The 118,333-nt window shown below is 39.8% G+C and overlaps 1 protein-coding gene and 6 non-coding genes across 7 annotated transcripts; 3 read left to right on the plus strand and 4 right to left on the minus strand.

The window, feature by feature from the left end:
* Window positions 1-22,597: 22,597 nt before the first annotated feature.
* LOC130984356 (small nucleolar RNA R71) lies at window positions 22,598-22,704 on the plus strand. Its single transcript, XR_009088296.1, has one exon. It is a non-coding gene; the product is annotated as a small nucleolar RNA R71 (small nucleolar RNA).
* Window positions 22,705-40,410: 17,706 nt separating this feature from the next.
* Window positions 40,411-41,625, plus strand: LOC130980925 (uncharacterized). Its single transcript, XM_057904566.1, has one exon. The coding sequence runs from the start codon at window positions 40,411-40,413 to the stop codon at window positions 41,623-41,625; it is 1,215 nt and encodes a 404-aa protein (XP_057760549.1).
* A 23,655-nt stretch (window positions 41,626-65,280) lies between these two features.
* On the minus strand, window positions 65,281-65,384 carry LOC130983678 (small nucleolar RNA R71). Its single transcript, XR_009087658.1, has one exon. It is a non-coding gene; the product is annotated as a small nucleolar RNA R71 (small nucleolar RNA).
* A 6,845-nt stretch (window positions 65,385-72,229) lies between these two features.
* LOC130983679 (small nucleolar RNA R71) lies at window positions 72,230-72,333 on the minus strand. Its single transcript, XR_009087659.1, has one exon. It is a non-coding gene; the product is annotated as a small nucleolar RNA R71 (small nucleolar RNA).
* Window positions 72,334-79,178: 6,845 nt separating this feature from the next.
* Window positions 79,179-79,282, minus strand: LOC130983680 (small nucleolar RNA R71). The gene has a single exon (XR_009087660.1). It is a non-coding gene; the product is annotated as a small nucleolar RNA R71 (small nucleolar RNA).
* A 15,422-nt stretch (window positions 79,283-94,704) lies between these two features.
* LOC130984252 (small nucleolar RNA R71) lies at window positions 94,705-94,812 on the minus strand. The gene has a single exon (XR_009088198.1). It is a non-coding gene; the product is annotated as a small nucleolar RNA R71 (small nucleolar RNA).
* An 18,793-nt stretch (window positions 94,813-113,605) lies between these two features.
* Window positions 113,606-113,713, plus strand: LOC130984253 (small nucleolar RNA R71). The gene has a single exon (XR_009088199.1). It is a non-coding gene; the product is annotated as a small nucleolar RNA R71 (small nucleolar RNA).
* The last annotated feature ends 4,620 nt before the right edge of the window (window positions 113,714-118,333 follow it).

Below are 118,333 nucleotides of genomic sequence, written 5' to 3' on the forward strand. Positions count from 1 at the left end.
TCCAACCCTCAATGGTGCCAAATTTTTAATCCGGCAACAACACCAAATTTTTGGCACCGTTGCCGGGGATTGTTCGAGTATGGACAACTGACGGTTCATCTTGTTGCTCAGATTAGGTAATTTTCTTTTCAAAATCATTTTCAAAATTTTTTCTTTTATTTTTCGTTTTTTTTTCCAAAAATATTTTCGAAAAAATCAATAAAAATCCAAAAAAAAAATTAGAAAATCATAAAAACCAAAAATATTTTGTGTTTCTTGTTTGAGTCTTGAGTCAAATTTTAAGTTTGGTGTCAATTGCATGCTTTAAAAATTTTTCTTACATTTTTCGAAAATTTCATGCATACATAGTGTTCTTCATGATCTTCAAGTTGTTCTTGATAAGTCTTCTTGTTTGATCTTGATGTTTTCTTGTTTTTCATGTGCATCTTTGCATTCATATTTTCCAAGCATTAAAAATTTCTAAGTTTGGTGTCTTGCATGTTTTCTTTGCATTAAAAATTTTTCAAAATTATGTTCTTGATGTTCATCATGATCTTCAAAGTGTTTTTGGTGTTCATCTTGACATTCATAGCATTCTTGCATGCATTCATTGTTTTGATTTAAAAATTTCATGCATTGAGTATTTTTGTTGTTTTTCTCTCTCATAATTAAAAATTCAAAAATCAAAAGAATATCTTTCCCTTATTTTTCTCATAATTTTCGAAAATTTGAGTTGACTTAGTCAAAAATTTTCAAAATTAGTTGTTTCTTACAAGTCAAGTCAAATTTTCAATTTTAAAAATCTTATCTTTTCAAAATCTTTTTCAAAAATCATATCTTTTTCATTTTTTTCTATTTTTCGAAAATTTCAAAATTATTTTTCAAATTATTTTCAAAATCTTTTTCTTATCTTTATATCAAATTTTCGAAAATTAGCTAACAATTAATGTGATTGATTAAAAAATTTGAAGTTTGTTACTTGCTTGTTAAGCAAGGTTCAATCTTTAAATTCTAGAATCTTATCTTGTAGTTTCTTGTTAGTAAAGTAAGTGATTTCAAATTTTTAAAATTAAATCTTTTTATCTCTTATCTTATCTTTTTCAAAAATTTTATCTTTTTCAAAATTTGATTTCAAAATATTTTATCTAACTTCTTATCTTCTTATCTTTTTGAAAATTTGATTTCAAATATTTTTCAATCAACTAACCAACTTTTTGTTTGTTTCTTATCTTTTTCAAAACCACCTAACTACTTCTCCCTCTCTAATTTTCGAAAATACCTCTTTCTTTTTCAAAAATTCTTTTTAATTAATTAATAATTTTAATTTCAATTATATTTTATCTTTAATTTTCAAAAATTACTAACCCCTTTTTCAAAATTATTTTCGAAATCTCTCTTTTCTATTTTTCTTCTATTTAATTATTTAATTACTAACACTTCTCTTCACCTCTCTTCATCTTAAAATCTGAATTCTTCTTCACTCTTCCCCCCTCTCTTTTTCTACTAAAACAAAGGAATCTCTATACTGTGACATAGAGGATTCCTCTTCTTTTCTTGTTGTCTTCTCTTTCATATGAGCAGGAACAGGGAAAAAGGCACTCTTGTTGAAATTGATCCTGAGCCTGAAAGGACTCTGAAAAGGAAATTAAGAGAAACTAAATTACAACAATCCAGAAACAACCTTTCAGAAATTTTCGAACAAGAGAAGGAGATGGCAGCCGAAAATAATAATAATGCAAGGAGAATGCTTGGTGACTTCACAAAGCCAACGTCCAAGTTTGATGGAAGAAGCATCTCCATTCCTGCCATTGGAGCCAACAACTTTGAGCTGAAACCTCAGCTAGTTGCCTTAATACAACAAAACTGCAAGTTTTATGGACTTCCATCTGAAGATCCTTATCAGTTTCTAACTGAGTTCTTGTAGATCTGTGAGACTGTAAAGACGAATGGAGTTGATCCTGAAGTCTACAGACTCATGCTTTTCCCTTTTGCTGTAAGAGACAGAGCTAGAATATGGTTGGATTCACAACCTAAGGATAGCCTGGACTCCTGGGATAAGCTGGTCACAGCCTTCTTGGATAAATTCTTTCCTCCTCAAAAGCTGAGCAAGCTGAGAGTGGATGTTCAAACCTTCAAACAAAAAGATGGTGAATCCCTCTATGAAGCTTGGGAAAGATACAAGCAGCTGACCAAAAGATGTCCATCTGACATGTTTTCAGAATGGACCATATTAGATATATTCTATTATGGTCTCTCTGAATTTTCGAAAATGTCATTGGACCATTCTGCAGGTGGATCCATTCACCTAAAGAAAACGCCTGAAGAGGCTCAAGAACTCATTGACATGGTTGCAAATAACTAGTTCATGTACACTTCTGAGAGGAATTCCGTGAATAATGGGATACCTCAGAAGAAAGGAGTTCTTGAAATAGATGCTCTGAACGCCATATTGGCTCAGAACAAAGTGTTGACTCAACAGGTCAACATGATCTCTCAAAATCTGAATGGATGGCAACATGCATCCAACAGTACTAGAGAGGCAACTTCTGAAGAAGCTTATGATCCTGAGAACCCTGCCATGGCAGAGGTTAATTACATGGGTGAACCTTATGGAAACACATATAACTCATCATGGAGAAATCATCCAAATTTCTCATGGAAGGATCAACAAAAATCTCAACAAGGTTTTAACAATGGTGGACGCAATAGGCTGAGCAATAGCAAGCCATATCCATCATCTTCTCAGCAACAGACAAAGAATTCTGAACAAAACACTTCTAATTTAGCCAATATAGTCTCTGATCTGTCAAAGGCCACTTTCAGTTTCATGAGTGAAATAAGATCCTCCGTCAGAAATCTGGAGGCACAAGTGGGCCAGCTGAGTAAGAAAGTCATTGAAACTCCTCCCAGTATTCTCCCAAGTAATACAGAAGAGAATCCAAAAGGAGAGTGCAAGGCCACTGATGTGATCAATGTGGCCGAATGCACAAGGGAGGAAGAGGACGAAAATCCTAGTGAGAAAGACCTCCTAGGACATCCCTCAAGCAAGAAGGAGTTTCCTATTAAGGATCCAAAGGAATCTGAGGCTCATATAGAGACCATAGAGATTCCATTAAATCTCCTTCTGCCATTCATGAGCTCTGAAGACTATTCATCCTTTGAAGAGGATGAAGATGTGACTGGAGAGCAAGTTGCTCAATATTTAGGAGCTATCATGAAGCTGAATGCCAAGTTATTTGGTAATGAGACTTGGGAAAGTGAACCTCCCTTGCTCATTAATGAACTGGATACTTGGATTCAGAAAATTCTACCTCAAAAGAAACAAGATCCAGGCAAGTTCTTAATACCTTGTACCATAGGCACCCTGACCTTTGAAAAAGCTCTGTGTGATCTGGGGTCAGGGATAAATCTTATGCCACTCTCTGTAATGGAGAAGCTGGGGATCATTGAGGTACAACCTGCCTTGTTCTCATTACAATTGGTAGACAAGTCATTGAGACAAGCTTATGGAATAGTAGAGGACGTGTTAGTAAAGGTTGAAGGCCTTTACATCCCTGCTGATTTCATAATCTTAGACACTAAGAAGGAAGAGGATGATTGCATCATCCTTGGAAGACCTTTCCTAGCCACAGCAGGAGCTGTGATAGATGTCAACAGAGGTGAATTAGTCCTTCAATTGAATGGGGACTACCTTGTGTTTAAGGCACATGGCCATCCCTCTGTGACAAAAGAGAGTAAGCATGAAGAGCTTCTCTCAGTTCAGAGTCAAGAAGAGCCCACACAGTCAAACTCTAAGTTTGGTGTTGTGAGGCCACAACCAAACTCTAAGTTTGGTGTTAAAACCCCATATCCAAACTCTAAGTTTGGTGTTGGGACTATACAACATTGACCTGATCACCTTGTGGCTCCATGAGAGCCACTGTCAAGCTATTGACATTAAAGAAGCGCTTGTTGGGAGGCAACCCAATTTTATTTATCTAATTTTTATTTTATTCTATATTATTGTTATTTTGTGTTTTATTAGGTACATGATCATGAGGAGTCACGAAAAAATCATAAAAATTAAAAACAGAGTCAAAAACAGCAGAAAAAAATTCGCACCCTGGAGGAAGCACAGGCTGGCGTTCAACGCCAGCAAGATGCATCTGGCCGGCGTTTAACGCCAGAATAGAGCATCATTCTGGCGCTGAACGCCAGAAACAAGCAACATTCTGGCGCTGAACGCCAGGAATGTGCCCAGAGAAGAAAAGCTGGCGCTGAATGCCAGTAACAAGCATGAAACTGGCGTTTAACGCCAGAAACATGCTTTACATGGGCGTTGAACGCCCAGAATGTGCACCACACGGCGTTTAAATGCCAGAATGGTGTGCAAAGGCAATTTACATGCCTATTTGGTGCAGGGATGGAATTCCTTGACACCTCAGGACCTGTGGACCCCACAGGATCACCTCAGGATCTGTGGACCCCACAGGATCCCCACCTAACATATTCCCACCTTACCTCCTAATCCTATTTTTGTGATTACTCTTCCCCATGTCACACTTCCCAACAACTTTCACCAATCACCTCAATTCCTCTTCCCAATCAACCCATTCACCCCTCACATCCATCCACTCTTCCCCATAAACCCCACCTACTTTCAAAAATTCAAAACCAATTTCCCACCCATTCCCACCCTCAATAGCCGAAACAACACACCCCCCTCTCCCTATAAATACCCTTCCATTCTACTTCATTTTCACACAACACAAACCCCTCTTCTCCCATATAGCCGAACCTACATCTCTCCCTCTCTACCATATTTCTTCTTCTTCTTCTTCTTCTTCTCTTTTTTCTTCTCTTGCTCGAGGACGAGCAATATTTTAAGTTTGGTGTGGTAAAAGCATAAACTTTTTATTTTTCCATTACCATCAATGGCACCTAAGGCCGGAGAATCCTCTAGAAAAGGAAAAGGGAAGACAAAAGCTTCCACCTCTGAGTTATGGGAGATGGAAAAATTCATCTCCAAAAGCCATCAAGACCACTTCTATGATGTTGTGGCAAAGAAGAAGGTGATCCCTGAGGTCCCTTTCAAGCTCAAGAAAAATGAGTATCCGGAAATCCGACATGAAATCCGAAGAAGAGGTTGGGAAGTCCTAACTAACCCCATGCAACAAGTCGGAATCTTAATGGTTCAAGAGTTCTATGCCAATGCATGGATCACTAGGAACCATGATCAAAGTATGAACCCGAGTCCAAAGAATTATCTTACAATGGTTCGGGGGAAATACTTAGATTTTAGTTCGGAAAATGTGAGGTTGGCGTTTCACTTGCCCATGATGCAAGGAGATGAACGCCCCTACACTAGAAGGGTCAACTTTAATCAAAGGTTGGACCAAGTCCTAATGGACATATGTGTGGAAGGAGCTCAATGGAGGAGAGACTCCAAAGGCAAGCCAGTCCAACTACGAAGACTGGACTTCAAGCCTGTGGCTAGAGGATGGTTGGAGTTCATTCAACGCTCCATCATTCCTACAAGCAACCGATCTGAAGTTACTGTGGATCGGGCCATCATGATTCATGGCATCATGATTGGAGAGGAAGTAGAAGTTCATGAGGTCATCTCCAATGAAATCTACAAAATAGCCGACAAGCCTTCACCCATGGCACGGCTAGCTTTTCCTCACCTTATTTGCCATCTATGTTACTCAGCTGGAGTTATCATAGAAGGAGACATCTCCATTGAAGAGGATAAGCCCATCACCAAGAAGAGGATGGAGCAAGCAAGAGAGATCCTTCACGGTTCTCAAGAGATGCATGAGGAAGCTCATCATCAAGAAATCCCTGAGATGCCTCAAGGGATGCACCTTCCTCCCAACAACTATTGGGAACAACTCAACACTTCCTTAGAAGATTTGAGCCACAATGTTGAACAACTAAGGGTGGAACATCATGAGCACTCCATCATTCTCCATGAAATAAGAGAAGATCAAAGAGCAATGAGGGAGGAGCAACAAAGGCAAAGAAGGGACATAGAAGAGCTTAAGAACATCATTGGTCCTTCAAGAAGAAGACGCCACTAAAAGTGGATTCATTCCTTGTTCTTTATTTCTTTCAGTTTTCGGTTTTTAATGTTGTGTTTATCTATGTTTTATGTCTTTACTTCATGATCATTAGTATGTAACCATGCCTTAAAGCTATGAATAAAATCCATTAATCCTTCACCTCTCTTAAATGAAAAATGTTTTAATTCAAAAAGAACAAGAAGTACATGAATTTCGAATTTATCCTTGAATTTAGTTTAATTATATTGACGTAGTGACAATACTTTTTGTTCTCTGAATGAATGCTTGAACAGTGCATATGTCTTTTGATCTTGTTGTTTATGAATGTTAAAATTGTTGGTTCTTGAAAGAATGATGAACAAAGAGAAATGTTATTGATGATCTGAAAGATCATGAAATTGATTCTTGAAGCAAGAAAAAGCAGTGAAAAAAGAAGAAGCTTGCGAAAAAAAAATAATGGCGAAAAAAAAAATAGAAAGAAAAAAAGAAAAAAAGCAAAGCAGAAAAAGCCAATAGCCCTTAAAACCAAAAGGCAATGGTAAAAAGGATCCAAGGCTTTGAGCATCGATGGATAGGAGGGCCTAAGGAAATAAAATCCAGGCCTAAGTGGCTAAATAAGCTGTCCCTAACCATGTGCTTGTATCATGAAGGTCCAAGTGAAAAGCTTGAGACTGAGTGGTTAAAGTCGTGATCCAAAGCAAAAAAAGTGTGCTTAAGAGCTCTGGACACCTCTAACTGGGGACTCTAGCAAAGCTGAGTCACAATCTGAAAAGGTTCACCCAGTTATGTGTCTGTGGCATTTATGTATCCGGTAGTAATACTGGAAAACAAAATGCTTAGGGCGACGGCCAAGACTCATAAGTAGCTGTGTTCAAGAATCAACATGCTTAACTAGGAAAGTCAATAGCACTATCCGAAATTCTAAGTTCCTAAAGAAGCCAATCATTCAGAACTTCAAAGGAAAAAGTGAGATGCCAAAACTGTTCAGAAGCAAAAAGCTACAAAGTCCCGCTCATCTAATTATAATTAATATTCATTGATATTCTAGAATTTATAGTATATTCTCTTCTTTTATCCTAATTGATTTTCAGTTGCTTGGGGACAAGCAACAATTTAAGTTTGGTGTTGTGATGAGCGGATAATTTATACGCTTTTTGGCATTGTTTTTAGGTAGTTTTTAGTAAGTTCAAGCTACTTTTAGGGATGTTTTCATTAGTTTTTATGTTAAATTCACATTTCTGGACTTTACTATGAGTTTGTGTGTTTTTCTGTGATTTCAGGTAATTTCTGGCTGAAATTGAGGGACTTGAGCAAAACTCTGAAAAAGGCTGACAAAAGGACTGCTGATGCTGTTGGAATCTGACCTCCCTGCACTCGAAATGGATTTTCTGGAGCTACAAAACTCCAAATGGCGCGCTCTCAACGGCGTTGGAAAGTAGACATCCAGAGATTTCCAGCAATATATAATAGTCCATACTTCATTCGGAAATTGACGACGTAACTTGGCGTTGAACGCCAAGTACATGCTGCTGTCTGGAGTTAAACGCCAGAAAAACGTCATGATCCGGAGTTGAACGCCCAAAACATGTTATAACTTGGAGTTCAACTCCAAGAAAAGCCTCAGCTCGTGGATAGATCAAGCTCAGCCCAAGCATACACCAAGTGGGCCCTGGAAGTGGATTTATGCATCAATTACTTACTCATGTAAACCCTAGTAGCTAGTCTAGTATAAATAGGATGATTTACTATTGTATTAGACATCTTTTGATCACTTTAGATCTGAAGAGGATCTTGGGATGATTAGTTCTCAGATCATGGGGGCTGGCCATTCGGCCATGCGTGAACCTTTCACTTATGTATTTTCAACGGTGGAGTTTCTGCACACCATAGATTAAGGGTGTGGAGCTTTGCTGTACCTCAAGTTTCAATACAATTACTATTACTTTTTATTCAATTCTCTCTTATTCTTATTCCAAGATATAAGTTGCACAACACTTTGATGAATGTGATGATCCGTGACACTCATCATCATTCTCACCTATGAACGCGCGTGATTGACAACCACTTCCGTTCTACCTTAGGCCGGGCGCATATCTCTTAGATTCCCCAACAGAATCTTCGTGGTATAAGCTAGATAGATGGCGGCATTCATGGGAATCCGGAAAGTCTAACCTTGTCTGTGGTATTCCGAGTAGGATTCCGGTATTGAATGACTGTGACGAGCTTCAAACTTCTGAGGGCTGGGCGTTAGTGACAGACGCAAAAGAATCAATGGATTCTATTCCAACCTGATTGAGAACTGACAGATGATTAGCCGTACTGTGACAGAGTATTTGGACCATTTTCACTGAGAGGATGGGATGTAGCTATCAACCAAGGGTGATGCCTCCAGACGATTAGCCGTGCAGTGACAGCGCATAGGACCATTTTCCCGAGAGGATTAAAAGTAGCCATTGATGATAGTGATGCCCTACATACAGCTTGCCATGGAAAGGAGTAAGAAGGATTGAAAAAAGAGTGAGTAGTGAAGTAGAGTTTCAAGAGGAGCACAGCACCTCCATACGCCTATCTGAAATTTCCACTATTGATTTACATAAGTATTTCTATCCCTTTTTATTTTCTATTTATTATTAATTATTCGAAAATCCATAAACCAATTCTAATCTGCCTAACTGAGATTTACAAGGTGACCATAGCTTGCTTCATACCAACAATATCTGTGGGATCGACCCTTACTCGCATAAGGTTTATTACTTGGACGACCCAGTACACTTGCTGGTTAGTTGAACGGAGTTGTGAAAAGAAAGTGCTGAGTTAATGTTTTTGTGCACATACCAAAGAGCTAAAATTGTTGATCACAATTTCGTCCACCAAAGCCACACCAAACTTAGCACTTTAGCCAGTTCTCAGCCCATTCACTCATCATTAGTTATGCATTCATCAAGTTACAATTCCCAAATAGAAAGAAATAAGATAGTGTAAAGAAAATCTAGCTATCAAAGCTAATATCAAACTTTCTAATCTACAATTGTAAACTAATCCTAATTACTAAAAATTAAACTATCTAAAGAAATAGAATTTAAACTACTTCTAAGAAAAGCAATTAAATAAAAAAGGATAAAGTGTTGGGGTGCCTCCCACCTAGCGCTTTTTTATTGTCATTAGCTTGACATTCCTTCATCTTTAGCTGAGCTTGTAGCCTCTTTGCTCCTCCAAGGAGCCTCCCAAGTAGTGTTTGAGTCTATTGCCATTGACAGAAAAAGTTCTCTGAGTCTTGTCCTCCATGAGCTCCATATGACCATAGGGAAACACTTTGAGTATGGTGAAAGGTCCTGACCATTGAGACTTAAGTTTTCCAGGGAAGAACTTGAGTCTTGAGTTGTAGAGTAACACCTTCTATCCTTCAGTGAACTCTCGTCTTACTATCTTTTGGTCATGCCACCTTTTTGTGTTCTCTTTGTAGATTTTTGCATTCTCATATGCTTCATTTCAAAACTCTTCTAGCTCATTGAGTTGTATTAATCTCTTTTCTCCAGCAGCTTGTTCATCATAGTTTAACATTTTTAGAGCCTAAACTGCTCTATGCTCAAGTTCAACTGGTAAGTGACAAGCCTTTCCATATACCAATTGGTATGGAGACATCCCAATGGGAGTCTTATAGGCTGTTCTGTAGGCCCACAGTGCATCATCCAGCTTCTTAGACCAGTCCTTTACTGAGCTTCCAACAGTTTTTTCAAGGATTCATTTTAGCTCTTTCTTTGAGATTTCAGCTTGCCCGTTGGTCTGTGGGTGGTATGGAGTTGCCACTTTGTGCTTTACTCCATATCTGAGAAGGAGTATCTCGAGTTGTTTATTGCAGAAGTGTGTCCCTCCATCACTAATGAGAGCTCTGGGAACTCCAAATCTGCTGAAGATATTCCTTCTCAAGAAGCTTATCACAACTTTGTTGTCATTGTTGCAGTGGCTATGGCTTCTACCCACCTTGAGACATAATCAACAGCCACCAATATGTAGCTATTTGAGTAGGAGGTTGGGAAGGGTCCCATGAAATCAATCCCCTATACATCAAATAGCTCCAGCTCTAGTATGTATTGCTATGGCATCTCATTCCTCTTGGTTAGATTACCAGCTTTTTGACATTCATCACACCTTGACACCATTTCCTTGGCATCCTTAAACATTGTTGGCCAGTAAAATCCGGATTGAAGCACTTTTGTTGCTGTCCTTTCTCCACTGAAGTGACCTCCATATGCTGACCCATGGTACTGCCATAACACTTCCTGCCCTTCTTCATGGGATATGCACCTTCTTAGGACTCCATCAGCACACTTTTTGAACAAATAGGGGTCATCCCAGACGTAGTGTTTGGCATCCTTGATTAGCTTTCTCCTCATGTGCTTATTGATGTTAGTTGGTAGCTCCCCAATAGCCTTGAAGTAAGCTATGTCTGTAAACCAAGGGGCTACTCAAATCATCATCAATTGTTCATAAGGAAAGCTTTCATTTATTACTACTTGCTATATTTCTTCTTCTTGTGGGATCCTTGAGAGGTGGTCAGCTACCTTGTTCTCTGCTCCGCTCCTATCTCTAATCTCAATATCAAATTCTTGGAGCAGCAAGATCCACCTTATTAGTCTGGGCTTAGATTCTTGTTTGGTAAGCAAGTATTTGAGTGCTGCATGATCAGTGAACATAATTACTTTTGAGCCAATGAGATATGATCTAAACTTATCAAAAGCAAAAACTATGGCTAAAAGTTCTTTCTCCGTGGTGGTATAGTTCCTTTGATTCTCATTAAGGACTGGTGCACGAAATTGCAATCACACTTTTGCAACTCCGCACAACTAACCAGCAAGTGCACTGGGTCGTCCAAGTAATACCTTGCGTGAGCAAGGGTCGATCCCACGGAGATTGTCGGCTTGAAGCAAGCTATGGTTATCTTGTAAATCTTAGTCAGGATATCAGAAGTTATCAGGATTGATTGTGAAAAGCAACAGAACACGAAATAAGTACTTGTTATGCAGTAATGGAGAATAGGTTGGGGTTTTGGAGATGCTCCATCTTCTGAATCTCTGCTTTCCTACTGTCTTCTTCATCAAACATGCAAGGCTCCTTCCATGGCAAGCTTTATGTAGGGTTTCACCGTTGTCAGTGGCTACCTCCCATCCTCTCAGTGAAAACGTTCCTATGCTCTGTCACAGCATAGGCTAATCAGCTGTCGGTTCTCGGTCAGGCCAGAATAGAATCCATTGATTATTTTGCGTCTATCACTAACGCCCCGCCTGCTAGGAGTTTGAAGCACGTCACAGTCATTCAATCATTGAATCCTACTCAGAATACCACAGACAAGGTTTAGACCTTCCAGATTCTCTTGAATGCCGCCATCAGTTCTAGCTTATACCACGAAGATTCTGATTAAGGAATCCAAGAGATATCTACTCAATCTAAGGTAGAACGGAGGTGGTTGTCAGGCACACATTCATAGTTGAGAATATGATGAGTGTCACGGATCATCACATTCATCCGGGTTAAGAACAAGTGATATCTTAGAATGGAAGCAAGCATGATTGAATAAGAAACAGTAGTAATTGCATTAATCCATCAAGACACAGCAGAGCTCCTCACCCCCAACCATGGGGTTTAGAGACTCATGCCGTGGAAGGTACACAAAGAAACGTGTAAAGTGTCATGAGGTACAGATACAATGTCAAAAGATCCTATAAATAGTGAACTAGTAATCCTAAGGTTTACAGAAATGAGTAAATGACAGAAAAATCCACTTCCGGGCCCACTTGGTGTGTGCTTGGGCTGAGCATTGAAGCTTTCATGTGTAGAGACCTTTTTTGGAGTTAAACGCCAGCTTTTATGCCAGTTTGGGCGTTTAACTCCAAGTTTTATGCCAGTTCCAGCGTTAAACGCTGGAATTTCTGAGGCTGATTTGCCACGCCGGTTTGGGCCATCAAATCTTGGGCAAAGTATGGACTATTATATATTGCTAGAAAGCCCAGGATGTCTACTTTCCAACGCCGTTAAGAGCGCGCCAATTGGGCTTCTGAAGCTCCAGAAAATCCACCTCGAGTGCAGGGAGGTCAGAATCCAACAGCATCTGCAGTCCTTTTCAGTCTCTGAATCAGATTTTTGCTCAGGGCCCTCAATTTCAGCCAGAAAATACCTGAAATCACAGAAAAATACACAAACTCATAGTAAAGTCCAGAAAAGTGAATTTTAGCTAAAAACTAATAAAAATATACTAAGAACTCAACTAAAACTACTAAAAACATACTAAAAACAATGCCAAAAAGGGTACAAATTATCCGCTCATCACAACACCAAACTTAAATTGTTGCTTGTCCCCAAGCAACTGAAAAATCAAAATAGGATAAAAAGAAGAGAATATACTATAGACTCCAAAATATCAAAGAAACATAGTTCCAATTAGATGAGCGGGACTAGTAGCTTTTTGCCTCCGAACAGTTTTGGCATCTCACTCTATCTTTTGAAGTTCAGAATGATTGGCATCTATAAGAACTCAGAACTCAGATAGTGTTATTGATTCTCCTAGTTAAGTATAATGATTCTTGAACATAGCTAGTGTATGAGTCTTGGCTGTGGCCCAAAGCACTCTGTCTTCCAGTATTACCACCGGATACATACATGCCACAAACACATAATTGGGTGAACCTTTTTAAATTGTGACTCAGCTTTGCTAGAGTCCCCAATTAGAGGTGTCCAGGGTTCTTAAGCACACTCTTTTTGCCTTGGTTCACAACTTTATTTTTTTCTTCCCCCCTTTTTTTTTCCGAAATTTTTTTTTCACTGCTTTTTCTTGCTTCAAGAATCACTTTGATGATTTTTCAGATCCTCAATAACAGTTCTCCTTTTCCATCATTCTTTCAAGAGCCGACAATTTTAACATTCTTAAAACAACAAATTCAAAAGACATATGCACTGTTCAAGCATTCATTCGGAAAACAAAAATTATTGTCACCACATCAAACTAATTCAACTAGTTTCAAGGATAAATTTCGAAATCCTGTACTTCTTGTTCTTTTGTGATTAAAGCATTTTTCATTTAAGAGAGGTGATGGATTCATAGGACATTCATAACTTTAAGGCATAAATTTTATTAATTATGAATAAAGAACAAGACTCAAATATAGATATAAGATGAGACTAAAGAATAAAAATAGGAATAGACGCAAAAATAGGCTCCTAATGATAGAGGTTTTCACAGAGTTAGGACTCAACAACCTTGATTTTGAGAAGTGGATGCTCCCTCAGCTTGAGAGGAGAGCTTTTGGCGTTTCATCTCTTGGAGTTCACGCCCCTGCTTCTCTTGTTCCTTCAGCAATTTGCAGAGCATGCAGTTCTGATTCTGCTGTTCTTCCTTCAGTTGCTCCATAGTTTCTTGCAACTTGGTGATAGATGCTTCTAGGCTGGCCCAGTAGCCAATTTCAGGGAATTCAGGGAGGAACTCCTGTGCCCTCCTTTTGATAGAGTTGTCTTGCATTTGTCCTTCCATTGACTTCTTGGTGATTGGATGTTCAATGGGTATGAATTCATCTACTCCCATCTTCACCCCAGCCTCTTTACAGAGAAAGGAGATCAAGCTTGGGTAAGACAATTTGGCTTCAGTGGAATTCTTATTTGCAATTGTGTAGATCTCACAAGCAATCACATGATGAACCTCCACTTCTCTTCCAAGCATAATGCAATGAATCATCACTGCTCTCTTGATGGTGACCTCAGAACGGTTGCTAGTGGGTAGTATGGAGCGCCCAATAAAGTCTAGCCAACCTCTTGCAATTGGTTTGAGGTCTCCCCTCTTGAGTTGGTTTGGGACACCCTTAGAATTGGTTATCCATTTAGTTCCAGGGAGGCATATGTCCTCTAGAACTTGATCCAACCCTTTATCTGCTCTCACCATCCTCCTATTAAAGGATTCAGGATCATCTTGCAGTTGAAGCAGTTTGAAGATTTCTCTTATTTTGTCCATATGGAAGTACATAACTTTCCCTCTGACCATAGTTCTGTAGGTATGGTAAGCAGTTCCAGTCATTCTCTGCTTATCTGTTAACCACAGATTTGAGTAGAATTCCTGAACCATGTTCCTTCCAACCTTTATCTCAGGATTGGTTAGAACTTCCCATCCTCTGTTTCGAATTTGCTCTTGGATCCCCGGATATTCATCTTCTTTCAGATCAAATTTCACTTCCGGGATCACTGACCTCAGACCTATTATCTTGTGATAATGGTCTTCATGTTCTTTGGTTAAGAACTTCTCTTGGTTCCAAAGATTCTTTGGATTATTCTCTTTCTTTCCTCTTAAATTGGTTTGTTTTCCCTTAGGAGCCATGATCTTGATGAATCTTGGCTTAGTGATCACGGAAAAGCACACCAAACTTAGAGGTTTGCTTGTCCTCAAGCAAAAGAAAGAAGAGAAGAGAGAGAGAGGAAGAGAAAATTCGAATGGTGTGGTGGAATGAGGGGGGACAAACGTGTATTTATAAGGTGGGGAGGGGAGATTTCGAAAAGAAAAGAAAAGTTTGAAAGGAGATTTGAGAAGATATGGAAAGAATTTGAGAGAAAGGTGAGTTTTTGAACAATATTTGGAATTGATTTGAAATAGATTTGAAGAATGGTTTTGATTTTTGAAGATTTGAAAGTGAATGATGAATGGTTGAAGTGTGATTTTGTAGAAAAGTATGGGTAAGAAAAGGAAAGTTTGAAAAAATTTGGTTTGAAAACAAAATTGTGGTCCCCCACCTTTCTGGCGTTAAACGCCCAGAATGGCACCCATTCTGGCGTTTAACGCCCATTTGATGCCCCTTTTGGGCGTTTAACGCCCAGCCAGGTGCCCTGGCTGGCGTTAAACGCCAGAATTCCTTTGTCACTGGGCGTTTTTCCAAAACGCCCAGGATGCTGCACACCTGGCGTTAAACGGCCAGAATGGTGCCCATTCTGGCGTTTAACGCCCAAAATGGCACCATTCCTGGCGTTAAACGCCCAGAATGGTACCCATTCTGGCGTTTAACGCCCAAAATGCCCCTTACTGGCGTTTTTTCGCCAGTAAGCTCATTTTCTCTGCTTTTTGAGCTGAATCCTTCTGTAACTCTGTGAATTTCTTCATTTTTGATACTTGCCTCTGTAAGAACAAATCATATAACCTACTAATGACTGGGTTGCCTCCCAGCAAGCGCTTCTTTACTGTCTTTAGCTGGACCTTCACTGAGAATCATTCAAGTCTCAGTTTTGAGCATTCCTGCTCAAAATTGCCTTCAAGATAATGCTTGATTCTCTGTCCATTAACAATGAACTTTTTGTCAGAATCAATATCCTGAAGCTCAACATATCCATATGGTGAAACTCCTGTAATCACATACGGACCCCTCCACCGGGATTTGAGTTTTCCTGGAAACAATTTGAGCCTAGAGTTGAAGAGCAGAACTTTTTGTCCTGGCTCAAAGACTCTGGTTGACAACTTCTTGTCATGCCATTTCTTTGCCTTTTCCTTATAAATTTTTGCATTTTCAAAGGCATTGAGTCTGAACTCCTCTAGTTGGAGCAGTCTCTTCTCACCAGTTAACTGTGCATCCATGTTTAGGAATCTGGTTGCCCAATAAGCTTTATGTTCCAGTTCCACGGGCAGATGACAGGCCTTCCCATACACCAGTTGGTATGGAGAGGTTCCTATAGGAGTCTTGAATGCTGTTCTGTATGCCCACAGAGCATCATCCAAGCTCTTTGCCCAATCCTTTCTCCGGGCTATCACAGTCCGTTCTAGGATTCTTTTTAGCTCTCTGTTAGAGACTTCAGCTTGCCCATTTGTCTGTGGATGATACGGAGTTGCCACTTTATGGCTGATTCCATATCTAACCATAGCAGAGTATAGCTGTCTATTGCAGAAATGAGTGCCCCCGTCACTGATTAGTACTCTGGGAACACCAAACCTGCTGAAGATGTGTTTCTGGAGGAATTTTAGCACGGTCTTGGTATCATTAGTGGGTGTAGCAATTGCTTCTACCCACTTAGATACGTAGTCCACTGCCACCAGAATGTAAGTGTTTGAGTATGATGGTGGGAATGGACCCATGAAGTCAATTCCCCATACATCAAACAATTCTATCTCTAATATCCCTTGTTGAGGCATGGCATATCCGTGAGGCAAGTTACCAGCTCTTTGGCAACTGTCACAGTTTTGCACAAACTCTCGGGAATCTTTATAGAGAGTAGGCCAGTAGAAGCCGCATTGGAGGACTTTAGTGGCTGTTCGCTCACTTCCAAAAGGCCCTTGGTGCGCGAAATTGTGAACAATACTTTTCACAACTCTCATAATCCCTGGTCATGAACTCCAAAAACTTGGTGGTTCAATTCCATGGCATTACACAACTTCGCACAACTAACCAGCAAGTGCACTGGGTCGTCCAAGTAATACCTTACGTGAGTAAGGGTCGATCCCACGGAGATTGTTAGCATTGAAGCAAGCTATGGTCATCTTGTAAATCTTAGTCAGGCAAACTCAAATGTATATGATGATGAACGAAAATAACATAAAAGATAAAGATAGTGATACTTATGTAATTCATTGGTAGGAACTTCAGATAAGCGCATGAAGATGCCTTCCCTTCCGTCTCTCTGCTTTCCTACTGCCTTCATCCAATCCTTCTTACTCCTTTCCATGGCAAGCTCGTGTAGGGTTTCACCGTTGTCAATGGCTACCTTCCATCCTCTCAGTGAAAGCGATTGCATATGTCCTGTCACGGCATAGCGGAATTCAGCTGTCGGTTCTCGGTCAGGCCGGAATAATATCCATCGATACTTTTGCATCTGTCACTAACGCCCCGCCTGCTAGGAGTTTGAAGCACGTCACAGTCATTCAATCATTGAATCCTACTCAGAATACCACAGACAAGGTTTAGACCTTCCGGATTCTCTTGAATGCCGCCATCAGGTCCTGCCTATACCACGAAGATTCTGGTTAAAGAATCCAAGAGATATTCACTAAGCCTTGGTTGCTTGTAGAACAAGAATGGTTGTCAGTCACCTTGTTCATAGGTGAGAATGATGATGAGTGTCACGGATCATCACATTCATCAAGTTGAAGAACAAGTGATATCTTAGAACAAGAACAAGCGGAATTGAATGGAAGAACAATAGTAATTACATTAATACTCGAGGTACAGCAGAGCTCCACACCTTAATCTATGGTGTGTAGAAACTCCACCGTTGAAAATACATAAGAACAAGGTCTAGGCATGGCCGAATGGCCAGCCTCCCAAAGTGATCAAAAGATCTAAAGAAAAAGGTTCCAAAGATCCGAAGATTTCTAATACAATAGTAAAAGGTCCTACTTATAGAAAACTAGTAGCCTAAGGTGTACAGAAATGAGTAAATGACATAAAAATCCACTTCCGGGCCCACTTGGTGTGTGCTTGGGCTGAGCAATGAAGCATTTTTCGTGTAGAGACTCTTCTTGGAGTTAAACGCCAGCTTTGGTGCCAGTTTGGGCGTTTAACTCCCATTTGGGTGCCAGTTCCGGCGTTTAACGCTGGAATTTCCTGAGGTGACTTTGAACGCCGGTTTGGGCCATCAAATCTTGGGCAAAGTATGGACTTCATATATTGCTGGAAAGCCCAGGATGTCTACTTTCCAACGCCGTTGAGAGCGCGCCAATTGGGCTTCTGTAGCTCCAGAAAATCCACTTTGAGTGCAGGGAGGTCAGAATCCAACAGCATCTGCAGTCCTTTTTGGTCTCTGAATCAGATTTTTGCTCAGGTCCCTCAATTTCAGCCAGAAAATACCTGAAATCACAGAAAAACACACAAACTCATAGTAAAGTCCAGAAAAGTGAATTTTAACTAAAAACTAATAAAAATATACTAAAAACTAACTAGATCATACCAAAAACATACCAAAAACAATGCCAAAAAGTATATAAATTATCCGCTCATCACAACACCAAACTTAAATTGTTGCTTGTCCCCAAGCAACTGAAGATCAAATAAGATAAAAAGAAGAGAATATGCAATGAATTCCAAAAACATCTATGAAGATCAGTATTAATCAGATGAGCGGGGCTTTTAACTTTTTGCCTCTGAATAGTTTTGGCATCTCACTCTATCCTTTGGAATTCAGAATGATTGGCTTCTTTAGGAACTCAGAATCCAGATAGTGTTATTGATTCTCCTAGTTAAGTATGATGATTCTTGAACACAGCTACTTATTGAGTCTTGGCCGTGGCCCAAAGCACTCTGTCTTCCAGTATTACCACCGGATACATACATGCCACAGACACATAATTGGGTGAACCTTTTCAGATTGTGACTCAGCTTTGCTAAAGTCCCCAATTAGAGGTGTCCAGGGATCTTAAGCACACTCTTTTTGCCTTGGATCACAACTTTATTCTTTCTTTTTCTTTCTTTTTCTCTTTTCTTTTTCTTCTCTTTTTTTTTCGGTTTTTCTTCTTTTTTTTTTTTCGTCTCCTTTCTCTTTTTTTTTTTTTTTTGTATTCACTGCTTTTTCTTACTTCAAGAATCATTTTTATGATTTTTCAGATCCTCAGTAACATGTCTCCTTTTTCATCATTCTTTCAAGAGCCAACATTCATGAACCACAAATTCAAAAGACCTATGCACTGTTCAAGCATACATTCAGAGAACAAAAGTGTTGCCACCACATCAAATTAATTAAACTATTATAAAATTCAGAATTCATGCAATTCTTTCCTTTTCAATTAAGCACGTTTTTATTCAAGGAAGGTGATGGATTCATAGGACATTCATAACTTTAAGGCATAGACACTAAGACACTAATGATCACAAGACACAAACATGGATAAACATAAGCATAAAATTCGAAAAACAGAAGGATAAAGAACAAGGAAATCAAAGAACGGGTCCACCTTAGTGATGGCGGCTCTTTCTTCCTCTTGAAGATCCTATGGAGTGCTTGAGCTCCTCAATGTCTCTTCCTTGTCTTTGTTGCTCCTCCCTCATGATTCTTTGGTCTTCTCTAATTTCATGAAGGATGATGGAGTGTTCTTGATGCTCCACCCTTAGTTGTCCCATGTTGGAACTCAACTCTCCTAGGGAGGTGTTTAGTTGCTCCCAATAATTTGTGGAGGAAAGTTCATCCCTTGAGGCATCTCAGGGATCTCATGATGAGAGGGTCTCTTGTGTGCTCCATCCTTTTCTTGGTGATGGGCTTGTCCTCATCAATGGGGGTATCTCCTTCTATGTCAACTCCTACTGAATAACAGAGGTGACAAATGAGATGAGGGAAGGCTAGCCTTGCCAAGGTGGAAGACTTGTCCGCCACTTTATAGAGTTCTTGGGCTATAACCTCATGAACTTCCACTTCTTCTCCAATCATGATGCTATGAATCATGATGGCTCGGTCTAGAGTAACTTCGGACCGGTTGCTAGTGGGAATGATTGAGCGTTGTATGAACTCTAACCATCCTCTAGCCACGGGCTTGAGGTCATGCCTTCTCAATTGAACCGGCTTTCCTCTTGAATCTTGCTTCCATTGTGCGCCCTCTTCACATATGATTGTGAGGACTTGGTCCAACCTTTGATCAAAGTTGACCCTTCTTGTATAAGGATGCTCATCTCCTTGCATCATAGGCAAGTTGAACGCCACCCTTACACTCTCCGGACTAAAATCCAAGTATTTCCCCCGAACCATAGTGAGATAATTCTTTGGATTCGGGTTCACACTTTGGTCATGGTTCTTTGTGATCCATGCATTGGCATAGAACTCTTGAACCATCAAGATTCCGACTTGTTGAATGGGGTTGGTGAGTACTTCCCAACCTCTTCTTCGGATCTCATGGCGGATCTCCGGATATTCACCCTTTTTGAGTTAAAAGGGGACCTCGGGGATCACCTTCTTCAAGGCCACAACTTCATAGAAGTGGACTTGATGCACCCTTGAGAGGAATCTATCCATCTCCCATGACTCGGAGGTGGAAGCTTTTGCCTTCCCTTTCCTCTTTCTAGAGGTTTCTCCGGCCTTGGATGCCATAATGGTTATGGAAAAATGAAAAAGCAACGCTTTTACCACACCAAACTTAAAATGTTTGCTCGTCCTCGAGCAAAAGAAGAAAGAAGATAGTAGAAGAAGAAGAAATGAAGAAGAGGGAGATGGTGGTGTGTTTGGCCAAAGAGGGGGGAAAGTGGTGTTTAGGTTGTGTGAAAATGAAGGGTTGAAGAAGGGTATATAGGAGAGGGGGGGTAATGGTTCGGCCATTATGGGTGGGTTTGGGAGGGAAAGTGGTTTGAATTTGAAGGGTGAGGTTGGTGGGGATTTATGAAGGATGGATGTGAGTGGTGAAGAGAAAGATGGGATTTGATAGGTGAAGGGTTTTTGGGGAAGAGGTGTTGAGGTGATTGGTGAATGGGGGAAGAAGAGAGAGAGTGGTGGCGGGGTCCTGTGGGGTCCACAGATCCTGTGGTGTCAAGGAAAAGTCATCCCTGCACCAAGTGGCATCAAAATTCACGTTTTGAGCCATTTATGGCGTTAAACGCCGGGCTGGTGCCCATTCCTGGCATTTAACGCCAGGTTCTAGCCCTTTTCTGGCATTTAACGCCAGTCTGGTGCCCCTTTCTGGCGTTAAACGCCCAGAATGGTGCCAGACTGGGCGTTAAACGCCCAACTGCTAGGCTTACTGGCGTTTAAACGCCAGCAGCATCTTCCTCCAGGGTGTGCTATTTTTCTTCCTGTTTTTCATTCTGTTTTTGCTTTTTTCATTGTTTTTGTGACTTCTTATGATCATCAACCTACAAAAAAGATAAAATAACAAAAGAAAATAGTTAACTATAAAACATTGGGTTGCCTCCCAACAAGCGCTTCTTTAATGTCATTAGCTTGACAGAGGACTCTCATGGAGCCTCAGAAATACTCAGAACCGTGTTGGAACCTCCCAACACCAAACTTAGAGTTTGAATGTGGGGGTTCAACACCAAACTTAGAGTTTGGTTGTGGCCTCCCAACACCAAACTTAGAGTTTGACTGTGGGGGCTCTGCTTGGCTCTGTTTTGAGGGAAGCTCTTCATGCTTCCTCTCCATGATGATAGAGGGATGTCCTTGGGCCTTAAACACAAAGGATTCTTCATTCACTTGAATGATTAACTCTCCTCTATCAACATCAATTACAGCCTTTGCTGTGGCTAGAAAGGGTCTGCCAAGGATGATGGATTCATCCATGCACTCCCCAGTCTCTAGGACTACGAAATCAGTAGGGATGTAATGGTCTTCAACTTTTACCAGAACATCCTCTACAAGTCCATAGGCTTGTTTTCTTGAGTTGTCTGCCATCTCTAGTGAGATTTTTGCAGCTTGCACCTCAAAGATCCCTAATTTCTCCATTACAGAGAGGGGCATGAGGTTTACACTTGACCCTAAGTCACACAAGGCCTTCTTGAAGGTCATGGTGCCTATGGTGCAAGGTATAGAAAACTTCCCAGGATCCTGCCTCTTTGAGGCAGTTTCTGCCTAGACAAGTCATCCAGTTCTTTGGTGAGCAAGGGAAGTTCATCTTCCCAAGTCTCATTTCCAAATAACTTGTCATTTAGCTTCATGATTGCTCCAAGGTATTTAGCAACTTGCTCTTCAGTGACATACTCATCCTCTTCAGAGGAAGAATACTCATCAGAGCTCATGAAAGGCAGAAGTAAGTCCAATGGAATCTCTATGGTCTCATTTTGAGCCTCAGATTCCCATGGTTCCTCATTGGGGAACTTATTAGAGGCCAGTGGACGTCCAGTGAGGTCTTCCTCAGTGGCGTCCTCTGCCTCCTCTTCCTTCCAGGGTTCGGCCATGTTGATGGCCTTGCACTCTCCCTTTGGATTTTCTTCTGTATTACTTGGGAGAGTACTAGGAGGGAGTTCAGTAACTTTCTTACTCAGCTAACCCACTTGTCCTTCCAAATTCCTAATGGAGGACCTTGTTTCAGTCATGAACTTTGAGTGGTCTTTATTAGATCAGAGACCATTGTTGCTAAGTCAGAAGTACTCTGCTTAGAACTCTCTGTCTGTTGCTGAGAAGATGATGGAAAAGGCTTGCCATTGCTAAACCTGTTTCTTCCACCATATTGTTGTTGAAACCTTGTTGAGGTTTCTCTTGATTCTTCCATGAGAAATTTGGGTGATTTCTCCATGAAGAGTTGTAGGTGTTTCCATAGGGTTCTCCTAGGTAATTCACCTCCTCCATTGAAGGATTCTCAGGATCATAAGCTTCTTCTTCAGATGAAGCTTCCTTAGTACTGCGGGTGTATTTTGCATTCCAGACAGACTTTGAGAAATCATATTGACTTGTTGAGTCAATATCTTGTTCTGAGCCAGTATGGCATTCAGAGTGTCAATCTCAAGGACTCCTTTCTTCTGACTAGTCCCATTGTTCACAGGATTCCTTTCAGAAGTGTACATGAATTGGTTATTTGCAACCATTTCAATTAGCTCTTGAGCCTCTGTAGGCGTCTTCAGATGAAGAGATCCTCCAGCAGAGCTATCCAAAGACATCTTGGATAGTTCAGAGAGACCATCATAGAAAATACCTATGATGCTCCATTCAGAAAGCATGTCTGAGGGACATCTTCTGATTAATTGTTGTATCTTTCCCAAGCTTCATAGAGGGATTCTCCATCCTTCTGTCTGAAGGTTTGGACTTCCACTCTAAGCTTACTCCATCTTTGAGGTGGAAAGAACTTTGCCAAGAAGGCATTGACTAGCTTTTCCCAAGAGTCCAGGCTTTCTTTAGGTTGAGAATCCAACCATATTCTAGCTCTGTCTCTTACAGCAAAAGGGAATAGCATCAGTCTGTAGACCTCAGGGTTAACCCCATTAGTCTTGACTGTGTCACAGATTTGCAAGAATTCAGCTAAGAACTGATGAGGATCTTCCATTGGAAGTCCATGGAACTTGCAATTCTGTTGCATTAGAGAAACTAATTGAGGCTTAAGCTCAAAGTTGTTTGCTCCAATGGCAGGGATAGAGATGCTTCTCCCATAGAAATCAGGAGTAGGTGCAGTGAAGTCACCAGCACCTTCCTTGCATTGTTGGCATTGTTGTTGTTTTCGGCTGCCATGGGTTCTTCTTCCTTGAAGAATTCGGTCAGGTCCTCAACAGAGAGTTGTGCTTAGCTTCTCTTAGCTTTCTCTTCAAGGTCCTTTCAGGTTCAGGGTCAGCTTCAACAAGAATGCCTTTGTCTCTGCTCCTGCTCATATGAAAGAGAAGAGAACAAGAGAAATGTGGAATCCTCTATGTCACAGTATAGAGATTCCTTGAAGTGTCAGAGGAAAAGAAAAATAGAAGAAAGAAGGTAGAAGAATTCGAACTTGATGAGATAGAGTTCGAATTGTGCATTAAGAAGGAGCAGTACTCCATAAATAGAAGGATGTGAGAAGGAGGGAAGGGGATTTTTGAAAATTAATTAAAAAGATGTCAAAAACATTTTAAAAATTGATTGATAATTTTCGAAAATTGAAAGTGGAAAAGAAATAAAGTGATTTTTGAAAAAGATTTTGAGATTAGAAGTTAAAAAGATTTGATTGAAAACTATTTTGAAAAAGATGTGGTTGAGAAGATATGATTGGTTTTAAAAAAAATGTGATTGAGAAGATATGATTTGAAAACAATTTTTAAAAGATATGTTTTGAAAATTATTTTAAAAGATTTGATTTTGAAGATTAGTGACTTGCCTAACAAGAAAAGATATGATTCAAACATTAAACCTTTCTCAACAGAAAAGGTAACAAATTTGAGATGTTCAATCAAATCATTAATTGTTAGGAAGTATCTTTGAAAAAGGAAAGAAATTGATTTTGAAAACATTTGATTGAAAATATATGATTTGAAAAAGATTTGATTTTGAAAAACTTTGAAAACTTGAAAAAAAATTGATTTTGAAAACAAAGTCTTCCCCCTAGCACCATCCTGGCGTTAAACGCCCAGAATGGTATACATTCTGGCGTTTAACGCCCAAAATGATACCTCTTTGGGCGTTAAACGCCCAACCAGGTACCCTGGCTGGCGTTTAAACGCCAGTCTGTCTTCTTCACTGGGCATTTTTGAATGCTCAGCTTTTTCTGTATAATTCCTCTGCAGTATGTTCTGAATCTTCAATTCTTTGTATCATTGACTTGAAAAGACACAAATTAAAAATATTTTGGATTTTAATAATCAAAATGCAACAAGAATCAAATAACAATGCATGCAAGACACCAAACTTAGCAGTTTGTATACTACTGACACTATATGAGACGCATAAACACTCAAGCCAAAAGAATTCAAAGATCAGAGTAAGAAATCATCAAGAATTTCTTGAAGATCCTTAAGACACATGAATGAATGCATGCAATTGACACCAAACTTAAGATGAGACACTAGACTTAAGCAAGAAACATCAAATATTTTTGGTTTTTATGATTTTGTAAATTTTTTTTTGTGTTTTTCGAAAATTAAGTGGAAAAAGGTATCAAAATTCTTAATGAGAATTCCAGGAATCAGTGCAATGCTAGTCTAAGACTCCGGTCCAGGAATTAGACATGGCTTCACAGCCAGCCAAGCTTTCAAAGAAAGCTTCGGTCCAAAACACTAGACATGACCAAAGGTCAGCCAAGCCTTAGCAGATCACTGCTCCAAAAGCAAAATTAATGAAAATCAACAAGCTTTTGTGGTGATAAGTTGAAACCTCGGTCCAATCAGATTAGACATGGCTTCTCAGCCAGCCAGATTTCAACAAATCATCATGAAACTCTAGAATTCATCTTCAAGAATTTCGAAAAAAATAAATACCTAATCTAAGCAACAAGATGAACCGTCAGTTGTCCAAACTGAACAATCCCCGGCATTGTTACCAAAAGCTTGCTCAAAACTTGAACAATCCCCGGCAACGGCGCCAAAAACTTGGTGCGCGAAATTGTGAACAATACTTTTCACAACTCTCATAATCCCTGGTCATGAACTCCAAAAACTTGGTGGTTCAATTCCATGGCATTACACAACTTCGCACAACTAACCAGCAAGTGCACTGGGTCGTCCAAGTAATACCTTACGTGAGTAAGGGTCGATCCCACGGAGATTGTTAGCATTGAAGCAAGCTATGGTCATCTTGTAAATATTAGTCAGGCAAACTCAAATGTATATGATGATGAACGAAAATAACATAAAAGATAAAGATAGTGATACTTATGTAATTCATTGGTAGGAACTTCAGATAAGCGCATGAAGATGCCTTCCCTTCCGTCTCTCTGCTTTCCTACTGCCTTCATCCAATCCTTCTTACTCCTTTCCATGGCAAGCTCGTGTAGGGTTTCACCGTTGTCAATGGCTACCTCCCATCCTCTCAGTGAAAGCGATTGCATATGTCCTGTCACGGCATAGCGGAATTCAGCTGTCGGTTCTCGGTCAGGCCGGAATAATATCCATCGATACTTTTGCGTCTGTCACTAACGCCCCGCCTGCTTGGAGTTTGAAGCACGTCACAGTCATTCAATCATTGAATCCTACTCAGAATACCACAGACAAGGTTTAGACCTTCCGGATTCTCTTGAATGCCGCCATCAGGTCCTGCCTATACCACGAAGATTCTGGTTAAAGAATCCAAGAGATATTCACTAAGCCTTGGTTGCTTGTAGAACAAGAATGGTTGTCAGTCACCTTGTTCATAGGTGAGAATGATGATGAGTGTCACGGATCATCACATTCATCAAGTTGAAGAACAAGTGATATCTTAGAACAAGAACAAGCGGAATTGAATGGAAGAACAATAGTAATTGCATTAATACTCGAGGTACAGCAGAGCTCCACACCTTAATCTATGGTGTGTAGAAACTCCACCGTTGAAAATACATAAGAACAAGGTCTAGGCATGGCCGAATAGCCAGCCTCCCAAAGTGATCAAAAGATCTAAAGAAAAAGGTTCCAAAGATCCGAAGATTTCTAATACAATAGTAAAAGGTCCTACTTATAGAAAACTAGTAGCTTAAGGTGTACAGAAATGAGTAAATGACATAAAAATCCACTTCCGGGCCCACTTGGTGTGTGCTTGGGCTGAGCAATGAAGCATTTTTCGTGTAGAGACTCTTCTTGGAGTTAAACGCCAGCTTTGGTGCCAGTTTGGGCGTTTAACTCCCATTTGGGTGCCAGTTCCGGCGTTTAACGCTGGAATTTCCTGAGGTGACTTTGAACGCCGGTTTGGGCCATCAAATCTTGGGCAAAGTATGGACTATCATATATTGCTGGAAAGCCCAGGATGTCTACTTTCCAACGCCGTTAAGAGCGCGCCAATTGGGCTTCTGTAGCTTCAGAAAATCCACTTCGAGTGCAGGGAGGTCAGAATCCAACAGCATCTACAGTCCTTTTTGGTCTCTGAATCAGAGTTTTGCTCAGGTCCCTCAATTTCAGCCAGAAAATACCTGAAATCACAGAAAAACACACAAACTCATAGTAAAGTCCAGAAAAGTGAATTTTAACTAAAAACTAATAAAAATATACTAAAAACTAACTAGATCATACCAAAAACATACCAAAAACAATGCCAAAAAGTATATAAATTATCCGCTCATCAGCCCTCCATACTGTGATCCATGGCAATGCCATAGGATCTTTTGTGCTTCTTCTCTGGGTACACATCTGTGGATTACTCCGTCTGCACATCTCTTAAAGAGATATGGTTCATCCCAGAGGTAGTACTTGGCATCTGAAATTAATTTCTTTCTTTGCACTTTGCTGTACTCCTGGGGTATGAACCTTACAGCTTTATAATTTGCAATATCTGCAAACCAAGGAGCTTCCTGGATGGCAAAGAGTTGCTCATCTGGGAAAGTCTCAGAGATCTCAGTAGAAGGGAGGGACGCCCCAGCTACTGGTTCTATTCGGGACAGATGATCAGCTTCTTGGTTCTCTGTCCCTTTTCTGTCTCTTATTTCTATATCAAACTCTTGCAGAAGCAACAGCCATCTGATAAGCCTGGGTTTTGAATCCTGCTTTGTGAGTAAGTATTTAAGAGCAGCATGGTCAGTGTACACAACCACTTTGGATCCCACTAGATAGGATCTAAACTTGTCAATGGCATAGACCACTGCAAGTAACTCTTTTTCTGTGGTTGTGTAATTCTTCTGTGCATCATTTAGAACACGGCTAGCATAATAAATGACATGTAGAAGTTTGTTATGCCTCTGTCCCAACACTGCACCAATGGCATGATCACTGGCATCACACATTAATTCAAATGGCAATGTCCAATCTGGTGCAGAGATGACTGGTGCTGTGACCAGCTTAGCTTTCAGGGTCTCAAATGCCTGCAGACACTGTGTGTCAAACACAAATGGTGTGTCAGCAGCTAGCAGGTTACTTAAAGGTTTTGCAATTTTTGAAAAATCCTTTATAAACCTTCTGTAGAATTCTGCATGCCCCAGAAAGCTTCTGATTGCCTTAACATTGGCAGGTGGTGGTAATTTTTCAATTACCTCTACCTTTGCCTTATCCACCTCTATTCCCCTGCTTGAAATTTTATGCCCAAGGACAATTCCTTCAGTCACCATAAAGTGACATTTCTCCCAGTTTAAAACCAGGTTAGTCTCTTGGCACCTTTTCAAGACAAGTGCTAGGTGATTAAGACAGGAGCTGAATGAGTCTCCATATACTGAGAAGTCATCCATGAAGACTTCCAGAAATTTCTCTACCATATCTGAGAAGATAGAGAGCATGCACCTCTGAAAGGTTGCAGGTGCATTGCACAGACCAAAAGGCATCCTCCTATAGGCAAACACGCCAGAAGGGCAAGTGAATGCTGTTTTCTCTTGGTCCTGAGGATCTACTGCAATTTGGTTGTAGCCTGAATAGCCATCCAAAAAGCAGTAATAATCATGACCAGCTAGTCTTTCTAGCATTTGGTCTATGAATGGTAAAGGAAAATGATCCTTTCTGGTGGCTGTATTGAGCCTTCTGTAGTCAATACACATACGCCACCCTGTGACTGTTCTTGTAGGAACCAGTTCATTTTTTTCATTATGAACCACTGTCATGCCTCCCTTTTTGGGGACAACTTGGACAGGGCTCACCCAGGGGCTATCAGAAATAGGATAAATAATCCCAGCCTCTAGTAATTTAGTGACCTCTTTCTGCACCACCTCCTTCATGGCTGGATTTAGCCTCCTTTGTGGTTGGACCACTGGTTTGGCATTATCCTCCAACAGGATCTTGTGCATGCATCTAGCTGGGCTGATGCCCTTAAGATCACTTATGGACCACCCAAGAGCTGTCTTGTGTGTCCTCAGCACTTGAATCAGTGCTTCCTCTTCCTGTGGATTTAAAGCAGAGCTTATAATCACTGGAAAAGTTTCACCCCCTCCCAGAAATGCATATTTCAGGGATGGTGGTAGTGGTTTGAGTTCAGGTTTGGGAGGTTTATCCTCCTCCTGAGGAATTTTCGAAAATTCCTTTGCTTCCTCTAGTTCTTCTTGATCAGGTTGAGCATCTTTGAAGATGTCCTCAAGCTCTGATTCTAGGCTTTCAGCCATATTGATCTCTTCTACCAGAGAGTCAATAATGTCAGCGCCCATGCAGTCATGTGGTGTGTCTGGATGCTGCATAGCTTTTACAGCATTTAACTTGAACTCATCCTCATTGACTCTCAAGGTTACTTCCCCTTTTTGTACATCAATGAGAGTTCGTCCAGTTGCTAGGAAAGGCCTTCCTAGAATGAGAGTTGCACTCTTGTGCTCCTCCATTTCCAGCACCACAAAGTCAGTTGGAAAGGTGAATGGCCCAACCTTGACAATCATATCCTCTATTATGCCTGATGGATGTTTAATGGAGCCATCAGCAAGTTGGAGGCATATCCTGGTTGGTTTGACTTCTCCAGTCAACCCAAGCTTTCTGATAGTGGAAGCAGGTATTAGATTGATGCTTGCTCCAAGATCACATAGGGCTGTCTTGGTGCAAGCGCCTTCCAATGTGCATGGTATCAGAAAGCTTCCAGGATCTTGAAGCTTTTCTGGTAAGCTTTTCAGAATGACTGCACTGCATTCTTCAGTGTGAAACACTTGTTCAGTTTCTCTCCAATCCTTCTTATGACTTAAGATTTCCTTCATGAACTTAGCATAAGAAGGTATTTGCTCAAGTGCCTCTGCAAACGGAATCTTTATTTCAAGAGTCCTTAGATAGTCTGCAAAGCAGGCAAATTGCTTATCCTGTTCCGCCTTGCGGAGTTTCTGAGGATAAGGCATCTTGGCTTGATATTCTTCAACCTTAGATGCTGCAGGTTTATTCCTTACAGAAGTGGTTGAAGAAGCCTTTTTAGAGGGATTACTGTCAGCACTCTCAGGTGTCTGATCTTCCCTTGGCGTTTGAACGCCAGGAATGGGTGAGGATTGGGCGTTAAACGCCAACTTCTCTCCCTTTTCTGGCGTTTGAACGCCAGAACTGGGCAAGGAATGGGCGTTTAACGCCAACTTTCCTTCCCTTTCTGGCGTTTCAATGCCAATAACATTCCTCTCTGGGCTCTTACTGTCCTCAGAGGGATTTTGAACAGTGGTTTGGTTATCCTCTGTCAATTGTTCCTTGTTTGGCTTTTTGCTCTTTTGAGCAGTGGTATTCAGTGTCTTCCCACTCCTCAGTTGAACTGCTTGACACTCCTCTGTTATCTGTTTAGATATTTGCTGTTTTGCTTGATTCAACTGCAGTTCTATGTTCTTGTTAGCAACTTTAGTTTCATAGAGCATCTCTTTAAATTCTGCTAACTGTTCTGTCATCAGGAGCAATTGTTGATTAAGCTCAATTATCTGTTCTTGAGGATTAGGGTCAGTGACTACTGTCATGACTTCCTCTTCTGGAGAGAACTCATTGCTAGAATACAAATATTGGTTTCTAGCAACAGTGTCTATAAGCTCTTGAGCTTCTTCAATTGTCTTCCTCATGTGTATAGATCTACCAGCTGAGTGGTCTAAAGACATCTGAGCTTTTTCTGTAAGCCCATAGTAGAAGATGTCTAACTGTACCCACTCTGAAAACATTTCAGAGGGACATTTCCTTAGCATACCTCTATACCTCTCCCAGGCATTGTAAAGGGATTCATTATCCTCTTGTTTAAAGCCTTGGATGTCCAGCCTTAGCTGTGTCATCCTCTTTGGAGGGTAAAAATGATTCAGTAATTTGTCTGATAACTGTTTCCATGTCTTTATGCTTGCTGTAGGTTGGTTATTTAACCACCTTTTAGCTTGATCTTTTACAGCAAATGGAAACAGTAATAGTCTGTAGACATCCTGATCCACCTCTTTATCATGTACTGTGTCAGTAATTTGTAAGAACTGTGCCAGAAACTCAATAGGTTCTTCCTGTGGAAGACCGGAATACTGGCAATTTTGCTGCACTATGATAATGAGTTGAGGATTTAGCTCAAAGCTGCTTGCTTTGATGGGAGGTGTACAGATGCTACTCCCATATGCAGCTGTAATGGGGTTAGCATATGACCCCAGAGTCCTTTTGGACTGATCAATCCCACTTATGTCCATAATGGACAAAAGGGAAATGATAATGATTGCAAACAGATAAATTTTGTTGTTTTTTTTTTTTTTGAGTTAAACGAAAAAAATAAAATAAAACAAAAGAAAATTAAAATAAAAATTCGAAAATCAAAAAGAAAATAAGATCAAAGCAAATTGAGAACTGAATCAATTAAGTAATTAAAAAGATTTTGAAAATAGCAATTAAAAAGATATGATTGAAAAATTTTTATGAAAAAGATTTGATTTTTGAAAAGAGGAAAGAGAAAAACACAAAAAGACACCAAACTTAAAATTTTTAGAAAATCAAACACTAATTTTTCAAAAATTTTAAGGGAAAAACACAAAGAGGACACCAAACTTAGAACTTTTACGGATCAAAAAGGGACTACGGACATGCAAAATCGAAAATTAAAAGAAAAGCAAAAGCATGCAATTGACACCAAACTTAGAATATGAAACTAGACTCAACTAAAAGACTCTAAACCAATTAAAAACAAAACAGTCTTAATCTAAGCAACAAGATAACCCGTCAGTTGTCCAAACTCGAACAATCCCCGGCAACGGCGCCAAAAACTTGGTGCACGAAATTGCAATCACACTTTTGCAACTCCGCACAACTAACCAGCAAGTGCACTGGGTCGTCCAAGTAATACCTTCCGTGAGCAAGGGTCGATCCCACGGAGATTGTCGGCTTGAAGCAAGCTATGGTTATCTTGTAAATCTTAGTCAAGATATCAGAAGTTATCAGGATTGATTGTGAAAAGCAACAGAACATGAAATAAGTACTTGTTATGCAGTAATGGAGAATAGGTTGGGGTTTTGGAGATGCTCCATCTTCTGAATCTCTGCTTTCCTACTGTCTTCTTCATCAAACATGCAAGGCTCCTTCCATGGCAAGCTGTATGTAGGGTTTCACCGTTGTCAGTGGCTACCTCCCATCCTCTCAGTGAAAACGTTCCTATGCTCTGTCACAGCATAGGCTAATCAGCTGTCGGTTCTCGGTCAGGCCGGAATAGAATCCATTGATTATTTTGCGTCTATCACTAACGCCCCGCCTGCTAGGAGTTTGAAGCACGTCACAGTCATTCAATCATTGAATCCAACTCAGAATACCACAGACAAGGTTTAGACCTTCCGGATTCTCTTGAATGCCGCCATCAGTTCTAGCTTATACCACGAAGATTCTGATTAAGAAATCCAAGAGATATCTACTCAATCTAAGGTAGAACGGAGGTGGTTGTCAGGCACATGTTCATAGTTGAGAATATGATGAGTGTCACGGATCATCACATTCATCCGGGTTAAAAACAAGTGATATCTTAGAATGGAAGCAAGCATGATTGAATAAGAAACAGTAGTAATTGCATTAATCCATCAAGACACAGCAGAGCACCTCACCCCCAACCATGGGGTTTAGAGACTCATGCCGTGGAAGGTACACAAAGAAACGTGTAAAGTGTCATGAGGTACAGATACAATGTCAAAAGATCCTATAAATAGTGAACTAGTAATCCTAAGGTTTACAGAAATGAGTAAATGACAGAAAAATCCACTTCTGGGCCCACTTGGTGTGTGCTTGGGCTGAGCATTGAAGCTTTCATGTGTAGAGACCTTTTCTGGAGTTAAACGCCAGCTTTTATGCCAGTTTGGGCGTTTAACTCCAAGTTTTATGCCAGTTCCAGCGTTAAACGCTGGAATTTCTGAGGCTGATTTGCCACGCCGGTTTAGGCCATCAAATCTTGGGCAAAGTATGGACTATTATATATTGCTAGAAAGCCCAGGATGTCTACTTTCCAACGCCGTTGAGAGCGCGCCAATTGGGCTTCTGAAGCTCCAGAAAATCCACTTCGAGTGCAGGGAGGTCAGAATCCAACAGCATCTGCAGTCCTTTTCAGTCTCTGAATCAGATTTTTGCTCAGGGCCCTGAATTTCAGCCAGAAAATACCTGAAATCACAGAAAAACACACAAACTCATAGTAAAGTCCAGAAAAGTGAATTTTAGCTAAAAACTAATAAAAATATACTAAGAACTCAACTAAAACTACTAAAAACATACTAAAAACAATGCCAAAAAGGGTACAAATTATCCGCTCATCAAGGACCTTGCTAGTATAGTAAATAACATGTACTATCTTGTCTTTCCTCTGTCCTAGAATAGCACCAACAGCAAAATCAGATGCATCACACATTAGTTCAAATGGAAGATTCCAGCTTGATGGTGCTATAACAGGTATAGAGGAGAGTTTCTTTTTGAGTTCATTAAAGGCTACCATGCACTCTTTATCAAAAACAAAGGGAGTATTTGAGGCAAGTAGGTTGCTAAGGGGTTTTGCAATCTTTGAAAAATCTTTGATAAACCACCTATAGAACTCAGCATGTCCCAAAAAGCTTCTGAATGCTTTGACATTGCAAGGTGGAGGTAATTTTCCAATTACTTCCACTTTGCCTTGTCTACTTCTATGCCATCTTTTGAAATCTTTTAACCAAGAACCACCTCTTCAGTCACAATAAAATGGTACTTCTCCCAATTTAAAATCAGGTTGGTTTCTTGACACCTTTTTAGCACAAGGGCAAGATGGTATAGGCAATCAAAATATGAGTTCCCAAACACAAAGAAGTCATCCATAAATACTTCTATGAACTTCTCAATCATATCTGAAAAAATGGAGAGCATGCACCTTTGGAATGTTGCAGGTGCATTACACAATCCAAAGGGCATTCTCCTATAAGCAAAGACACCATATGGACAAGTAAATGAAGTTTTTTCCTGATCCTTGGGGTCTACAACAATTTGATTGTATCCCAAATATCCATCCAGGAAGCAATAATACTCATGTCCTGCCAATCTTTCAAGCATCTGGTCCATGAAGGGTAGGGGAAATTGATCATTTCGGGTGGCTTCATTAAGTTTCTGGTAGTCAATGCACATACGCCATCCGGTCATTATCCTTATGGGTATCAATTTATTCTTCTCATTTGCCACAACAGTGATCCCTCCCTTCTTAGGGACTACTTGCACCGGGCTTACCCAAGGGCTGTCTGAGATGGGGTAGATCACCCCTGCTTGCCACAATTTCAACACTTCTTTCTGAACCACTTCATTCATAGTTGGGTTCAGCCTCCTTTGTTGTTGTCTTGAAGGTTTGGCATCCTCTTCAAGTAAGATTTTATGCGTACACAATGAAGGACTGATCCCCTTTAAATCTGCAAGTGTCCATCCTATGGCATCCTTGTGTTGTCTCAGCACTTGGATAAGTTCCTCTTCTTATTCCTTACTCAGACTTGAATTTATGATTACTGAGTGAGTGTTATTAGCACCCAGATATGCATATTTCAAGCTGAGTGGTAAGGCTTTCAGCTCTAGTTTTGGTGACTCTGCATCTTTGTTGTCTGTGGTAGTTGGCATGATTGAGTTTCTCATGGTTGCTTGTGGTAGTTCTCCATCTGGTGCTTGTTCCAGCTTAATGCTTTCTCCATATTGTTCTTCTTCCATGACTTCTTGAACTATCTGTTCCATGGTGTCTACCAGCATGCATTCTCCTATGGATTCTTTGGGGTAACTCATTGCTTTAAAGACGTTGAAGACCATTTTCTCTTCATGCAATCTCAAGACTAGTTCCCCTTTCTGCACATCAATGATGGCTCCGACAGTAGCTAGAAATGGTCTTCCTAGGATAATTGACGTGTTGCCCTCTTCTTCCATGTCCAGTACAACGAAATTAGCAGGGAAAATGAATTCTCCTACTTTCACTAGCAAGTCTTCCACCACCCAATGTGGAAACTTAAATGTTCTGTCAGCCAATTAGAGCGCCATTCTTGTTGGCTTGGGTTCCTCAATCTTCATCCTTATCATCATGGTTAGGGACATAAGATTTATGCTAGCTCTCAAATCACACAAAGCTTTCTCAATAATGATGTCCCCTATGATGCAGGGGATTTGAAAACTCCATGGGTCTTTCAGCTTTTGAGGCAGCTTCTTATGTATGATGGCGTTGCATTCCTCATTCAATACTATGGTTTCTTTTGGTTATAAGCTCCATTAAGAACTTGGCATAGAGTGACATTTGTTCTAATGCCTCAGCAAATGGCATGTTGATTTGGAGCATCTTGAAGATCTCTAGAAACTTAGAGAATTGGCCATCCTTCCCATCTTTTCTCAGTCTTTGTGGGTATGGTGCCTTTGGCACATAGGGCTTCAAGACTGGTTTTGGTGGAGGTGAAGCCGGGATCTCCCTTTCATCCTCGTTCCCATGCTTTGATGCAACCTCTTCATGATTATCTTTGCTTGGGGTTCCTTCCTCTACAACCTTCCCACTTCTTATAGTTATGCCTTTGCATTCTCCTCTTGGGTTAGTCATGGTATCACTGGAAAATGTGTGTGTAGGAAATGGGATTTGCTTGGACAAAATCCCCAATTGTGCTTCCAACTTTGAGATTGCTGCGCCTTGATTTTTCAGATTTGACCTGTATTCCTCTTGATTAGCATCTATCCTTCTATCAGTTTGCGCTTGTCTGTCCATGAGGGTGGAGACTGCTCCTGAAATCTGGGATGACAGTTGTGCTATTGCAGCCTCCATCCTCTCAAAGGTACTCTTGATTTCGCATGGTTGCATTGTTGAGGATGGTTTATCTTAATTGAGGTTGTTGTGTATGGGTTGGTTGTTATGGTATGATGTGTTTTGTTAGTTATGGTAGGGTCTATGGTTTCCTGTTTGATGGTTGGGGTTGTGGTTGGGATGCTGATTTGATGAATAAGGCTTGTTGTGGTCTTGGTTGTGGTTTTGTTGATTTTCCCACCCAATGTTTGGGTGGTTCTTCCAACCTGGGTTGTATGTCTTAGAGTGTGGGTCATATGGTGTTCTGGATGAATTGTTCACATAATTAGCTTGTTCCCAGTCACCTTCAGATTCTGGTGCATTCCCTTATTGTTGAGGAGTTTGGTCTTGAATGACTGAGGCTTGGTTGGACTCCATCCTGTTGGTTAAGGCTGCTATTTGTGCTGCAATTGCCTTGTTCTGAGCTATCAAAGCATCTATAGAGTTGAGTTCTAGCACTCCCTTCTTCTGAGTCCTTTCTGAAGCATAGAAATACTCATTTTCAGCTACAGTCTCAATGACATCTATGGCCTCTTCAATGGTTTTCTTTTTGTTGAGTGAGCCTCCTAAAGAATGATCCACTGCCTTATTTGCTTCATAGGATAGTCCCTCATAAAAGATATGTAGTTGTACCCACTCATTGAACATTTCCAGTGGGCATCTTCTTGTCAAATCTTTGAATCTCTCCCAGGCCTCATAGAGTGTTTCTCTATCTTGTTGTATGAAAGTTTGCACCTCAGCTCTCAGCCTGTTGATTCTTTGTGGAGGGTAAAATCTTGCAAGGACATCCTCCCATGTAGTTAGGCTATCCTTGGGGAATAATTCCAACAACTTTGCTACCTTATCTCTGAGTGAGAAAGGGAACAAGAGTAGTTTGTAGATGTCAGGGTGTATCCCGTTGGACTCTACAGTATCACATATCCTCAAGAATGTGCTGAGATGTTGATTAGAGTCTTCTTGGGCACTTCCTCCATATGAGAAATTATTCTGAACAAGTGTGATGAGCTGAGGCTTTAGCTCAAAATTATTGGCATGATTTGTTGGCTTTAGGATGCTGCTGCCACAATTTCCTGTGTAACAACCCTGATTTTCGAGTACATGAGATCTTTTCTGAAAGTACGAATTTCTCCGGAAGATCAGTAAAGAGAACACCTCTGTTATATCATCAAGCATCTCAATCCTCATTATCATTATGTCATTCTTAAGCTAGAACCTTCTCTGAGGCAAGCTCGATAATGCAATCGCGAAGAACCTAGTTTTTGAACCGTATCGGTTGGCAGTTTTGATTCTAATTTTCGTAAATAGTCTCTGTTTGACGAACCGGACTCGATTCATGAGAGAAGAGAGATAATAGGGTAATATCATCATTATATGAGTATTAGAAGCTTCTTGAATGATATTATAAGGTTACCTAGTCTATTTTTGTTAAAAACAGAAAATCAGTTTAACCGGGTTTACGATTTACTGGTGCAGCTTAGCACCAGCACTCTCTGATGACTTTAGCAATGCTAAGGCCTCATCATACATGTTTTATTCTCATAATAAATATGTTACTAGTGTCATTTATGCTAGTAGCTCAAAAAATCATTTTTAGAGATATTTTTACGAGTGTTCCGATACACCTAGTTTTAGTAGTTGTACACCAGAGATATTTTAATATTATTTTAATCCACCTCCAAGCCAACCAATCACAACTCACCCTACACCCCCAAAACCCCCAAGGCTGCCTCATTTGCTCATTGTGGCCAAAATCACCAAGAGAAAAAGGAGAGAAAGTTCTTGGTTCATAAATCTTCAAAGCTTGATTTCTTCTGAACTAAAACTCAAATCAAAACTCCGATTTCACCAAAATGATCCTCTCTTCTTCCTCTACATAACCATATAACATATCAAGGCTGGAAATAAGGTGAGATGGCTGTCTCCCTCCCTCTTCAATTCGGTTTTCAAGGAAAACCATGCAAAACATGTGTTTTCTTGATGTTTTTCCTTAGGAATCATGCTTAACTTGACTTGAGGGCCAAGAAACGTGACTTTCCAGAAAGTCTAAGGTTAGAAATCACTTCCTAACATGCTGAGTGAAATTTGGTCAGTTGGGAGTTTTTGGATTTAAAGTTGTTCTTGATGTGTTTTAGGAGGAAAAAGTGCTTTAAGAACACTTCAAAGAGTAACCGGATTTGAGGCAGCAAATCAAGGTAGGGTGTCACGAAATTAATCTTGATTATTTGTGTTTGAGATGTGTGAATGTTGTATTATTTGGCTGTGCTAAAAATTGGTTGCATATATGATTGATTCTTGGTGAAAATTTGGTGAAATTTTGATGAAATTTGATGAAATTCAAGCTTTAAAGTTCATGTTCTTGGGCAGCTGGAAAAACGAACCCTAGGCCCTAAATTGAGGTTTAATTTGTGTTGAAATCATGTAGAAAAGATGGGGTTTTAGTGGCTGCTAATTTATTATGAATTATAGTAAAAATCGGTTGCTGAAAAGACTGAAAAACGGGTAAAAACAGAGAAAGAATCTGAAGAATATACGAAGAACATGAAGAACACTTTGAGTGTGGTGAAGAACATTGAAGAACACCTTTTAGATCTTATAAAGGGCAAGGAAGTAAATATTTTGGTGTTTGAGGGGTTGTTTGGTAATTTCTGAAAGTTAGGGTGGTAAAAGTAGAAATATTAAAAGTTACGGGTGGTAAAAAGTGAATTTTAAAGGTTAAAAGTAAAAGTGAGTTAATTTTCGAAAATTTAATAATAAAATAATAAATAATAATAAAATATTAAATAATAATATTTAATTAAAAATAATATTTTAATAAAAATAATAAAATAATGCAGAAAAGGCAGTTTTCTGTAAAAGCTTTAGAAAGACAACTTTAAGTGCAGAATCTCATAATTACCTTTATAAAACCCTTAGGGAGTGGTAATAACATGTTAGTGAGGAAAAGATAAAAAAAAGATAAAGGTTGAAGAAAAGATAAAAGTCAAAGAAAAAGTCTGTAAAGTTTTAATGACAGAAAACAGACAGAGATTAGTGAACGAATTAGGGTAACATAGATAGTACTTGAGTTGCGACTAGGGTTAGGTATTATATGAAAAGTTAAACTGTTTCAGTATAGACTTAATGAACCTATACTTGGGACAGGCTAACTATTCATACCGAAATTTACATAAGCTTCAACTATATATGTTAAGCAGAGAAAATCAGAGCAGAGTAGGGAAACACAGAGAACAGAATAATCAGAGTTGAGGAAAGAGATAAAGAGAAGAAGAGTAACATATATATAAAGGAAATAGTAATCAGAGAAAAATAAAGAGATACAGAAAACAGAGTAATTAGAGCAGAGTAAAGAGATAAAGAGAAAGTTAAGAAAGGTTTAGGAATATGTGTTAAGGATTCAAATGGAAAGAGGAAATGAAGATTGATTTGTGGATTTGTTGAGGTTGAGAAAGGATAACGGAAAACGATAAAAGGCGGGAATGCCCCACAAACTGTTAGTTGTTTAACTACGGGGGACACCCATGAACTGATAATTGGTTGAATTCGGGAAGTACCCACGAACTGAATGATCATTGATCTCGGGGAAACCCATAAATTGTTATTTATTTTATAAGCGGGAAAAACCCACGGACTGATAATCATTGATTACGGGAATAACCCATGAATCGTTGTATGTTGATCTCGAGTATAACCCACGAACTAAAGATCACTATGTTATTGTGTATTGATCTCGGGGAATAACCCACGAACTGAAGATCTCTGTTTTATTGTTGTGAATTGATCTCGGGGACGCCCACGAACTGAGGATCACTGTTTCCCCTTGTGCGTATATTATGGGGTCGGGCTTTGTGCCGACTGCCGGTAGTCACGAAGGAGTAGTATTCTTACCACCGACACATATGCACTAAGGACACAAAGGGAAGCCATATCTGGGACTTGTTCCTAGGTAATGTCGGGATGCAGGATGTAAACCGACACGTGAGCTCATGGCCTGCATAGGACAGACATGCATCATACTTGGTTGTGCATTTCCTCTGTTATGATTGTTGAGTAAATGTATGCTTTGTTTGTTTGTATTCTATTCTTTGTATTTGTGTTGTATTTTCTTTTATTCTTTTGTTTGTGTCCTGCTTTCTGTTGTCTCTATTTTTTTAATTTATCTGTCTTCTATTTACTGCTCATCTATATTCTGTTATTCATCTGCCAAACAACATAGAATTAATGAACGTAACTAATAACCCCGACCCTACTAAGGACTCCCCAGTTCTTACCCCTTCTCTCTCCCTTCCCCTTCAGATAGAAGTAAGAGTACCTTACCGTAGTTCGTTGATGATGGTTCTGTGAAGAGGATCCTGCTCTAGATAGTCTTCTGAGTCTAGGGTGAATATCGTTCTCTGATTATATGTATATACTGTGAGACCAGCCAACGTCTGCACCCCGTTCGTATGCGCACCTTAACCTAAAACCCGTGTACAAGACTCCTGTTGTGTGGCTACTTGATGTGGTACCAAAGAGACGTTCTATGGCAATGTCTGATCCTGCAGAGGAGCAGCAGACGATGTTCTACCTTTTGGTGACGTTCCACCTGACTTGAGTTTTGAAGACTTAGAACGTACTTTCCCTCGCTTTAGTAGTTTAGAGGGACTAGGTGAGTATAGAGTCTAGGCTAGCCTGGGTGCCAGCTTAGAGACCTCTTGAACAGGTCAGGACCTGGGATGTTGTATGTATATATATGTATATAGTTATTATCTAGCTATATCTAGGGGTGTTCTAACTAAAAGTTTATACTTAAATAAAAGTTGGATCACTGAATATTGTGGACTGCTTGTGATGTATTTATGTGTAGTTGTTTATAACCGTTTTATCTGTTATCAGTTGTGAATTGATTATGTATGATTCCGTCTATTAACCGAAATGTTTTCAAACAAAAAAAATATACCTCGCAAATTAACCACGCTTTTAACAACGAATCAGGCTCATATAATAAATAATAGATAATAATTAGGTAGACAAGTTGGTAGCGCTCAGTTTCTAGTATGATCATGACGTACCAGAAATTGGGTCGTTACAATTTGGTATCAGAGCAGTTCGTTCCCAGTAGAGCCTGGGGAGTGGACTGACTATGCTTCATTGCATACTCTGTTGTGTGTCTCATGTGTATAGGATATCCCGGTGATATATGTTGCATGATTGTTTCTGTGTTTTCATTTTGGGAATGTTTACACTTGACTTGAAGTGTTAAGACTAATCACCTTAACAATGATTGTTTGGTGTGAACAAGACTATAATGGGTTCACGGAGACAAGGTGTACGGGAAGGAATTCCTAATGTTAACTACGAGAGGGAACAGGAAACGTTTATGGCTACTATGAACGACGTGGCTGAAGTAGTGCGTGAAGCTGCTGTAGGAGCGGCTAGGGCTGTTGAACGTCTCGGAGTGAGAGATGGGAACAAGAATGAATACGGAGAAGATAATGTAAACGATGAGAACAACTTAGGGCATCCTGAAAGACCTATGACCCTTGCGACCTTTCTAAAGGTTAACCCGCCTAAGTTTAAAGGTACACTCGTTGCGACCGATGCTGACAACTGGTTTCGAGGTATCGAACGATCACTGCGAGCGCAACATGTTCCGGAAGGCCAACACGTGGAGTTCGCTACTTATATGCCTGAGGGAGAAGCTGAGTACTGGTGGCAGGGGATACAGCGACTGCTACAACAAAATGAAAATAACATTCCTTGGGATATCTTTAGGGACAAATTTTATAAAAAGTATTTTCCGGGAGCAGCACGAGATGCTAAGGAGATGGAGCTTATGCAGCTGAGGCAAGGGGATATGACTGTTGCTGAGTATGCCCGTAAATTCGATGACTTGTGTCGTTTCTCCAAGATTTGTCAAGGGAACCCAGCAGACTTTGAGGAATGGAAGTGTTTAAAGTTTGAAGGAGGACTCCGAGAAGAACTGATGAATTCTGTTGTTCCGCTAGAAATACGAAATTTTGCTGAACTAGTGAATAAAAGTAAACTAGTGGAAGAATGTTCAAAGAAGTTGGCGACAGCTCGAGCAAGTCGTAGGGAGGATTTACAAAGAGACTTTGTTCAGAATTTAGCCCCTCAAGGTCGCAACTTTAAAGCCATTGGTCAATTCCAGCATTGGAATGGAAACCACCGAGCTGTCAGCCTTCTAACTTGCAATAATGGTAGTGACAATAACCGTGACATTCGACAAGGACATGAGAGTCAACCTCACCAAGCTCAGAATGGTGTAATATGCCCAACTTGTGGAAAGAACCATGGTAGTAGGCTTTGCCGGGTTAGAACAGGTTTATGTTACTATTGTAATAAGGAAGGACATTGGGCAATAGACTGTCGGAAAAGAATGGTAGATGAGTCTGCTGGCAACATTATAAAGTTTGGATCTATCGCTCGAGGTAAGTTCTATGCTAAGAATTTGCTTAAGTCAGATATCATTGCAACTTTTTACCTACGCCTCAAATTTTGAGGGCAAAATTTTCTTTTAGGAGGGTAGAATGTAACAACCCTGATTTTCGAGTACATGAGATCTTTTCTGAAAGTACGAATTTCTCCGGAAGATCAGTAAAGAGAACACCTCTGTTATATCATCAAGCATCTCAATCCTCATTATCATTATGTCATTCTTAAGCTAGAACCTTCTCTGAGGCAAGCTCGATAATGCAATCGCGAAGAACCTAGTTTTTGAACCGTATCGGTTGGCAGTTTTGATTCTGATTTTCGTAAATAGTCTCTGTTTGACGAACCGGACTCGATTCATGAGAGAAGAGAGATAATAGGGTAATATCATCATTATATGAGTATCAGAAGCTTCTTGAATGATATTATAAGGTTACCTAGTCTATTTTTGTTAAAAACAGAAAATCAGTTTAACCGGGTTTACGATTTACTGGTGCAGCTTAGCACCAGCACTCTCTGATGACTTTAGCAATGCTAAGGCCTCATCATACATGTTTTATTCTCATAATAAATATGTTACTAGTGTCATTTATGCTAGTAGCTCAAAAAATCATTTTTAGAGATATTTTTACGAGTGTTCCGATACACCTAGTTTTAGTAGTTGTACACCAGAGATATTTTAATATTATTTTAATCCACCTCCAAGCCAACCAATCACAACTCACCCTACACCCCCAAAACCCCCAAGGCTGCCTCATTTGCTCATTGTGGCCGAAAATCACCAAGAGAAAAAGGAGAGAAAGTTCTTGGTTCATAAATCTTCAAAGCTTGATTTCTTCTGAACTAAAACTCAAATCAAAACTCCGATTTCACCAAAATGATCCTCTCTTCTTCCTCTACATAACCATATAACATATCAAGGCTGGAAATAAGGTGATATGGCTGTCTCCCTCCCTCTTCAATTCGGTTTTCAAGGAAAACCATGCAAAACATGTGTTTTCTTGATGTTTTTCCTTAGAAATCATGCTTAACTTGACTTGAGGGCCAAGAAACGTGACTTTCCAGAAAGTCTAAGGTTAGAAATCACTTCCTAACATGCTGAGTGAGATTTGGTCAGTTGGGAGTTTTTGGATTTAAAGTTGTTCTTGATGTGTTTTAGGAGGAAAAAGTGCTTTAAGAACACTTCAAAGAGTAACCGGATTTGAGGCAGCAAATCAAGGTAGGGTGTCACGAAATTAATCTTGATTATTTGTGTTTGAGATGTGTGAATGTTGTATTATTTGGCTGTGCTAAAACTTGGTTGCATATATGATTGATTCTTGGTGAAAATTTGGTGAAATTTTGATGAAATTTGATGAAATTCAAGCTTTAAAGTTCATGTTCTTGGGCAGCTGGAAAAACGAACCCTAGGCCCTAAATTGAGGTTTAATTTGTGTTAAAATCATGTAGAAAAGATGAGGTTTTAGTGGCTGCTAATTTATTATGAATTATAGTAAAAATCGGTTGCTGAAAAGACTGAAAAACGGGTAAAAACAGAGAAAGAATCTGAAGAATATACGAAGAACATGAAGAACACTTTGAGTGTGGTGAAGAACATTGAAGAACACCTTTTAGATCTTATAAAGGGCAAGGAAGTAAATATTTTGGTGTTTGAGGGGTTGTTTGGTAATTTCTGAAAGTTAGGGTGGTAAAAGTAGAAATATTAAAAGTTACGGGTGGTAAAAAGTGAATTTTAAAGGTTAAAAGTAAAAGTGAGTTAATTTTCGAAAATTTAATAATAAAATATTAAATAATAATATTTAATTAAAAATAATATTTTAATAAAAATAATAAAATAATGCAGAAAAGGCAGTTTTCTGTAAAAGCTTTAGAAAGACAACTTTAAGTGCAGAATCTCATAATTACCTTTATAAAACCCTTAGGGAGTGGTAATAACATGTTAGTGAGGAAAAGATAAAGAAAAGATAAAGGTTGAAGAAAAGATAAAAGTCAAAGAAAAAGTCTGTAAAGTTTTAATGACAGAAAACAGACAGAGATTAGTGAACGAATTAGGGTAACTTAGATAGTACTTGAGTTGTGACTAGGGTTAGGTATTATATGAAAAGTTAAACTGTTTCAGTATAGACTTAATGAACCTATACTTGGGACATGCTAACTATTCATACCGAAATTTACATAAGCTTCAACTATATATGTTAAGCAGAGAAAATCAGAGCAGAGTAGGGAAACACAGAGAACAGAATAATCAGAGTTGAGGAAAGAGATAAAGAGAAGAAGAGTAACATATATATAAAGGAAATAGTAATCAGAGAAAAATAAAGAGTTACAGAAAACAGAGTAATTAGAGCAGAGTAAAGAGATAAAGAGAAAGTTAAGCAAGGTTTAGGAATATGTGTTAAGGATTCAAAGGGAAAGAGGAAATGAAGATTGATTTGTGGATTTGTTGAGGTTGAGAAAGGATAACGGAAAACGATAAAAGGCGGGAATACCCCACAAACTGTTAGTTGTTTAACTACGGGGGACACCCATGAACTGATAATTGGTTGAATTCGGGAAGTACCCACGAATTGAATGATCATTGATCTCGGGAAAACCCATAAATTGTTATTTGTTTTATAAGCGGGAAAAACCCACGGACTGATAATCATTGATTACGGGAATAACCCATGAATCGTTGTATGTTGATCTCGAGTATAACCCACGAACTGAAGATCACTATGTTATTGTGTATTGATCTCGGGGAATAACCCACGAACTGAAGATCTCTGTTTTATTGTTGTGAATTGATCTCGGGGACGCCCACGAACTGAGGATCACTGTTTCCCCTTGTGCGTATATTATGGGGTCGGGCTTTGCGCCGACTGCCGGTAGTCACGAAGGAGTAGTATTCTTACCACCGACACATATGCACTAAGGACACAAAGGGAAGCCATATCTGGGACTTGTTCCTAGGTAATGTCGGGATGCAGGATGTAAACCGACATGTGAGCTCATGGCCTGCATAGGACAGACATGCATCATACTTGGTTGTGCATTTCCTCTGTTATGATTGTTGAGTAAATGTATGCTTTGTTTGTTTGTATTCTATTCTTTGTATTTGTGTTGTATTTTCTTGTATTCTTTTGTTTGTGTCCTGCTTTCTGTTGTCTCTATTTTTTTAATTTATCTGTCTTCTATTTACTGCTCATCTATATTCTGTTATTCATCTGCCAAACAACATAGAATTAATGAACGTAACTAATAACCCCGACCCTACTAAGGACTCCCCAGTTCTTACCCCTTCTCTCTCCCTTCCCCTTTAGATGGAAGTAAGAGTACCTTACCGTAGTTCGTTGATGATGGTTCTGCGAAGAGGATCCTGCTCTAGATAGTCTTCTGAGTCTAGGGTGAATATCGTTCTCTGATTATATGTATATACTATGAGACCAGCCAACGTCTGCACCCCGTTCGTATGCGCACCTTAACCTAAAACCCGTGTACAAGACTCCTGTTGTGTGGCTACTTGATGTGGTACCAAAGAGACGTTCTATAGCAATGTCTGATCCTGTAGAGGAGCAGCAGACGATGTTCTACCTTTTGGTGACGTTCCACCTGACTTGAGTTTTGAAGACTTAGAACGTACTTTCCCTCGCTTTAGTAATTTAGAGGGACTAGGTGAGTATAGAGTCTAGGCTAGCCTGGGTGCCAGCTTAGAGACCTCTTGAACAGGTCAGGACCTGGGATGTTGTATGTATATATATGTATATAGTTATTATCTAGCTATATCTAGGGGTGTTCTAACTAAAAGTTTATACTTAAATAAAAGTTGGATCACTGAATATTGTGGACTGCTTGTGATGTATTTATGTGTAGTTGTTTATAACCGTTTTATCTGTTATCAGTTGTGAATTGATTATGTATGATTCCGTCTATTAACCGAAATGTTTTCAAACAAAAAAAAATATACCTCGCAAATTAACCACGCTTTTAACAACGAATCAGGCTCATATAATAAATAATAGATAATAATTAGGTAGACAAGTTGGTAGCGCTCAGTTTCTAGTATGATCATGACGTACCAGAAATTGGGTCGTTACATCCTGGCTTTGGGTTAATATAGGAGTCTAAGACTCTCCTTTCTTGCCCATCATGATTGACTGGGCCTTCTCTGGCATGGTTATGAACTTCTTCCTCATGGTGATTCTCCATATTCTCCTCCATATTTGTTTCAAAATACTCTTCCTCTTCCTCAGCACCAATGACTCTCTTCCCTCTTGCTTCCCTCCTTAATCTAAGGAAGGTCCTCTCTGGTTCAGAATCAAAGGATGTTGAAGCCCCACTTCTCCTACCTGTCATACAACCAATCAAGGTAAAAAAAAGCAAGAAAGAAAATGGATGAAGAAATTACTTTTGTTAGAGTAGTTGTTAGTGTGAGTGGTGCAATTGATCGAACAGTTAGAAGAGTGGAAATATGGATACCGAATAAAATAATCAAGGAAGAAGGAAATAGAGCTCAAAATAAAATAATAATAAAACTTGATGAGTTCTATCTCTCCAATCAATTTAATCACTGTCAAATTTAAGCCAATCCCCGGTAACAACGCCATAAAACTTGATGAGTTCTAATTCACACCCCATTCAAAAATTAGTGAATTAGTTCTTTTGGCAAGCACACCAAAATTATCGCCAAGTAATAACCCACAGTGGAGTGGAATCGTATCCACAGAGATTGACAAATTCAAGCAGTTTTAATTGGTTGATGAATTAGTCAAGCGGATCAATAAGATTGTGAAGTGCAGAATTGTAAATGACATAAATGTAAATGACTAGAATATAAAGAAAAGAAATAAAGTGCAGAAACGGAAATTGCAGAATGTAAAGTGTTGAATCATAAATGACTTGAATGTAAATGGGAGTGGGGAATTGCTGAATGTAAAAATTAAGCTGTAAAGAAATGGATAGATAAGATTAGGGAAGTTCATTGAGATTGGGAGATGTTGTCTCTTTGGATCAAATCTAGCTTATATCCCCTTTAATCATGCAACTCATTGACCTCTTGGAAATCATGATTGATTGAGCCCCAATCTCTTGGTGACTCAATCTCTCAGATCTTGATCAAAAGCCAATTCCTTGGTCTAATTGCTCATGAAGAGAGATATGCTTGGTCCCTGATTATACCACACACCCTTATAGGTCCAAGTAGATGGAGGATTATATGTCACGTATCCAAACACCAAAACCCAGATTCTACACAAGTGTGAGAAGGGATTTCAAGCAAGGTTTCATGTTTCCTTTCCCAAGGTTCCTATGAAACCCAATTGCATTCAATCTCTTTCCCAAGATAATTGAACACTAAGCATTAAGAACAAAATTCCTTCTAGCAAATGAAAGAGAAGATGAAGAGAAGAAGAATTTTACTATTATCAATCCATCAAGTACAACAGAGCTCCCTCTCTCAATGAGAGGGAAGTTAGCTACTCATAGCTCAAAAAGTACTCAAAAGTGAAGTGTAAAAGTGGATCTAAAACTGACTGCTTAACCCCCTTCTTTAGTACTCCTTGGGGGTATTTATACTACTCCTAGTAAAATAAAAGAATTACAAAAGTGAAAAGGGGAAATTACATTTTCAAGGGAAAAGAAAATACTCAATAAGCGTGACTTCTTGGAGCTGGCGTGTGGCTAGCGCTTTACTGGCGTGTCACATGCCCTTCATTTCTAGCTTGGCGTGCCACGCCCAATCCTTCAAGTGGCACGCTCATCTCTCTATCAACCTTGGTCTGCCACGCCTTCGAACTCAAGTGGCACGCCTTTTTCCTTTTCCACTTTTCTTTGCCTCTGAAAACTTGAACTGGCGTGCCACGCCCTTACTCTAAGGTTGGTTAAGCTTTTATGGAAAGTTGCACTAGCGTGGCATGCCCAGGGTCTGGCATGCCATGCCCCTTTGTGAGTGAGTGGTTCCTCTATTTGGCGTGCCATTCCACGAACTCAAGTGGCATGCCCCAATGCTTCTTTGCCCTCTGAATGACACTGGCGTGATGACGAGCGGATATTTTATACGCTTTTTGGGGATAATTTCATGTTGATTTTAGTATGTTTTAGTTAGTTTTTAGTATATTTTTATTAGTTTTTAGGAAAAATTCATATTTTTGGACTTTACTATGAGTTTGTGTGTTTTTCTGTGATTTCAGGTATTTTCTGACTGAAATTGAGGAAGCTGAGCAAAAATCTGATTTAGGCTGAAAAAGGACTGCTGATGCTGTTGGATTCTGACCTCCCTGCACTCGGAATGGATTTTTTGGAGCTACAATAGTTCAATTGGCGCGCTCTGAATTGGGTTGGAATGTAGACATCCAGGGCTTTCTAGCAATATATAATAGTCCATACTTTACGCGAAGATAGACGATGTAAACTGGCGTTTAATGCCAGTTCCATGTTGCAGTCTGGCGTTCAGCGCAGAAACAGGTTGTAAGTTGGAGTTCAACGCCAGAAACAGGTTACAACTTGGCGTTCAACTCCAGAAACAGCCCAGGCACGTGAGAAGCTTAAGTCTCAGCCCCAGCACACACCATGTGGGCCCCAAAATTGGATTTCTGCACTATCCATCCTAGTTTACTCATTTTCTGTAAACCTAGGTTACTAGTTTAGTATTTAAACAACTTTTAGAGATTTATTTTGTATCTCATGACATTTTTTGATCTGAATTTTATACTCTTTGACAGCATGAGTCTCTAAACTCTATTGTTGGGGGTGAGGAGCTCTGCAACGTCTCAATGAATTAATGCAATTATTTCTGTTTTCCATTCAAACACGTTTGTTCCAATCTAAGATGTTCATTCGCGCTTCACTATGAAGAAGGTGATGTTCCGTGACACTCATCACCTTCCTCAATCCATGAACGTGTGCATAACAACCACCTCCGTTCTACATTAGATTGAATGAGTATATCTTAGATTCCTTAATCAGAATCTTCGTGGCATAAGCTAGAATTGATGGCAGCATCCTTGAGAATCCGGAAAGTCTAAACCTTGTCTGTGGCATTCCAAGTAGGATTCCGGGATTGGATGACTGTGACGAGCTTCAAAATCGTGAGTGTTGGGTGTAGTGACAGACGCAAACGGATCAATGGATCCTATTCTGACATGATCGAGAACCAACAAATGATTAGTCGTGCTGTGACAGAGCATTTGGACCATTTTCACTGAGAGGATGGGAGGAAGCCATTAACAATGGTGACGCCCTACATACAGCTTGCCATGGAAGGAGCCTTGCATGTTTGAAAGTGAGGAAGCATTATGTTACAGGAATTCAGAAGACAAAGCATCTCCAAAACTCCAACATATTCTCCATTATTAAGTAACAATTACTTATTCCAAACACTTTCACTTTTTACAATTAAAGCTAAAGAACCCTATTGGTATCCTGACTAAGAATAATACGATAACCATAGCTTGCTTCAAGCTAACAATCTCCGTGGGATTCGACCCTTACTCACGTAAGGTATTACTTGGACGACCTAGTGCACTTGCTGGTTAGTTGTGTGGAATTACATAGTGTGAGTGTAATTTTTGTGCACCAAGTTTTTGGCGCCGTTGTCAGGGATTGTTTGAGTTTGAACAACTGACGGTGAAACTTGTTGCTTAGATTAGGAAAAATTTATCTTTTTTACTAGAATTGCATCTTTTATTATCCCTTCTAAATTTTTTTTTCAAAAATATTAGTTTTCTTTATTAATTTTTAGTTTTTCTGTGAATTTAGTGTCATGTTTTAAGTTTGGTGTCAATTGCATGCTCTTGTTTGTCTTTCAAATTTTTGAATTGCATGTTCTTTATTTTTCCTTGATCTTCAAATTGTTCTTGTCAAATTTTCTTGTTTGATCTTTGCTTTTTCCTATTTTGTGTATTTTTCGTGTTTTCCTTGTGCAAGTTCAAAATATTAGTTTTCAAAAAAAAAATTATTTTTATTTATTAAAAATACCTCTTTAAAACACGTTACATTTATAGCTCAATTGGCTAGAGCGTTGGTTTATGTTCTTGGTAATTGGGTATCTTCTTTTTAAAATCTTTTTCAAAATTAATTTTTCTTTGATTGAATCTTGTGCCAAACTTTAAGTTTGGTGTTTTCTTGTTAATTTTCTTTAATTTTCGAAAATTTATTTTGGTTTTCTAAAAATTTTAAGTTTGGTGTTCTTCCTTTTGTTCTTGTTGTTCTTGTGATTCTTCAAGGTGTTCTTGAGTCTTTCTTGTGTTTTGATCTTAAAATTTTTAAGTTTGGTGTTCCTTGGTATTTTTCCTCTAAAATTTTCCAAAACAAGGAGCATTAGATCTAAAAAATTTTAAGTCTTGTGTCTTTTGTGTGTTTTTTTCTTTCATCATAAAATTCAAAATTCAAAAAAATATCTTTTCTAACTATTTTTAAGCCATATTTTTTAATTTTTTTATATATATAAAAATTAAGATTTCAATTTCAAAATTTTTAAAATCTTATCCTTTTAAGATTTAAAAAAAAATTATCTTTTTCGAAAATATCCTAACCACTTTCTCTCTCTTCACTTTTTCGAAAATCTTCATAAAATATTTTTAAATTATTTTATTTTATTTTATTTTATTTTATTTTTATTTATTTTTAATTTTATTGTTGTCTTTATTTTATTTTATTTTATTATTATTATTTCAAAATTTTTATATATAATAAAATAAATAAAATAAATCCACATCATCTCCCTTTCTCCATTATGGACTTAAGTGGAAATGAACAGTCCAGAAGGACTCTGGGGTTATATGCTAACCCCACTACTGCTTCATATGGGAGTAGTATATGTATACCCTCCATTGGAGTTAGTAGTTTTGAGTTGAACCCTCAGCTCATTATCATGGTGCAGCAAAGTTGCCAGTATTCTGGTCTTCCACAGGAAGAACCTACAGAGTTTCTGGCACAGTTTTTACAAATTGCTGACACAGTACATGATAAGGAAGTAGATCAGGATGTCTACAGATTGTTACTGTTTCCATTTGCTGTAAAAAACTAAGCTAAGAGGTGGTTAAATAACCAACCTAAGGACAGTGATGAGCGGATAATTTATACGCTTTTTAGCATTGTTTTTAGTATGTTTTTAGTATATTTTAGTTAGTTTTTATTACATTTTCGTTAGTTTTTAGTTAAAATTCACTTTTCTGGACTTTACTATGAGTTTGTGTGTTTTTCTGTGATTTCAGGTATTTTCTGGCTGAAATTGAGGGACCTGAGCAAAAATCTGATTTAGAGACTGAAAAGGACTACAGATGCTGTTGGATTCTGACCTCCCTGCACTCGAAGTGGATTTTCTGGAGCTACAGAAGCCCAATTGGCGCGTTCTTAATTGCGTTGGAAAGTAGACATCCTGGGCTTTCCAGCAATGTATAATAGTCCATATTTTGCCTGAGATTTGATGGCCCAAACCGGCGTTGCAAATCAGCTTCAGAATTCCCGGCGTTTAATGCCGGAACTGGCACAAAAATTGGAGTTAAACACCCAAACTGGCATAAAAGCTGGCGTTTAACTCCAGAAAAAGTCTCTACACATGAAAGCTTCAATGCTCAGCCGAAGCACACACCAAGTGGACCCCGGAAGTGGATTTTTACGTCATTTACTCATTTCTGTATACCCTAGGTTACTAGTTCACTATTAATAGGACCTTTTGATATTGTATCTCTACCTCATGACACTTTACATGTTTCTCATTGTATCTTCTACGGCATGAGTCTCTAAACCCCATGGTTGGGGGTGAGGAGCTCTGCTGTGTCTTGATGGATTATTGCAATTACTACTGTTTTTCATTCAATCATGCTTGCTTCCATTCTAAGATATCACTTGTTCCTAAACCTGATGAATGTGATGATCCGTGACACTCATCATCATTCTCAACTATGAACGTGTGCCTGACAACCACCTCCGTTCTAACTTAGATTGAGTAGATATCTCTTGGATTCCTTAATCAGAATCTTCGTGGTATAAGCTAGAATTGATGGCGGCATTCAAGAGAATCTGGAAGGTCTAAACCTTGTCTGTGGTATTCTGAGTAGGATTCAAGGATTGAATGACTGTGACGAGCTTCAAACTCCTGAGGGCTGGACGTTAGTGACAAACGCAAAAGAATCACTGGATTCTATTCCAACCCGATTAAGAACCGACAGATGATTAGCCGTGCTGTGACAGAGCGCGTTGAACATTTTCACTGAGAGGATGGGAGGTAGCCATTGACAACGGTGAAACCCTACATACAGCTTGCCATGGAAGGAGCCTTGCGTGCTTGAAGAAGAAGACAGTAGGAAAGCAGAGGTTCAGAAGATAGAGCATCTCCAAAACCTCAACCTGTTCCCCATTACTGCAAAACAAGTACTTATTTCATGTTCTTTTGCTTTTTACAATCAACCCTGATAATTATTGATATCCTAACTAAGAGTTACAAGATAACCATAGCTTGCTTCAAGCCGACAATCTCCGTGGGATCGACCCTTACTCACGTAAGGTATTACTTGGACGACCCAGTGCACTTGCTGGTTAGTTGTGCGGGATTGCAAAAGTGTGATTGCAATTTCGTGCACCAAGTTTTTGGCGCCGTTGCCGGGGATTGTTCGAGTTTGGACAACTGACGGTCTATCTTGTTGCTTAGATTAGGACTGTTTTATTTTTGTTGGTTTAGAGTCTTTTATTTGAGTTTAGTTTCATATTTTAAGTTTGGTGTCAATTGCATGCTTTTGTTTTCTTTTAATTTTTCGAATTTGCATGGTCTTAGTCCTTTCTTGTTCTTTAAAAATTCTAAGTTTGGTGTCTTTTTTGTGTTTTTCCTTTAAAATTTTTGAAAATTTGTGTTTGATTTTCTAAAAATTTTAAGTTTGGTGTCATTTTGTTGTTTTTCTCTTTCCTCACTTCAAAAATCAAATCTTTTTCAAAATAATTTTCAATTAGATATTTTCAATTGCTAATTCCAAAATCTTTTTAATTAACTAACTGATTTAGTTTTCAATTTGCTTTGATCTTATTTTCTTTTAGTTTTCGAAATTTGATTTTATTTTCCATTTGTTTTATTTTATTATTTTCGGTCAAATAAAAAAAATATTTTACTTGTGAATTCATATCATATTCCCTTTCTCCATCATGGACCTAAGTGAAATTGAACAGTCCAGAAGGACTCTGGGGTCATATGGTAACCCCATTACAGCTGCATATGGGAGTAGCATCTGTATACCTCCCATTAATGCAAGCAGCTTTAAGCTAAATCCTCAACTCATTATCATGGTGCAACAAAATTACCAGTATTCCAGTCTTCCACAGGAAGAACCTACTGAGTTTCTGGCACAATTCTTACAACTTGCTGACACAGTACGTGATAAAGAGGTGGATCAGGATGTCTACAGATTATTACTGTTTCCATTTGCTGTAAAAGATCAAGCTAAGAGGTGGTTGAATAACCAACCTACAGCAAGCATAAAGACATGGAAACAGTTATCAGACAAATTCCTGAATCAATTTTACCCTCCAAAAAGGATGACACAGCTAAGGCTGTACATCCAAGGCTTTAAACAAGAGGATAATGAATCCCTTTATAATGCCTGGGAGAGGTATAGAGGTATGCTAAGAAAATGCCCCTCTGAAATGTTTTCAGAGTGGGTACAGTTAGACATCTTCTACTACGGGCTTACAGAAAAAGCTCAGATGTCTCTAGACCACTCAGCTGGTGGATCTATACATATGAGGAAGACGATTGAGGAGGCTCAAGAGCTTATAGATACTATTGCTAGAAATCAACATTTGTACTCTAGCAATGAGTCCTCTACAAAAGAAGAAGTTATGGCAGTAGCCACTGATCCTAATCCTCAAGAAGATGGTTGAGCTTAATCAGCAATTACACCTGATGACAAAACAGTTAGCAAAATTTAAAGAGATGCTCGAAGAAACTAAAATTGCTAACAAGAACATAGAATCACAGTTGAATCAGGCAGAACAACAGTTATCTAAACAGATAACAGAAGAATGCCAAGCAGTTCAACTGAGGAGTGGGAAGACATTGAATAACACTGCTCAAAGTAGCAAAAAGCCAATAAAGGAATAATTGACAGAGGATAACCAAACCACTGTCCAAAATCCCTCTGAGGACAGTAAGAGTCCAGAGAGGAATACTCTTGGCATTCAAATGCCAGAAAAGGGGGGAAAGCTGGCATTAAACACCCATTCCCTGCCCAGTTCTGGCGTTCAAACGCCAGAAAAGGGGGAAAAGTTGGCGTTAAACGCCCATTCTTTACCCAATCCTGGTGTTCAAACGACAATGGGGAATCAGACACCTGAGAGTGCTGACAGTAAAAAGGCTTCTCCAACCACCTCTGTAAGGAATAAACCTGCAGCAACTAAGGTTGAGGAATATAAAGCCAAAATGCCTTATCCTTAGAAATTCCGCCAAGCAAAACAGGATAAGCAATTTGCCCACTTTGCAGACTTTCTAAGGACTCTTAAAATAAAGATTCTATTTGCAGAGGCACTTGAGCAAATACCTTCTTATGCTAAGTTCATGAAAGAGATCTTAAGTCATAAGAAGGATTGGAGAGAAACTGAAAAAGTGTTTCTCACTGAAGAATGCAGTGCAGTCATTCTGAAAAGCTTACCAGAAAAGCTTCAAGATCCAGGAAGCTTTATGATACCATGCACATTAGAAGGTGCTTGCACCAAGACAGCCCTGTGTGACCTTGGAGCAAGTATCAATCTAATACCTGCATCCACTATCAGAAAGCTTGGGTTGACTGAAGAAGTCAAACCAACCCGGATATGTCTCCAACTTGCTGATGGCTCCATTAAATATCCATCAGGCATAATTGAGGACATGATTGTCAAGGTTAGGCCATTCGCCTTTCCAACTGACTTTGTAGTGCTGGAAATGAAGGAGCACAAGAGTGCAACTCTCATTCTAGGAAGACCTTTCCTAGCAATTGGACGAACTCTTATTGACGTACAAAAAGGGGAAGTAACCCTGAGAGTCAATGAGGATGAGTTCAAGTTGAATGCTGTAAAAGCTATGCAGCATCCAGACACACCAAATGACTGCATGGGCGCTGACATTATTGACTCTTTGGTGGAAGAGATCAATATGACTGAAAGTCTAGAATCAGAGCTAGAGGACATCTTCAAGGATGTTCAGCCTGATCAGGAGGAACTAGAGGAAACAAAGGAATTTTTGAAAATTCCTCAGGAAGAGGATAAGCCTCCCAAACCTGAGCTCAAATCACTACCACCATCCCTGAACTATGCATTTCTGGGAGAGGGTGACACTTTTCCAGTGATCATAAGCTCTGCTTTAAATCCACAGGAAGAGGAAGCACTGATTCAAGTGCTAAGGACACACAAGACAGCTCTTGGGTGGTCCATAAGTGATCTTAAGGGAATTAGCCCAGCAAGATGCATGCACAAGATCCTATTGGAGGATAATGCCAAACCAGTGGTTCAACCACAAAGGCGGCTAAATCCAGCCATGAAGGAGGTGGTGCAGAAAGAGGTCACTAAATTACTAGAGGCTGGGATTATTTATCCTATTTCTGATAGCCCCTGGGTGAGCCCTGTCCAAGTTGTCCCCAAGAAGAGAGGCATGATAGTAGTTCATAATGAAAAAAATGAACTGGTTCCTACAAGAACAGTCACAGGGTGGCGTATGTGTATTGACTACAGAAGGCTCAATACAGCCACCAGAAAGGATCATTTTCCTTTACCATTCATAGACCAAATTCTAGAAAGACTGGCTGGTCATGATTATTACTGCTTTTTGGATGGCTATTCAGGTTACAACCAAATTGCAGTAGATCCTCAGGACCAAGAGAACACAGCATTCACTTGCCCTTCTGGCGTGTTTGCCTACGGGAGAATGCCTTTTGGTTTGTGTAATACTCCTGCAATCTTTCAGAGATGCATGCTATCCATCTTCTCTGATATGGTGGAGAAATTCCTGGAAGTCTTCATGGATGACTTCTCAGTATATGGAAACTCATTCAGCTCCTGTCTTAACTGATGTGCGGAAAACGATCCGACACAAAACTCACCGGCAAGTGTACCGGGTCGCATCAAGTAATAATAACTCACATGAGTGAGGTCGATCCCACAGGGATTGAAGGATTGAGCAATTTTAGTTTAGTGGTTGGTTTAGTCAAGCGAATCAAATATTGGTTGAGTGGTTTGTATCAAGCAGGAAGTAAATGACAGAAAATGTAAAGGGGGAAGGGAGAATTGCAGTAAATTAAAGAGCAGGAAAGTAAACTTGCAGAATCTTAAAGAACAAGAAAGTAAATGACTGAAACTTAAAGTGCAAGAAATGTAAATTGCAGTAACTTAAATTGCAAGGAATATAAATTGCTTGAATGTAAAAGGGATTTGAGGACAGGGATTTCAGAATTTAAACAAGAGAAATTGAATTGCAACAATCAATAGAACAGAAATTGAATTAGAAGCAATTAGAATTCAAACAGAAGGAAATTAAATGCAGCAAAGGTTCACAGAAGAACCAAGAGTAAATTGAGACCTCAGGACTCCAGAGACTAGGTAGCTAAGCCTAGATCTCAATTGCCTTCCCAAATCTAAGATCACAAAGCAATTAACAAGAAATTGAAGAAGAAGCAGTAAAGGAAATGTGTTTGAATTCAATTATGCAGAAATGAAATCAAAGAGATTTTGAATGGAGATTGAGACAGAATTTCCTCAATTCTTCACACCCAAAACTCAAAACAAGAAAAGTAAAAGTGCCCAAGCAAGAACGAGGAAGAAGAGAGATCAATTCTCCTCCCCAATTCTCTGAAATCTCAGTGAAGTCACCAAGAGAAGTTGCCAAATTCAGAGTTCCCCAGAAAGTGCCCAATGCAAAAGTCAAAGAAAAGGTGAAAAGTAAAAGTGAAAGTAAAGGTTCTATTTACATCAAACTAACTCCTATTTATACACTTTCTATTCTTGGATCTTGGGATTTGGATGGGCTTTTGATTTGGTGAAGAATTGAATTTTATTGGATTTTTAATCCAATTTTAGCCCATGAAGGATTGCTTCCAGGAGGCTGCCCTGCCCTTGTGGAGGGCAGGGCAGGATTTGGTGCTTGGTGCGTGCGTGGTGCGGGCGTGGTGCAGGCTTGGTGCGCAGGATGCTGCTCTGCCCTCGCGGAGGGCAGGGCAGAAAAAGTTGGTGCGCCAGATTGATGCCTTGGTGCGCTGCTGGTGCTGCCAGATGATGCTGTGGTGCGCCAGAATTGTGCCTTGGTGCGCCAGATTCATGCCACAACAAAATGCTGCCCTGCCCTCGTGGAGGGCAGGGCAGTGTTGCCACTTTGACATCCCGAGTTCGAAACTTGGATGCTACACACGCTACCCATTTTCCTTGGCTTTCTTGGTACCAAAGTGAAGCTTAATTCCTTGCTTCCTCATGGTCCCGTGTTCAACTCTTGTGGCAAGCATTGTAGGCATTTTCCTTTGATTTTCTTCCCTTGGTGAGCCCGATACTGCCCTTGTGGAGGGCAGGGCAAGGTTTTGTTCTTCTTGATTTCAAGGCACAAATTTGTGCTCTGCCCTTGTAGTGGGCAGGGCAGAGTTGCCTTTCATGCTTTGTTCCCTTATGTTGCCCTCCTAGAGGGCAGTGTGCCCTTGTGGAGGGCAATGCTTGCATTCCTCCTTTTATGCACCACACTTCTTCTCTCTTGGGCCACGCTTTCTTCTCCTTGGACCACACTTTCTTAGGCCACACTTTTCTCTTTTCTTCTTTTCTTCACCTACAATAAACCAAAACAACCACTCAAAGTATCACTAAATTCACAAGACTTATAAATCAATTAAAAATCAATTAAATTTAGCTTAAACCTCATGAGTTAACATTAATTTCATGGTGGTTGTTTGATTTAAAGAAGTTATGCATTTTCACTCCAAATCAATTACTTAGGATGCAAGAAAGTGCATAAAGACTAACAAAACAAGTAAAATTAGCTTGAAAAATGGGTATATGATGACCAGTCATCACAACACCAAACTTAAATCTTGCTTGTCCCCAAGCAAGCATCAAAACTAAGAGAAATTGAAATGAACAAGAAAAGAACACATATCCTTATTAGGCATATAGCAGAACTTGATTTTTGGGGTCTTCATGCAGACAATGATAACTCAAGTTATTGTTTGCTGTAACATAGTATACATTTCTCATCAAAGGTTTGCTAAACTTGCTATTATAAGACTTACTCTTTAATCACTCCCTTGCTAACTTTTCTTTCTTATAATGCTTAACAAGCTTATTCTTTTGGAGGTTTGGTGTCTAATGTTGCAGTAATAGCCTTTGGCTTTATTTTTTTCTTTCTTTTACTCAACATCTTTCCACCACAGACACATGGCTCACTAATTCTTCCTAGGATCATTGATGCCCAGCATCTCTTTGGATAACTAAATGTTCTGTAGCTAAGTTGCTCTTTATTGTGGACTTTCAATTGGCCATCCCAAATCAGTTGATCTAAGTGACCGGGTTTTAAAATACCCCTTAGAATTTACTCATCCAAGCATATCTTAGTACAAGAACACCACAGGCATGTGTCCTAGGGTCCAAGCTATTGGTGTCCAACCTTTATTCTTTGTTTTTCTTGCCACTTTGGCTTTTTCTTCTTCCTTTTCTTTCTTATTTTTGTTTTTGTTCTCAAGGGCTTTTTCTTTATTGAAGGATCTTTATAACAGCAAGCTAACTCACACTTGAATGAGAATGATATTATGCAACAATTATTTCATGAGTTATGCCTTTAATCAAACATATATACCACCATTAACTTCCATTCTACTTATGCAACATTGGATATTTCACTTTTCAATTCAAACCAAATCTCTTTTATTCAAGCATATGGGAAACAAAACAAAATCTCAAGCTAAGTGATGGATAACAAGCATTATGCAGATTTGGCATTTTTAACAAACAATTTCACTTGCAACTAGATAAACACTTTAGCAAGACATACAATGGTTCCCATGTTCAAAATAATACACAGTAGCAAGGATCAAGTTTAGATACAACCTTTGAAGTTGCAGCCCTTTGATTTTTCCTTCTGTTGTGTTTTCTTTAAGCTAGGATGCACAATATCTTCAATTGTTGACTTATGTCCTGCATATTTCTCAAAGTTGCTTGCTTCTCAAGCCCTTAAGTGTATGGTTAGTATGCATAAATTGAGTGTGGCTCTTGGATTTATTTAGGTGTTGGAGACACCAAACTTAATTGCTTGCCACTGCCTCTTATGCAACAAGTTAACCATATGTGAAACCTTGTATTCTTGCTAAAGGTTATGGAATTAAAGCTAGAAAGCAGTTAATTAGTTGGATAATTTGTTTGATTGCTTAAAGCTAGCATTATGCAAGAAGTGAGAATGTGCTTTTAAGTGAGATTTTTGGTGGAACACCAAACTTAGAATTCTTCATTCTCCCTTAAATTGTTTTGGTGTTCAACACCAAACTTAGCTCCTTGCAATGCATACCAATTATTCAACATTTTTATTGAAAAAACTATGAAAAGAAAACTACCTTAGGTTGGGTTGCCTCCCAACAAGCGCTCTTTTATTGTCACTAGCTTGACATCTTCTGTTCTGCTGATCATGGAGGTTGAAAATCATAGTGCCTTAGCTTGTCTTTCTTCACTGTGAACTTCCTTCCGATTTCCTCTTTGATAACCTCTATAAATTCTTGTGGAAGGATCTTAGTCACAATGTAGTGATCAGACAATTGTGGGGACACCTTCATGGTTTGAATATTGATCATCACTCTATCCCCTAGTGAAAATTTTCCAGTGGGGATTTTCTGCTTTTCTTTAGTTCTATCCTCTGTCTCTCCTTGAAAGAATTCCTTGTTGTGTTTTTCTTGGCTGGTACTTCCTTTGTCCAGTATTTTCTCATTGTCCTCTATGATCCTCTTCCATCCTTCCTTCTTTGTAGCATCTTCGTTATTGGTTGGTTTGTCTTCAATGGTTTTGAGGAAAGTATTTGGTTTCTTCTCACCCATTTCTGCGAAGTACTTCACCAGTTGAGCTATCTGCTCCTCAATTCCTCTGATTAACATCTCTTGGTTCCTTGTTGTTTCCTCTTGGTGTTTCATCATTCTCTCTATTAGGATCTCCAAGTCTGTGATTCTTTGAGAGTCTTGTGAGATTGGTTGGTTATGAGATGTTAAAGGTTGGAAGAGTGGGTGTGGTGGTGGCATGTAGTGGTTGTTATTGTTGTAATGGTGTTTTTGCTGGTTTGAGAAATTGGGGTTGTTGTAATTGAAGTTCCTTGATTCGTGATTTTGGTTTTCAGTCCTTCTCCAGTTTGAGTGAGTCTGGCAGTGTGTGTTTTGTGAGTATTGGCTTTGATTGGTATTGGTGGATAAGTGATGTTGGTTGTTTGTGGTCATGGATTTGCCCTGGTTGAAACTTCTTTGTTCGTGATATCGGGCCTCCCCCATTCTTAGATAAGAATGAGGTCTCCATGGTGGAAATTTGGCATTCACTGCAGTGGACTGTAGGCCATCAACTTTTCCATCCCTCAGCCCCATGTGTTGCTGTGTTTGATTGTTCAGGTTCGTGGATGCCTTCATTCCTTCAAGTTTCATTACTTATTTTTCCGAAATTGCATTCTGTGGTTTCTCGCATGAGTGTTGGTTGGTGACTCCTTTGTCATTGAAATTTGCAATTCCTTGGGTAGTTGTTGTTGCTTTGAGTAGGCCATCTGAGAAGTAATCCACTGCTTTTCTTGTTTCTGGGGTTAGTCCTTCATAAAAAGCTCGGAAGCCCACTTTATCAGTTGCTTTCTTGTATCTCTCCCAGGCTTTGAAAAGTGGTTCTTCCTCCCCTTGTGTGAATAGATGTTCCTCCTCTTTCAACTGGATGATCTGTCTGGATGAGGTGAATTTGGCCAGAAATTTGGTGACCAAATCATCCCAACTAGTGATACTTCCTTGGGGAAAAGTTTCAAACCATTGTGCAGCTTCACCCTTTAATGAGAAAGGGAATAACAAGATCTTATAAGTGTCATGATCTGAACCATCAGTTTTGACTGCATTACAAGTCTTTAGAAAAGTGGATATGTGCTGCTGAGGATCTTCCGATGGATTTCCGTCATAAGAACAATTGTTCTTGATGAGTGTAATAAGTGGTGGCTTCATGTCATGATACCCCTTTGTTTATAGAAACTCGATTTCCTGTGGTACGCAAACAATCAGGATGACCAAACAACAGCACGCTTGAGAATTGAGTGCAGTTAATTGAGATAAATTGTTAGCGAGTTAATAGAGGCAATTTCTCAAACAGTTAGTGTGTTAGAGAAACAGAAAAGAAAAAGTGCTTAATCTAGACCTCCACTTCACTTAATCATTGTCAATCTATTTCAATCCCCGGCAACGGCGCCAAAAACTTGATGTGCGGAAAAGGATCCGACACAAAACTCACCGGCAAGTGTACCGGGTCGCATCAAGTAATAATAACTCACATGAGTGAGGTCGATCCCACAGGGATTGAAGGATTGAGCAATTTTAGTTTAGTGGTTGGTTTAGTCAAGCGAATCAAATATTGGTTGAGTGGTTTGTATCTAGCAGGAAGTAAATGACAGAAAATGTAAAGGGGGAAGGGAGAATTGCAGTAAATTAAAGAGCAGGAAAGTAAACTTGCAGAATCTTAAAGAACAACAACGTAAATGACTGAAACTTAAAGTGCAAGAAATGTAAATTACAGTAACTTAAATTGCAAGGAATATAAATTGCTTGAATGTAAAAGGGATTTGAGGACAGGGATTTCAGAATTTAAACAAGAGAAATTGAATTGCAACAATCAATAGAACAGAAATTGAATTAGAAGCAATTAGAATTCAAACAGAAGGAAATTAAATGCAGCAAAGGTTCACAGAAGAACCAAGAGTAAATTGAGACCTCAGGACTCCAGAGACTAGGTAGCTAAGCCTAGATCTCAATTGCCTTCCCAAATCTAAGATCACAAAGCAATTAACAAGAAATTGAAGAAGAAGCAGTAAAGGAAATGTGTTTGAATTCAATTATGCAGAAATGAAATCAAAGAGATTTTGAATGGAGATTGAGACAGAATTTCCTCAATTCTTCACACCCAAAACTCAAAACAAGAAAAGTAAAAGTGCCCAAGCAAGAACGAGGAAGAAGAGAGATCAATTCTCCTCCCCAATTCTCTGAAATCTCAGTGAAGTCACCAAGAGAAGCTGCCAAATTCAGAGTTCCCCAGAAAGTGCCCAATGCAAAAGTCAAAGAAAAGGTGAAAAGTAAAAGTGAAAGTAAAGGTTCTATTTACATCAAACTAACTCTTATTTATAGACTTTCTATTCTTGGATCTTGGGATTTGGATGGGCTTTTGATTTGGTGAAGAATTGAATTTTATTGGATTTTTAATCCAATTTTAGCCCATGAAGGATTGCTTCCAGGAGGCTGCCCTGCCCTTGTGGAGGGCAGGGCAGGATTTGGTGCTTGGTGCGTGCGTGGTGCGGGCGTGGTGCAGGCTTGGTGCGCAGGATGCTGCCCTGCCCTCGCGGAGGGCAGGGCAAAAAAAGTTGGTGCGCCAGATTGATGCCTTGGTGCGCTGCTGGTGCTGCCAGATGATGCTGTGGTGCGCCAGAATTGTGCCTTGGTGCGCCAGATTCATGCCACAACAAAATGCTGCCTGATGCCAAGGCATCTTAGGCTAGTTTCACTAGCATTTTCCTGTTAGTTTTAGTTGTTTTATGCATTTTCTTGAGCTTAAAGTAACCAAGAATGGTTAAATGAACAACAAAGTAATGAATCGTCCAAACAGTATAATTTTGATGCAAATTCCATGAGTTTTTAGTTATATTACTTGAATGCTATGAATAGAAGATTTCTCATGAAATTTTGCAAGACTTTGATGCAATTGTTTGGATGATTTCAGGGAAGAAGAGGCTAGGCAAGGAAGTAACAAAATCAATAAAGGAAGCTTGAAGATCACATGTGGAGTTTAAGTTCCAGTTTAAGCTTAAACTGGAACTTAAACTGCCAAGCCATATAATGCTGAAAGTGGCGTTTAACCTCCAGTTTTAACCTTAAACTGGAAGTTAAACGCCAGAATGAGAAATGCATCAAAGCTGAAATTGGCGTTTAACCTCCAGTTTAAGGTTAAACTGGGAGTTAAACGCCAGAATCATGGAAGTTGAGAAATGCTGAAACTGGCGTTTAACCTCCAGTTTAACCTTAAACTGAAAGTTAAACGCCAGAATGAGAATTTCACAAAGGGAGCATTTCCACGTTTAACCTCCAGTTTAACCTTAAACTGGAGGTTAAACGTGTTCGACACAATTTCTCACCAGGAAGCATTTCCACGTTTAGCCTCCAGTTTAACCTTAAACAGGAGGTTAAACGCCAGAAGTAAGAAAGGCACCAGGAGCATTTCCACGTTTAAGCTCCAGTTTAACCTTAAACTGGAGCTTAAACGTGTTCGACTATTTCTCTCCTCTAGGGTTGCTTTCTCATTTCCACGTTTAAGCTTCAGTTTAACCTTAAACTGAAGCTTAAACGTGTTCGACATTTCACACTCCTGGGTTGCTTTCTTCCATTTCCACGTTTAAGTTTCAGTTTAACCATAAACTGAAACTTAAACTTCAACTTAAACGCCACTTTTTGAAAGGGTTTCTGGGCCAAATATATTGAAGTTTAAGTTAGCATTTGAGCACAAACATTAACTTAAACGTATTATGGTATGAAACCCAATTGAATATCATGGTTTATGGGATTGGGCCTAAAAAATTGATGAGTCTGGAACTTCAATTTGTTGAGTCTCGTGTCATTATTTGTTTATCACTAAGTTTGCTCAATGAATGTTACAGAATTGGATCACAGCCTCATCAGGATTATGGACCATAAACCTAAAGCAAAAGGAAATTAGGGAAAGGCCTCAAAGCCCAAGAAACACAACAGAAGCTCAATTTAGAAAGTGTATAAATAGGATAGAATTTAAGTTAGTTAGCACTTTTTACACTAGGGAACTTTTTGATCATTTTGCTAGTTTTCATACTCTTGTAATTGAATTCAGAGCTATGACTCACTAAACCCCTTTCATTGGGTTAGGGAGCTCTATTGTAATTCAATGAATCAATAATAGTTTTATCTTCTTCTTCAATCTTTTCTCTTGAATTTTGTTAGAAAGCTTCTCGATCTAATTCCATTGGGTAGTTGTCTTGGGAAAGAAACTATCCATAATTGGAATCCTTCAGAACCTTGGGAAAGGAATGGAGGATTCATGCTAGAGAAGCTTTCTCACAGTGAATTGGATTGGGGTTTGGATGGATATTGTGACATGTAATCCTACCAAATTGTGGTTCATGAAACTGTGTGGTATAATCAGTGATCGAGCATCATCTCTTCTTATGAACATTTAAACCAAGGGATTGGGAATTTGTTTGTTTTTAGAGAGAATTGGTGAGCCAAGGGATTGGGATCCAATCATATAAGATTGCCAAGCAAAATTCAATGAATGCATTGGTTGAGGAAGGGATAAAAGTTGTTTTGATTCGGAGATCTCAATATCTCCTAACACCCAATGAACTCCCCATTTCTGATCTACACTTTCTCTTTACATTCTGCAATTAAATTCATGCAATCACCCCCATCCCTTTTAATTTCAGCAATTTAGCTTCTCGCTCTTTAATTCATGAAATTTTATATTCCGTTATTCTCATCTAAATCTTAATTCCGCTCAACTAGAACATACTTCTAATCCGAATTGCTCACTCAACCAATCCTTGTGGGATTCGACCTCACTCTATTGTGAGTTTTTACTTGACGATAACCGGTGCACTTGCCGGAAGGAATTTTGCCGATCGTGCAATTTCCTAAATCGTAGCTATCAAGTTCATAGCTAACATCAAGTTTATGGCGCCGTTGCCGGGGATTGGTTTTCGATTGACAATTCTCAAATTGGAAGTTAACTAGATTGAGCATTTTTCTTGTTTTGTTAATTTAGTTCAAGTTACTTGTTGAATTTTAATTTCTGCACTCTGTTATTTGCTTTTTCTTTCTTATGCCTTTAGATTCAAGCAACTAACTCACTGACCCACTAACTATTTGAATTAATTCCTCAACTGCTCTAACCATACTCTTCCATTAACCAAGAGTATTTCACTTGTTTGCTGCCTGTGCTGTGTTCTTGTATGACAGGTAGGAGAGGAGAGACATCAACTCCTCCATATACCGAACCAGAGAGGACCCTTCATATACTTAGAAGGGAAGCAAGAGGGAAGAGAGTACTGAGAGAAGAAGAATCTGAAGGAGAATCTGAGGACAATTTTGAGGAAGCTCTAGATCTCAACATGGATAGAGAAGTTCACAACCATGAGAGGGCTGATGGAAACAATGCCATTCCTGAGAGGAGGGTTCTTGGTTCATACATAAACCCAACCTCTGGGAATTGTGGTAGCAGCATTCAGAAACCACCAATTCAGGCCAACAATTTTGAACTCAAACCACAGCTAATATCATTGGTGGAGGATCATTGTTCATTTGGTGGGAGTGCTAATGAAGACCCAAACCAACATCTCACAAAATTCCTGAGAATTTGCGACACTGTGAAGTCCAATGGAGTCCAGGAAGATGCCTATAAACTGCTCTTGTTCCCATTTTCACTTAGGGACAAGGCAGCTAAGTGGCTGGAATCATTCCCAAGGGGGAGCCTAACAACCTGGGATGAGGTGGAGAGCAAGTTTCTGGCACGTTTCTACCCGCCACAAAAGGTCAATAGGCTTCGATCTGAGGTTCAGACTTTTAGACAACAAGATGGTGAGACGCTCTACGAGGCATGGGAGAGGTTCAAAGAATTGACAAGGAAATGCCCACCAGACATGTTCCATGACTGGGTGCAATTGCATATTTTCTACGATGGACTTTCTTATGAATCAAGGAAGGCTGTAGACCATTCATCAGGAGGTTCATTGAACAGGAAAAAGACTGTGGAAGAAGCCATTGAAGTGATTGAGACAGTGGCTGAGAATGAGTACTACTATGCTTTAGAGAGGCACAACACTAAGGGAGTCATGGAGCTGAACCATGTTGATACAATTTTAGCCCAAAACAAGGTGTTTGCCAAGCAACTAGCAGAGCTCACCAGGAAATTAGACACAAAGCAAGTGGCTGCAATACACACACAAGATCAAGAGGAAGTAAGCATTGAAGGAGGTGATTGGGAAGAGGCCAACTATGTGGGAAACCAACAAAAGCAATCATATGATCCACATTCCAACACTTACAACCCAGGATGGAAAAACCACCCAAACTTTGGGTGGGGAAACCAGCAAACCCAACCACAAAACCACAAACCTTACAACCACAACCAACATAACAATTCCACATACCAAAACTCCAACCAAAGATCATACCAAGCCACACAAAACACTTACTCCCAACCACCATATCATGGCCAAAATAATCAACCTGCCCAATCCAATCCGAACCAACAATTTCAAGATCAATTAAACAGGATAGAAGGAATGCTAGCAAACATGGGTCAGGACATAAGTGAGTTGAAAAGCTTTAGGGAAGATGTGAGATCCACCTTATGGAACCATGGTGAAAAACTCAAGAGGATGGAGTCTCAAGTAGGAGAGCTATCTCAACAGGCCCCCAAGTCAACTGCAGTGTTCCCTAGTGACATTGAAAAGAATCCTAAAAGGGAACAAAAGGGAGTGAGATGGGAAGAATGCAAGGCCATCACCATATTGAAGGAAGTCTCAGAAGAAGAAGGAATCAGACCCTCAGAAAAGGAGCCAGAAATCTTGAAAGAAGGTGTGGAAGAAGCTAAGCAGGAAAGTGAAACTGAGCAAGCCAAGGAAATGCAAAAGGAAGGCATGCTGGAAACATACCAACCAAAAGCACCATTTCCTCAGAGGTTAGGAGGAGGTGAAAAAGGGAAAATATATTCAAGGTTTTTAGAGACATTTAAGTCTCTCCATATCAATATTCCCTTTCTTGAGATTCTCCAGCAGATGCCTACACATATCAAGTATTTGAAGGAATTGCTGAGCAAGAAAAGAGTTTTGAAGGGAGGACAAACTGTAATAATGAACAAAGAATGCAGTGCACTCATCAAGAAGGATATGGTCTCTAAGAAAACAGACCCAGGAAGTTTTCATATCCCCTGCATCATAGGGGAAACAAAAATTGACAGAGGATTCTGTGATCTAGGAGCTAGCATAAATGTGATGCCTCTGACTCTTATGAGGAGGCTACAACTGAATGAGGTGAGATCCACTGATGTAATCATACAACTGGCTGACAAAACTCAAAAGCAAGCTGAAGGGGTAGTTGAGAATGTGCTGGTGAAGGTGGGAAATTATTTTTTCCCTACAGACTTTGTCATTTTGGACATGGAGGAAAGCTACCTACACCCTATCATTCTGGGAAGGCCATTTCTAGCCACTGCTAGAGTGCTCATAGATATAGAACAAGGAGAGCTAATTTTGAGAGTACATGATGAACAGCTCATTTTCCATGTTTTTAAACCTGCATCTGAGCCTGAACCAGAACCTGAAAAGCCTAAGGATGATAGTAGCCATCTGTGTTTGGAGGAAAGCAATCCAGCAGCTGAAACTCTAAAACAATCCTTTGAAGGCAAACAAGAATTGCAAGAGTTAAAGCCACAAGAATCAATAGAAACAGATCAGAAGGGTCCTCCTAGCATAAGGGTCAATGAAGAAATCCTCAAGAGAGAGGGAAGAATTGTAAAGAAATTGCCAAGAGGGTGGAGAAACAAGAAAATTCCCACTGAAGGTTTCTCTCCGGGAGATAAAGTGATATCAAGTCATTATCTGCCAATCCCACCTGGCCTCAAACCCATTCCTTCCCAGCTCCCTCAAGTGTTCACAATCAGGAAAGTTCTTTCTATGGAACATTTGGAAATCATGAAGGAATCAAATGGGGATGTTTCCATAGTGAGAGGAGAGGATATCAAGCACTACAATCCACCCTAACAAGGGACAACCGTCAAGCTAGTGACGTTAAAGAAGCGCTTGTTGGGAGGCAACCCAACCTGAGGTAATACCCCTTTGCTGTTTCTTTTATTTGTTTCAATAAAAAGGTGAAGTAGTTTCTGTGTATTGCAAAGAATTAAGTTTGGTGTTTCACACCAAACAATGAATTCGTGGATCAATAATTAAAAGGGGAATGTGTGACTCTAAGTTTGGTGTTCCACCATATAGATCAACTGAACACAACAACCTTTGAATTATATGAAGGAAACAACCATTCTAAGCAATCACAGAAATGCTTAAAATCCTTAGCAGCAACTTCATTCCAAGGAGAATTCAAGGATTCAGAGAGCAGAGGAGTAAGTAGGAGACTAAGTTTGGTGTTCACACACCAACTTAAAACTCAGACACTTACCCATACATAGTTGAGCTAACCACTCAAGTGCTTGAGAAGCAAGCAACTTCATCACTCCTTGCAGGAAAGGAAACAAGGATCTTAGAAAGAACATGAAGCAACAACTAGGAGAAGAAGGAGAAATCAAATTGTTTCCTGGTAACAAAGAGAAAACAAGAAATTTCACAAGGTGGTGTGGTTCCTTGACCATTCTTTAAAAGGCAAACAAAAGCATGCTTGTTCTGGTTTAAACTGTAATTGTTGAATCTTTCTGGAATGTGAAGTTTTTAGTATGAGTGTTAGTTTACTGCTTTGAATAAAGTGAATGCCTAGATGTTTGGATATAACTCCACCTTTTTAAACAAATGCTTGCCATGCTTATTCTGTTTCCAAAAATAAAAGAAAAGTTTGAACAAAAGTAACTTGGCTCAATTAGTGACAAATCAAGTAGAATTAAGTGGTGGTATGCATGCTTGATTGTTTAGTAGCTCACTGGAAATTGAGTGTAGAATTATCATTTTTGTGTAGAAGTTGAATACTGTCTATGGATCTTGATGAATAAATGTCTTTGGACATGAAAAAGAAAGAAAAAGAAGAAGAAAAAGCCACTGAAAAAGGGCAACCAAAAAGCAAAAAAAAAAATTGAGAAAATAAGCTAGGCACCAATGGTTTGAACTTCTGAGACAAATGCCTGTGGTGTTTATGTATTAAGGATATGCTTGGATGAATAGGTTCTGAGGAGTGTTTCAACACTTGGTAACTTGGGTTAACTAACCCGAGATTATCAACCAAAAGTCCATTATCAAGAGCAACCTAAATACAAAACATTTAGTCACACAAAGAAGTGCTGGGCACCAATGTCTCAAGAAGAAATGTGAACTAAAATGCCTGTAGTGGATATGTGTAGTGCACTGACAAGAAAAAGAAAATGCCAAAGGCTTGTGCAACACATGACACTGAGCAAACAAGGAGCAAAGGAGCTCTAAGAAAAAGAAAAACAAAGAAAGGAAAAAGTGCCAAGGACATAAGAATAACAAGAGGCCATAGCAGTGTTTGATGGATGCAATGAAAAAGTGATAATCTTACCTGATAAGAATGAAAAAGTGATGCTGCAACTTTCTGCATAAAACCCTTCTGATGAACTTCAAATGCTTGCTAATATAGCCAATGTAATTGCTTTTTGATTCATACTTTCTTCTCAAATAACTCAGGACTTGCTTAGGGACAAGCAAGTATTAAGTATGGTGTTGTGATGCCAAGGCATCTTAGGCTAGTTTCACTAGCATTTTCCTGTTAGTTTTAGTTGTTTTATGCATTTTCTTGAGCTTAAAGTAACCAAGAATGGTTAAATGAACAACAAAGTAATGAATCGTCCAAACAGTATAATTTTGATGCAAATTCCATGAGTTTTTAGTTATATTACTTGAATGCTATGAATAGAAGATTTCTCATGAAATTTTGCAAGACTTTGATGCAATTGTTTGGATGATTTCAGGGAAGAAGAGGCTAGGCAAGGAAGCAACAAAATCAATAAAGGAAGCTTGAAGATCACATGTGGAGTTTAAGTTCCAGTTTAAGCTTAAACTGGAACTTAAACTGCCAAGCCATATAATGCTGAAAGTGGCGTTTAACCTCCAGTTTAACCTTAAACTGGAAGTTAATCGCCAGAATGAGAAATGCATCAAAGCTGAAATTGGCGTTTAACCTCCAGTTTAAGGTTAAACTGGGAGTTAAACGCCAGAATCATGGAAGTTGAGAAATGCTGAAACTGGCGTTTAACCTCCAGTTTAACCTTAAACTGGAAGTTAAACGCCAGAATGAGAATTTCACCAAGGGAGCATTTCCACGTTTAACCTCCAGTTTAACCTTAAACTGGAGGTTAAACGTGTTCGACACAATTTCTCACCAGGAAGCATTTCCACGTTTAACCTCCAGTTTAACCTTAAACTGGAGGTTAAACGCCAGAAGTAAGAAAGGCACCAGGAGCATTTCCACGTTTAAGCTCCAGTTTAACCTTAAACTGGAGCTTAAACGTGTTCGACTATTTCTCTCCTCCAGGGTTGCTTTCTCATTTCCACGTTTAAGCTTCAGTTTAACCTTAAACTGAAGCTTAAACGTGTTCGACATTTCACACTCCTGGGTTGCTTTCTTCCATTTCCACGTTTAAGTTTCAGTTTAACCTTAAACTGAAACTTAAACTTCAACTTAAACGCCACTTTTTGAAAGGGTTTCTGGGCCAAATATATTGAAGTTTAAGTTAGCATTTGAGCACAAACATTAACTTAAACGTATTATGGTATGAAACCCACTTGAATATCATGGTTTATGGGATTGGGCCTGAAAAATTGATGAGTCTGGAACTTCAATTTGTTGAGTCTCGTGTCATTACTTGTTTATCACTAAGTTTGCTCAATGAATGTTACAGAATTGGATCACAGCCTCATCAGGATTATGGACCATAAACCTAAAGCAAAAGGAAATCAGGGAAAGGCCTCAAAGCCCAAGAAACACAACAGAAGCTCAATTTAGAAAGTGTATAAATAGGATAGAATTTAAGTTAGTTAGCACTTTTTACACTAGGGAACTTTTTGATCATTTTGCTAGTTTTCATACTCTTGTAATTGAATTCAGAGCTATGACTCACTAAACCCCTTTCATTGGGTTAGGGAGCTCTATTGTAATTCAATGAATCAATAATAGTTTTATCTTCTTCTTCAATCTTTTCTCTTGAATTTTGTTAGAAAGCTTCTCGATCTAATTCCATTGGGTAGTTGTCTTAGGAAAGAAACTATCCATAATTGGAATCCTTCGGAACCTTGGGAAAGGAATGGAGGATTCATGCTAGAGAAGCTTTCTCACAGTGAATTGGATTAGGGTTTGGATGGATATTGTGACATGTAATCCTACCAAATTGTGGTTCATGAAACTGTGTGGTATAATCAGTGATCGAGCATCATCTCTTCTTATGAACATTTAAACCAAGGGATTGGGAATTTGTTTGTTTTTAGAGAGAATTGGTGAGCCAAGGGATTGGGATCCAATCATATAAGATTGCCAAGCAAAATTCAATGAATGCATTGGTTGAGGAAGGGATAAAAGTTGTTTTGATTCGGAGATTTCAATATCTCCTAACACCCAATGAACTCCCCATTTCTGATCTACACTTTCTCTTTACATTCTGCAATTAAATTCATGCAATCACCCCCATCCCTTTTAATTTCAGCAATTTAGCTTCTCGCTCTTTAATTCATGAAATTTTATATTCCGTAATTCTCATCTAAATCTTGATTCCGCTCAAATAGAACATACTTCTAATCCAAATTGCTCACTCAACCAATCCTTGTGGGATTCGACCTCACTCTATTGTGAGTTTTTACTTGACGATAACCGGTGCACTTGCCGGAAGGAATTTTGCCGATCGTGCAATTTCCTAAATCGTAGCTATCAAGTTCATAGCTACATCAAGTTTATGGCGCCGTTGCCGGGGATTGGTTTTCGATTGACAATTCTCAAATTGGAAGTTAACTAGATTGAGCATTTTTCTTGTTTTGTTAATTTAGTTCAAGTTACTTGTTGAATTTTAATTTCTGCACTCTGTTATTTGCTTTTTCTTTCTTATGCCTTTAGATTCAAGCAACTAACTCACTGACCCACTAACTATTTGAATTAATTCCTCAACTGCTCTAACCATACTCTTCCATTAACCAAGAGTATTTCACTTGTTTGCTGCCTGTGCTGTGTTCTTGTATGACAGGTAGGAGAGGAAAGACATCAACTCCTCCATATACCGAACCAGAGAGGACCCTTCATAGACTTAGAAGGGAAGCAAGAGGGAAGAGAGTACTGAGAGAAGAAGAATCTGAAGGAGAATCTGAGGACAATTTTGAGGAAGCTCTAGATCTCAACATGGATAGAGAAGTTCACAACCATGAGAGGGCTGATGGAAACAATGCCATTCCTGAGAGGAGGGTTCTTGGTTCATACATAAACCCAACCTCTGGGAATTGTGGTAGCAGCATTCAGAAACCACCAATTCAGGCCAACAATTTTGAACTTAAACCACAGCTAATATCATTGGTGGAGGATCATTGTTCATTTGGTGGGAGTGCTAATGAAGACCCAAACCAACATCTCACAAAATTCCTGAGAATTTGCGACACTGTGAAGTCCAATGGAGTCCAGGAAGATGCCTATAAACTGCTCTTGTTCCCATTTTCACTTAGGGACAAGGCAGCTAAGTGGCTGGAATCATTCCCAAGGGGGAGCCTAACAACCTGGGATGAGGTGGAGAGCAAGTTTCTGGCACGTTTCTACCCGCCACAAAAGGTCAATAGGCTTCGATCTGAGGTTCAGACTTTTAGACAACAAGATGGTGAGACGCTCTACGAGGCATGGGAGAGGTTCAAAGAATTGACAAGGAAATGCCCACCAGACATGTTCCATGACTGGGTGCAATTGCATATTTTCTACGATGGACTTTCTTATGAATCAAGGAAGGCTGTAGACCATTCATCAGGAGGTTCATTGAACAGGAAAAAGACTGTGGAAGAAGCCATTGAAGTGATTGAGACAGTGGCTGAGAATGAGTACTACTATGCTTTAGAGAGGCACAACACTAAGGGAGTCATGGAGCTGAACCATGTTGATACAATTTTAGCCCAAAACAAGGTGTTTGCCAAGCAACTAGCAGAGCTCACCAGGAAATTAGACACAAAGCAAGTGGCTGCAATACACACACAAGATCAAGAGGAAGTAAGCATTGAAGGAGGTGATTGGGAAGAGGCCAACTATGTGGGAAACCAACAAAAGCAATCATATGATCCACATTCCAACACTTACAACCCAGGATGGAAAAACCACCCAAACTTTGGGTGGGGAAACCAGCAAACCCAACCACAAAACCACAAACCTTACAACCACAACCAACATAACAATTCCACATACCAAAACTCCAACCAAAGATCATACCAAGCCACACAAAACACTTACTCCCAACCACCATATCATGGCCAAAATAATCAACCTGCCCAATCCAATCCGAACCAACAATTTCAAGATCAATTAAACAGGATAGAAGGAATGCTAGCAAACATGGGTCAGGACATAAGTGAGTTGAAAAGCTTTAGGGAAGATGTGAGATCCACCTTATGGAACCATGGTGAAAAACTCAAGAGGATGGAGTCTCAAGTAGGAGAGCTATCTCAACAGGCCCCCAAGTCAACTGCAGTGTTCCCTAGTGACATTGAAAAGAATCCTAAAAGGGAACAAAAGGGAGTGAGATGGGAAGAATGCAAGGCCATCACCATATTGAAGGAAGTCTCAGAAGAAGAAGGAATCAGACCCTCAGAAAAGGAGCCAGAAATCTTGAAAGAAGGTGTGGAAGAAGCTAAGCAGGAAAGTGAAACTGAGCAAGCCAAGGAAATGCAAAAGGAAGGCATGCTGGAAACATACCAACCAAAAGCACCATTTCCTCAGAGGTTAGGAGGAGGTGAAAAAGGGAAAATATATTCAAGGTTTTTAGAGACATTTAAGTCTCTCCATATCAATATTCCCTTTCTTGAGATTCTCCAGCAGATGCCTACACATATCAAGTATTTGAAGGAATTGCTGAGCAAGAAAAGAGTTTTGAAGGGAGGACAAACTGTAATAATGAACAAAGAATGCAGTGCACTCATCAAGAAGGATATGGTCTCTAAGAAAACAGACCCAGGAAGTTTTCATATCCCCTGCATCATAGGGGAAACAAAAATTGACAGAGGATTCTGTGATCTAGGAGCTAGCATAAATGTGATGCCTCTGACTCTTATGAGGAGGCTACAACTGAATGAGGTGAGATCCACTGATGTAATCATACAACTGGCTGACAAAACTCAAAAGCAAGCTGAAGGGGTAGTTGAGAATGTGCTGGTGAAGGTGGGAAATTATTTTTTCCCTACAGACTTTGTCATTTTGGACATGGAGGAAAGCTACCTACACCCTATCATTCTGGGAAGGCCATTTCTAGCCACTGCTAGAGTGCTCATAGATATAGAACAAGGAGAGCTAATTTTGAGAGTACATGATGAACAGCTCATTTTCCATGTTTTTAAACCTGCATCTGAGCCTGAACCAGAACCTGAAAAGCCTAAGGATGATAGTAGCCATCTGTGTTTGGAGGAAAGCAATCCAGCAGCTGAAACTCTAAAACAATCCTTTGAAGGCAAACAAGAATTGCAAGAGTTAAAGCCACAAGAATCAATAGAAACAGATCAGAAGGGTCCTCCTAGCATAAGGGTCAATGAAGAAATCCTCAAGAGAGAGGGAAGAATTGTAAAGAAATTGCCAAGAGGGTGGAGAAACAAGAAAATTCCCACTGAAGGTTTCTCTCCGGGAGATAAAGTGATATCAAGTCATTATCTGCCAATCCCACCTGGCCTCAAACCCATTCCTTCCCAGCTCCCTCAAGTGTTCACAATCAGGAAAGTTCTTTCTATGGAACATTTGGAAATCATGAAGGAATCAAATGGGGATGTTTCCATAGTGAGAGGAGAGGATATCAAGCACTACAATCCACCCTAACAAGGGACAACCGTCAAGCTAGTGACGTTAAAGAAGCGCTTGTTGGGAGGCAACCCAACCTGAGGTAATACCCCTTTGCTGTTTCTTTTATTTGTTTCAATAAAAAGGTGAAGTAGTTTCTGTGTATTGCAAAGAATTAAGTTTGGTGTTTCACACCAAACAATGAATTCGTGGATCAATAATTAAAAGGGGAATGTGTGACTCTAAGTTTGGTGTTCCACCATATAGATCAACTGAACACAACAACCTTTGAATTATATGAAGGAAACAACCATTCTAAGCAATCACAGAAATGCTTAAAATCCTTAGCAGCAACTTCATTCCAAGGAGAATTCAAGGATTCAGAGAGCAGAGGAGTAAGTAGGAGACTAAGTTTGGTGTTCACACACCAACTTAAAACTCAGACACTTACCCATACATAGTTGAGCTAACCACTCAAGTGCTTGAGAAGCAAGCAACTTCATCACTCCTTGCAGGAAAGGAAACAAGGATCTTAGAAAGAACATGAAGCAACAACTAGGAGAAGAAGGAGAAATCAAATTGTTTCCTGGTAACAAAGAGAAAACAAGAAATTTCACAAGGTGGTGTGGTTCCTTGACCATTCTTTAAAAGGCAAACAAAAGCATGCTTGTTCTGGTTTAAACTGTAATTGTTGAATCTTTCTGGAATGTGAAGTTTTTAGTATGAGTGTTAGTTTACTGCTTTGAATAAAGTGAATGCCTAGATGTTTGGATATAACTCCACCTTTTTAAACAAATGCTTGCCATGCATATTCTGTTTCCAAAAATAAAAGAAAAGTTTGAACAAAAGTAACTTGGCTCAATTAGTGACAAATCAAGTAGAATTAAGTGGTGGTATGCATGCTTGATTGTTTAGTAGCTCACTGGAAATTGAGTGTAGAATTATCATTTTTGTGTAGAAGTTGAATACTGTCTATGGATCTTGATGAATAAATGTCTTTGGACATGAAAAAGAAAGAAAAAGAAGAAGAAAAAGCCACTGAAAAAGGGCAACCAAAAAGCAAAAAAAAAAATTGAGAAAATAAGCTAGGCACCAATGGTTTGAACTTCTGAGACAAATGCCTGTGGTGTTTATGTATTAAGGATATGCTTGGATGAATAGGTTCTGAGGAGTGTTTCAACACTTGGTAACTTGGGTTAACTAACCCGAGATTATCAACCAAAAGTCCATTATCAAGAGCAACCTAAATACAAAACATTTAGTCATACAAAGAAGTGCTGGGCACCAATGTCTCAAGAAGAAATGTGAACTAAAATGCCTGTAGTGGATATGTGTAGTGCACTGACAAGAGAAAGAAAATGCCAAAGGCTTGTGCAACACATGACACTGAGCAAACAAGGAGCAAAGGAGCTCTAAGAAAAAGAAAAACAAAGAAAGGAAAAAGTGCCAAGGACATAAGAATAACAAGAGGCCATAGCAGTGTTTGATGGATGCAATGAAAAAGTGATAATCTTACCTGATAAGAATGAAAAAGTGATGCTGCAACTTTCTGCATAAAACCCTTCTGATGAACTTCAAATGCTTGCTAATATAGCCAATGTAATTGCTTTTTGATTCATACTTTCTTCTCAAATAACTCAGGACTTGCTTAGGGACAAGCAAGTATTAAGTATGGTGTTGTGATGCCAAGGCATCTTAGGCTAGTTTCACTAGCATTTTCCTGTTAGTTTTAGTTGTTTTATGCATTTTCTTGAGCTTAAAGTAACCAAGAATGGTTAAATGAACAACAAAGTAATGAATCGTCCAAACAGTATAATTTTGATGCAAATTCCATGAGTTTTTAGTTATATTACTTGAATGCTATGAATAGAAGATTTCTCATGAAATTTTGCAAGACTTTGATGCAATTGTTTGGATGATTTCAGGGAAGAAGAGGCTAGGCAAGGAAGCAACAAAATCAATAAAGGAAGCTTGAAGATCACATGTGGAGTTTAAGTTCCAGTTTAAGCTTAAACTGGAACTTAAACTGCCAAGCCATATAATGCTGAAAGTGGCGTTTAACCTCCAGTTTAACCTTAAACTGGAAGTTAAACGCCAGAATGAGAAATGCATCAAAGCTGAAATTGGCGTTTAACCTCCAGTTTAAGGTTAAACTGGGAGTTAAACGCCAGAATCATGGAAGTTGAGAAATGCTGAAACTGGCGTTTAACCTCCAGTTTAACCTTAAACTGGAAGTTAAACGCCAGAATGAGAATTTCACCAAGGGAGCATTTCCACGTTTAACCTCCAGTTTAACCTTAAACTGGAGGTTAAACGTGTTCGACACAATTTCTCACCAGGAAGCATTTCCACGTTTAACCTCCAGTTTAACCTTAAACTGGAGGTTAAACGCCAGAAGTAAGAAAGGCACCAGGAGCATTTCCACGTTTAAGCTCCAGTTTAACCTTAAACTGGAGCTTAAACGTGTTCGACTATTTCTCTCCTCCAGGGTTGCTTTCTCATTTCCACGTTTAAGCTTCAGTTTAACCTTAAACTGAAGCTTAAACGTGTTCGACATTTCACACTCCTGGGTTGCTTTCTTCCATTTCCACGTTTAAGTTTCAGTTTAACCTTAAACTGAAACTTAAACTTCAACTTAAACGCCACTTTTTGAAAGGGTTTCTGGGCCAAATATATTGAAGTTTAAGTTAGCATTTGAGCACAAACATTAACTTAAACGTATTATGGTATGAAACCCACTTGAATATCATGGTTTATGGGATTGGGCCTGAAAAATTGATGAGTCTGGAACTTCAATTTGTTGAGTCTCGTGTCATTACTTGTTTATCACTAAGTTTGCTCAATGAATGTTACAGAATTGGATCACAGCCTCATCAGGATTATGGACCATAAACCTAAAGCAAAAGGAAATCAGGGAAAGGCCTCAAAGCCCAAGAAACACAACAGAAGCTCAATTTAGAAAGTGTATAAATAGGATAGAATTTAAGTTAGTTAGCACTTTTTACACTAGGGAACTTTTTGATCATTTTGCTAGTTTTCATACTCTTGTAATTGAATTCAGAGCTATGACTCACTAAACCCCTTTCATTGGGTTAGGGAGCTCTATTGTAATTCAATGAATCAATAATAGTTTTATCTTCTTCTTCAATCTTTTCTCTTGAATTTTGTTAGAAAGCTTCTCGATCTAATTCCATTGGGTAGTTGTCTTAGGAAAGAAACTATCCATAATTGGAATCCTTCGGAACCTTGGGAAAGGAATGGAGGATTCATGCTAGAGAAGCTTTCTCACAGTGAATTGGATTAGGGTTTGGATGGATATTGTGACATGTAATCCTACCAAATTGTGGTTCATGAAACTGTGTGGTATAATCAGTGATCGAGCATCATCTCTTCTTATGAACATTTAAACCAAGGGATTGGGAATTTGTTTGTTTTTAGAGAGAATTGGTGAGCCAAGGGATTGGGATCCAATCATATAAGATTGCCAAGCAAAATTCAATGAATGCATTGGTTGAGGAAGGGATAAAAGTTGTTTTGATTCGGAGATTTCAATATCTCCTAACACCCAATGAACTCCCCATTTCTGATCTACACTTTCTCTTTACATTCTGCAATTAAATTCATGCAATCACCCCCATCCCTTTTAATTTCAGCAATTTAGCTTCTCGCTCTTTAATTCATGAAATTTTATATTCCGTAATTCTCATCTAAATCTTGATTCCGCTCAAATAGAACATACTTCTAATCCAAATTGCTCACTCAACCAATCCTTGTGGGATTCGACCTCACTCTATTGTGAGTTTTTACTTGACGATAACCGGTGCACTTGCCGGAAGGAATTTTGCCGATCGTGCAATTTCCTAAATCGTAGCTATCAAGTTCATAGCTACATCAAGTTTATGGCGCCGTTGCCGGGGATTGGTTTTCGATTGACAATTCTCAAATTGGAAGTTAACTAGATTGAGCATTTTTCTTGTTTTGTTAATTTAGTTCAAGTTACTTGTTGAATTTTAATTTCTGCACTCTGTTATTTGCTTTTTCTTTCTTATGCCTTTAGATTCAAGCAACTAACTCACTGACCCACTAACTATTTGAATTAATTCCTCAACTGCTCTAACCATACTCTTCCATTAACCAAGAGTATTTCACTTGTTTGCTGCCTGTGCTGTGTTCTTGTATGACAGGTAGGAGAGGAGAGACATCAACTCCTCCATATACCGAACCAGAGAGGACCCTTCATAGACTTAGAAGGGAAGCAAGAGGGAAGAGAGTACTGAGAGAAGAAGAATCTGAAGGAGAATCTGAGGACAATTTTGAGGAAGCTCTAGATCTCAACATGGATAGAGAAGTTCACAACCATGAGAGGGCTGATGGAAACAATGCCATTCCTGAGAGGAGGGTTCTTGGTTCATACATAAACCCAACCTCTGGGAATTGTGGTAGCAGCATTCAGAAACCACCAATTCAGGCCAACAATTTTGAACTCAAACCACAGCTAATATCATTGGTGGAGGATCATTGTTCATTTGGTGGGAGTGCTAATGAAGACCCAAACCAACATCTCACAAAATTCCTGAGAATTTGCGACACTGTGAAGTCCAATGGAGTCCAGGAAGATGCCTATAAACTGCTCTTGTTCCCATTTTCACTTAGGGACAAGGCAGCTAAGTGGCTGGAATCATTCCCAAGGGGGAGCCTAACAACCTGGGATGAGGTGGAGAGCAAGTTTCTGGCACGTTTCTACCCGCCACAAAAGGTCAATAGGCTTCGATCTGAGGTTCAGACTTTTAGACAACAAGATGGTGAGACGCTCTACGAGGCATGGGAGAGGTTCAAAGAATTGACAAGGAAATGCCCACCAGACATGTTCCATGACTGGGTGCAATTGCATATTTTCTATGATGGACTTTCTTATGAATCAAGGAAGGCTGTAGACCATTCATCAGGAGGTTCATTGAACAGGAAAAAGACTGTGGAAGAAGCCATTGAAGTGATTGAGACAGTGGCTGAGAATGAGTACTACTATGCTTCAGAGAGGCACAACACTAAGGGAGTCATGGAGCTGAACCATGTTGATACAATTTTAGCCCAAAACAAGGTGTTTGCCAAGCAACTAGCAGAGCTCACCAGGAAATTAGACACAAAGCAAGTGGCTGCAATACACACACAAGATCAAGAGGAAGTAAGCATTGAAGGAGGTGATTGGGAAGAGGCCAACTATGTGGGAAACCAACAAAAGCAATCATATGATCCACATTCCAACACTTACAACCCAGGATGGAAAAACCACCCAAACTTTGGGTGGGGAAACCAGCAAACCCAACCACAAAACCACAAACCTTACAACCACAACCAACATAACAATTCCACATACCAAAACTCCAACCAAAGATCATACCAAGCCACACAAAACACTTACTCCCAACCACCATATCATGGCCAAAATAATCAACCTGCCCAATCCAATCCGAACCAATAATTTCAAGATCAATTAAACAGGATAGAAGGAATGCTAGCAAACATGGGTCAGGACATAAGTGAGTTGAAAAGCTTTAGGGAAGATGTGAGATCCACCTTAAGGAACCATGGTGAAAAACTCAAGAGGATTGAGTCTCAAGTAGGAGAGCTATCTCAACAGGCCCCCAAGTCAACTGCAGTGTTCCCTAGTGACACTGAAAAGAATCCTAAAGGGGAACAAAAGGGAGTGAGATGGGAAGAATGCAAGGCCATCACCATATTGAATGAAATCTCAGAAGAAGAAGGAATCAGACCCTCAGAAAAGGAGCCAGAAATCTTGAAAGAAGGTGTGGAAGAAGCTAAGCAGGAAAGTGAAACTGAGCAAGCCAAGGAAATGCAAAAGGAAGGCATGCTGGAAACATACCAACCAAAAGCACCATTTCCTCATAGGTTAGGAGGAGGTGAAAAAGGGAAAATATATTCAAGGTTTTTAGAGACATTTAAGTCTCTCCATATCAATATTCCCTTTCTTGAGATTCTCCAGCAGATGCCTACACATATCAAGTATTTGAAGGAATTGCTGAGCAAGAAAAGAGTTTTGAAGGGAGGACAAACTGTAATAATGAACAAAGAATGCAGTGCACTCATCAAGAAGGATATGGTCTCTAAGAAAACAGACCCAGGAAGTTTTCATATCCCCTGCATCATAGGGGAAACAAAAATTGACAGAGGATTCTGTGATCTAGGAGCTAGCATAAATGTGATGCCTCTGACTCTTATGAGGAGGCTACAACTGAATGAGGTGAGATCCACTGATGTAATCATACAACTGGCTGACAAAACTCAAAAGCAAGCTGAAGGGGTAGTTGAGAATGTGCTGGTGAAAGTGGGAAATTATTTTTTCCCTACAGACTTTGTCATTTTGGACATGGAGGAAAGCTACCTACACCCTATCATTCTGGGAAGGCCATTTCTAGCCACTACTAGAGCGCTCATAGATATAGAACAAGGAGAGCTAATTTTGAGAGTACATGATGAACAGCTCATTTTCCATGTTTTTAAACCTGCATCTGAGCCTGAACCAGAACCTGAAAAGCCTAAGGATGATAGTAGCCATCTGTGTTTGGAGGAAAGCAATCCAGCAGCTGAAACTCTAAAACAATCCTTTGAAGGCAAACAAGAATTGCAAGAGTTAAAGCCACAAGAATCAATAGAAACAGATCAGAAGGGTCCTCCTAGCATAAGGGTCAATGAAGAAATCCTCAAGAGAGAGGGAAGAATTGTAAAGAAATTGCCAAGAGGGTGGAGAAACAAGAAAATTCCCACTGAAGGTTTCTCTCCGGGAGATAAAGTGATATCAAGTCATTATCTGCCAATCCCACCTGGCCTCAAACCCATTCCTTCCCAGCTCCCTCAAGTGTTCACAATCAGGAAAGTTCTTTCTATGGAACATTTGGAAATCATGAAGGAATCAAATGGGGATGTTTCCATAGTGAGAGGAGAGGACATCAAGCACTACAATCCACCCTAACAAGGGACAACCGTCAAGCTAGTGACGTTAAAGAAGCGCTTGTTGGGAGGCAACCCAACCTGAGGTAATACCCATTTGCTGTTTCTTTTATTTGTTTCAATAAAAAGGTGAAGTAGTTTCTGTGCATTGCAAAGAATTGAGTTTGGTGTTTCACACCAAACAATGAATTCGTGGATCAATAATTCAAATGGGAATGTGTGACTCTAAGTTTGGTGTTCCACCATACAGATCAACTGAACACAACAACCTTTGAATTATATGAAGGAAACAACCATTCTAAGCAATCACAGAAATGCTTAAAATCCTTAGCAGCAACTTCATTCCAAGGAGAATTCAAGGATTCAGAGAGCAGAGGAGTAAGTAAGAGACTAAGATTGGTGTTCACACACCAACTTAAAACTCAGACACTTACCCATACATAGTTGAGCTAACCACTCAAGTGCTTGAGAAGCAAGCAACTTCATCACTCCTTGCAGGAAAGGAAACAAGGATCTTAGAAATAACATGAAGCAACAACTAGGAGAAGAAGGAGAAATCAAATTGTTTCCTGGCAACAAAGAGAAAACAAGAAATTTCACAAGGTGGTGTGGTTCCTTGACCATTCTTTAAAAGGCAAACAAAAGCATGCTTGTTCTGGTTTAAACTGTAATTGTTGAATCTTTCTGGAATGTGAAGTTTTTAGTATGAGTGTTAGTTTACTGCTTTGAATAAAGTGAATGCCTAGATGTTTGGATATAACTCCACATTCTTAAACAAATGCTTACCATGCTTGTTCTGTTTCCAAAAATAAAAGAAAAGTTTGAATAAAAGTAACTTGGCTCAATTAGTGACAAATCAAGTAGAATTAAGTGGTGGTATGCATGCTTGATTGTTTAGTCAGCTCACTGGAAATTGAGTGTAGAATTATCATTTTTGTGTAGAAGTTGAATACTGTCTATGGATCTTGATGAATAAATGTCTTTGGACATGAAAAAGAAAGAAAAAGAAGAAGGAAAAGCCACTGAAAAAGGGCAACCAAAAAGCAAAAAAAAAACAATTGAGAAAATAAGCTAGGCACCAATGGTTTGAACTTCTGAGACAAATGCCTGTGGTGTTTATGTATTAAGGATATGCTTGGATGAATAGGTTCTGAGGAGTGTTTCAACACTTGGTAACTTGGGTTAACTAACCCGGGATTATCAACCAAAAGTCCATTATCAAGAGCAACCTAAATACAAAACATTTAGTCACACAAAGAAGTGCTGGGCACCAATGTCTCAAGAAGAAATGTGAACTAAAATGCCTGTAGTGGATATGTGTAGTGCACTGACAAGAAAAAGAAAATGCCAAAGGCTTGTGCAACACATGACACTGAGCAAACAAGGAGCAAAGGAGCTCTAAGAAAAAGAAAAACAAAGAAAGGAAAAAGTGCCAAGGACATAAGAATAACAAGAGGCCATAGCAGTGTTTGATGGATGCAATGAAAAAGTGATAATCTTACCTGATAAGAATGAAAAAGTGATGCTGTAACTTTCTGCATAAAACCCTTCTGATGAACTTCAAATGCTTGCTAATATAGCCAATGTAATTGCTTTTTGATTCATACTTTCTTCTCAAATAACTCAGGACTTGCTTAGGGACAAGCAAGTATTAAGTATGGTGTTGTGATGCCAAGGCATCTTAGGCTAGTTTCACTAGCATTTTCCTGTTAGTTTTAGTTGTTTTATGCATTTTCTTGAGCTTAAAGTAACCAAGAATGGTTAAATGAACAACAAAGTAATGAATCGTCCAAACAGTATAATTTTGATGCAAATTCCATGAGTTTTTAGTTATATTACTTGAATGCTATGAATAGAAGATTTCTCATGAAATTTTGCAAGACTTTGATGCAATTGTTTGGATGATTTCAGGGAAGAAGAGGCTAGGCAAGGAAGCAACAAAATCAATAAAGGAAGCTTGAAGATCACATGTGGAGTTTAAGTTCCAGTTTAAGCTTAAACTGGAACTTAAACTGCCAAGCCATATAACGCTGAAAGTGGCGTTTAACCACCAGTTTAACCTTAAACTGGAAGTTAAACGCCAGAATGAGAAATGCATCAAAGCTGAAATTGGCGTTTAACCTCCAGTTTAAGGTTAAACTGGGAGTTAAACGCCAGAATCATGGAAGTTGAGAAATGCTGAAACTGGCGTTTAACCTCCAGTTTAACCTTAAACTGGAAGTTAAACGCCAGAATGAGAATTTCACCAAGGGAGCATTTCCACGTTTAACCTCCAGTTTAACCTTAAACTGGAGGTTAAACGTGTTCGACACAATTTCTCACCAGGAAGCATTTCCACGTTTAACCTCCAGTTTAACCTTAAACTGGAGGTTAAACGCCAGAAGTAAGAAAGGCACCAGGAGCATTTCCACGTTTAAGCTCCAGTTTAACCTTAAACTGGAGCTTAAACGTGTTCGACTAAACTGGAGCTTAAACGTGTTCGACTATTTCTCTCCTCCAGGGTTGCTTTCTCATTTCCACGTTTAAGCTTCAGTTTAACCTTAAACTGAAGCTTAAACGTGTTCGACATTTCACACTCCTGGGTTGCTTTCTTCCATTTCCACGTTTAAGTTTCAGTTTAACCTTAAACTGAAACTTAAACTTCAACTTAAACGCCACTTTTTGAAAGGGTTTCCGCGCCAAATATATTGAAGTTTAACTTAGCATTTGAGCACAAACATTAACTTAAACGTATTATGGTATGAAACCCACTTGAATATCATGGTTTATGGGATTGGGCCTGAAAAATTGATGAGTCTGGAACTTCAATTTGTTGAGTCTCGTGTCATTACTTGTTTATCACTAAGTTTGCTCAATGAATGTTACAGAATTGGATCACAGCCTCATCAGGATTATGGACCATAAACCTAAAGCAAAAGGAAATCAGGGAAAGGCCTCAAAGCCCAAGAAACACAACAGAAGCTCAATTTAGAAAGTGTATAAATAGGATAGAATTTAAGTTAGTTATCACTTTTTACACTAGGGAACTTTTTGATCATTTTGCTAGTTTTCATACTCTTGTAATTGAATTCAGAGCTTTGACTCACTAAACCCCTTTCATTGGGTTAGGGAGCTCTATTGTAATTCAATGAATCAATAATAGTTTTATCTTCTTCTTCAATCTTTTCTCTTGAATTTTGTTAGAAAGCTTCTCGATCTAATTCCATTGGGTAGTTGTCTTGGGAAAGAAACTATCCATAATTGGAATCCTTCGGAACCTTGGGAAAGGAATGGAGGATTCATGCTAGAGAAGCTTTCTCACAGTGAATTGGATTGGGGTTTGGATGGATATTGTGACATGTAATCCTACCAAATTGTGGTTCATGAAACTGTGTGGTATAATCAGTGATCGAGCATCATCTCTTCTTATGAACATTTAAACCAAGGGATTGGGAATTTGTTTGTTTTTAGAGAGAATTGGTGAGCCAAGGGATTGGGATCCAATCATATAAGATTGCCAAGCAAAATTCAATGAATGCATTGGTTGAGGAAGGGATAAAAGTTGTTTTGATTCGGAGATCTCAATATCTCCTAACACCCAATGAACTCCCCATTTCTGATCTACACTTTCTCTTTACATTCTGCAATTAAATTCATGCAATCACCCCTATCCCTTTTAATTTCAGCAATTTAGCTTCTCGCTCTTTAATTCATGAAATTTTATATTCCGTAATTCTCATCTAAATCTTGATTCCGCTCAACTAGAACATACTTCTAATCTGAATTGCTCACTCAACCAATCCTTGTGGGATTCGACCTCACTCTATTGTGAGTTTTTACTTGACGATAACCGGTGCACTTGCCGAAAGGAATTTTGCCGATCGTGCAATTTCCTAAATCGTAGCTATCAAGTTCATAGATAACATCACTGCCCTGCCCTCGCGGAGGGCAGGGCAGTGTTTCCACTTTGACGTCCCGAGTTCGAAACTTGGATGCTACACACGCTACCCATTTTCCTTGGCTTTCTTGGTACCAAAGTGAAGCTTAATTCCTTGCTTCCTCATGGTCCCGTGTTCAACTCTTGTGGCAAGCATTGTGGGCATTTTCCTTTGATTTTCTTCCCTTGGTGAGCCCGATACTGCCCTTGTGGAGGGCAGGGCAAGGTTTTGTTCTTCTTGATTCCAAGGCACAAATTTGAGCTCTGCCCTTGTAGTGGGCAGGGCAGAGTTGCCTTTCATGCTTTGTTCCCTTATGTTGCCCTCCTAGAGGGTAGTGTGCCCTTGTGGAGGGCAATGCTTGCATTCCTCCTTTTATGCGCCACACTTCTTCTCTCTTGGGCCACGCTTTCTTCTCCTTGGACCACACTTTCTTAGGCCACGCTTTTCTCTTTTCTTCTTTTCTTCACCTACAATAAACCAAAACAACCACTCAAAGTATCACTAAATTCACAAGGCTTATAAATCAATTAAAAATCAATTAAATTTAGCTTAAACCTCATGAGTTAACATTAATTTCATGGTGGTTGTTTGATTTAAAGAAGTTATGCATTTTCACTCCAAATCAATTACTTAGGATGCAAGAAAGTGCATAAAGACTAACAAAACAAGTAAAATTAGCTTGAAAAATGGGTATATGATGACCAGTCATCATTAACCACCTAGCACTTGTCCTGAAAAGGTGCCAAGAGACTAACCTGATTTTAAACTGGGAGAAATGTCACTTTATGGTTACTGAAGGAATTGTCCTTGGGCACACAATTTCAAGCAAGGGAATAGAGGTGGATAAGGCAAAGGTAGAGGTAATTGAAAAATTACCACTACCTGCCAATGTTAAGGCAATCAAAAGCTTTCTGGGGCATGCAGGATTCTACAGAAGGTTTATAAAGGATTTTTCAAAAATTGCAAAACCTTTGAGCAACCTGCTAGCTGCTGACACACCATTTGTGTTTGACACACAGTGTCTGCAGGCATTTGAGACCCTGGAAGCCAAACTGGTCACAGCACCAGTCATCTCTGCACTAGACTGGACATTACCATTTGAACTAATGTGTGATGCCAGTGACCATGCCATTGGTGCAGTGTTGGGACAGAGGCATAACAAGCTTCTGCACGTCATTTATTATGCCAGCCGTATTCTAAATGATGCACAGAAGAATTACACAACCACAGAAAAAGAGTTACTTGCAGTGGTCTATGCCATTGACAAGTTTAGATCCTATCTAGTAGGATCAAAGGTGATTGTGTACACTGACCATACTGCTCTTAAGTACTTACTCACAAAGCAGGATTCAAAACCCAGGCTCATAAGATGGGTGTTACTTCTGCAAGAGTTTGATATAGAAATAAGAGACAGAAAAGGGACAGAGAACCAAGTAGTAGATCATCTTTCCCGAATAGAACCAGTAGCTGGGGCGTCCCTCCTTTCTACTGAGATCTCTGAGACCTTCCCAGATGAGCAACTTTTTGCCATTCAGGAAGCTCCATGGTTTACAGATATTGCAAATTACAAAGCTGTGAGGTTCATGCCCCAGGAGTACAGTAGGGTGGAAAGAAAGAAATTAATTTCAGATGCCAAGTACTACCTATGGGATGAGCCATATCTCTTTAAGAGATGTGCAGACTGAATGATCCGCAGATGTGTACCCAGAGAGGAAGCACAAAGGATCCTATGGCACTGCCATGGATCACAGTATGGGGGACATTTCGAAAGTGAGCGAACAGCCACTAAGGTCCTCCAATATGGCTTCTACTGGCCTACTCTCTACAGAGATGCCCGAGAATTTGTGCGTAACTGTGACAGTTGCCAAAGAGTTGGTAACTTGCCTCATGGATATGCCATGCCTCAACAAGGGATCTTAGAGATTGAATTATTTGATGTATGGGGTATTGACTTCATGGGTCCGTTCCCACCATCATACTCAAACACTTGCATTCTGGTGGCAGAGGACTATGTATCTAAATGGGTAGAAGCAATTGCTACACCCACTAATGATACTAAGACCGTGCTGAAATTCTTCCAGAAACATATTTTCAGCAGGTTTGGTGTTCCCAGAGTACTAATCAGTGATGGGGGCACTCATTTCTGCAATAAACAGCTGTATTCTGCTATGGTCCGATATGGAATTAGCCACAAAGTGGCAACCCCATATCATCCACAGACAAATGGGCAAGCTGAAGTCTCTAACAGAGAGCTAAAAAGAATCCTAGAATGGACTGTAATTGCCCGTAGAAAGGATTGGGCAAAGAGCTTGGATGATGCTCTGTGGGCATACAGAACAGCATTCAAGACTCCAATAGGAACCTCTCCATACCAACTTGTGTATGGCAAGGCCTGTCATCTGCCCATGGAACTGGAACATAAAGCCTACTGGGCAACCAGATTCCTAAACCTGGATGCTAAGTTAGCCGGTGAAAAAAGATTACTCCAGCTAAATGAGCTAGATGAATTTAGACTCAGTGCCTTTGAAAATGCAAAAATTTATAAGGAAATGGCACAGAAGTGGCATGACAAGAAGTTGTCATCCAGAGTCTTTGAGCCAGGACAAAAAGTTCTGCTCTTCAACTCTAGGCTCAGACTGTTCCCGGGAAAACTTAAATCCCGGTGGAGGGGTCCGTATGTGATTACAGGAGTGTCACCATATGGATATGTTGAGCTTCAGGATACTGATTCTGACAAAAAGTTCATTGTTAATGGACATAAGATCAAGCATTATCTTGAAAGCAAATTTGAGCAAGAATGCTCAAAACTGAGGCTTGAATGATTCTCAGTGAAGGTCCAGCTAAAGACAATAAAGAAGCGCTTGCTGGGAGGCAACCCAGTCATTAGCAGGTTATCTGTTTTGTTTAATCAAAGTTTGATACATATTCTCAAAGGGAAAGTAACAATATTGAAGGAATTCACAGAGTTACAGAAGGATTCAGTGCAAAAAGCAGAAAAAAGGAGCTTGCTGGCGAAAAAATGCCAGTAAGGGGTACTTTGGGCGTTAAACGCCAGAATGGGCACCATTCTGGGCGTTTAATGCCAGGTGTGCAGCATCCTGGGCGTTTAGCAAAACGCCCAGTGATGAAGGGGTTTCTGGCGTTTAACGCCAGCCAGGGTACCTGGCTGGGCGTTAAACGCCCAAATTGGCCAACATTTGGGCGTTAAACGCCAGAATGGATACCATTCTGGGCGTTTAATGCCAGAAAGGTGGGAGACAGAGATTTTGCTTTCCACTTAAATTTTTTTCAAACTTTCCTGTTTTAATCCATAATTTTCTACATTAATACATTTCAAACTTTCATCATTCACCTTCAAATTTTCAAATTTAAAATCATTCTTCAAATCTCTTTCAAATCCTTTCCAAATCTTCTTCAAGAAAACTCAAATATCTCTCAATTTCTTCCCATATCTTCTCAAATCTCCTTCAAAATTTTCGAACTCTCTCTCCCTTCCTTATAAATATATGTTCGGCCACACCCCCTTCCCCACCATTCGAATTTGCTCTCCTCCTCTCTCTCCTCTTTTCTTTCTTTTGTTTGAGGACAAGCAAACCTCTAAGTTTGGTGTGTTTTTCTGTGATAACTAAGTTAAGGCTCATCAAGATCATGGCCCTCAAAGGAAAACAAACCAACTCAAGAGGCAAGAAAGAGAATGCTCCAAAAGACCTTTGGAGTCAAGAGAAGTTCTTAACCAAAGAACATGCAGACCATTACCACAAAATAATGGGTCTAAGGTCAGTGATCCCGGAAGTTAAATTTGATCTGAAAGAAGATGAATATCCGGAGATCCAAAAGCAAATTCGAAACAGAGGATGGGAAGTTCTAACCAACCTTGAGACAAAAGTTGGGAGAAATATGGTTCAGGAATTCTACTCAAATCTGTGGCTGACAGATAAGCAGAGAATGACTGGAACCGATTTTCATAACTACAGAACCATGGTCAGAGGGAGAATTATTTACTTCCATCTGGACAAAATAAGAGAAGTCTTCAAATTACCTCAACTACAAGATGATCCTGAATCCTTTAATAGGAGAATGGTGAGAGTAGATAAGGGGTTGGATCAAGTTCTAGAGGACATATGCCTCCCTTGAACTAAGTGGATGACCAATTCAAAAGGTGTCCCAAACCAACTCAAGAGGGAAGATCTCAAACCAGTTGCAAGAGGCTGGTTGGACTTCATAGGGCGTTCTATCTTGCCCATTAGTAACCGTTCTGAGGTCACTATCAAGAGAGCAGTGATGATTCATTGTATTATGCTGGGAAAAGAAGTGGAGATTCATCATCTGATTGCTTGTGAGATTTATACAATTGCAAACAAGAACTCCACTGAAACCAAACTGGCTTACCCAAGCTTAATCTCTTTGCTATATAAAGATGCTGGGGTAAGGATGGGAGTAGATGAATTCATCCCAATTAAGCACCCATTCACCAAGAGGTCAATGGAAGGACAAATGCAAGATAACTCTATCAAAAGGAGGGCGCAGGAGTTCCTCCCTGAACTTCCTGAAATTGACTACTGGACTCGTCTAGAAGCATCTGTTGCCAAGCTGCAAGAAGCTATGGAACAAATTAAGGAAGAACAACAGAATCAAAACTGCATGCTCTGCAAATTGCTGAAGGAACAAGAGAAGCAGGGGCGTGAGCTACAGGAGTTGAAGCGCCAAAAGCTCTCCCTTGAAGGGTCAAATACCCCACAAGTTGAGGGAGCATCCACTTCTCAAAATCAAGGTTGTTGAGTCCTAACTCTGTGATAACCTCTATCATTAGGAGTCTATTTAAATTTTTGTTTTCTATTACTATTAGTCTTATCTTATATCTATTTTTGAGTCTTGTTCTTAATTCATGATTAATAAAATTTAAGGTTCATGTCTTAAAGCTATGAATGTCCTATGAATCCATCACCTCTCTTAAATGAAAAATGCTTTAATCACAAAAGAACAAGAAGTACAGGATTTCGAATTCATCTTTGAAACTAGTTGAATTAGTTTGATGTGGTGACAATACTTTTTGTTTTCTGAATGAATGCTTGAACAGTGCATATGTCTTTTGAATTTGTTGTTTTAAGAATGTTAAAATTTTTGGCTCTTGAAAGAATGATGGAAAAGGAGAAATGTTATTGAGGATCTGAAAAATCATCAAATTGATTCTTGAAGCAAGAAAAAGCATTGAATGCAAAAAAAAACAAAAAAAAAAAATAATAATAATAATAATAATAAAGTTGTGATCCAAGGCAAAAAGACTGTGCTTAAGAACCCTGGACACCTCTAATTGGGGACTCTAGCAAAGCTGAGTCACAATCTGAAAAGGTTCACCCAAGTATGTGTCTGTGGCATGTATGTATCTGGTGGTAATACTGGAAGACAGAGTGCTTTGGGCCACAGCCAAGACTCATAAAGTAGCTATGTTCAAGAATCATCATACTTCACTAGGAGAATTGATGAGCGGATAATTTGTACACTTTTTCGTATTGTTTTTAGTATGTTTTTGGTAGTTTTAGTTGAGTTTTTAGTATATTTTTATTAGTTTGTAGTTAAAATTCACTTTTATGGACTTTACTATGAGTTTGCGTGTTTTTCTGTGATTTCAGGTATTTTCTGGCTGAAATTGAGGGATCTGAGCAAAAATCTGATCCAGAGACTCAAAAGGACTGCAGATGCTGTTGGTTTCTGATCTCCCTGCACTCGAAGTGGATTTTCTGGAGCTACAGAAGCCCAATTGGCGCGCTCTCAACGGCGTTGGAAAGTAGACATCTTGGGCTTTCCAGCAATATATAATAGTCCATACTTTGCCCAAGATTTGATGGCCCAAACCGGCGTTCAAAGTCACCTCAAGAAATTCCAGCGTTAAACGCCGGAACTGGCACCTAATTGGGAGTTAAACGCCCAAACTGGCACTAAAGCTGGCGTTTAACTCCAAGAAGAGTCTCTACACGAAAATGCTTCATTGCTCAGCCTAAGCACACACCAAGTGGGCCCGGAAGTGGATTTTTATGTCATTTACTCATCTTTGTACACCTTAGGCTACTAGTTATCTATAAGTAGGACCTTTTACTATTGTATTAAAGGAGACTTTGGTAGCTATCTTCGTTTTATGCTATCTTAGATCATTGGGAGGCTGGCCATTCGGCCATGCCTAGACCTTATGCTTATGTATTTTCAACGGTGGAATTTCTACACACCATAGATTAAGGTGTGGAGCTCTGCTGTACCTCGAGTATTAATGCAATTACTATTGTTCTTCTATTTAATTCCACTTGTTCTTTGTCCAAGATATCACTTGTTCTTCAACTTGATGAAGGTGATGATTGACGCCCATCACCATTCTCACCCATGAACAAGGTGACTGACAACCATTTTTGTTCTACAAGCATCTGAGGCTTAGTGAATATCTCTTGGATTCCTGATTGCACGATGCATGGTTGATCGCCTGACAACCGAGTGCTCGCCTGACAAACGAGCCAACCATTCCGTGAGATCAGAGTCTTCGTGGTATAGGCAGGACCTGATGGCAGCATTCAAGAGAATCCGGAAGGTCTTACCTTGTCTGTGGTATTCTGAGTAGGATTCAATGATTGAATGACTGTGACGTGCTTCAAACTCCTAGCAGGCTAGGGCGTTAGTGACAGACGCAAAAGTATCAATGGATATTATTCCGGCCTGACCGAGAACCGACAGCTGAATTCCACTATGCTGTGACAGAGCATATGCTCTCGCTTTCACTGAGAGGATGGGAGGTAGCTGCTGACAACAGTGAAACCCTACACGAGCTTGCCATGGAAAGGAGTAAGAAGGATTGGATGAAGGCGGTAGGAAAGCAGAGAGACGGAAGGGAAGGCATCTTCATATGCTTGTCTGAAGCTCTTACACAAATGATATACAAAAGTATCACTATCTTTATCTTTTATGTTATTTTCGTTCATCATCATATACATTTGAGTTTGCCTGACTAAGATTTACAAGATGACCATAGCTTACTTCAATGCTAACAATCTCCGTGGGATCGACCCTTACTCACGTAAGGTATTACTTGGACGACCCAGTGCACTTGCTGGTTAGTTGTGCGAAGTTGTGTAATGCCATGGAATTGAACCACCAAGTTTTTGGAGTTCATGACCAGGGATTATGAGAGTTGTGAAAAGTATAGTTCACAATTTCGCGCACCAAGTTTTTGGCGCCGTTGCCGGGGATTGTTCAAGTTTTGAGCAAGCTTTTGGTAACAATGCCTGGGATTGTTCTAGTTTGGACAACTGACGGTTCATCTTGTTGCTTAGATTAGGTATTTATTTTTTTTCGAAATTCTTGAAGATGAATTCTAGAGTTTCATGATGATTTGTTGAAATCTGGCTGGCTGAGAAGCCATGTCTAATCTGATTGGACCGAGGTTTCAACTTATCACCACAAGAGCTTGTTGATTTTCATCAATTTTGCTTTTGGAGCAGTGATCTGCTAAGGCTTGGCTGACCTTTGGTCATGTCTAGTGTTTTGGACCGAAGCTTTCTTTGAAGGCTTGGCTGGCTGTGAAGCCATGTCTAATTCCTGGACCGGAGTCTTAGACTAGCATTGCACTGATTCCTGGAATTCTCATTGAGAATTTTGATATCTTTTTCCACTTAATTTTCGAAAAACACAAAAAAAAAAAATTTACAAAATCATAAAAACCAAAAATATTTGATGTTTCTTGCTTAAGTCTAGTGTCTCATCTTAAATTTGGTGTCAATTGCATGCATTCATTCATGTGTCTTAAGGATCTTCAAGTAATTCTTGATGATTTCTTACTTTGATCTTTGAATTCTTTTGGCTTGAGTGTTTATGTGTCTCATATAGTGTCAGTAGTATACAAACTGCTAAGTTTGGTGTCTTGCATGCATTGTTATTTGATTCTTGTTGCATTTTGATTATTAAAAAAAAATCCAAAAATATTTTTAATTTGTGTCTTTTCAAGTCAATGATACAAAGAATTGAAGATTCAGAACATACTGCAGAGGAATTATACAGAAAAAGCTGAGCATTCAAAAAAGCCCAGTGAAGAAGGCAGACTGGCGTTTAAACGCCAGCCAGGGTACCTGGTTGGGCGTTTAACGCCCAAAGAGGTAGCATTTTGGGCGTTTAACGCCAGGATGGTGCTAGGGGGAAGATTTTGTTTTCAAATCAATTTTTTTTCAAGTTTTCAAAGTTTTTCAAAACCAAATCTTTTTCAAATCAAATCTTATCAATCAAATGTTTTCAAAATCAATTTCTTTCCTTTTTCAAAGATACTTACTAACAATTAATGATTTGATTGAACATTTTTTGCCTTTTCTGTTGAGGAAGGTTTTATGTTTGAATCATATCTTTTCTTGTTAGGCAAGTCATAAATTTTTAAAATCATATCTTTTCAAATTATTTTCAAAATATATCTTTTAAAATTGTTTTCAAATCATATCTTCTCAATCACATTTTTTTAAAACCAATCATATCTTTGTAATTACATCTTTTTCAAAATAGTTTTCAATCAAATCTTGTTGACTTCTAATTTCAAAATCTTTTTCAAAAATCACTTTAATTCTTCCCCACTTTCAATTTTCGAAAATTATCAATCAATTTTTAAAATGTTTTTGAAATCTTTTTAATTGAATTTTCGAAAATTCTCTTCCCTCTTTCCCACATCCTTCTATTTATGGAGTACCACTCCTTCTTAATGCACAATTCGAACCTTATCTAATTAAAGTTCGAATTCTTCTTCTCCTTCTTCTTTCTATTTCTCTTTTCCTCTGACACTTCAAGGAATCTCTATACTGTGACATAGAGGATTCCACATTTTCTTTTTCTCTTCTCTTTCATATGAGCAGGAGCAGAGACAAGGGCATTCTTGTTGAAGCTGACCCTGAACCCGAAAGGACCTTGAAGAGAAAGCTAAGAGAAGCCAAAGCACAACTCTCTTTAGAGGACCTGACCGAATTCTTCAAAGAAAAAGAAGACATGGCAGCCGAAAACAACAACAATGCCAACAATGCAAGGAAGGTGCTGGGTGACTTCACTGCACCTACTCCTGATTTCTATGGGAGAAGCATCTCTATCCCTGCCATTGGAGCAAACAACTTTGAGCTTAAGCCTCAATTAGTTTCTCTAATGCAACAGAATTACAAGTTCCATGGACTTCCAATGGAAGATCCTCATCAGTTTTTAGCTGAGTTCTTGCAAATCTGTGACACAGTCAAGACTAATGGGGTAGACCCTGAGGTCTATAGACTGATGCTATTCCCTTTTGCTGTAAGAGACAGAGCTAGAATATGGTTGGATTCTCAACCTAAAGAAAGCCTGGACTCTTGGGAAAAGCTAGTCAATGCCTTCTTGGCAAAGTTCTTTCCACCTCAAAGATGGAGTAAGCTTAGAGTGGAAGTCCAAACCTTCAGACAGAAGGATGGAGAATCCCTCTATGAAGCTTGGGAAAGATACAAACAATTAATCAGAAGATGTCCCTCAGACATGCTTTCTGAATGGAGCATCATAGGTATTTTCTATGATGGTCTCTCTGAACTATCTAAGATGTCCTTGGATAGCTCTGCTGGAGGATCTCTTCATCTGAAGAAGACGCCTACAGAGGCTCAAGAGCTAATTGAAATGGTTGCAAATAACCAATTCATGTACACTTCTGAAAGGAATCCTGTGAACAATGGGACTAATCAGAAGAAAGGAGTTCTTGAGATTGACACTCTGAATGCCATACTGGCTCAGAACAAGATATTGACTCAACAAGTCAATTTGATTTCTCAAAGTCTGTCTGGAATGCAAAATGCACCTGGCAGTACTAAGGATGCTTCATCTGAGAAAGAAGCTTATGATCCTGAGAACCCTTCCATGGAAGAGGTGAATTACCTAGGAGAACCCTATGGAAACACCTATAATTCTTCATGGAGAAATCACCCAAATTTCTCATGGAAGAATCAAGAGAGACCTCAACAAGGTTTCAATAACAATAATGGTGGAAGAAACAGGTTTAGCAATGGCAAGCCTTTTCCATCATCTTCTCAGCAACAGACAGAGAGTTCTAAGCAGAGTACTTCTGACTTAGCAACAATGGTCTCTGATCTAATCAAAACCACTCAAAGTTTCATGAATGAAACAAGGTCCTCCATCAGAAATTTGGAAGGACAAGTGGGACAGCTGAGCAAGAAAATTACTGAACTCCCTCCTAGTACTCTCCCAAGTAATACAGAAGAAAATCCAAAAGGAGAGTGCAAAGCCATAGACATGGCCGAATATGGAGAGGAAAGAGAGGAGGAGGACGCCACTGAGGAAGACCCCAGTGGGCGTGTACCAATCTCCTCTGAGTTCCTCAATGAGGAACAATGGGAATCTGAGGCTCAAAATGAGACCATAGAGATTCCATTGGACTTACTTCTGCCATTCATGAGCTCTGATGAGTATTCTTCCTCTGAAGAGGATGAGTATGTCACTAAAGAGCAAGTTGCTAAATACCTTGGAGCAATCATGAAGCTAAATGACAAGTTATTTGGAAATGAGACTTGGGAGGATGAACCACCTTTGCTCACCAAAGAACTGGATGACTTGTCTAGGCAGAAACTACCTCAAAAGAGGCAGGATCCTGGGAAGTTTTCTATACCTTGTACCATAGGCACCATGACCTTCAAGAAGGCCTTGTGTGACTTAGGGTCAAGTGTAAACCTCATGCCCCTCTCTGTAATGGAGAAATTAGGGATCTTTGAGGTGCAAGCTGCAAGAATCTCATTAGAGATGGCAGACAATTCAAGAAAACAAGCTCATGGACTTGTAGAGAATGTTTTGGTGGAGATTGAAGACCATTACATCCCTACTGATTTCATAGTCCTAGAGACTGGGAAGTGCATGGATGAATCTATCATCCTTGGCAGACCCTTCCTAGCCACAGCAAAGGCTGTGATTGATGTTGATAGAGGAGAGTTGATCATTCAAGTGAATGAAGAATCCTTGGTGTTTAAAGCCCAAGGACATCCCTCTATCACCATGGAGAAGAAGCATGAAGAGCTTCTCTCAAAACAGAGCCAAGCAGAGCCCCCACAGTCAAACTCTAAGTTTGGTGTTGGGAGGCCACAACCAAACTCTAAGTTTGGTGTTGAACCCCCACATTCAAACTCTAAGTTTGGTGTTGGGAGGTTCCAACACGGTTCTGAGTATTTCTGAGGCTCCATGAGAGTCCTCTGTCAAGCTAATGACATTAAAGAAGCGCTTGTTGGGAGGCAACCCAATGTCTTATAGTTAACTATTTTCTTTTGTTATTTTATCTTTTTTGTAGGTTGATGATCATAAGAAGTCACAAAAACAATGAAAAAAGCAAAAACAGAAAGAAAAACAGGAAGAAAAACAGCACACCATGGAGGAGAAGAAGCTGGCGTTCAAACGCCAGTAATGCTAGCTGTTGGGCGTTTAACGCCCAGTCTGGCACCATTCTGGGCGTTTAACGCCAGAAAGGGGCACCAGACTGGCGTTAAACGCCAGAAAAGGGCAACAACCTGGCGTTAAACGCCAGGAATGGGCACCAGCCCGGCGTTTAACGCCAGAAATGGCTCAAAACGTGAATTTTGATGCCACTTGGTGCAGGGATGACTTTTCCTTGACACCACAGGATCTGTGGACCCCACAGGACCCCACCACCACTCTCTCTCTTCTTCCCCCATTCACCAATCACCTCAATACCTCTTCCCCAAAAACCCTTCACCTATCAAATCCCATCTTTCTCTTCACCACTCACATCCATCCTTCATAAAACCCCACCAACCTCACCCTTCAAATTCAAACCACTTTCCCTCCCAAACCCACCCATAATGGCCGAACCATTACTCCCCCTCTCTCCTATATATACCCTTCTTCAACCCTTCATTTTCACACAACCTAAACACCCCTTCTTTCCCTTCTTGGCCGAACACACCACCTTCTCCCTCTTCCTCATTTCTTCTTCTTCTACTCTCTTCTTTCTTCTTTTGCTCGAGGACGAGCAAACATTTTAAGTTTGGTGTGGTAAAAGCGTTGCTTTTTCGTTTTCCATAACCATTTATGGCATCCAAGGCCGGAGAAACCTCTAGAAAGAGGAAAGGGAAGGCAAAAGCTTCCACCTCCGAGTCATGGGAGATGGATAGATTCCTCTCAAGGGTGCATCAAGACCACTTCTATGAAGTTGTGGCCTTGAAGAAGGTGATCCCCGAGGTCCCCTTTTCACTCAAAAAGGGTGAATATCCGGAGATCCGCCATGAGATCCGAAGAAGAGGTTGGGAAGTACTTACCAACCCCATTCAACAAGTCGGAATCTTGATGGTTCAAGAGTTCTATGCCAATGCATGGATCACCAAGAACCATGACCAAAGTGTGAACCCGAATCCAAAGAATTATCTCACTATGGTTCGGGGGAAATACTTGGATTTTAGTCCGGAAAGTGTGAGGGTGGCGTTCAACTTGCCTATGATGCAAGGAGATGAGCATCCTTATACAAGAAGGGTCAACTTTGATCAAAGGTTGGACCAAGTCCTCACAACCATATGTGAAGAGGGCGCACAATGGAAGCAAGATTCAAGAGGAAAGCCGGTTCAATTGAGAAGGCATGACCTCAAGCCCGTGGCTAGAGGATGGTTAGAGTTCATACAACGCTCAATCATTCCCACTAGCAACCGGTCCGAAGTTACCATAGACCGGGCCATCATGATCCATAGCATCATGATTGGAGAAGAAATAGAGGTTCATGAGGTTATAGCCCAAGAACTCTACAAGGTGGCGGACAAGACCTCCACTTTGGCAAGGCTAGCCTTTCTTCACCTCATTTGTCACCTCTGTTATTCAGTTGGAGTTGACATAGAGGGAGATACCCCCATTGATGAGGACAAGCCCATCACCAAGAAAAGGATGGAGCACACAAGAGACCCCTCTCATCAAGAGATCCCTGAGATGCCTCAAGGGATGCACTTTCCTCCACAAAACTATTGGGAGCAACTAAACACATCCCTAGGAGAGTTGAGTTCCAATATGGGACAACTAAGGGTGGAGCATCAAGAACACTCCATTCTCCTCCATGAAATTAGAGAAGATCAAAGAATCATGAGGGATGAGCAACAAAGACAAGGAAAAGACATTGAGGAGCTCAAGCACTCCATAGGACCTTCAAGAGGAAGGAAGAGCCGCCATCACTAAGGTGGACCCGTTCCTTGATTTCCTTGTTCTTTATTCTTCTATTTTTCGAATTTTATGCTTATGTTTATCCATGTTTGTGTCTTGTGATCATTAGTGTCTTAGTGTCTATGCCTTAAAGTTATGAATGTCCTATGAATCCATCACCTTTCTTGAATAAAAACGTGCTTAATTGAAAAGGAAAGAATTGCATGAATTCTGAATTTTATAATAGTTTAGTTAATTTGATGTGGTGGCAACACTTTTGTTCTCTGAATGTATGCTTGAACAGTGCATATGTCTTTTGAATTTGTGGTTCATGAATGTTGGCTCTTGAAAGAATGATGAAAAAGGAGACATGTTACTGAGGATCTGAAAAATCATAAAAATGATTCTTGAAGCAAGAAAAAGCAGTGAAAAAAAAAAAGAAAAAAAAAAGAGAAAAAGCAAACGAAAAAAAAAAAAAACCGAAAAAAAAAGAAGAAAGAAAAAGAAAGAAAAAAAAAAGTTGTGATCCAAGGCAATAAGAGTGTGCTTAAGAACCCTGGACACCTCTAATTGGGGACTTTAGCAAAGCTGAGTCACAATCTGAAAAGGTTCACCCAATTATGTGTCTGTGGCATGTATGTATCCGGTGGTAATACTGGAAGACAGAGTGCTTTGGGCCACGGCCAAGACTCAATAAGTAGCTGTGTTCAAGAATCATCATACTTAACTAGGAGAATCAATAACACTATCTGGACTCTGAGTTCCTAAAGAAGCCAATCATTCTGAATTCCAAAGGATAAAGTGAGATGCCAAAACTATTCAGAGGCAAAAAGATAAAAGCCCCGCTCATCTAATTAATACTGATCTTCATAGATGTTTTTGGAGTTCATTGCATATTCTCTTCTTTTTATCCTATTTGATCTTCAGTTGCTTGGGGACAAGCAACAATTTAAGTTTGGTGTTGTGATGAGCGGATAATTTGTACACTTTTTGGTATTGTTTTTAGTATGTTTTTGGTAGTTTTAGTTGAGTTTTTAGTATATTTTTATTAGTTTGTAGTTAAAATTCACTTTTCTGGACTTTACTATGAGTTTGTGTGTTTTTCTGTGATTTCAGGTATTTTCTGGCTGAAATTGAGGGATCTGAGCAAAAATCTGATCCAGAGACTCAAAAGGACTGCAGATGCTGTTGGATTCTGACCTCCCTGCACTCGAAGTGGATTTTCTGGAGCTACAGAAGCCCCATTGGCGCGCTCTCAACGGCGTTGGAAAGTAGACATCCTGGGCTTTCCAGCAATATATAATAGTCCATACTTTGCCCAAGATTTGATGGCCCAAACCGGCGTTCAAAGTCACCTCAAGAAATTCCAGCGTTAAACGCCGGAACTGGCACCTAATTGGGAGTTAAACGCCCAAACTGGCACTAAAGCTGGCGTTTAACTCCAAGAAGAGTCTCTACACGAAAATGCTTCATTGCTCAGCCCAAGCACACACCAAGTGGGCCCGGAAGTGGATTTTTATGTCATTTACTCATCTTTGTACACCTTAGGCTACTAGTTATCTATAAGTAGGACCTTTTACTATTGTATTAAAGGAGACTTTGGTAGCTATCTTCGTTTTATGCTATCTTAGATCATTGGGAGGCTGGCCATTCGGCCATGCCTAGACCTTATGCTTATGTATTTTCAACGGTGGAGTTTCTACACACCATAGATTAAGGTGTGGAGCTCTGCTGTACCTCGAGTATTAATGCAATTACTATTGTTCTTCTATTTAATTCCACTTGTTCTTTGTCCAAGATATCACTTGTTCTTCAACTTGATGAAGGTGATGATTGACGCCCATCACCATTCTCACCCATGAACAAGGTGACTGACAACCATTCTTGTTCTACAAGCATCTGAGGCTTAGTGAATATCTCTTGGATTCCTGATTGCACGATGCATGGTTGATCGCCTGACAACCGAGTGCTCGCCTGACAAACGAGCCAACCATTCCGTGAGATCAGAGTCTTCGTGGTATAGGCAGGACCTGATGGCAGCATTCAAGAGAATCCGGAAGGTCTTACCTTGTCTGTGGTATTCTGAGTAGGATTCAATGATTGAATGACTGTGACGTGCTTCAAACTCCTAGCAGGCTAGGGCGTTAGTGACAGACGCAAAAGTATCAATGGATATTATTCCGGCCTGACCGAGAACCGACAGCTGAATTCCGCTATGCTGTGACAGAGCATATGCTCTCGCTTTCACTGAGAGGATGGGAGGTAGCTGCTGACAACAGTGAAACCCTACACGAGCTTGCCATGGAAAGGAGTAAGAAGGATTGGATGAAGGCAGTAGGAAAGCAGAGAGACGGAAGGGAAGGCATCTTCATACGCTTGTCTGAAGCTCTTACACCAATGATATACATAAGTATCACTATCTTTATCTTTTATGTTATTTTCGTTCATCATCATATACATTTGAGTTTGCCTGACTAAGATTTACAAGATGACCATAGCTTGCTTCAATGCTAACAATCTCCGTGGGATCGACCCTTACTCACGTAAGGTATTACTTGGACGACCCAGTGCACTTGCTGGTTAGTTGTGCGAAGTTGTGTAATGCCATGGAATTGAACCACCAAGTTTTTGGAGTTCATGACCAGGGATTATGAGAGTTGTGAAAAGTATAGTTCACAATTTCGCGCACCAAGAATCAATAACACTATCTGAGTTCTGAGTTCCTATAAATGCCAATCATTGTAAACTTCAAAGGATAAAGTGAGATGCCAAAACTGTTCAGAAGCAAAAAGCTACTAGTCCCGCTCATCTAATTAGAGCTAAGTTTCTTTGATATTTTGGAGTCTATAGTATATTCTCTTCTTTTTATTCTGTTTTGATTTTTAGTTGCTTGGGGACAAGCAACAATTTAAGTTTGGTGTTGTGATGAGCGGATAATTTATACGCTTTTTGGCATTGTTTTTAGTATGTTTTTAGTATATTTTAGTTAGTTTTTATTACATTTTCATTAGTTTTTAGTTAAAATTCACTTTTCTGGGCTTTACTATGAGTTTGTGTGTTTTTCTGTGATTTCATATATTTTCTGGCTGAAATTGAGGGACCTGAGCAAAAATCTGATTTAGAGGCTGAAAAGGACTACAGATGCTGTTGGATTCTGACCTCCCTGCACTCGAAGTGGATTTTCTGGAGCTACAGAAGCCCAATTGGCGCGTTCTCAATTGCGTTAAAAAGTAGACATCCTGGGCTTTCCAGCAATGTATAATAGTCCATACTTTGTCCGAGATTTGATGGCCCAAACTGGCGTTTCAAATCAGCTTCAGAATTCCCGGCGTTTAACGCCGGAACTGGCACAAAAATTGTAGTTAAACGCCCAAACTGGCATAAAAGCTGGCGTTTAACTCCAGAAAAAGTCTCTACACATGAAAGCTTCAATGCTCAGCCCAAGCACACACCAAGTGGACCCCGGAAGTGGATTTTTACGTCATTTACTCATTTCTGTATACCCTATGTTACTAGTTCACTATTAATAGGACCTTTTGATATTGTATCTCTACCTCATGACACTTTACACATTTCTCATTGTATCTTCTACGGCATGAGTCTCTAAACCCCATGGTTGGGGGTGAGGAGCTCTGCTGTGTCTTGATGGATTAATGCAATTACTACTGTTTTTCATTCAATCATGCTTGCTTCCATTCTAAGATATCACTTGTTCCTAAACCTGATGAATGTGATGATCCGTGACACTCATCATCATTCTCAACTATGAACGTGTGCTTGACAACCACCACCGTTCTACCTTAGAATGAGTAGATATCTCTTGGATTTCTTAATCAGAATCTTCGTAGTATAAGCTAGAATTGATGGCGGCATTCAAGAGAATCCGGAAGGTCTAAACCTTGTCTGTGGTATTCTGAGTAGGATTCAAGGATTGAATAACTGTGACGAGCTTCAAACTCCTGAGGGCTGGGCGTTAGTGACAGACGCAAAAGAATCACTGGATTCTATTCCAACCCGATTGAGAACTGACAGATGATTAGCCGTGCTGAGACAGAGCGCGTTGACCATTTTCACTGAGATGATGGGAGGTAGCCATTGACAATGGTGAAACCCTACATATAGCTTGCCATGGAAGGAGCCTTACGTGCTTGAAGAAGAAGACAGTAGGAAAGCAGAGGTTCAGAACATAGAGCATCTCCAAAACCTCAACCTGTTCCTCATTACTGCAAAACAAGTTCTTATTTCATGTTCTTTTGCTTTTTACAATCAACCTTGATAATTATTGATATCCTGACTAAGAGTTACAAGATAACCATAGCTTGCTTCAAGCCGACAATCTCCGTGGGATCGACCCTTACTCACGTAAGGTATTACTTGGACGACCCAGTGCACTTGCTGGTTAGTTGTGCGGGATTGCAAAAGTGTGATTGCAATTTCGTGCACCAGATAGCATAAAGACACGGAAACAGCTGTCAGAAAAATTCCTGAATCACTATTTTCCTCCAAAACAGATGACACAGCTAAGGCTGAGCATCCAAGGCTTCAAACAAGGAGATAATGAATCCCTTTATGATGCCTGGGAGAGATACAGAGAGATGTTGAGAAAATGCCCCTCTGAAATATTTTCAGAGTGGGTGCAGTTAGACATCTTCTATTATGGGCTTACAGAGAGAGCTCAGACTTCTCTAGACCACTCAGCTAGTGGATCTATACACATGAGAAAGAAAATAGAAGAAGCTCAAGAGCTTATTGATACAGTTGCCAGAAATCAGCATCTGTACCTAAGCAGTGAACCTTCCATTAATGAAGAGGCTAAAACAGTAACTGCTGAACTCAGTCCTGCAAAACAAGCTGCTGAATTCAATCAGCAATTAGATTTTCTAACAAAACAGCTAGCCGAATTCAAGGAAATATTACAAGAAACAAGAATGGCTAATATGAATATGGAAGTGCAGTTGAAGCAAACAGAACAGCAGTTATCAAAACAAATAATAGAAGAATTCCAAGCAGTTCAATTAAGAAGTGGAAAAACATTAAATACCCAGCAGGAAGCCAAGAAATGAACAGACTGCTACCCAAAATCCCTCTGAGGACAGTCAGAGCCCAGAGAGGAATAATTCTTGCACTCAAACGCCAGATAATGGGTGGAAAGCTGGCATTGAACAGCCAAACCATGCTCAGTCCTGGCGTTCAACGCCAGAAACAAGCAAGGAATTGGCGTTGAACGCCCAAAGGAAGCACAGTTCTGGTGTTCAGACGCTAGAAACAGGTAAGGAGTTGGTGTCTAACGCTACTCCAGCTTCCACCCCTGGCATTCAAATGCCAGTGGGAGATCAGACACATACTAATGCTGATAGCAACCCTTCTAAAAAGGCTTCTCAACCCACATCTGTAGGCAATAAACCTACAACAACTAAGGTTGAGGAATACAAAGCCAAAATGCCTTATCCTCAGAAACTCCATCAAGCGGAACAGGATAAGCAATTTGCTCGCTTTGTAGACTATCTCAGGACTCTTGAAATAAAGATTTCATTTGCAGAAGCACTTGAGCAAATACCCTCTTATGCTAAGTTCATGAAAGAGATCTTAAGTCATAAGAAGGATTAGAGGGAAACAGAGAAAGTTTACCTCACTGAAGAATGCAATGCAGTCATTCTGAAAAGCTTACCTGAGAAGCATAAAGATCCCGGAAGCTTTATGATACCATGCACATTAGAAGGTACTTGTACCAAGCAAGCTCTATGTGATTTTGGGGAAAGTATCAACTTAATACCTGCATCTACTATCAAAAAGCTTGGATTGACTAATGAAGTCAAACCAACCCGGATATGTCTCCAACTTGCTGATGGTTCCATTAAACACCCATCAGGTGTGATTGAAGATATGATTGTCAAGGTTGGGCCATTTGCCTTTCCCACTGACTTTGTGGTGCTGGAAATGGAGGAGCATTGATGACATGTCATCATATACCCATTTTCTATGCTTTTTCATACAAGAAATTGATGATTTGTGCTTAAATATTGAATGCTTTTTGTACTTAAATGATATATTTTCTTGATATTTTAATTTTATAAATCTTGTAGGAAATAAGAAGAAAAAGAAGCAAAGAAGCACAAAAAAAGGAGAAAAAAAGAGCTTTGGGGTACACTTTGAAGTTGGGGTACACTTTGGAGCCTTAGGCCATGCTTTTAAAAGCGTGGCCCATGACCAAATCAAGGAAGGAAGCAGCCAGCACGCACACTGCCCTGCCTTTGCCAAGGGCAGGGCAGAATCGTGATGCACATTGAGGATTGGAAGCAAGAATTTCGCTAAGGTAAAATCTGGGCGCTCACAGCATGACCATGCCTCCTTCAAAGGGCTATAACTTGAGCTACAGACGTCCAATTGATGTGCTTCTAGTTGCGTTGGAAAGCTGACATTCAGAGCTTTCCAACGATATATAGCAATCCATATTTGGCGTAAAATTGAGGCAGGAACGAAAGGCATCTTTAAGGGCCAAAAACAAGCGAAAATAAACCAAAATGCTTCCACCAAGGCTCGAAGAGGGAGACACAAGGAACCCAAGGAAGTCTGCCCTCAAGGAGAGCAGAATGCCCTCTTGGAGGGCAATGTCGTGTTTTCTTCATGAAAATTCAAGGAAAAATTGCAACAACTTCCTCCACCAAGTTTCGAACACAAGACCTCTAGGAAGCCAAGCCTTAGGCGTGAATTAGGTGCCAAGAAGAAAAAGCCAAGCAATGCACTCCATGGGATTCGAACTTGGCACTCCCCAAAGGAAACATTTACCTGCCCTCCGCAAGGGCAGGGCAGCATCTTTTGTGGCACGCACACGCGCACAATTCTGGCGCACCAATTCTTGATTCTGGCAGCACCAACAGCGCACCAAAGCAAATTCTGGCGCACCAACTTTTCCTGCCCTGCCCTTGGCGCGGGCAGGGCAGCATTCTGTGCATCAAGCTCGATCCTGGCCGCACCAAAGCCGCACCAACAAGCATCAATTTTCTGCCCTGCCCTCCACAAGGGCAGGGCAGCCTCCTGGGAGCATATGGGCCAAAATCAACCGAAATTCAATTTAATTCCATTCCTCACCAAATTAAATCAAGGCCATCCAAGACCCATTCTCCCTCAAATACAAAGCAAGCAAAGCCCACTCAACATGACTCAAAGGCACAAGAACAAGCTAGAATTAGGATTTTCATTTTGTTTTAATTTTGTAAAGCCTATATAAAGGCATCAATTCCATCTTTGTAGGGAGAGCTCTTTTCCTTTATTTTTTCTGTCTTAAATCTGGGATTGAGAGTGAAGGAATTCTATTTCCCTCTTGGTCTAAGATTTCTCTTGTTACTCTTCTGCATAATTCAGTGAATTGAGTTTTGGATCCAAGTTTTTCTCTACGGCTTTCATCTTTCTTTCTTCTTCAATTTGCTTTCTACTTTGATCAAGGAAGGGATTGAGATCTAGACTTGTTTTCTAGTCTTCTCCACCCCTGAGATCTTCAACTTTCCTTTAGCTATTGAAATTGAGCTGCATTTTACTTTCTGTTTTATTCCTCTTCTGCTACATTTACTTTTCTGCAATTTCCTTTTCTGCATTCTCCACTTTCACATCTTTATTCACATTGAGCTTGATTTAATTTCCTGCACATTTACATTTTCTGCAATTTAAATTTCTAGTTGCTTAATCTATTGCTTCCTTTAATTTCCAGCACCCGCTCCCCTTTACATTTAATGCAATTTACATTTCTTGTCATTTAAGATTCTTGCAATTTACATTTCTTGCTCTTTAAGTTACTTGCCAATTTACTTTCTGCACTTTAATTTTCCTTGCTATTTACTTTCTGTTGGCTACACTTCATCCAAATTCACTTCAATGTTAGCTTGACTAAACTAATCACCCACTAAAGTTGCTTGATCCATCAATCCCTGTGGGATCGACCTCACTCTAAGTGAGTTATTACTACTTGATGCGACCCGGTACACTTGCCGGTTGGATTTGTGTGTTGGAAATTCGTTTTTCCACAAAAACACCATCAAGTTTTTTGGCGCTGTTGCCGGGGATTGATTAGATCAACAATGATTAAGTGGGTGAGAAGTCTAGATCAAGCATTTTCTTTTTGTTTTCTGTTTTAGTTTGAAACCAAGGTGTTTGAGTTATTGCCTCACTAAGAAATTCTTTCTATATGACATGAATTTCAAATTTCATTGATGTTTACAAAATACAAATGGAATTCAACTCATCTTATGGTCAAACAAAATTTTATGGGATATCACCCACCATCACCAATCTCTAATGGTGGTTGGGAATATCACCAGGAAACTTCAAATTCTGGGCACTCCAATTCATGGAGTTATGCTTCAGAACCACAAGATGAGAAAGAAAATCATATGGGATATTTCCCTCCACCACAAAATGATGCAAGTCATGATTCTAACAGTGGCTGGGAAGGGAATTCTAGTGCTCCATGTGATATTCATCCAAACACATCATCACTTGACCATACTTCAACAGAAAGCCCCTTTCAAAACTCACCACCCACACAAACTTTCATGAACCACTCAAGGCTCTCAAAGCTTGAGTCCATGTTCAAAAAATATGAGGAGGAGACAAAGAAATTCTGGAAAAGAAAAGAAAACTTCTTCACAAACATGGAAGTGCACGTAGCTCAAGTGGTGAGTGCAACGAAAAAGGAGGAAAAACAAGAGGAAGAGGTTACTGCATCAAGTGAAATTGCAAAGAAGGAAGAGGTGGTGGAAACATTTGAACCTAAAACTGCACTTGAGATGATGGTGCGTGAAATTGTGAACAATACTTTTCAAAACTCTCATAATCCCTGGTCATGAACTCCAAAAACTTGGTGGTTCAATTCCATGGCATTACACAACTTCGCACAACTAACCAGCAAGTGCACTGGGTCGTCCAAGTAATACCTTACGTGAGTAAGGGTCGATCCCACGGAGATTGTTAGCATTGAAGCAAGCTATGGTCATCTTGTAAATCTTAGTCAGGTAAACTCAAATGTATATGATGATGAACGAAAATAACATAAAAGATAAAGATAGTGATACTTATGTAATTCATTGGTAGGAACTTCAGATAAGCGCATGAAGATGCCTTCCCTTCCGTCTCTCTGCTTTCCTACTGTCTTCATCCAATCCTTCTTACTCCTTTCCATGGCAAGCTCGTGTAGGGTTTCACCGTTGTCAATGGCTACCTCCCATCCTCTCAGTGAAAGCGATTGCATATGTCCTGTCACGGCATAGCGGAATTCAGCTGTCGGTTCTCGGTCAGGCCGGAATAATATCCATCGATACTTTTGCGTCTGTCACTAACGCCCCGCCTGCTAGGAGTTTGAAGCACGTCACAGTCATTCAGTCATTGAATCCTACTCAGAATACCACAGACAAGGTTAGACCTTCCGGATTCTCTTGAATGCTGCCATCAGTTCTCGCCTATACCACGAAGACTCTGATCTCACGGAATGGTTGGCTCGTTTGTCAGGCGAGCACTCGGTTGTCAGGCGATCAACCATGCATCGTGCAATCAGGAATCCAAGAGATATTCACTAAGCCTCAGATGCTTGTAGAACAAGAATGGTTGTCAGTCACCTTGTTCATGAGTGAGAATGATGATGAGTGTCAATCATCACCTTCATCAAGTTGAAGAACAAGTGATATCTTGGACAAAGAACAAGCGGAATTGAATAGAAGAACAATAGTAATTGCATTAATACTCGAGGTACAGCAGAGCTCCACACCTTAATCTATGGTGTGTAGAAACTCCACCGTTGAAAATACATAAGAACAAGGTCTAGGCATGGCCGTGAGGCCAGCCTCCCAAAGTGATCAAAAGATCTAAAGAAAAAGGTTCCAAAGATCCGAAGATTTCTAATACAATAGTAAAAGGTCCTACTTATAGAAAACTAGTAGCCTAAGGTGTACAGAAATGAGTAAATGACATAAAAATCCACTTCCGGGCCCACTTGGTGTGTGCTTGGGCTGAGCAATGAAGCATTTTTCGTGTAGAGACTCTTCTTGGAGTTAAACGCCAGCTTTGGTGCCAGTTTGGGCGTTTAACTCCCATTTGGGTGCCAGTTCCGGCGTTTAACGCTGGAATTTCTTGAGGTGACTTTGAACGCCGGTTTGGGCCATCAAATCTTGGGCAAAGTATGGACTATCATATATTGCTGGAAAGCCCAGGATGTCTACTTTCCAACGCCGTTGAGAGCGCGCCAATTGGGCTTCTGTAGCTCCAGAAAATCCACTTCGAGTGCAGGGAGGTCAGAATCCAACAGCATCTGCAGTCCTTTTTGGTCTCTGAATCAGATTTTTGCTCAGGTCCCTCAATTTCAGCCAGAAAATACCTGAAATCACAGAAAAACACACAAACTCATAGTAAAGTCCAGAAAAGTGAATTTTAACTAAAAACTAATAAAAATATACTAAAAACTAACTAGATCATACCAAAAACATACTAAAAACAATGCCAAAAAGTATATAAATTATCCGCTCATCACAACACCAAACTTAAATTGTTGCTTGTCCCCAAGCAACTGAAGATCAAATAAGATAAAAAGAAGAGAATATGCAATGAATTCCAAAAACATCTATGAAGATCAGTATTAATCAGATGAGCGAGGCTTTTAACTTTTTGCCTCTAAATAGTTTTGGCATCTCACTCTATCCTTTGGAATTCAGAATGATTGGCTTCTTTAGGAACTCAGAATCCAGATAGTGTTATTGATTCTCCTAGTTAAGTATGATGATTCTTGAACACAGCTACTTATTGAGTCTTGGCCGTGGCCCAAAGCACTCTGTCTTCCAGTATTACCACCGGATACATACATGCCACAGACACATAATTGGGTGAACCTTTTCAGATTGTGACTCAGCTTTGCTAAAGTCCCTAATTAGAGGTGTCCAGGGTTCTTAAGCACACTCTTATTGCCTTGGATCACAACTTTATTCTTTCTTTTTCTTTCTTTTTCTCTTTTCTTTTTCTTCTCTTTTTTTTTTCGGTTTTTCTTCTTTTTTTTTTTCGTCTCCTTTCTCTTTTTTTTTTGTATTCACTGCTTTTTCTTACTTCAAGAATCATTTTTATGATTTTTTAGATCCTCAGTAACATGTCTCCTTTTTCATCATTCTTTCAAGAGCCAACATTCATGAACCACAAATTCAAAAGACATATGCACTGTTCAAGCATACATTCAGAGAACAAAAGTGTTGCCACCACATCAAATTAATTAAACTATTATAAAATTCAGAATTCATGCAATTCTTTCCTTTTCAATCAAGCACGTTTTTATTCAAGAAAGGTGATGGATTCATAGGACATTCATAACTTTAAGGCATAGACACTAAGACACTAATGATCACAAGACACAAACATGGATAAACATAAGCATAAAATTCGAAAAACAGAAGGATAAAGAATAAGGAAATCAAAGAACGGGTCCACCTTAGTGATGGCGGCTCTTTCTTCCTCTTGAAGATCCTATGGAGTGCTTGAGCTCCTCAATGTCTCTTCCTTGTCTTTGTTGCTCCTCCCTCATGATTCTTTAGTCTTCTCTAATTTCATGAAGGATGATGGAGTGTTCTTGATGCTCCACCCTTAGTTGTCCCATGTTGGAACTCAACTCTCCTAGGGAGGTGTTTAGTTGCTCCCAATAATTTTGTGGAGGAAAGTGCATCCCTTGAGGCATCTCAGGGATCTCATGATGAGAGGGGTCTCTTGTGTGCTCCATCCTTTTCTTGGTGATGGGCTTGTCCTCATCAATGGGGGTATCTCCTTCTATGTCAACTCCTACTGAATAACAGAGGTGACAAATGAGATGAGGGAAGGCTAGCCTTGCCAAGGTGGAAGACTTGTCCGCCACTTTATAGAGTTCTTGGGCTATAACCTCATGAACTTCCACTTCTTCTCCAATCATGATGCTATGGATCATGATAGCCCAGTCTATGGTAACTTCGGACCGGTTGCTAGTGGGAATGATTGAGCGTTGTATGAACTCTAACCATCCTCTAGCCACGGGCTTGAGGTCATGCCTTCTTAATTGAACCGGCTTTCCTCTTGAATCTTGCTTCCATTGTGCGCCCTCTTCACATATGATTGTGAGGACTTGGTCCAACCTTTGATCAAAGTTGACCCTTCTTGTATAAGGATGCTCATCTCCTTGCATCATAGGCAAGTTGAACGCCACCCTCACACTCTCCGGACTAAAATCCAAGTATTTCCCCCGAACCATAGTGAGATAATTCTTTGGATTCGGGTTCACAATTTGGTCATGGTTCTTTGTGATCCATGCATTGGCATAGAACTCTTGAACCATCAAGATTCCGACTTGTTGAATGGGGTTGGTGAGTACTTCCCAACCTCTTCTTCGGATCTCATGGCGGATCTCCGGATATTCACCCTTTTTGAGTGAAAAGGGGACCTCGGGGATCACCTTCTTCAAGGCCACAACTTCATAGAAGTGGACGTGATGCACCCTTGAGAGGAATCTATCCATCTCCCATGACTCGGAGGTGGAAGCTTTTGCCTTCCCTTTCCTCTTTCTAGAGGTTTCTCCGGCCTTGGATGCCATAATGGTTATGGAAAAATGAAAAAGCAACGCTTTTACCTCACCAAACTTAAAATGTTTGCTCGTCCTCGAGCAAAAGAAGAAAGAAGAGAGTAGAAGAAGAAGAAATGAGGAAGAGGGAGAAGGTGGTGTGTTCGGCCAAAGAGGGGGGAAAGTGGTGTTTAGGTTGTGTGAAAATGAAGGGTTGAAGAAGGGTATATATAGGAGAGAGGGGGGGGGGGGTAATGGTTCGGCCATTATGGGTGGGTTTGGGAGGGAAAGTGGTTTGAATTTGAAGGGTGAGGTTGGTGGGGATTTATGAAGGATGTATGTGAGTGGTGAAGAGAAAGATGGGATTTGATAGGTGAAGGGTTTTTGGGGAAGAGGTGTTGAGGTGATTGGTGAATGGGGGAAGAAGAGAGAGAGTGGTGGTGGGGTCCTGTGGGGTCCACAGATCCTGTGGTGTCAAGGTAAAGTCATCCCTGCACCAAGTGGCATCAAAATTCACGTTTTGAGCCATTTCTGGCATTAAACGCCGGGCTGGTGCCCATTCCTGGCGTTTAACGCCAGGTTCTAGCCCTTTTCTGGCGTTTAACGCCAGTCTGGTGCCCCTTTCTGGCGTTAAACGCCCAGAATGGTGCCAGACTGGGCGTTAAACGCCCAACTGCTAGGCTTACTGGCGTTTAAACGCCAGCAGCATCTTCCTCCAGGGTGTACTGTTTTTCTTCCTGTTTTTCATTCTGTTTTTGCTTTTTTTATTGTTTTTGTGACTTCTTATGATCATCAACCTACAAAAAAGATAAAATAACAAAAGAAAATAGTTAACTATAAGACATTGGGTTGCCTCCCAACAAGCGCTTCTTTAATGTCATTAGCTTGACAGAGGACTCTCATGGAGCCTCAGAAATACTCAGAACCGTGTTGGAACCTCCCAACACCAAACTTAGAGTTTGAATGTGGGGGTTCAACACCAAACTTAGAGTTTGGTTGTGGCCTCCCAACACCAAACTTAGAGTTTGACTGTGGGGGCTCTGCTTGGCTCTGTTTTGAGAGAAGCTCTTCATGCTTCCTCTCCATGATGATAGAGGGATGTCCTTGGGCCTTAAACACAAAGGATTCTTCATTCACTTGAATGATTAACTCTCCTCTATCAACATCAATCACAGCCTTTGCTGTGGCTAGAAAGGGTCTGCCAAGGATGATGGATTCATCCATGCACTCCCCAGTCTCTAGGACTACGAAATCAGTAGGGATGTAATGGTCTTCAACTTTTACCAGAACATCCTCTACAAGTCCATAGGCTTGTTTTCTTGAGTTGTCTGCCATCTCTAGTGAGATTTTTGCAGCTTGCACCTCAAAGATCCCTAATTTCTCCATTACAGAGAGGGGCATGAGGTTTACACTTGACCCTAAGTCACACAAGGCCTTCTTGAAGGTCATGGTGCCTATGGTGCAAGGTATAGAAAACTTCCCAGGATCCTGCCTCTTTTGAGGCAGTTTCTGCCTAGACAAGTCATCCAGTTCTTTGGTGAGCAAGGGAAGTTCATCTTCCCAAGTCTCATTTCCAAATAACTTGTCATTTAGCTTCATGATTGCTCCAAGGTATTTAGCAACTTGCTCTTCAGTGACATACTCATCCTCTTCAGAGGAAAAATACTCATCAGAGCTCATGAATGGCAGAAGTAAGTCCAATGGGATCTCTATGGTCTCATTTTGAGCCTCAGATTCCCATGGTTCCTCATTGGGGAACTCATTAGAGGCCAGTGGACGTCCAGTGAGGTCTTCCTCAGTGGCGTCCTCTGCCTCCTCTTCCTTCCAGGGTTCGGCCATGTTGATGGCCTTGCACTCTCCCTTTGGATTTTCTTCTGTATTACTTGGGAGAGTACTAGGAGGGAGTTCAGTAACTTTCTTACTCAGCTGACCCACTTGTCCTTCCAAATTCCTAATGGAGGACCTTGTTTCAGTCATGAAACTTTGAGTGGTCTTTATTAGATCAGAGACCATTGTTGCTAAGTCAGAAGTACTCTGCTTAGAACTCTCTGTCTGTTGCTGAGAAGATGATGGAAAAGGCTTGCCATTGCTAAACCTGTTTCTTCCACCATTATTGTTGTTGAAACCTTGTTGAGGTTTCTCTTGATTCTTCCATGAGAAATTTGGGTGATTTCTCCATGAAGAGTTGTAGGTGTTTCCATAGGGTTCTCCTAGGTAATTCACCTCCTCCATTGAAGGATTCTCAGGATCATAAGCTTCTTCCTCAGATGAAGCTTCCTTAGTACTGCCGGGTGTATTTTGCATTCCAGACAGACTTTGAGAAATCAAATTGACTTGTTGAGTCAATATCTTGTTCTGAGCCAGTATGGCATTCAGAGTGTCAATGTCAAGAACTCCTTTCTTCTGACTAGTCCCATTGTTCACAGGATTCCTTTCAGAAGTGTACATGAATTGGTTATTTGTAACCATTTCAATTAGCTCTTGAGCCTCTGCAGGCGTCTTCTTCAGATGAAGAGATCCTCCAGCAGAGCTATCCAAAGACATCTTGGATAGTTCAGATAGACCATCATAGAAGATACCTATGATGCTCCATTCAGAAAGCATGTCTGAGGGACATCTTCTGATTAATTGTTTGTATCTTTCCCAAGCTTCATAGAGGGATTCTCCATCCTTCTGTCTGAAGGTTTGGACTTCCACTCTAAGCTTACTCCATCTTTGAGGTGGAAAGAACTTTGCCAAGAAGGCATTGACTAGCTTTTCCCAAGAGTCCAGGCTTTCTTTAGGTTGAGAATCCAACCATATTCTAGCTCTGTCTCTTACAGCAAAAGGGAATAGCATCAGTCTGTAGACCTCAGGGTTAACCTCATTAGTCTTGACTGTGTCACAGATTTGCAAGAATTCAGCTAAGAACTGATGAGGATCTTCCATTGGAAGTCCATGGAACTTGCAATTCTGTTGCATTAGAGAAACTAATTGAGGCTTAAGCTCAAAGTTGTTTGCTCCAATGGCAGGGATAGAGATGCTTCTCCCATAGAAATCAGGAGTAGGTGCAGTGAAGTCACCCAGCACCTTCCTTGCATTGTTGGCATTGTTGTTGTTTTCGGCTGCCATGGGTTCTTCTTCCTTGAAGAATTCGGTCAGGTCCTCAACAGAGAGTTGTGCTTTAGCTTCTCTTAGCTTTCTCTTCAAGGTCCTTTCAGGTTCAGGATCAGCTTCAACAAGAATGCCTTTGTCTCTGCTCCTGCTCATATGAAGGAGAAGAGAACAAGAGAAATATGGAATCCTCTATGTCACAGTATAGAGATTCCTTGAAGTGTCAGAGGAAAAGAAAACTAGAAGAAAGAAGGTAGAAGAATTCGAACTTGATGAGATAGAGTTCGAATTGTGCATTAAGAAGGAGCAGTACTCCATAAATAGAAGGATGTGAGAAGGAGGGAAGAGGATTTTCGAAAATTAATTAAAAAGATGTCAAAAACATTTTAAAAATTGATTGATAATTTTCGAAAATTGAAAGTGGAAAAGAAATAAAGTGATTTTTGAAAAAGATTTTGAGATTAGAAGTTAAAAAGATTTGATTGAAAACTATTTTGAAAAAGATGTGGTTGAGAAGATATGATTGGTTTTTAAAAAAATGTGATTGAGAAGATATGATTTGAAAATAATTTTTAAAAGATATGTTTTGAAAATTATTTTAAAAGATTTGATTTTGAAGATTAGTGACTTGCCTAACAAGAAAAGATATGATTCAAACATTAAACCTTTCTCAACAGAAAAGGTAACAAATTTGAGATGTTCAATCAAATCATTAATTGTTAGGAAGTATCTTTGAAAAAGGAAAGAAATTGATTTTGAAAACATTTGATTGAAAAGATATGATTTGAAAAAGATTTGATTTTGAAAAACTTTGAAAACTTGAAAAAAATTGATTTTGAAAACAAAATCTTCCCCCTAGCACCATCCTGGCGTTAAACGCCCAGAATGGTATACATTCTGGTGTTTAACGCCCAAAATGCTACCTCTTTGGGCGTTAAACGCCCAACCAGGTACCCTGGCTGGCGTTTAAACGCCAGTCTGTCTTCTTCACTGGGCATTTTTGAATGCTCAGCTTTTTCTGTATAATTCCTCTGCAGTATGTTCTGAATCTTCAATTCTTTGTAACATTGACTTGAAAAGACACAAATTAAAAATATTTTTGGATTTTTAATAATCAAAATGCAACAAGAATCAAATAACAATGCATGCAAGACACCAAACTTAGCAGTTTGTGTACTACTGACACTATATGAAACACCAAGATACTCAAGTCAATAGAATTTAAAGATCAAAACAAAGAAATACATGCATGGATTCGAAAGATATAACAAAAACATGCATTTGACACCAAACTTAAGATGAGACTCTAGACATCAAATATTTTTGGTTTTTTATGATTTTGTAAATTTTTTTTTTTGTGTTTTTCGAAAATTAAGTGGGAAAAGGTATCAAAATTCTTAATGAGAATTCCAGGAATCAGTGCAATGCTAGTCTAAGACTCCGGTCCAGGAATTAGACATGGCTTCACAGCCAGCCAAGCTTTCAAAGAAAGCTTCGGTCCAAAACACTAGACATGACCAAAGGTCAGCCAAGCCTTAGCAGATCACTGCTTCAAAAGCAAAATTGATGAAAATCAACAAGCTCTTGTGGTGATAAGTTGAAACCTCGGTCCAATCAGATTAGACATGGCTTCTCAGCCAGCCAGATTTCAACAAATCATCATGAAACTCTAGAATTCATCTTCAAGAATTTCAAAAAAAAAATAAATACCTAATCTAAGCAACAAGATGAACCGTCAGTTGTCCAAACTAGAACAATCCCAGGCATTGTTACCAAAAGCTTGCTCAAAACTTGAACAATCCCCGGCAACGGCGCCAAAAACTTGGTGTTGTTGCCGGATCTTGGCACTGATGTTACCAAAAACTTGGTCAAAACTTGAACAATCCCCGGCAACGGCGCCAAAAACTTGGTGCGCGAAATTGTGAACAATACTTTTCACAACTCTCATAATCCCTGGTCATGAACTCCAAAACTTGGTGGTTCAATTCCATGGCATTACACAACTTCGCACAACTAACCAGCAAGTACACTGGGTCGTCCAAGTAATACCTTACGTGAGTAAGGGTCGATCCCACGGAGATTGTTAGCATTGAAGCAAGCTATGGTCATCTTGTAAATCTTAGTCAGGTAAACTCAAATGTATATGATGATGAACGAAAATAACATAAAAGATAAAGATAGTGATACTTATGTAATTCATTGGTAGGAACTTCAGATAAGCGCATGAAGATGCCTTCCCTTCCGTCTCTCTGCTTTCCTACTGTCTTCATCCAATCCTTCTTACTCCTTTCCATGGCAAGCTCGTGTAGGGTTTCACCGTTGTCAATGGCTACCTCCCATCCTCTCAGTGAAAGCGATTGCATATGTCCTGTCACGGCATAGCGGAATTCAGCTGTCGGTTCTCGGTCAGGCCGGAATAATATCCATCGATACTTTTGCGTCTGTCACTAACGCCCCGCCTGCTAGGAGTTTGAAGCACGTCACAGTCATTCAGTCATTGAATCCTACTCAGAATACCACAGACAAGGTTAGACCTTCCGGATTCTCTTGAATGCTGCCATCAGTTCTCGCCTATACCACGAAGACTCTGATCTCATGGAATGGTTGGCTCGTTTGTCAGGCGAGCACTCGGTTGTCAGGCGATCAACCATGCATCGTGCAATCAGGAATCCAAGAGATATTCACTAAGCCTCAGATGCTTGTAGAACAAGAATGGTTGTCAGTCACCTTGTTCATGAGTGAGAATGATGATGAGTGTCAATCATCACCTTCATCAAGTTGAAGAACAAGTGATATCTTGGACAGAGAACAAGCGGAATTGAATAGAAGAACAATAATAATTGCATTAATACTCGAGGTACAGCAGAGCTCCACACCTTAATCTATGGTGTGTAGAAACTCCACCGTTGAAAATACATAAGAACAAGGTCTAGGCATGGCCGTGAGGCCAGCCTCCCAAAGTGATCAAAAGATCTAAAGAAAAAGGTTCCAAAGATCCGAAGATTTCTAATACAATAGTAAAAGGTCCTACTTATAGAAAACTAGTAGCCTAAGGTGTACAGAAATGAGTAAATGACATAAAAATCCACTTCCGGGCCCACTTGGTGTGTGCTTGGGCTGAGCAATGAAGCATTTTTCGTGTAGAGACTCTTCTTGGAGTTAAACGCCAGCTTTGGTGCCAGTTTGGGCGTTTAACTCCCATTTGGGTGCCAGTTCCGGCGTTTAACGCTGGAATTTCTTGAGGTGACTTTGAACGCCGGTTTGGGCCATCAAATCTTGGGCAAAGTATGGACTATCATATATTGTTGGAAAGCCCAGTATGTCTACTTTCCAACGCCGTTGAGAACGCGCCAATTGGGCTTCTGTAGCTCCAGAAAATCCACTTCGAGTGCAGGGAGGTCAGAATCCAACAGCATCTGCAGTCCTTTTTGGTCTCTGAATCAGATTTTTGCTCAGGTCCCTCAATTTCAGCCAGAAAATACCTGAAATCACAGAAAAACACACAAACTCATAGTAAAGTCCAGAAAAGTGAATTTTAACTAAAAACTAATAAAAATATACTAAAAACTAACTAGATCATACCAAAAACATACTAAAAACAATGCCAAAAAGTATATAAATTATCTGCTCATCAGATGACAAGAGAACCTGAACACTCACAACCTCCTCAAACTCCCCTAGACAAAAGATGCTCAACACTGATCGAAAAATATGAAGAGGAGATGAAGAAAGCTTGGGAAAATCAACAAACCTCCTCCATGAAAGAGCTATTAAAGCAAATGTTGAGTGTAAAAGAGGAAGTGGAAGAACAAGCTAGTGAGGAGGATACTCAAGAGAAGTCAAACTCAAGTGAAGCAGAGAAGTACATAGAAGAAAAGCTCATGGAACCACCAATGCAAAAAGCCCTGGATGAATACAAAACTCCAATAATCACACAACAACCAAGTCTTGAATTCAAAAAAGTGAAGGCAACTAACAAGAACACCAATTCTGTCCCTAATCCAGCAAGCAAGACCAATCAAGTCATTTGCAAAAGGAAGCTTGCTGAGAGGAAACCGAGAAAGGGGACAAAAGCTGAAATTTCTCCCCCCTTGAAGTCATTCCTCTTAACCAACTGGAAGAAGAGGAAGAAAGTGAAGAACAACATGTCAAGCTAATGACACTAAAAGAGCACTTGTTGGGAGGTAACCCAACCGTAGGTATAATTTCTCTTCTCTGCTTTGTTTTCTTTCT

The sequence above is a fragment of the Arachis stenosperma genome, chromosome 5, assembly GCF_014773155.1.
Source record: "Arachis stenosperma cultivar V10309 chromosome 5, arast.V10309.gnm1.PFL2, whole genome shotgun sequence".
Taxonomy (NCBI): domain Eukaryota; kingdom Viridiplantae; phylum Streptophyta; class Magnoliopsida; order Fabales; family Fabaceae; genus Arachis; species Arachis stenosperma.

Excerpts from the sequence above, each read along its gene's own strand:
- LOC130980925 (XM_057904566.1), top strand. The coding sequence starts at position 40,411 with ATGGGTTCACGGAGACAAGGTGTACGGGAAGGAATTCCTAATGTTAAC.